Source organism: Mytilus californianus, unplaced genomic scaffold (genome assembly GCF_021869535.1).
Source record: "Mytilus californianus isolate M0D057914Y unplaced genomic scaffold, xbMytCali1.0.p SCAF_53, whole genome shotgun sequence".
NCBI lineage: Eukaryota > Metazoa > Mollusca > Bivalvia > Mytilida > Mytilidae > Mytilus > Mytilus californianus.
The window spans coordinates 877,804-986,631 of NW_026262705.1; the positions used below are offsets into that span (position 1 = coordinate 877,804).

The window sequence follows — 108,828 nt, forward strand, 5'->3', positions numbered from 1 at the left end:
TAACATTGGTTCTCATAAATCCTGGCTTTCAAATAGTTGGCTTTGAGCGTTCCTGATGAAGGTAAATCCAGAAAAGCGCTTCGGCATATGAAATTTATATAACGTGTTGTTTTCATTCTTTGATTTATATTAGAAAGTCATTCTAATGGTGAGGTCTTATGAAATATAAATTCAAACAAATATTTTGGAAATGAATCGACTTTATTTCCATTCCATTTGGACGGAAATGTTTACAGCATAACAAATCATTTTAGTAACAAAGTTATGTGGACGGATTTTTTTGGGGAAAAAATGCATTTTGGGCAGTATTTTACGTACATTCTATACATATTATTTCATTGATTTTCAGTGGAGAAGTATAGCTGCTACATATATCATTTTTCGATATTCCGATGCAATTCAATAAGTTTAAAATGTAAAAAAGTATCATTGAAATCCGAAATACCGCCTAAATACGTATACTTTGTCCTGATTCCTTTAGTTTTCGTAGATTTTAACTGGGATTCTGGTTAAAATAAACTTAAGGTTTATATGATATCAATAATAGATAAATCTATTTTCAGCAATTTATCAATCCAAAGCCTCAATTACTGACGGCGTGACCACAAGCCATAACTTTCTACAACCTCGATTCATGTCAAATAGATCTTATGATGAATTTGTCTTTTATTGTTTTTTGTCCTTTTTGGTCATATAGCTCTTCAACTATTTCGATTATTATCATGATTATACATTCTTGGCTTTCAAATATTCGGCTATGAGCTTTCCAGATGAAAGCAAGTCCAGATAAGAACTTTGGACGAATGAAATTATAAAATATTATTCTTAACCTGTATGTGTATTATTACCATGATTATAAATGATTATTAGTAAAGATTACGTAATTCCAGTGCTACCTATAACATTATAAAACGCAAGTCCAATATTCAGTCAAGTATAACCACATGTACCATAGATGACATATATGTACATTGTATGGATCAACGGTTTTCTACACAAGCATAGTTGAAAATAATGAAATAAGCAATCATTTTCACGTTGTATCCGAGTCATATTTCATTTTAAATACCTATAAATATGATTAATATCTTACCTCATTTCCACTAAATATTCTATTAAAATCACTCAGATCGGATATTTCGGCAGCATTGAAAGCAACCACTTTATGTTGAAATTTTTCATTTCGAGTATATTCTCTATGAGTGAGTTTACACGCGCTACAGAAATATGTCGTGCACTGCCTACATTTCCATCGAATTGGTTCCTTTTTGCACTCTTGACAGTTTACAGTAGTTTGCATTATTGCTTGACTCAATGCTTGGTTACCTTTACAATCATGTATCGTAGATATATACACGTATTTAAATAAACTGTTAAGATCGATTACAGCGGGGCTTGGTTTTTTAAAAATCTTTACAAACTTAATCGTTTATTTTACACTGTTATTGAACGCAAAATGATATTTTTTTTTTGTTGAAGAAACATGTACCTGAGACGATGTCATTTTATAAAAGCACTTTATTGTGTCTTTTTTATCATACCCGGAACTTTTTAACCATGTGTAGGATTTTAATGTTGACGTTATTTTTACTAAAAGTATGTCAGGCATGACTTATTTAGATTGAGGGGTCCAAATGGGGATAAAATACAACGGCAACAGAAGTACCGTCATTTACAATTTCAAATAATTAAGTGCATTGGGGTGATCATCTCTGGTTAAAAGAGAGTCGAAAGATATCAAAGAGGTATTGAAACTCACTTGTCGAAAACAAACTGATAATGCCATGTCAAAAAACAAAAACGAGGATCCGACAACCAGTACACAAAACACAACATAGAAACTAAAGACTGAGCAACACGAAAAGTCAGACGGTATTGGAATGAAAATTCAAACCTGTCCGAAACCTGACTCGCAAGGAATTTATCTACAATGCAAGTACATGTTCATATCTTATTTAGTTATAGGTGGCCGTTATTGCCTTTTAATTAATTTTTCGATTTTTGGCTACCGTCGTGAGAAAAGGGGAGGAAGACGGGATAAATAGCTTACCTTAGGATACATGGGGTCATGGTTCATCTTTATTCTTGTAAGTGGTATACTATATGCCTCTTTCAAACGTACCATCTAATTTAAGTAACTAGTGTCCCGCTAAATTTCTTAACATGTTTACCTGGTCGATCCACTTTACATCTTATCGTGAATATGTATGACATATTTTCCACTGGACGTTAAAATAGCAATCAATCAATCAGCTTTATTTAGTTACTTAAATATATGTACTGTTAAGTCTTTAATGAATATTTGAAAGAGACTTCCTCTATTTAGATATTTGATTTTTTAAGAGAGACTTGAAGTATGATTTTTGCTTTTACAAGGAGAGGTTCAATGACTTCTATTATAGTGGATCCTACATATTAGGGGAAAATCAAATATTATATTTTGAAAATTACTATAAATATCATGTTTTATAAATTACTATCAAAACTATCGATTTGCTTTAATATGAAATAAAAGGTTTCTGATAGTTTATTTATATAGAGATGAATGTTACATACAACTCAATACAACGGTTACTGTGTTTCTGATTTTCATATGTTCAAGCGAAAAATTGTATTTAGCAACAGAAAATGGGACTGATTTATTATCCTGCGTTTGACGCCCATTAATGGGATCACAAGTAAAGTGTTTAAGGACTTTACAAGTTTTATAATTTGTCAAATGACAATACATCACAAATAACAATCAATCAATATATATATTAATATTCTTTACAAAGCACAAAAATGTCAGTATTCACCTCAAAAGCTAACAAAACCTTTAAACAGACTTAGTAAGAAGGGGTATAGTTACGATACTGTTGTCAGGTCATTAAAGATTGCATATTTTGGTTTTAATATTGATTCACTTACAGGGTCTTTGCATCGGAATTAACACATCTATTCTAAAACCAGTTGTTGGCATGACACGGGTTATGTTCATCTCATATATTTTATGATGGTATAATACTAAACCCCTAACAGGAGGGATTGTGCCTGATATTCATATGATGAAGACATAATCTTTCAATCAGTTTAATTGGGGTCTGGAGCTGGCATGTCAGTAACTGCTAGTAGTCTGTTGTTATTTGTGTATTATTGTCATTTTGTTTATTTTCTTTTGTTTCCTATTCTGACATCGGACTCGGACCTCTTAAACTGAGTTTTACTGTGCGTACTGTTGTACATTTGTTTTTTCTACATTGGCTAGAGGTATAGGGGGAGGGTTGCAATCTCAAAAAACATGTTTAACCCCGCCGCATTTTTGCGCCTGTCCCAAGTCAGGAGCCTCTGGCCTTTGTTAGTCTTGTATCATTTTTAATTTTAGTTTCCTGTGTATAATTTGGAGTTTAGTATGACGTCCATTATCACTGAACTAGTATAATTATTTGTTTAGGGGCCAGCTGAAGGACGCCTCCGGGTGCGGGAGTTTCTCGCTGCATTGAAGACCCATTGGTGGCCTTCGGCTGTTGTCTGCTCTATGGTCGGGTTGTTGTCTCTTTGACACATTCCCCATTTCCATTCTCAATTTTATGTCTCTGTTTCCGGAAAGTACACACAATCAATTCATAACTTCAAATTATTATTTTAAGGTCATACGGTGATCTATAGTGGTAAACTTCTACATCATTTAGAATCTGGTGGAGAGTTTTCTCATTGGCCACCATACTACATTTTCTTATTTTTTTTTATTAAAATTTATACTTGATTTCATATCATACATTTCATTTCTGTCACCATTTGAAAAAAAGGTCCCAGTAATCAATAGTCAGTAAAACATTTTGTCAAATCGACTTCATACTCTCAGATCTGTACTTTGTGTCTTTTGAGGTTTTGTAAAACACTTAATTCTTTGTATCGATCGGATGAATCAAGCCCTTTTCAACTGACTTTTATAGCTTGTTCTTTTGTCGTACTGTTACATCACTGTCCTACAATATTGGTGGGTTTGGCCCCAGCCAGTCCCAAGTCAGGAGCATGTAATTCACGTGTGTAGCTGTATATCACATTTTCGTTTTTTGTTTTGTGAACAAATAAGGTATTTAGTTTTCTACTCACACGAAATATGAAACAATATAAACCTTTCGCTATCATTCATAAAACATTCAAAAAAGTAATCCTTTTTTTTACATTTGATTGAACTTACACAAAAAAGAATGTAATTACATTGTCTTACGTATATATAATAAACTAGTTGTAAAATAATGCAATTATTAACATAAATATTTTGAATAAAATATTCATCACTAATACAACCAACAAGAATACAATAACATGACTTTTTTTCAGAAATAGACGGATTTTTTTCAGTTTTAATGAAACTGATATTTTAGTCTTAAATACATAATTTGTTTGTATTTTAGAATTGTTGCTGGCTTAAAAATAGCTGTCGGTAACTGCGAGTACTCTCACATCTGTACTTAGTTTCTTTTTTTATTGATGTGGGGATGTATGAATATTCTGCCACGTACTGTAGTTGGTTTTGTTGGTTTTGTTACTTTGTTTTCTTATTTGTATCGAACTGATGAGTAAAGCCTTTTTCCACTAATTTGGACTAAAATGTCTCATGTAAGGGAGATAGTTTTTGGCGCTTTCTAATATGACTTTTGTTTAACCTCGCTACTTTCTTTATGTGTCTGTCCAAAGTCAGAATAAAATTGAGAATGGAAATGGGTAATGTGTCAAAGAGACAACAACCCGACCATAGAACAGACAACAGCAGAAGGTCACCAACAGGTCTTCAATGCAGCGAGAAATTCCCGCACCCAGATGCGTCCTTCAGCTGGCCCCTAAAGAAATATATATACTAGTTCAGTGATAATGAACGCCATACTAAACTCCAAATTGTACACAAGAAACTAAAATTAAAAATAATACAAGACTAACAAAGGCTAGAGGCTCCTTACTTGGGACAGGCGTAAAAATGCGGCGGGGTTAAACATGTTTATGAGATCTCAACCCTCCCCCTATACCTCTAGCCAATGTAGAAAAGTAAACGCATCACAATACGCACATTAAAATTCAGTTCAAGAGAAGTCCGAGTCTGATGTCAGAAGATGTAACCAAAGAAAATAAACAAAATGACAATAATACATAAATAACAACAGACTACTAGCAGTTAACTGACATGCCAGCTCCAGACTTCAATTAAACTGATTGAAAGATTATGTCTTCATCATATGAATATCAGGCACAATCCTTCCCGTTAGGGGTTTAGTATCATACCATCATAACATATATGAGAAGAACATAACCCGTGTCATGCCAACAACTGGTTTGTAAATAAATGTGTTTAGTGCTGATGCAAAGACCCTATAAGTGAATCAATATTAACGCCAAAATATGCAATCTTTAATGACCTGACAACAGTATCGTAACTATATCCCTTCTTAATAAGTCTATTTAAAGGTTTTGTTAGCTTCAGAGGTGAATACTGACATTTTTGTGTTTTATAAAGAATATTTCCATAAAAAATTGGATGTGAAATAGCTGAACGTATAAGAAGTCTGCATGTTGAGCTATATTTACGAATGATGTCCTTATACCGATGATAAAATTTAGTAAATGTTTTGACTAGTTTGTGATATCGAAAACCCTGGCGTAATAATTTTTCAGTAATACATAAATTTCTCTCGTTAAAATCTAAAACATTGTTACATACACGAGCGAATCGTACAAGTTGAGATATATAAACACCGTAAGATGGTGACAAGGGAACGTCACCATCTAAAAATGGATAATTAACGATAGGAAATGAAAAATCATCTCTTTTATCATATATTTTAGTATTAAGCTTTCCATTAATGCTATAGATATCAAGATCGAGGAAAGGGCAGTGGTCATTGTTAGTATTAGCTTTATTTAAAGTAAGTTCAACAGGATAAATTTCTTTAGTATACATACTGAAGTCGTCATTATTGAGAGCCAAAATATCATCCAAATATCTAAAAGTATTATTAAATTTGTGTATCAGATGTTGTTTCGATGGGTCTTTGCTGATTTTTGTCATAAATTGTAACTCATAGCAATACAAAAAAAGGTCCGCAATAAGTGGTGCACAGTTAGTCTCCATTGAAATTCCGATAACCTGACGATATACGGAATCTCCAAAGCGAACACAAATGTTATCTAGTAAAAATTCAAGGGCATATATAGTATCAAAGCATGTCCAATTGACATAGTTTTTTTGTTTATTGCTACTAAAAATGACATAAAAGAGTTTGAACATATATATTCACATTCTGACTTTTTAAATGCCCATTTAATTAGGTGTGTGAATTTTTTCTTAATGAGAATGTGAGCCAAGTGGTATATAGGGTAGAAAAATCAAAACTTTGAACAGATTCAAAATCACCAATATATGCATGTAATTTATCAAGTACTTCCAACGAGTTCTTGACACTCCAAAAGTAATTAATTCCACTATTTTCGAAGGCCTTATTTGAACAATTTATTATCAGGTTTTTGATTGTACCAAGTGTACTGGTAAGAAGAATAGACAATTTAGTAGTTGAACAATGGCTTGAAGACGAAATAAATCTATATTTGTAAGGTGTTTTGTGTAGCTTCGGAAGCCAATACATAGTTGGGACTTTCATTGTATTTGGTTCTGCTTGTAAAGCGGTAGCTAAAAGTTTATGTTTGTTACAGATGTCGTTTTCTGAAAATGGAGTCAGTTGGAATGTTGGTGAATTGGTGATTTCTTTTTTCAGAACCTCAGTGTAAAATTTACGTCAAACAATAATAATATTATTAGCAGCTTTATCGGCCGGGACAAAAACAAATTCCTTGGCTAGTTCTTTTAGTTTATGTTTGATACGAGAAATAGGTTTATTGTGGTTATTGTTTAGAGTGAAATGTTCTTTAAAATGTTGAATACGTATAGCAACTATGTTCATTACTGAATTAAAAAAAGAGTCCAAAGATTTTTTGTCAGCTTTTTCCCGTTTTATCCATTTCAAACAGTAAGTATGGAGTGAGTCGTGGATGATATTACGACACTCATTCCAATTAATAATTGACGGGGGACGATATTTAGGTCCTTTACTGAGGAATGATCTTAACTCTCGGTCTTGAACGATGTTAAGATCTCCTGTTATAACATGGGAAATGGGTCCATAAATGTATTCGGAATTACTGCAATTACATGAAGTAGGTGTATTTTCACTGATATTAACATCTTTACACAATTGGCTATAACTAAACACAAATTTCCGGGTAGATTTCTTGTAAATATAACAAATAAGAGGGAGCTCAGTATTATCAAAATATCCCGGAATTTAACTCTTTAACAGAATGGTCGTTAAAAATACCGGCAATATTTACAAAATCAAAACCTTTATTAACATACTTTATTTTAATAAACTGTTTTTTTATGATCTTCAGGGCGATCAATTTTGGGAAACAGTTTAGAATAACAATATGCCATTATAATTTGAACGATTTCATACTTAGGACTGCTATATGAAACTGTGTTGCAATCCTCTAAAATTTTATTTAACTTATTAACCGGTAATGAACAGAGCTTTGTTAACAGATAATGTCTGCCGTTGTTTTTTGAAATAGAAATTAGGTCCGAAATATTGGTATGATTGGTCCGAAATTTTCTTTGATTGCGATTTTTTCTACGACCATGAGAACGGTTTTTACGAACAGTTTTAGAAACTATATCCAAAATGTTAACAGAATCTGTTCTTGATATATTACCAATTCCCATGATATTATCATTAAGACCGAGAGGGTAGACTGTCTGTAATTTTTTAATCCAATTTAATTCAATTATTTTCCGTGATCGTACAAACTTTGAATGAGATTCACCAGGCTGCTTATTTACTACTTCTAAAGGTTGAACTGCTAAATATTTAATAGGATGATTGTGCTTCTTAAGGTGTTGATAAATGATACTTTTGAATTTATTGGGTCTTTTAAAACGATACAGATGTTCTTGAGTGCGTTTAGATAAATATCGTCCAGTTTCACCTACGTACTGAATACCGCATCCCGGTTTGTTTCATGTGAGTAAATAAATAATACTGTTTGTTTTTCAAGTTATATCAGTTTCAAAATTTAAAGAAAATGTGCGACCATTAAACGTGGACCTTACCGTATTGTTGGTGGAAAGACGGGGACATGTAAGTGATTTTTTGGCATGACACTTATCGATAGAAGGGTAACCACGATTTTTATAGTTAAAAATGTTAGCGATGGTAGTATTTTTAGATAAGCGATTTTGAAGATTGAGACGTGTAGATACCCTTTGAACGAGTTTAGTATTTAATATTTTTCCATTTCTAAGCTTCATATTTGTTTTTTGTTTGTGAATTATATTAGAAAGGAGCAAAGACTGGCGTCCAGAATATGAACCAGCATACAATGAATTAAATATGTAAAAATGATAAATCTGTTCGGCTAAAGATGTCAAACGCTATCCGTATTAATTACCCGAAAAATAAAGGGTGTAATTCAATGGTTGTCGTTTGTTGCTGTATACCGCATTTGTTTTTCTTTCATTGTTACGTACTAATCCAGGCTGTCAGCTTTCTCGTTTGAATTGTTTTATATTTGTCATTTTGGGGTCTTTTATCTGTTATGGGTTTTTCTCATTGTTGAAGTCCGTACGGTGACCTATAGTTGTTAACTGCTCCCTGGTGGACAGTTGTCTCATTAGCAACAATGCGACATTTTCTTATTTTTATATGACAAAACTATAAAAAAAAAAAAAGGAACAGACGGACGGACAAGTTGAGTAGAGTACAGTATATGCCCGGTTATTGGGAGGGGAAATACAAAATATGATTATTCAATGTTGAGATGTTGAGCTCTTACGAAGGTTAAAAAAATATTTTACGCATATCAAAAAATATTGTCAATACCATATGCAAATATTATCATGTCCTTGCTGAAATACTTGATACTAAAAACATCTAACAATATTAAAAATCAAACAAAAAAGCTAAACCAAATTGTAAATAATTTTAAAAGTGGGCTTGAAACAAGGAAAGATATCTACATATCTTACTTGATTAATAAAAGTGTCAAAAAACAATGCAAATGTAAATTGGACATTTATATGAAAGGATTGCACATGTAATTATAGTCCTAGACGTCTTCTTTATTTTCTGTTTAGATCACTTCATCTTCAAACACAAGTGATGGATCAAGCTGCCTTATGTCATCCTTTAATACAATTCATATACTAATAATAAAAAACATAAAAATTAACAAATAAATAAATTATAAAAAACCCATTGTTCAGAGAACAATTAGGGTCTTTCCAACCAAAACGACATATTTGATATGAAAAAAACAGAATCCAGTTTAACATTACATTTCGAGTGTCAAGTGATAGATTATTGTATACTGATTCCAAAAATCTATGCTTTCTTTACACTGTTGTTTGAAATAAGGGAGATAAAATGTTACTTCCTTTTTGATAAATGTAATTTCCGCTATTATTTGATAGTTTACTTGACACTGATTCCAAAAATATTTGGTTCTATATACTTTTACATTAAATAAGTACAACAAAAAAGCTACTTCCGATTTACACAATGTCACTTTCGGTTTGCTTTTTCATGGTCAAATAGCTTGCAATCTAATGCAAAAAGTCCCATCATGTATACATATGAGGTAAAAGCAACGGTCAAAATTGAGGACATCAAATTTATCTATGACCTTGACCTCAATTTCAAAGTCATAAACCAAGGACCTCAAATCAAAAGATAAAAGGTCTTTATTATATATGGTTGGTGATTTATATCACCATCAGCGTAATTTTAAATATAATAGAGGTGAAAACTCCAATTTAATGTCAGCGTACCTATTATGTCTGGATGTTTTGTTCACGCATCGTCGTCAATATAATGGAATTTTATGCGACTGTCATACAAGTGAGAGGTTTAGCTAGCTTTGAAACCAGGTTTAATCCACCATTTTCTACATAAGAAAATGCCTGTACCAAGTCAGGAATATGACAATTGTTATCCATTCGTTTGATGTGTTTGAGCTTTTGATTTTGCTTTTTGATTTTTGACTTTTTTTTTTGAATTTTCTTGGAGTTCGGTATTTTTGTGATTTTACTTTTTTCAACCAAAATGTATGTGTAACGACATGTCACAACTAACAATTTAGTAAAAATATGAAGATAGATATCTTATACAGTTTTTGAAAAGAAGTGAAAATAAGCCAACATCAAAATTTAGAATATGACCTTGACCTTTGACCTTGACCTAATTTTCTTCTTTTTTTTTGGATGAAGGACCTCAGTTCAAAAAGACCCTAGGTCTCTATCACTTATGGTTTACCAGTTAGAAATGCACATCACTTATATCAAATGCATAAGGGGGAATAACTCTCATATGGAGTCTTCAGATATCTTCGGTCCAAATGATCATCCTATTCCTGAAGATATAACGAGCAATTAGGTAAGATAAATTTGTCGTAATGTTTTACGGTTGCGAAGGAGTAGTGGACACAAGAAACATAGTATTTGGGAAGATAACGCTCACAAGAAAAAGTGTTCGGTTAAACAGTGTCAGTTTCAAAAGCGTATAAACTGTTCGATATCATAAACCAAAAATCTAAGCGACATCTGTGAAACAATAATACTGCGCAAGAAAAAAAGAAGATAGGCGGAAGAAAAAAAATATAATAATCAGAATAAGCAAAAAGTCTTTCCACGGAAAAGTGGAAAGACCTAATTATGATGAAAATCAATTTATGTGTTTGCTGTTATCCTATTTGTGTATTGTAATTGTTAGAAGAGGACTTAATATAAGTTGTACTAATTTTTTGTCCAATCCTATTGGTTGATTATTGGAATAAAATATTATTACACTAAACTCAAATTTATAATGTGTTGTTTTCATCATTTACCAATAAATCGCTACATACTTTCGATAGAGTGGTTAGTATGATCTCTTTCAGTAGTGACGTCTCAAACAAGACCCATAAAATGTCTTCGTCTTGCAAGAATATTAATCTTTTCTTGAGAATCTCTTTGACATCACGCTTCATTTTAACAATGACATGCAACAATTTTGCCTGTAAGATGTCACATTTCTGCAATGTTTAAATGAAACAATCATAATAAAAAAAATCTGCAATGTTTAAATGAAACAATCTTTATAAAAAGGTGTCAATGAAGCCACATATTTTGCCAACTGAAATTGTAATTTGAACTGTAATATATATCTTGAAAAAAACAATGAAACACAAAATAAATCTGTTAAATTTATCTGCAATACGGAATATTCATATTTTAAATTAATTGTATCTTTCATAATTGTTAACTCACAATGCATTGAAACCTTCAAACTACTCGATGGTAACTATGATAAAGAGATAACAACATGTCTTTGTTGTTTTATCTGATTGCTGTGTTACGGAATTTGACCAACTAAACGTATTAAACATACTGTTTTCATACATTCACATTATTATTTACATTGTGTAGATCTGAGGAACAAGTTTACACCACGAAGACAATTTACCACATTTTAACACTGTACAGAAATTTCAGCATGTGATAAACATTAAGGATTACATTTTTTCGCCTCATTATCATTATATTCTATAAAATATTAAAAGAATAAAAAATAATCGTGTAGTATTCATGATGTCTAGGGTCGGACAAGTAAAATGACCGTTTAGTTCAACAAAAACTGACATTATCATTGTTTTCAAGACGTACCATGTTCTGCACAAATTTAAGACCGACATTACAGGGGCATTAGCTACGAGATATAAAAGGAAATTAAAATATGTGTTTTTTGTTCCATCACTAATATAGGGACCTACAAATTCGCTTTAAGCAGCCAGTTTATTTCAGTTTTGTCAAAATAAGTTTAGAAACATCGCTGATGAATCATTCACATGCAAGTGAATAATTTGACCTCATTGAATCCGTATTCACGTGGCCTTCAATTAAACCCCTTAGCTAGGGATTGTTTATGCATGAACTAGGCGTGGTCATCTGTTAAAAGGAAACAAATGACAACATTGAAAGTGAAACAAGGGTAAACCATTAGGTTGACTGATTCGATCCACAATAAAAAAAAGTCATTCTTATGCAGGAAAAAACAATGATTAACATATTTTAAAACCTATTATAGGAAATTAAACAGAGCTCGCTTTTTATTTTTATCTATAATTATTTTTATCTTGAATTAAATGACCGTCGGCAGTATTCAGAAGTCACCTCGATGGTTCCATAGAAAATTTAGTCGGTTAAATTTAGTTTTATAGCAAGTTCAGTCTCTATTTGCATGGGAGTAGTTCCCTCATATTGCCATCATTGTGTGAGCATTCTAAAAAGACATATTTTGTTGACAATAAGTTTGAGTCAGCAGCCAAATGTGTGTGAATTGACATCATAAATATGCGACACAACTGACTAAAACAATCCGAACAAAAATAAAACACAAATCTGTCAAAAACTCCGAGAAACTATTTGTTGTAGTGAATAGCACGATATATATAGTCAAATATAATGGTATTCACACTTTCCCGATAAATTAAAAAGTAAGTAAAATAAAATTCAAGGGTATATAAAATGAGAAAAAAAAATACAAAACTCATGCGTTCGAATGCATATCTGGACTGACCCGCATCAGGAAAGCCCACAGCCAAAAACCAAAAAGCCTGGTGTACAAATACCGAGCCACGATAAGAGTCATGCGACCGAATGGAACAGTCTTACAAAAGTAAGCTTGGACAGACTTTTTGACTGCTTTCTAAGTTAACTTAAAAAAAAAAATAGACAAGTAAGTTAACTTCATCGGTGGAAGACCAGACCTAGGTCTAATTTTTTTAAGATTGCTGCAGACATATTGACAAGTCTGATCCAGATAGGACTTGTGGACAAGTCTTCTATTGATCAGTTCTAAGGACAGGTCTGCCCCAGACAATACCTTAAGACAGGTATGTCCATGACAATACCTTTGTTTATGCATGAACTAGGCGTGGTCTGCGTACAGCAAATTACTATATTCGTTAGTGACTCTTTTTAAAAATATACACATTGAAAATTTCATTTTTCATTTTATATTCTTATACACAAAAAAACATGGATATAAAATTTCAAACTTGTTGATCAACATATATATACATACAGCTATCATATAAGAAAATTTAGTACATATTTAGATGTAGAGATATTTGATTTATAATAAGTTAAATAAAACGTCTTCATTTGTGTTTGTTTGTTAAACAAAAACAATTAAAAGAAAATAATTCTCTTAATAAGCTGCCAAGATTACGGATAATTAATCACTCTTTTGAGCATAATAAAATGCGTAGCAGATACAATATGGTACATGTAATCATTTAAATTATGATCAAAATGTATCATTTACCTAACTGGCACGAGTAGTGTTGTTAAGATAGGAATACCAATAATTTCCGATTGCTTGAGACAACACTCATTTTAAATCGATTGTCATGTGATAAAAGTTTTGATCTCTGATACTGTTCTTCATTTAGAGGAATGAAGTCTGTAAAGTCGTCTTTATAAATGTCATCGTTCATAAACATATTGGTAAAGGTTCATGACGCTTGACCATTAACGCAGACGTTTACATGGTTTGACAACGTTAAACTAGCTCCCATAGTCAGCCGATATCGATAAAGACTCATCACTCTCATACCCTATCTTTAATTTCATTAAAAACATACATGTGTGCTGCTTACATTGTACGTGATTTGAAAAACGTAATTTCTCTAAAATTGAGACGAAAATAATCGAAACATGACTGTGCATTGAATCTATGAATTTGTTAGAAACCAAACAAAAAAAAAAGACAAATTATGTTGTAATATGTTTTGCTTAAGGTTTAGATATTTCTTAATTTACACACTACTGACCTCTGATACCTTCAAAGATTGTGCATTTTGCATGTTCTCCATATTATGAAATTTTATCAACTGATATTTGTCCAATTTTTCTTCATTTATTTTCGTGCACACGACATAAGGATGGAAATACAGATCACACTTCGATATTTTCTTTTTAAGATTTAACACCACCATCAGTACTGGATAATTAGAGTTCTGAGTTTCTGCAAATAAACATAATTTCTTTTCGAATAAACACGACTTTTCGAACTTATACAGGTATTTGATATTTTCAGTTCGCCATAAAACAAATACTCTGAACAAAGTTTAATAACAATTCTGAAATATCCTGACGGCGTCATGGCTATTTTTGACACGACTGCGAGTCTCAATCCATTTCCTTTTAAAAAGAGTCTAAATAACTGCCAATTATAGGGAAATAATAGAGCTGTAGAACATTCAACTTTTATTTCCATGGATTAGACAGTTATTTGAACATACGCTAACTTATAATAAACCTCAGATATATACAGTAAATCTAAAGTCTAAAATGTTTAATTATTTTAATTTTGAACTTCGTTTTCATTGATTTTCCATATAATATTATTGTACTAACTATGTCGCATCCAGAAATTTAAGATTAAGTTGACAATCAAGCTCGTATTTATTGTAGTAAAGATGTAAATATATTCATTTTTTAATTGAAGAGGTGTTTCAGGGGGAAAACTGGCAAATAGATTTTAAAATCTCCTAGTATTTATCTTTTACCTTAATTTAACTTTTAATATTGACTAACCCCCCAAAAGTGGTTCCTTTACAACCATATCACATTACAAAATAAGAATGTATACATTTAAACCGAACGTTTATATCTGACAGAAAACGGTTTTTTGTCCATTGCATCTTGAACTGTTTATTCTCAACATATTATTTTACGAATCAGCAAACACTAAAAAGTATTTTTGTTAACCGTAGCAGGTTCGCTGCAGAGGCGATCGTTTGGATGTGCCTGATGTATTAATACAAAACAGTGTCTGCTCGGATTGTAACCGTTAAATCCGTGAGGATATTGTTTACCTCTTTGCACGTGTAAGAACCATTTGAAATAAGAGGTCAGCAAGTTACTATTTTAATGTCAAATGTAAGTCCCTATTCGAAATAACCTTTCCCCAATGATATTCTCAATTCCTCTCTCTTCGTCCCGATCAGGTTAGTATGTGGAATCTTCCTAATTAATGAACTGTGGTTTTCGTCTTGAAAATGTATGAAAATGTATGAAAAACTACTATTTAGGGAACATCTGAAGAAAATTTGGAAAAATCAAAATACTACCTGATTTTCGATGTTAAGGGTAAAAACAGTTGCCTTATCAAACCTTAAACTGTTTTACCATTTTTCAAACGCAAGGGTATAAAGACAATAACTATTTAGTGTCTTTAAAATATCAGCTGTATTTGTACGAGGCTAAGAAACAGCTTTAACGCGAGCTTCAGCGAGCTATTACTCCTGTTTCGAGCCGAGTACAAATACAGCTGATATTTAAAGACACAAACAGTTATTGCATTTAACCAGCAATTAATTTTGTACTTTTTTTCCCCATCAAAATCGGTGAATCTGTTTTTGAAAGAAATCGACATGACTTAAACGTGGACCGTAATGAGGACTCCAAATTGAACTGTGACGTAAACAGTAATTTGACATATCAGATAGCTCGCAACAGAGGCAGGATACCAGGATACTATATACGTCTAGTATACCTATATCGCTTCGTGTTATCTGTACACCTGTATTAGTATAGAAGAAACGTCTATTGCAGGATAACAAGATAGATTAGCTATTGTGTCTGCATAATCTGATTGTTGGACAATTCTCAATATAAAATACTGGTAGTATCTAACAAATACTGCCAATTTTAATTAAATCAAAATAACACTCTATAACTTTGAGGCGTCCGAAGCGATTTCTCGTTTTACTTGCATCCGGAACGTGCACACCTAATTATTTTGAAGACAGTAACCTATCAATAGGTAAGAACGGGTTGAGCTATATGACAAATTAAGTGTTATGATGAGACTCGTGAAACCTGCTATGAGCATATTGTTTCTTATAAGGTATTGCTTGTTTTCTGGAAGAACAATATTCCATCAACAGTATAGGCCTTCTCTTATAGCTTCAATAAGAAGAGTTGCCGTTTTAATCCCCTTCTTCAAGTAATGGTTAGTATTTTATTTCCATGTTCAAGGTATTTGTCACCATATCAGAATATTGACTATGCAAGCTTGTCATTGTGTGTTCGTCATTTTCGGCATATGGTTTAGAATGGAAGGCAGGGGGTGCTTGTTCGCACGTATAACTAGTTTTACACTACCACCCTTTGTCATCAGCTCTTGTGTAGCATGAAATAGCATTTATACCTTGGGGTTTGTAAACTTACTTGATATTTCTTGTATATTGGGATGAATAAAACACATTTTGAGCGTGAAATCAGTAAAATACATGTGTAACAAAAGTATATAAGTTCATAAGTTTGTTATGAATAAAATGTTCTTATGCATTTTTGAAACGTTGTCATGGCCACGAATGTTGCGTTTAACTAGAAAATAATACCTCGCATTTACGCACCAAATAATGACTTTCAATCAAAATTATTGAATGTTTTTGAGAAAAAATATATATAAAATATATATTCACCATAAACACCGCTAAAATGAAATCGAAATATGTTGACGAAACAGACATATACTATATTTTGATATATACCTGTGTGGTTGCGGTGAATTATGCGAATTTGACTTGCATCTAAAACTCTATGTTCATCGTGTTTTTCCTGGTGTGGACCAAAGCAGTTTTTGCACAACACTAAGTCACAATGAAAACAGATATATTTTGGCTCTTCACACTCAGTTTTTATACTGCATTCCGCCGGCAATTTACAGACATTACTTTCAATACCTTCAAAACAAAGGACACCATGCAAACACGGTGTTATGTTTACTAAACTGAATCATACACAAACATACTGTAATGACATTATAATTCTAGTCATTATACAAATTAATCTAAATGTTCAACCACCACATAAAGGAAAAAGCTCATATATCCCAATAAATACCATCAGATGGTCTTAGGGAGCCTGTATCGATCATCTGGTATCTGCATATGGTTATAACCATATTTTCTTTAAATATTTGTTTAAACAATGATTAATCACTACTTTGAGATTTCATTCAAAACAGTTTTAGCAGAGGCTTCCAATACAAAGTTCCTAACATAACCAGCTTCGATTGTGTTTATATGCCAATACACACTTTTATTAACCCATTTAACTAGTAGATTAAAATAAGATTTCAGTTAAACTCGAAGCTGAAAAAGTTCAGCGAAAACGTTTTGAGAAAAGAAAATCAAAACAGAATTTAAGATGTTTACTAGTGGAAATGTTTATCTGATCGCAGCAAAATGGAAATAATTTAAATCAATGTTACTTTTTATTTTTTTTTATTCGAGCGTCACTGGCGCGTCTGGATTGTAAAATGTCAAATTATGGTATCAATGGTAAGTTCATTTCCACATATGAAGATATTTTGTAGCGAAACGAAATGAAAATACGCCAATTAAATCCAGAGAAGATTCGAGAAAACATGTCTAAAATTGCACCAACGGCAATGCGCTATATTTCTTTTTGTCAGAGTCAAATTTAGAATTTCTTCTTGTCGTCCATTGCTGCTAGTCAAAAGCCGAAGGTGAAAAATTTCAATTTTGTATTGAGGTCCGTCAAATCGGTATCAAAAGAACAGAATTTGTAAACGACTTTCCATATATAATTCCTGTCTATTTCCTTATTTAATGTATTGTATATATAAAAAAGAAGATGTGGTATGATTGCCAATGAGACAACTCTCCACAAGAGACCAAATGACACAGAAATTAACAACTATAGGTCACCGTACGGCCTTCAACAATGAGCAAAACCCATACCGCAAAGACAGCTGTAAAAGGCCCCGAAAAGACAATGTAAAACAATTCAAACGGGAAAACTAACGGCCAAATTTATGTACAAAAAATGAACGAAAAACAAATATGTAACACATAAACAAACGACAACCACTGAATTACAGGCTCTGACTTGGGACAGGCACATACATACAGAATGTGGCGAGATTTAATATAGGCCCCTATGGTTATATCTACTCTTCAACGTTGGTTTTTATGTTTTTTTATTTTCAAATAGTGTGGCCTCATGCATTACTGTAGAGACAGTAATTGTCAAATTGCGCATCTGGTGCAGTATAATTGGATGTTTTAATGTTATTATTACACGAATAATATAATTGCGACACTATCTTCTCTACACAAACTTTATAACTTGAGAATACATAGTTACTCTATGAATCGAAAGGCATTATGTATGTTGTATATATAGTTTTGTGGTATAGTTTTGTTATTGTTTATACAAATATAATTTAATTGTAAATAAATAAATTTGGTGTATTTACTGTCTTCTGATTGGTTAAAAGTATTACCTTTATTTTCAATGTTGTCAGTTTTTATGGCGACACGCCAACTCTGACGTTGTGTATTCATACGCCAACATGTGTGTACGTTGTTATTGTTGATATAAATAGTATAAAAAGCTCGTTGAGCCTTATTTTTGATAGAAATTTATTTATAATGAATGGCTATTATTTATTTTGAATTTATTGAACCATAAAATTAATTTTTGACTCTTCACATTTTACATAATCCGCTTAGCGGATTATTCAATGTGAAGAGTCAAAAATTAATTTTATGGTTCAATAAATTCAAAATAAACAATAGCCATTCATTAAATATAAAAATAAGAACATGTAGTATGATTACTAATTAGACGACTCGCCACCAGAGACCCAATGACATAGAAGTTAGGAACTATAGGTCACCGTAAGGCTTTCGACAATGAGTAAATTCAATACCGCGTAGTAAGCTATAGAAGGTCCATACAAATGTAAAAGATAATCAGTTTTTTGCTATGTTTAATGATAAATGACCATGCCAATCTAGCAAAATGACCCCATCGTTAGGGAAAAAATAAGTTAATAAAAACAAGACAAAATATAACAAAAAACGGTAGAAAAACTGAGAACAGACAGGTAATCAACTATTTATTTTAGTTATTTACTTTATCTGGAAGCCTTTTTTTAAATTAAAAGATATTGTACACTTCATTATTTTTTTAATATTTCCTGGGTCTAGCAAGTTCCGACATATACCTCTCCTTTCACTGTGTGTACATGTGAACAAATAATTTATAATTGCTTGACTTGTGCTATAACGAGTAGCATCGATTGTAACTCAATCGAAAATAATTCAATCAATTATGGAATTTAATTTTATTTTCAAAATGGAATAAGTATGGGAAGTAAGCAAATATACTTCCAGGATGAGACCTCATGTATGTAAAAAATTAAGTTACTGATAGGGATAAAAAGAGATATAGTTTATACAAATATAACACAACAGCTTAAATACACAAAATTATATATTCGTAATAACCAATTTGGTCTGTTGATATATTGTCAGTTTGTTTTCTAGTCTTAGCTTTTGTAAAAGTGTGATACGTAAAGTGTGAGTAGAGGGATAGACATTGGGTGTAAGAGGTAAATTCCGGGATCGTTTTAACTAGGCAAATTTTGAAGGAGACACTTATCATTTGTGTTATATGTAAAACATAAATTATGCACATTTGATGATTCTGATAATGCAGCAACATGGAGGATAAAAGACCAGTGTAACTCTATACGAATCGTTAAATGAAAATATTATATGTTTTTTAAGGTTCAAAGGTCAAAACTGAAACGGTAGTTTCATGACCGTGCAAATACTTTAAAGGTTTTCCATTGATGTGATTGGTGGTGACTCACTTTTAACATAAAATAAATTTCACTGATTCAGAAGCTATAATGTGTCAGTGCTTAGCGGGAGGCTTGACATGCATGTATGTCTTAAGTTTTCACATAAACATGACAATGTTTTAGGGATATTATCTGAATAGCAGATTATATTCATTAGAAAAAAATGATAGTATTTCATTATTCAAAATGTTTTGTTAAGGTTATTTACGGAGACTGTTAAGTCTTGGTGAAGAAAGCCAAACTATATATTTTATTTGCATTTTTTAGAGTGTTTCCCCTACATTTTGCTTATTTCACTGGAAATTATGTGTTGTTCTGCAGTTTTCATGTTGTGTCGACTATTATATAATATGTTTGTGCGTTTCTCTGTGATGAGTGTTCTTGCGTGTGTTTGTGCTGTATTTCCGTTACGTAGTGTTGTCATTTTAGCGATATTTTTTAACATTGTCATAAAAACGGGAGGTTTGGCTAGCCATAAAACCAGGTTCAACCCACCATTTTTTCTTTAAATGTCCTGTACCAATTCAGGAATATGACAGTTGTTATCAAATAGTTCTTTTCTATTTATGTTGGCGTTTGTTTTTGTTGCACTTCAGTTTTCCTATTGTTCCTTTGTTTTCCTCTTATGGTTGATGTGTTTCCCTCGGTTTTAGTTTGTAACCCAGATTTTTTTTCTCTCAATCGATTAATGACTTTTGAACACCGGTATACTACCGTTGCCTTTACTTAAGTATTAATATTGGCGTGAGTTTTCATAGAACTGATAAGCAATCAAACTTTTATGAAGCCTTAGCCGTTATCAGTCCGTAGATGTATTTACCTTTTTCTTTCCTCTTTAAACTGATATTTCCCTTTTTATGGGACTTCAAAATTTTATCATGCAAACTTATGCATTTTATGCATAAATTGATTTTGCATTCCTCGCAAAATGTGTTCGGACTTAGCACTTCGCACATAGAACATACTTTAGGACTGTTATGTGCAATCTTATCATCATCTGGAAAAGAGAAACTGATGAGTTAAAAGTATAAGCTTTTGACCAATTTTAACTGATTTAAAACTGATATTGATACATATAAATATATTCCATTATGTTCATTCTATTCAAGCAATATTTTCAATATGAAGACTTGATATCTGGCGAATATCAAATTTATATTCTACAAATGGACGACATGCATATATGATATAGGTATAGACAATTAGACTGCTTCTACTGGCGATTAATTATTATTTATCATAATTAAGTACAAAAAGTACATTTATGTAAAATAATTTATTATTTTGATATATAAAGAGAAATTGAGAGTCATTCATGCCTAAATGGACTAAAACTGCATACAAACACTTTTATAATTTAAAAATGATAAACAGCCGTGCGCTATAGCTGTCTTTGCATGGTATCATCAATGCGTAGTAAAGTTGACCCTACATCTGTCTTTTCCATGATTTTTGTTTCAGTTTTGTAATCATGGGTCAAAGAACTCGATAACATATTTCTGATCCAGATGTTCATCTTAGTAGAAGTGCTCAATTAAAGCAACGGGTTATATATTGCTAAATTAGCGTCCATACATCGTATCCTATCTATGACAACTGTGATGATTCTAATTTTTCAACTTCCAATTTCTCCTCAGAAATATACCCTCTGTCTTATTGTATTGCGTTCAATATCTATAGTAAGACGTTATACTCGTGCTTTTCACAATATGCAGACTTCATTTTCAGAGTTGTGCTCATTACAGAAAAAAGTTCTCCAACGCAGTTATGTGGAAGAACGATTGAAGACGACACTTAATATGTTTTACGGGTTATTTTGTAAAATACCAGAATAGACGTTTAATCTGAAATTTGCTGATTGTGTTCCATTTTTACATTTTAACCGATGTGAATAAACGTGGCGGATATCGCCTTATCTGTCGACGCAACCAGTTGCGTTTCTTTTGGTGCTAATGCAATGCCCTTAATTTTTACGGTTTTCATATTTGTTTGCCTTGATTTTTCTGTATAATCGAATTATGAAATTATCAATTTACTATTAATATAACATTAGAACTGGAAAAATTGGTGGTTCGACTGATGACCAAATTTTGAAAAGAGGGGTAAAACACGTTTTTGAAATCTTGATCAGAACTAACTTATATTTCATCAGTTATTGACTGGACCTGATTTGATAATCAAATTCACACACACAGATAACGTGTTTCAGATATAATGCTATAAAAAAAATTATCGCTAAAATATGTATCGTACACGTATCAGTCCATTAAAGAGCTTACTAATCAAGCAATACGAAAACATTATAGAGCTGTCATAAATGTTAACAATTGCCAGTATTTCCTACTCAAAACGCAAACATATTTTAAGTTGCAGTGAGATCAATATTGTTGCATTTTCTTTTAATTAATGGTATTTTAATTGTAAATAATGATATTGCAACTACAAGATATATACAACATTACATATTAGTATTTACCTGTGTCTGTTATACCTTTAGTCGTTGAAATCGAGTCATTACTTTCCAATACTAGCCATTTTATAATTGGGGGACAATCTTGTTCTGAAGGTAAACAATACATGACCTGCTTTAAACAAATACTGCATTATATAGTCAAGCTCTAAAACATATATGCATAATGTGAACGCTATAAGATCACTTTTCTTTGTGAGTGTATTCGGGAGACAACTGAACAGATGTATATATCTAATTATCTCCAAGAAGAAAACACAATGCAAAATTGGATTACGAATGTTGATAATGTGTGAGTGAGACAAAATATGTCTTAAATGTGATGAAAACTGATGTAAAACATGTAACAAACTTATTTAATGTCCTTTCATACCTCGAGGTTTTATCTTGAAAACACCTAAATTTTGCAGAAGAAACTATCTGCGTATTCATATGCGTACAAAAAGTTAAAATGTGTATCCATGAATATTTTATCAAAGTATTTTTTAATGTAATTTTCTTTAAGGTATACAATAAGCTACATCCAGTGTCTATGGAATCTTTACGGCTTTCGCAAGACAACATACAGTAGTGAAAGTCGCCTCTTCAAAAGATTTAGTTTTTTCCTGAAATGTGAAATCACCGAATGAGACATATTACCGTATTTATACTTGCATGATCAATAAAGCCGGTTAACCATATGAAGCAGGATCTGTTTACCCTTGTAGAAAACTAGTGATCATCTTAACGGAGTTTTTGTGGGGATTATGTATTGCTCCGCCTTTAGTTTTCTGTGAAGTTTGTTGTTGACTGGTTTGTCGTTTGTCGCTTTTTTGTAATAATGTTAAGCATTGTCGAATCCTCCTTGAATTTGTCTGTTTCAATGTCCCTCTAATATATGCCTTCTCTATTGTACGGAGGTCCGAGAAATGATGGTTCAAAGTAGTATTTCAAAAATGAATATGTGATTTGAAAATCAGTAGTTTACTGCTACCTTAATATACTATTAAAACCATAGCACAGTATGGGAACAGAACTGTACGATTTTTGTTTATTGTTTGTTTTTTCTGGAGACTGTCAAGCGGAGCTCCGCCATTAGGATGAATAATAAGTTGCTGAATAGAAGGTTTCAGGTACACACTTGTTTATAAATAACGTTTCTGCATCAAAAGTTGGTAACGAAAACAGTCTGCATGTAAATATAAACCAATTAAGTAATAAAAACAACATATGCACCTAAACGTTTTCCTTAAAATAGTGGAGATCTGAGTTAATCCTTAAAATTGTCACACAACAGCGACAAAAACAGAAAAAAAAAACAGAAAAACTAATTCGTGCTACCAGAATTTTCATCTCTGAATATCCCTCTGAACGTTTAACAGCCATTGTATCGGTAGAAATTTAAATAAATTCATTATTTCTTATTTCAATGTCGGATATTTTACTAAAAGAACAATGGCTTCCGCAGCTCTCGTACAATCACTTTGGCCCTGTATTTAATAAATGCTTGTCCAAATTGATAAAATACATTTCATATGTATTTTATTGTCTGTCCTATAATATTGATTTGCGTGTTTATTTAGAAGATACAATGGATAAGCCTTGGTTCGTTCACGAACCTGGAGGGTGATTGCAGTGAAGGCAAAACAAAATTTTGAAAGTTATACATGTTAATGGTACGTTTTTAAATTAATTTCATTAGTGAACAGAAATCAGTAAACTAGCCAATTCAAACTGAATAAAATTAAGCATACAAAGGAGACAATTGAATATAATTTGGTGAGTCCATATCGTCGACTTATTTAGGAAGCGCTACTTCTAGAAACAGAAACCACAGTTACTGAATAGGCTTTACGTCACGGCAATGGTTTAAGGTATTTGAAATAAAAGTGAACATATATATTCAGTCATTTTGACGATTAGGTAACGGTTGGAAAGATTTATACTGAAAAATTTTGAGCGAAGGATTTGCCAACAAAATATTTACCTAATGTGTTTTAGTAATAAAGACCTATAGTTTATTGTTATGGTTAATTTGACTTTGACCGGCTTTCACATGCATATACAACTTTACTATCGATATGTTGTGTCATGGAATTTGTTATTCGTTGTTGTGTCTATTATCGATCTGACTAGTGAATCCCTATTTAACTGTAATTTACATGTGTATGTGTTATTACCTAGTTTCCAAGGTAAAATGGGGGCGGGTTTGAGTATTAAACATCATGTTAAACCCTGCTTATCACACGTCGAAAGCTATCAATCCAGTGTTTATCGTTAGTTGTCAACTGCTATAATTTTTTTAATTTTTTTATATTGTTTACAATTTGATATATAAGGGCCTGTTATATCTAACATTTACTATGCAGTGGGAGTTTCGCTCATTGATGATGACCTTGTGATGACTTATGATTCTTCAAATTTTTGTATTTTTTTTACTTTTAATAAAAATTCTTCCAGTTATCAATATTTCCAAATTTCCTTATTTTGTTATAGATAATATTTCATTTAACTGTTCAATTCTATTAGTTTACCTTCATTCGATGATATAGTGTCTTCACTGTCAGTTTCTTGTTCCTTCACTGGTGAGCATGTATTGGATGAATGTTTTTTAGCCTCTCTCTTCAAATCCTGTTCATTTGTCGCATGTTGTTCTAAAAAAAAAAACTTGCCAAGGTTTATTGCTTGCATATTCATAATGTTGAATCGATTAACGGCTCTAAAAATAGTTTTCGTATTCATATGAATTAATCGTGTGGTTCTATATAGTGTGAAAAGATGAAAAAATTAATGTCGATGATTAAACATAATGATCAAGCTATGTATGGCCAAATGTTGTTTTGATTCAAAAATGCCTGTTAGAAATTCAATAACATTTCTCACGATACTGGACACTAAATTAATAAGTCATTTTAGGTTTTTCAGTTAATTTTCAATACTTTTCAAACAATAAGCTTGCAGTCTAATTAGTTCTGTTAAATCAATGTTCAGTAGTTATACATGTATACCTGTACATATCAACATCATACTGAATTGTCTGAAACAAGTGCAACATGAGAAATGAAGTGTCTGAAGGCGAATTTTCTGAAGAGTACTGGATTCATGGCAATGGCTATAATTGACAATTGACTGTCAGTAATTATTTAATTATGCACACGTTCGCGATGTTGCTAAGACTAAAATCACAGTTTAAGACTTAGACTAATTTTATTAGTGATGGAAACAATGAATGTTAAGATCACATTGACAAAAACAAAGAAATACAAACAACAGTCTACAATCCACCGCGAACAGTTAAAATGTGAGCTTCACAAAAGCGCTCTTGAATAATAACCTTTTTTTTTTTGTTTTAATGGCAATCGATGAGTACTCAAAAAGTCATACTTAAATTGCAGCATCAAGCTTTGAAGAGGACAAAATGTCATAAGTATTATTGCAACAAATGGAAAATACTTATTTGATCCTTTTTTTTATATTTCAAAACATTTACCCAGTTAAAAAGATAAGTTTATTTTTAGAAGCTTTTTTCTTAAGATCTTTAAGAAAGTTCATTTAAACCTTAATCATTTTTATATGTGCGCAGGGAAGACATACTATAGTTTTCTGAATTATTAGTTTAAAATAAATTTCTTCCGTCGTTTTTGTTTCTGAAATGTCGCTTTTGTTTCTCAACTTTTCGAGATAATTGTTATATGTTATATGTCATAGCAAACGGTTATTTTGCTTTTAAAACGTACCCTTTTTATTGGCACTTCATGTCTGCAAACTTTCACTACCGATTTAAACAATGCTACTTTCGGTTAAGTAGCATGTGTTACACGGTTTCGAGAAATACATATGGTTTCTATATACTTTCGCGTGAAATTAGGGAGACAACTTGCTTCTTCCTTTTTACAAAATTTTATTTCCGGTTTCATATGAAAAGACAATTTACACTGATTCTTTACATATATTATTTCACGGTTCTTTTACGTGAAATAAGTGCAACTATGGCTACATCCAAAACACAGTCAGGGGCATTACTTAAACAAGTAACATTTGAAATTACCTAAAATAGATACAAGTTAAGCTGAAAACGAGGCTATTTTAAATATTACTTATGTAAGTAACTTTTGTAAGTATTATTTTTATAGGTGTCCATTCAAACAGATATTACTAGCTTTAACAACTTTTCACAGATATCTGGTTATGTTTTTCATGAAATATAAAAACTAATCCTCCCGAAACATTAATTGCCTTTCTGACGCGCACTTATCTTTCATATATATCGACGCTTCTGTTCCAAAGATTGGTCTCTTGGGACTATGATGATATAATTTTCCTTGAAAATCTTGAGGTAGATAGATAGAAACTTGTGATTTAATTAAGACTTGAAGTTATTTATAATTTGTAACCCAAAACAATTACATATGTTCCTCAAATAATAGTAACTACTAATTCTTAATCTAATAATTTCTTAATTTTATGCGATACAATAATGTAAAATTTCATAAAAACTACATTTAGTCCATGCTTCTATTGAAATTTAAAATAACTCTGTTGAGTAATTTAATAGTTTTTTTAAAAACAAAAAAATTACCTATATAAGTAACTAAAAAAAATATAACTTGTTTAAGTAACGCCCCTAACTGATATACACAATTCAGCTACCATTGACCCTTTTTCAAATTTCAAAATTATGAAAAGACCATATGACTGTATCATTTACCAGTATTAAAACTATATCAAAGGCCAAAATCTGAAACGTCAAAGGTCAGGAATCTCTAATCAAAAGATTACAGCCAGTCATCGAACCTACAATGTAGCAGCTTATTTTTTATTTTGAAAGGAGGAAAACTATTATAAAAGTTGCACAAGATCATGTCGGTCCAACTATATAATCATTGTGACACGTCACTTACAACTGTACACAAACTTTGTCATTGTCTTTTACGGTGACAAGCAAAATTCAAATTTAGAACATGAACTTCATCGTTGACCTTGACTTCAAGCTTTTGACTAGGGACATCATACCAAACGACTCTTATTTTCTTTGATATTCTAGTTACAAATTACACCACACCTTGATGAAGGTGTACGTTATATTCATGACCGTATTTGTCAAGAAGGTAGTGCAGTAAATGATCTTGTAAGTCAATTTGAAAAACAGTATTTTCAAACAATGCAGCTATATTGGTCTCGAAAATGATCTGCACGAGTAAGGAGAACGTTTAATCAACTCACAGATCTGTCAGCTTCAGATCTCATAGAAAAAAGGTAACTTTCCCAGACGACCGAAAATATACATTTATTGACAGGAAAGTGCCATTTGATGCTACTTTAGCGCCTGGAATATTTCATAGTTTTTCCAAGCAGTGCGCAGAATTATGCCACGAAGGAGTTTCGCCATTTTGCTGAATTTGATAATTTTTTATAGGAAAATATGTTGAAAAATAAAGTAAGTACCATTGTTATTATAGAAAAACAAAGGCAAAAATAAGTTTATGGCACATGGGTTTTAAAAAATGCATGGAAGAACATATGGTATTTATGGTTAGTTATGTCTTTGTACAAGCTTTCAGACACTGCCATCACTCTTAGATCCCTACTGTTTGTCTTTTATCTTTATGTCAATTGCTTCTATTATACTTCGTGACAATCCGATGAGTCAATCCATTTCAAACTGTCTTTTACAGTTTGTTCCTGTGTTTTGCGGTCACTCCACTGTTTACGATTAGTGGAAGGTTGAACATTCACACAAATGTTTAACAACGTCAAAATCTACATGTGACTGTCCTAAGTCAGGAACCTGTAATACAGTGGTTGTCAATGATTGCTGTCTGCTTTTCATTTTCTGTTTTGTTGTAAATATTTCATGTCGATTGTTACAGTGTATGTAATGGGTTTTGCTTATTTGTGAAGGCTGTAACCCATAGTTGCTTAAATCGAGGCAATAATGATTCAATTGGATAATTGTCTCAAGCATACTACATATCATTATTTTACATTTGTATATACATAAATCAAATGATATTGAGGAAATTCAGGTTTCTCATTAACATATATTAAAATCTTAATCCATAATTGATTGGGGTATGTCAGTCCAACAGTAACAACTTTCCACATCCTTAATGTAAAACAAAATCTGAACATAAAATGCTTTCAGCAGTCAGAAGACGTCATGATTACAAAAATGGATTCTGTGGGGAAAAAAAACATAATACCCATTAGAAATACCTTTCCTGGGTGATGGGGTTTCCCATGTATGTTTTAAATGATTAACCATATAAAAATGAGAAGATGTGCTATAACTGCCAATGAGACAACTCCAAAAGATCAATTGACACCGAATTAACAACTACAGGTCACAGGCCTTCAACAATGCGGAAAGCCCATGACGCATAGTCAGCTACTATAAAGACCCCAAAATGACAAATATAAATCAATTAAAACGAGAAAACTAACGACATAATTTAAGTACAAAATAATGACCGAAAAAAATTATGTTACAAAGAAACAAACGAAAACCACTGAATTACAAGTTCCTGACATTGGACAGGCACAAACATTATATGGCTGGGTTGAATAGTTTGAAGGTGCCAAACCTCCCTTAACCTGTGACAATGTGTAGCAGTACAACATAAGATCAAATTACAAGAATCAGTTGAAAAAAGGCTTAACTCATCAGATGGATACAAATAGAAATAAATCAAACAAAAACACAGATGGGAGTACTCGCAGTTACTGACAGCTAGTTCAAAAGCCAGTAAAAATTAATCAAAGAAATCACACATCTAAGACTAAAATATCAATCATTACACATCCAACCTTAAAGATAGTAGTTAATGTATTTGTATGGATAAGTGTTTAAAAGATTATAGCAGATACCATGGCTACTAGTTATCTAAAGCCAACACTCATAAATCTAAGAGAAACGGAACACTTTGACCATACGAAAAAGAAAGTCATCATATTACAAATGTATTACATAAAAAAAGGACATATGAAAACACTTTGTGTTGACTGCGACAGGAGTATTCAGATGATATTAGGAATGGATAAAAGAAAAAAAAGTGTTGTATCTATGACAACTAGGTCAAATTCCTTAAACCATAATATATTCAGATATGATAGGTTAGACATTTTTCATCCTTAATATCAGTTTTACCTTTGGTGTCGTGCACCAGGTTTATACATTAGATGTAAGGATGGTTGACTGTTCACTGGTGTTTTCATACTCAGCTCTTCGTGAAATAGCAAAATGTTCTACTATCAAATCATTGTGTAGTACCAGTAATATATGTATTTATGCGTTTGCAGGGACTGCATAACAAAATCTTGCCAAAGACCTAATTCAGGAAGCCGCAATAGTGTTTAATGTACCAAAGAATGCATCAGGAAGAAATATAAAATAGTTTTGGGATGAGAAAGTAACTGACAGAAAAAAGGTTTTTTTCATGGCATTATGGAACATAGTTACTTTGTTAAATCGTATTAAATTGAGAAAAAATATATATAATTCTTTTTGCGAAATTATCTTAAAAATCAATGTTTTGTGTACAGACGATTTTGAGGGTAGATTTTAATATGAAATTGTTTAGTTAAGCTATTGGGTATATTTATACTTCGTCTCATATATAGCTTATAAATATTGGATCTGATAATTTGCGGTAGCAAATAAAGGCAACAGTAGTATACCGCTGTTCGAAAACTCATAAATTGATAGAGATAAAAACAAATCCGGGTTACAAACTAAAACTGAGGGAAACGCATCAAATATAAGAGGAGAACAACGGCACAACAAAAACACAACATTAAAATGTAACACACACAGAAACGAACTATAATATAACAATGGCCATTTTCTCGACTTGGTACAGGACATTTTATGAAAAAAATGGTGGGTTGAACCTGGTTTTGTGGCATGCCAAACCTCCCGCAACGTCAAACACAACACCAAAACGACAACATCACATGACAGGACCACAATACAAATAAATGGGAGAACATATAGGACAAAGAAACACACGAATAATAGCTAACAAAAAGTACTAGGCTTAAAATTCAATACGCCAGACGTGCGTTTGTTCTTTCCTCAGCGGAATTCGAACCCCTGCATCTAAGACATCGTTGCAACACCGACTGCACGTTGTCCGACGCCATAAGACACAGGACCAACCAGTCTATTTTAAAATAGTTTACGTTAGCCTTTTTTTGTGGGCTTTATGTAGAGTTAATACACAGAACATGATGTTTAGTGGCAAATAAATGGTATACCATGCAGATCAGCTGTTTCTTGTCTGTCGTAAAGGATTATATTTTTTTCTAACCATGCCGTCACATCAAATTACAAATTGTTTCATATACGTCTAAATATGTGGCAATTTTACGACTGTCGTTCACCATCGGATAGCCTTTTGTTATACAGGGCTAACACCATAATTTATATATGCTTCGTCTCAAATATAACACAACACTGTTAGATCTGCAAATTTTAATTAGCTCGTCCCTCTGCGGGATTCTTACCCCTGCATCTGAGTCATCGTGGTAATACCACCTGCACTTTTTTTAGCGCCCTAGACAACACGACAAAGGTCTACAGATGGGTGCAGTCCTAACCTGTACAAATAAACTCATCATAGATACCAGGATTCATCAGTGACGCTCGAATCAAAAAAAGTTAAAAAGGCCAAATAAAGTACGAAGTTGAAGAGCATTGAGGACCAAAATTTTTTAAAACTTTTGCCAAATACAGCTAAGATAATCTATTCCAGAGGTAGAATAGCCTTAGTATTTCAAAAATTTAAAGTTTAGTAAACAGTTAAAGTTAACTTGGAGCAGACGTTTTGACTGCTTTCCAAGTTAACTTAAGAAATTTAAAGCAGACAAGCAAGTTAACTTCGTCGTTGGTAGACCAGACCTAGGTCTGCTTTGTTATAACTGCTGTAGACCTATTGACAAGTCTGTTCCAGACTAGACCTGTGGACAAGTCTGCCATGGACCATTCCTGAGGACAAGTCTGCCCCAGACCAGACCTGAGGACAGGTCTGCCCTAGACCAGACCTGTGGCTTGGTCAGCTCCAGACCAGACCTGTGGACGGTTATGCTTTTGACCAGACCTCAGGACAGGTCTGCTTATGACAGATTACCGTGTTTATGACTTTTCATTTTAGACCTGGGCTTTTATTATGCAAACAATAATCGTATTGTTCTTTTTTCCCAGTATAGCAAATTACTATACTCGTTGGTGACTCTGTATCCATATTATACACATTAAAAAAAATCTGTTTTTCAATTCATATTCTTATATACTTTAAATAATAGCTATAAAATTTCACACACGTTGATCGACAAAGGTCTTTTTTGTTTAATTAGAAGGCGGATATAAAGATTATCCAACGCATCGGAAAAATATTTTTATATGATGGGATACAAACATCATTGTTGACGTTGCTTAATATAACTCTATGCATTACATGGATTGTTCATCGTAATTTTCTTTGTTTACCTTGGATTTACGATTCTGTTTTTTTCACAAAATGTTCAAACGAAAAGTGTATAGTGTCCGGATATATAATTAAGGTGTTGTAAAGTTATGATTCATCTCGGTAATTTTGGCAGATTCATCTTTACCATGTTTACCGATTATAAATGATATCTGGGAATTCCGAAAAAATATACTCGTTCTGAACATGAATGAAATATTTGACCCTGGACTTTCAGCTACCACCAAAATCAATCAACAGACATAATATACTAACAGTCAGTCAGTATACTATTCCTAGATGAGAAATTCTCATAATTTTCATTATATAGTACAAATATATAATCAGTCATGTCAGTATTGGGTGATGTGGTCAAATAGTATTGTTATACAAACCATTCTGAACTACTGACTTTAGTGACCGGTCAATATTATGAATACGAAGAGGAAGTGCTAGCACTCTAAATTGACGCGGAGAATATTTTGTAGTCATCATGGCCATTGTGTACCAATATTGTTGTCATTCGTTTTATACAAGCAATCCTGAGTTGACAAATTTATGATTTATGATGCGGCTATAATATTGCAAATTATCATGAATATTATGGCCAGTCAGAAAAGGTTTCCATGAAAATACCACCTCATACATGTCATACTTGTACCATGTGTAATATAAAGAACAAATAAACAATGTATGGTCAGTGTGGGTTGATGCAGTCAACTATTTTTGTCATACGCGCCAGCCTGAGATATTACAAGTACTAATTTTTTGTGACACGTCAAGATTTTGAAAAAAAAGAGGACATGCTGGCCCTCTAAATTGACGAGGAGAATATATAGTAGTCATTATGGCCATTGTGTACCAATATTGTTATCATTCGTTTTATACAAGCCATCTTGAGTTGACAAATTTATGATTTATGATGCTGCTATAAAATTGCAAATTATCATAATATTATGGCCAGTCAGTAAAGGATTCCCAGAAAATGCCACCTCATACATGTCATACTTGTATCATGTTTATTATAAAGAACAAATAAACAATGTATGGTCAGTGTGGGTTGATGCAGTCAAATATTTTTGTCATACGAGCCAGGTTGAGATAATACAAGTACTGATGTTTTGTGACACGTCAAGATTTTGAATAAAAAGAGGACATGCTGTACTAAAAAATCCATCCTGATTTAGAAAATTTACTCATTTACTATGTAATTATATAAATTTTCATAATAAAGTTCAAATATAATCTGTTCGGGTTGATGCAGTCAAATAATTTTGTAACACGAACCATCCTGAGCTATCTAAACTACTGAGTTTTTGTAAAGAGTCATTATTTTGAACAAAGAAGACATGCTTGTACTCTAAATTGATGCGGACAAAATTTTGTAGGCATTGTGTTCCAATATTGCTATAATTTTGTTTTATACAATCCATTCTGACATAAAATTATTACTGATTTATTATGCGGCTATATAAATTTACATAATAAAGTACAAATATGGTCAGTTTTGGTTGATGCCGTCAAATAGTTTTGTTATACTAGCCAGCCTGAGGTATCAAAAATACTGAATTTTTGTTACAAGCCAATTATTTGAATAAATAGAGAACATGCTGGCACTCTGAATTGATGCGGACAAAATTTTGTAGTCATTGTGTTCCAATATTGCTGTCATTTATATCATACAATCCATCCTGACATAACAAAAAATTTAAATTACTGATTTTTTATGTGCCTATATAAATTTACATAATAAAGTGCAAATACGGTCAGTTTTGGTTGGTGCCGTCAAAAAATTTTGTTATACGAGCCAGTCTGAGATATGAAAACTGCTGATTTTTGGTGATGATTCAATTATTTGAATAAGAAGAGGACATGCTAGCACTATTAATTGGCGCATAAAAAGAAACATTAGTAATGTGGGTGCTCTGAACCATAGCCGACCATAAATATCAAGAAACAAAGACATTAATTTTAAAAATATTTTATAAAAAAAATCGATGTAGAGCGGTCCCGGTTACAAGTTAACTTTGTGTTGAGCAGACCAGCCAAAAGTTAACTTGAGGTCAGGTCTGGTTCGAGCGGAGATGTCAAAATCAAAGGTAACTCATGGCAGGACTGGTTTCGAAGTTTAAAATAGTAGCAGACCTGTATCCAAGTTAAATTTTTCGGCAGTCAAAAAAACAGTCGTAAGACCAAGTCCGCTTTACAAGTTAACTTGATTGTGGTCCTAGGACTGGCCAGAGCAGTCCTAAATCCTATCACAGGTTAACTTTAACCAGTCAAAATGACTTCTTAGCAAGTTAGCTTGCTGTACAGGTTAGGACTGCGCCTATCTGTATATTAGAATATACATGTAGCTTTCGTTAGTCGAGTAATGCCTTTCTTCGTTGGCTTTACATAGGGTTGTTACACAGTAAATGATGTATAGTGGCAAGAAGTTGGTATACCATCAGCTGTTTTAAGTCTGTCATAAAAGATGATAATTTCCATTTCGCCTTTATAGATTATTAGAATTATATTGCAATGTCCAATGTGTACATTCCAAGTCAGGGCCTGTAATTCAGTGGTTGTCTGGATCATGTCCATCATATTTGTTTTTCGTAAATTGTTTTGGTATACACTAGGCCGTTAGTTTTCTTAATTGAATTGTTTTTATATTGTTCATGTTGGGGCCTTTTATAGCCGACCATACGGTATGGGTTTTTCTCATTGTTGAAGGCCGTACGGTTGACAATATTTGCTTACATCCACTTCGTTCAAACTTTAGTGGATAGTTGTCTCATTGGCAATCATACCACATCTCCTTATTTTTAAATACATATGAATAAAAAGGACAAATTTGCAATACATTTAGTAATACATGTAATTAAAATCACATACAATTCTCTATAGTTTTATATGTTTATATATATATTCAAAATTTGTCGATAGCTAGCGCAAAAAGTGTTTGCCTCTGAATAAGTAAATATAAACATTTGCTCGCTCGCCCTCCATTTATAAAGCAAACATTCACATTAAATAGAAATTAATCAGATGGGACCTTATTGTCAGAATGGTAATGTACATTTAATATCATAATCCTTTTCACCACACAAGAATAGCTTGCAGTATTCAGCATCGTTTTGTTGACAGGAATAAATATTGCTATACTATCATGAAACTTAGCAATCTATATCAAATTTGATATCTTATTGATGAAATATATAAAACGACAAGAAAATACCAGTTGGGCTACAATAAAGTTTAGTTCAAAAGTGGTTCCAGTACAAAAGACCTCAACTATCTATTGTTTTCACTTGTTTTTGTAGGCAGGGGACAAAGAGATTAGTTATCCGCTTACGTATGTAGCAGTTGGGTTTCCACACAATATTTACAGTTATTGAAATAAACTTTCAAATTAGATCTAGATAAAGATGTAAGAAAAATACGTCGTCTTTAAATGGCTTTCGATAAAAGATAATTGATGAGAACAATTCAATGAAATAATGTTATGTTCACCCATTGTGTACATTTTTTGTACCTGAGTCATACAATTCTGAGATAGTCCAAATAGGTATTTTATGCTTGCATAACTAATAATGAAATTATTACCTTCCATATGCATACTCTCAGTTTTCCATTTATCTTCGAATTGTCGTTTTAGCAACATCTCTGCATTCATGTCGCCTTGTTCATTACGACACATTTCTGCTGATGTCAGACGTGCATCCGTGTACACAGATGAACCATTTTGGTCAATTGTTTGCACTATTAATGAATATAGCTGGGAAAGTTGCTTTGGACAGTGTTTTGTATTATTAACAACAAAATATTTTTTGCCAAAAAGCTTCCTTATTTTAGAGAAAGCTTTACTTTTCTTTATATATTGCTTTGCATTCAGCGGGTCCTCAAGCGAATCGGGATTTGTAAAAATCAAAATGCCGAATTGTTCCCAACTATCACCAAGAATACTCGTGAAATATGCAAAAGAATCTTGAACTGCTTTTGTAAAACTTTCCCGAAGTGATAAAACTACTAATATTGCATGAATACCGGAATCGTATTCATTTAGGACCTTTTTTAATTCGATCAAGAAATGGTTATCGTGTTCTGTGCTTCCAGATATACCAGGAGTGTCTATAATACGAAGAATGGTATTGTGTTCTTCGCACTGTATTTCATGTGATAAAAAGTTCTCAGTTACTGAATTTGCAGAAAAGTTTGATTTAAATATTTTGCGTCCACATAGTGTATTGCCCGTAGCACTTTTCCCTGTTCCAATACGTCCAATTATGGCAATGTTTTTTACCTAAAATTAAATTAACATCTTTAGTCAGAAAAACGTCTAAATTAAAAATGTTTTTAAAAGATCAAGAATATAGAGGTTTCATGTACCTAATTACTCTTAAGCTAGTATAATTTTACACTATGTGAAAGAAGGTTCTACTAATCACAAGAAGTAAAACTCTAACATGTCTGGTCTGCTGCTTTCTAATTTTATATATTTACAGAAGGCTCCGGGAGAAGACAATGAGAAACAATTATATACAAAATATAACATAGCATATGACATTCAATGGTATAAAATAATAATGGGGTCACCGACCTCGTATTTACGGTAAACATCTTTCAAAGTTGTGTTATAGGTAAAAAATGCTACAAAACGTCGAAATAAGCAATACGATATCGCGTTGTAGGCCGCAAAACGTGGATTTTGTACGTTTTTCACTACTAACTAGTTTTCATATTGGTTAATAATAGGAAATTTATGTATCAACAACACATAATTTGTTCGAAAAATTTAACGATTTGAAAATTTGAAAAGAGATGAATGCATTATTTTTTCGATTTTTTGTTTAGTTCAGCGATCCAAAGCTACATGCAAATATTACCAAACTATGTAACATAGTCCATTTTCTGTTCCTTGACCTAACGTAAATTGTTTTCATTTTCGGGAATAGAAAATTTAAATTTAGGGATATAGGCGTGTATTTCGGGGTCGAAAATAGGGACGATAGAAGCGTCATTCTTTTATGCAACTACTTACTGGTAATGTCGACAAATTTGTTGATGTACATAAAAAATAAACTTAAAGTTCAATAAAAACCGCAAACACTATAATTGTTCTTTCTCGGAAAATCATTATAAAAGTAAGGTGAAAAAGGCAATAGGGAAATTATACAATGTAATTAGAAAGAGGATAATGACTTTCGAACAATAAACAAAAAAATAGGGTAGATAGTCTTTACAAAATTAGATAAAGAATTGTTGCAACAAAAAGCACCTCAGCCTGTATCGTTAAACCTGATGAAGTAAAACCCGTGTACAAATGATATTTTTCAAAATCCGGAAGACGTGGACGAGATTTTTTTTCACAAATTAACATATACCGACAACAAACAAGTCTTATACAAGTAATTAAAGGCAACATTAGTATACCGCTGTTCAAAAGTCATAATTCGATTAAGAGAAAACAAAACCGGTTAACAATGTTATCCAATTCCAGGTTAGAACGAACATATCTTAGAATCATAAACCTATCAATCAGATCAATAACTGAAGATAAGTTCAAATTACTCTCTGAAGAATTTTAACTCGTTAAACCTCGTTAAACCTCGTTAAACCTTACTTAAATATTCCCGAACTAAATGTTGCTTGTGAGATTCAGATAAATTTTTAATGCAAATCCTTAAAAATGTGTATGTATTAACAATTACAATGACACAATGAAATCTTTTCCCACTGGAGCCTCCAAACACATCCTTTCTAAAATTGAAATGAAAACTGGACATTTCAAAGAACGATCCCACACTAATTTTTGAAGAAGCTGATTCAGATTACACTACGATAATCATGGACAAGAATTAAAGCAAAGAAAACTTGACCAATTGAATGATTAAAAAAAGGTTAAAAGCAAAATCCGGATGAAACACATAAAACAAAATCATTGTTCAGAGAACAATTAACAGTCTTTCCACATTAAATTTCGTAATAATTGATAAGACGCTTCTTAGATTTACTCTAAAGTACTATTGGCGTCTTATAATAGATTTCTTCATACTGATTCAAAAAATATATGGTTTCTATATACTTTAGACGGATGATTTTCTACCTCCGGTTTCGAAAATGTTGCTTCCGGTCTCATATAATACCTTTTTCACACAGATACCAAAAACAATGGGTATATGTACTTTTAATAATTGTAATATTGTACTTAAAGCGCGGAAATCACTATGTGATCCGTGTAAACTCATCGAACCTTTAAACAAACTTATTAGTAAAGGTTATCTTACCAATGTTGTAATTAGATCTTTGAATATAGTTTACATTGGCACTAATATCGATTTTGTCAGCAGCAAACTAAAACATTTTTTATTTTCATTTACCTGTGTTTAAAGTAATTGCAAATGGCTGATATATTTGTTCAGGCATATTGTTTTTCTTAAATTGTTTAACATTTCAAAGCGGTATAGCATGCTACTTTAATTATTCTTCCCTTAGTTTATTTTTTTTTTGTATTTACATTGTATCATAGATCATTTTTTTTTTGTTCAGTGTATGTTCACTGGTGTTAATATGTCTTTTGATTGAGTTAAGCCATTTCATTTGATATTTAATAGTGTTTCTTTCTATGTTGTGATGTTACACTATTGTTTCAGATAAGGGTGAAGGTTTGGTACCATTAAAACGTTTAAACCCGATGCAATTGTTTGCACCTGTCCTAAGTCAGGAACCTGATATTCAGTAGTTGTTTTTTGTTGATGTGGTTCATAAGTGTTTCTCGTTTCTCGTTTTTTATATAGATTAGAACGTTGGTTTTCCCGTTTGAATGGTTTTACACTAGTAATTTCGGGGCCCTTTATAGCTTGCTGTTCGGTGTGAGCCAATGCTTCGTGTAGAAGACCGTACTTTGACCTATAATGGTTTACTTTTATAAATTTTGACATGGATGGAGAGTTGTCTCATTGGCACTCATACCACATCTTCTTATATCTATTTTGCCTGAAATATAGATAATATTTGGTACTTCCGGTTTAGAAATAGAGAAAAAAACTGTGTATTGGGAGATAACTTTTACAAAAAAAATTATTCTGCTAAACGGGGTAAGTTTCAAAAGCACATTAACTATTCGATATAATATCCAAAACATATAAGCGATATCTTGCCAAACCACTGAATACCACAAAAAAAAGGTTTGGCGATAGAAGACAAACATATAATAGCCAAAACAAATCATATGGTCTTTCCGCGGAAAAATGGAAAGAACTTGATAATAAAGAGATCAGTAAATATCTGGATTTGCGTACGTACAAGGACAACACTTTTCTATGGAACTGCGACTCCCAAAAAGTAGTTTTTCTAAGGTATAGCAAAAAATAACGAATACAAAATGCAGTATGCCAGCAAAATAAAGTATATACAGAATTTTTTCAACAACGTAAGGGGGTACAGCAATAATACCAAGGTTGTCCTATGTTATTCAAATGTTGATATAGCAAATGTATGAAAAGTAGCGTATTGCTTAGATCAAGATTTCCAAATTTACAAAATGAATAATAGGAGATGATATCTCGACGAATGCGTTATATTTTGGAGCAGATAACATGAACTCCTTTAAAATTACTAAATATCCTTCCCTGATTACCCTTAAATGTACTTTCTAATAATAAAGAGAATGATGTACTATGTGGCCCAATATTGCCATTGTAGCGAGAATAATAAACCAATCAACCAATTAATCAAAACCCAATTTAACTTGTTTTAAGTTATCAATTGTTGTAATGGATTGATCTAAAATATAGATAGTTCAACTTATTCTATGGAATAATCAAATCAATGATCGTCAATTAAAGTCTAGATTAGCACGACGGCTGATGCATTCGTATCAGTAGCAGCAAACCATGTTGACACATCCTATCTCATTTATTTGGAGTTCCGTGACATTTACTTCAGTTTTTGTTTGTGACCTTGATCTGTCTCTTCCTGAACCATTTAAGAGATTTCGATATGTGCCGTTTCTAGATATTTTTCTTTTACAAAAATTGTACTCAAATCATCATCGATATCTATTACGTGAAAATCGTACATGCCAGTATATGAATTTCCATTCGTGTCATCTTTCTCATACACTATGGAATACACCATACTGTATGGTATGAAGGATATATGCAATTGAAAGTGGTGAAATACTTCGAACGTTGATATATACAGAACTTCATAAACGCATATCTCAACAGTGGTAACCAAACCAACTATTTGATGAAAGTAAAAATAAAACAATGCATTTTTCCATACAAGAACTCAGAACCCCGTGCAAAAGCAAAACTAAAAACTTGTTCTATGTGTATGCACACATGACCTCAAATTGCCCAACATATTTTGTATCCTTCGATCAAATCTCCTGTTATTCTATCAGAGCTGGAGAATGGAAAATCTAGCTCCAAATGAAATTGCAGTATACAGTCACCGCAGCCAACAATCGTTAAATTTTTTTAAAGAAATGCTACCCCAGACTATCTTAATAGACCATGTAATAACGCGGCTTTGTTGTACGTGTAAAATACGGAAAAGAATAAAAAAAATACTTGTCAGACTTCTGTCAGTGATCATAAAAAAAAACATATATCTAAATTTCATATTAAATTCAAAAATGTTTTACACAATTTCCCGGCGGCTCGGCATTAAAACGAAGTGCCATGTATTCTAAAATTATTTTATTAAATTTAGTGTTTAATTTGAACTTACATATTTTTGAATTTGATAAAATAATTAGTTAGTTGTTACATTAAATGATGCAACTATCCAGTAAAAAAGCTTTATTATTGACAAGAAATTATCTATGTTCTGAATCTAAGCTACCAAAACTATATTTAGTGATCAAAACTGCGCTTTTGATGGAGGTTTTTTTTATAATAGTACTTCATATTATTAGTTTAACTCTGACGGGCAGTATTTGCTTTATATCTATTTGTATTCACGCATAATGCTTCCTATATTTCGATTTTAACATAAGGTTTTTCCTAATAATCTATGCTTTCAAAGACACCTGATCATATATCATACTTATTAGCTCTTATTACATGATTATGACCTAGAAACTTGAAAATGGCTATAATCATAAAAAATTTGTAATACATCAATCATTTACACGTGTTATCAGTTAAGCAATTGCATTCGATCGATATCAAAGTAAACTTTGTTAAAACTATTTGAGTTGTTATTGTATTTAAATCTTTTAATCAACCCCCAAAAGAAGTACACACCGATCTTGTTTAGACAACCTATACTTTTACACCAATCCTTTGTTTATTTGTGTGTGTTAACATTACTGAATGAAGATTGCTGTAATAAAAATGGCAAACCAGGAGTCAAATCTCACAATGATATACTAAAAGATGCTTTGCGATTATAACTTTACCTTGCACATTTACTATTTATGAAATCAATACATATAAGTAGTCTTTATATCCTGTCAGTTTAACCTTTTAACTATCTGTTTAATTAAAGAGATGTTTCATTTACTTACCGCAGCCATGTTATACTCTTCAATTATACATATCTGATTTTCATAGATCTGGAATTATTTTAAAATGAGTAATCAATACAGTATGAAAAATTCAATACGAATCATTGCAAACACTTATTCATTTTTCGGATTACGTTTTAGGCAATGCTTATTTCAAAGGTTTTCTTGGTGTGTAACACGCGAAGGAGTATCGGGATTAGTCAAATATAAGACTTAAGTCTTTATTATTCCATTCCGGACATCACAAGGTGTATATTTATGTAAAGAAATCACGAACTGGCAAGAAGAGAGCACAAAATTATAATGTTAAAGTAACATGAAACAAAAAATGGACATCTATATGTAATAGTACGATTTAAAATACGCTGTAATTCAGCAAGGTTTTATACTTATGTTTTTAATAATCCTGCTCACGAACGAGATAAAATGTGTTTTGTTTTTAAACCTTTCAATGAATTGTCATACAATAGTTTTTACCCTTACTTAATGTCACTTTATGTAACGATAAGTTTACAAACAGTCAAATTGTTTATTTCGAAAAGAGTAAACTCTGCGTTGACGACGTTAACTGATGTTTCAGTCTAATAAATGATAGAAATGCTTATTTCTGCCTTAATCTTTAAACGACTATAATTACAGATTGGAAATTGCACAGTAAAACCCTAAATTGGTAACAACACGTTACTACTTTCAAATGCATGAAATGTTTTAACAAACAGTAGTTTTAATTTTGACAAGGGTAAATAATGACCTTAAACAGATAGAAAAAAAATAGAAGATAGTTGAATATAAAAAATAGAAGAATAAAACAAAACTAATGGTTAGATTGGATTGATTGATTATTGGTTGCTTAACTTCCAGTGACAAATATTTCATCCATGTTTAGGACGAGAACAAATTGACAATAAACACAATAGGAGGTCATTTAATAGAGGCCGTCCGTCACATTGGCAAATGATAGACATGTAGTTACCATATTTCTATTGCCCAGTCAGCCTTGAAGTTATATTAGATTGGAAAGCAAGTTTAAAATTTATATTAATTGCGTAGTTCGTAATTTCTTTAATGCTGATTAAAATGGGGAAAACCATTGTGTTAATAACATAAATCATAACAAATACTTAATACTGATTGTAAAAGTTTTATCTTGAGAAACGTTTAGCATTGAAATAAACTTAATATAAATGTAATATATCTTTATGTAGATTTCGAACTGTTAACCATTCCTTTCTATGTTGTGATGTTACACTGTTATTTCAGGTTAGGATGAAGGTATGCGCCTGTTAAAACGTTTAAACCCGCTGCGTTTGTTTGCACACGTCCTAAGTCAGGAACCTGTTGTCCAGAGGTTGTCGTTTGTTGATGTGGTTCATAAGAGTTTCTCGTTTCTCGTTTCTCGTTTGATATAGATTAGACCGTTGATTTTCCTGTTTGAATTGTTTGACACTAGTCATTCTGGGGCCATTTATAGCTTGTTATTCGGTGTGAGCCAAGGTTCCGTGTTGAAGGCCGTACTTTGACCTATAGTGATTTACTTTTACAAATTGTGATTTTGATGGAGAGTTGTCTAAATGGCACTCATACCACATCTGCTTATATCTACTTACCGATAAAAAGAAATCTCCAACTTATATCAGTTCACTATGAAACACCCTAGTGTGGTCGTCTTTGGGCAATCCTGACACTCCGAGGTGTGTAATACGACAAAAAAAACCCTTAAAATATGCATTATCTGACTTATATACCATCAATAAATATTTTTTTCTGCAATGATTTTCATTATTTACATCCCATTTTACCGACCACACGAAAGAGTGATATTCTTTTCTGATGTGTTCAGGTTTTAATATGCGCTACGGCTCATTGATAATGTGTAATAAAACTCACTAATTAAACTAGATATATAAACGTTAGAAATCATTGTCCAGTTTGAATAGAAATATTACTGTACATATAACTGCATGAAGCAAGACACAAATGAATTGTTACGGTGTATGAAAATACAAGTCACTTTGTAAGTAATGTATTGTATCAACTTTATTTTCATTACATTTTTATCGCGGCAAATTGTATTTTACAACAATTTTATAAACGAACAATTCAGAGTAATTGTTTTCTCTCTTTTGGCTGACAATACAACTTTTTATATATATATAAAACTCAGATTTAGGAATACATATTAATTATATCCCCTCCCCATTTTAAAGTACGTGGCTGTTATTCTATAGAAAATAAGAATATTGAATCATTTTATCATTAGATATAGTAAAAGGTATATTAAGATGTAAACAAAAACTGGCATGAAGAGAGCACGAAATCATGATACATGTACATGTAACACGAAAAACGAATATCCATAGGTCAAAGTATGATTTCCAATACAATGTAAATAAATACGATTTTCAAAACCTACACATAATGTGTTAAATCTGGTTTGATTTAAAGTGTTATAAAATGATTGCATTATTAAATTCATCTCACATAATGTCCCTTTATTGTATCGTAAAATTAACATAACTTCACATTATTTGTTTTGGAAGTGAAAATATGCGTTAATGACGATTTTTGATATTTCAGTCTAATAAACGGAATAAAGGATTGTTTGTGCCTGAAACCTACGAAATATGGAAAATTAGAGTGTAAACCCTCAAATGACAACAACACACGATAGCTATCAAACGAATTTAATGTTCAAGTAAATTAAAGTTTGCCTTTTAACTAGGAAAATAATGACCTTATACAGGTCATTATTTTATGCCTTGGGGCAAATTTCATTGAAAATTTGTATCGTGCGGGTTGATTCTTTAAAAGAACGACCTATCGTTCTGTAAGAAGATAACTCCAGTGTAGGTATATAAATATATGTAAACTTTTCTTCTTTTCGGAATCAACTATAAATGCTGAATTACAGCTAGCACTGTATGAAAATGTGTAAAGTTATCCAGGCAGATCTTATAATCAATAACAGATCCACCTGTGAATTCCTATTGTTTTAACATTAACAAAGTGCTCTCGATCAATGAAATTGTAGAATTTTATGTCTCTTAATTGTGAAGAATGAGTTTGTTAAGACCTATTTACAGTTCAAAACAAAGAGTTTCTATAAATGAGCTACAACTTCCGCGACGCACGTTTCTCAGTTTGAAAGGATTTGTGATTGAAACTGAAGAATTTAAACTTAAATTTTGAAACAAATAAACAAAATTTAAATAAGTTAAAGTTAACCATGAATGTTATTATGAGTATATTTTCAAATAACTTTAGATTATTAAACATTAAAGTACAATGCATATCAAAGCAATGCAAACAAAATAAAAAAGTTTCAGAATTAAATATGACTTGAATCTGTACCTATTGCGATTATGAACTCAACATTGCTTGATCCGCGGTTGGTTATAATTATGTATTGATCTTTTTTTGACATAATATTGTAGTTTAAAATGTAAAAAGCTGGACTAACATATTGGCTGTGAAATAAATTTTAACTGTAACACAAATATTTTTTGATTGATTTGAACTGTAAATAAACATGATAAACATGATAAACAAAAAGGTAATTCCTCACTAAGACATTATATGTTTTACATTCATACTCACAATTAGGTAGTATATTCTATTCGTACCATTTCATTGTACTGTTGTAAAAATCACAATTCATCATAATTCATAAAATTGTAATTAAGTCCTTACACCACTAAAAATAATCCATAAATGAAATGCATAAAAAGGAAGTCTTGCATTTATTATAAATATTGCAATAACACTGAAACTAATTCTTGAAAACAACCAACCAAGAGATCATTTGAGCCTAAGTCAATTTACCAGTGTACAATAAGTTTGTAGCAGAATGATAATCCCTTTCTTCATGATAAACACTCGCTTAAACTCGTATTTACTCATGAAGAAAGGGATTATCATTCTCTTAAATGTAATAAGCAGCTATTTTAGGCATTTGTAAAAATATATAATAACTTACCTTTTAAAATATATCAAAACACAAATTAAATGGCGGATTGAATGTACATGTATTTGTAAACAAATGAACTACGGTAAAACGTATTTGCCAGAAAGTTGACAAATAAAATATAATGATTCAAATATATCCATATAAAAATGTTCAATTATTATTTCGATCAGAAAATGAAGTCAAATATCTTTGTTATCCTTACTTGCCTACTATTTTAGGAATTTTCCTTGTACTATTATTTGTAATTTACATATTTGATAAAGATGGTCCACCATACAACCTTGTTGATAAGGAAACATTATGACGCATTATGTTAAATGCCATTTTGAAAAGCAGTTTACGAAAGGTAAGAAATATGTAATATAGATTATACCAATTTATTAACTTACACATGTTATACTACATCATTTGAAGTTCATTTCAACTGCTATCAAAACTTAAAATATATATTAAGTGTAAATAGTGGTAGAAACACAGCCATTTGTCCCATTTTGAAGAGTTTGAAGACAGACCAGACAAACCTGGCTATATTTATTAATGTAATCTGCTACATTACAATTAAATGCAACTTTTTGGTAACAATTAACAATGTTTGTATCATTATTATAACAACTTGAATGGACTATTTTTCAAACATAACTTGGAATGTGAAGAATGAGTTGCATTCTAATAATGGAGCCTGAGGTTCAAGAACATAGTGCAGCAAAACATCTTTATTAAATGAGGTTGAAATCCTGACCTATTGCTGAGACGTAATTATACTGCGCTAAAATACTTCGGTTGTTACATGTGCCAATCACAATTAAAAGTTTGTTTGCTAAGTCGCTACCAATTATGCCTTGTTGAATGTTGAAAGATGTAACAATATCATATAGAAATAAATACAGTTCCCTGCAAAACTAGAAAAAGCAAATCTGAATTTGCTTAATCATTCAGGAATGTATAAGACACTAAAGATAGTAAGTAATCCTAATGACTAAATCAATAATATAATCTTAATATTGGGGTAGTATGCCACTATTGATTTTGAACGACAAACAACTGGATTTCCCTATTTTCAAGATTAATGACTTATTTTATAAATTTGTTGTAACAAGATTTATGCAAATGCATGCAGAGCAGAACAAGTTTCGAATTTCAATAACTATAAACTTTATTTGTTGCCCAATATCGTCTTCAGACAACTGATATGGTTAGTCTGAAAACAAGCATGTCAAACAAAACATAGTACATTTGTGTACGTGAGATACGGATTTTCTTAATTATGAGCTTTTTAGCTTTCTAACTTTAAATTTACTTATTAAAAATCAATCGATGGTTATTCCCATCAAAGAGTTAAATAGCCTTACTGCACATTGAGCACGAGTCAGCATATTTTACGAGATTAGAAGAGAGTAATTAATAGAATTAGAATATAAGGTTATTGAATGAATATTGGCGATTATTGTTCAAAGTTATTTTTCATATGGGACGAGCTTTCGGGTGCAATTTAAATTCTGCGGATGATAATATTCCCCGTATACATTCAATTCCTTTTTATTGGGTAATAACGTTTGACAAAAACCTCTTCAAACATATGTTTTCACTGGTGAGAGCGCTTATGTGTAACTATGCCCAAATAGTACTTGTGTAAGTTGAAAGGTTAGTATACCTCACAGTACAGGTATAGTTGAATAAATATATTGGCTAATAAAAGATTCCGTAGCATGAATTTATTCGGATATTTCCTCGAAAACGACAAATTTTAACTTCCGGTGAATAACATTATCATTCACCGCCGTTGAATAACCATTTATTTTTCCATAGACCAAATTAGATGCCAATATGTGTTTGGTATATTAAAACAGTCATGTACCTATGAGTCTGGAGTTGTGGATATCACCCTTCTCAGAGAGCCATAATTTTGGTATTGCACGTTAACTTTGTTACGTTCTGTGGGAAATATTATTTTGCTATATAATACATTAGTTAATTAAATGATCAATATTTCGATGTCAACATAAAACGCTTAATTCAGCAATGAATTACCGATGATATAATAATAAATAGGCTATCCTGAAAAATAAAAAACAAACAAACGTTATCCGTAGAAAAAAAATAGGCTTTGTTTCATAGGGAGGGTTGGCACCTTCAAACTAGTTTAACCCCGCCTCATTCTTCATTGGCCTGTCCCAAGTCAGGAGCCGGTAATTCAGTGGTTGTCGTTTGTTGCTGTATATCATATTTGTTTTTCGTTCATTATTGCCCAGCAGGCATTTCAACATTGAAATTCAAAAGACGTTGAATTAACTGTTGGTTTTGAAAGGTTAGAACAACCGTTGAATATATGACGTTGAAACAACGTTATATTTTCAACATTCAATGTATCGACGTTGATTTTGGATTGAATATAGGTTGAAAATTAACACTGAAACAACTTCACCCTATTATTGCAACAACATTGTTCCATGTTGAAATAAGCAATTCATTGCTTGTTGTTGGTTCATCTGTCATATTTGTTTGTCCTTACAAATTTAGGCGGTTGGTTTTTCTCGTTTGAATTGTTTTAAAAAAATTGTGTCCGGGTCGTCTATCGCAGACTATACGGTGTTGTGTTATTTATTGTTGAAGGCCGTTTATTGACCTCCACGTCAATTGGACTCTGGTGGATATTTGTCACATTGGCAATCATACCACATCACGTTATATCTATAATACGTAGTAACCACAAAAGATATTGAAGCCACATGACTATACAGGGGACATCAGCAAGATTTGATCTTTAAAAAAAACCAGCACAACAGATGTCAAGCTATGAAAAAAGCTCATATAGCCAAAAGGTGATCTGGTAAATGAAAACAAATAATCTCTTAATTCATTTTTAATATTTTCGTGAAAAAAATTGTAGTCTCCAAACTCCAACCATTTCTGGTGCATATTCCTTCTTTGGTTTAGCTTCTGTTATTTTAGTGTAGACATTCATTACTCTTCCTGAAAAAAAACAACCATAAGTTGACAATAAGGTAGAACGTCAAAGGCATGGAATAAAATGTTATATAACGCCAGTTTTTTTTATTATTAATTAACTGGTTTACATAAACGCGGATCCGTTTTTAACATTTTCGCTCCTGAACATGTAGCAATGCCACCTATCTCGAGTACCAGGATCTATTGTACAAATGCCACCTATTTCGAGCACCAGGATCTATTGTAAAAAAGCCACCTATTTCGAGCACCAGGATCTATTGTAACAATGCCACCTATCTCGAGCACTAGGATATATTGTAACAACGCCACCCATCTCGAGCACCAGGATCTATTGTTAAAATGCCACCCATCTCGAGCACCAGAATCTATTGTAACAATGCCACCCGTCTTATTGATTGCAGTTAATGTTTTAAATTTGATATCCATTAAAAAAATATTTATACTTATATCAAATTCCTAATTAAAGGGCCCATATAGAGCATGTAAATCAACACAAATCACAAAGTTCATACAGTATCCACACAAACTACACATGCAATCTAACATACATACTGATTATTGATAATTAAAAATGTTAAAAATTTTTAAAAAATACATACCTTGACAGCTATTACCTCTATCCTTAAATCTTACCTTTGCATTGTTCTCATAATCAAATTTTCCTTAAACTCTTACTGTTCTGTCCCTAATACCTGTACAAAAAATAAGAATAACATCGATCATCATTGCCATGCAATATTTTAAATTTGTAAAATTTGATTCAAGAATAAAAAGAAATCATTAAAAATTTCAGAGCATAGTTGACAATAATTATAATAATGTGATTATGGATGACGGGTTAAAATTTTAGATAAAAAAGGGGGAGATGATAATCCTACTTCGCAAAAGTTCCTTTTCTTTAACAAATCAGCAGTAAAGAACTGGAATAAACTTTATGTAAGCTGAGTATGCTGTTTCCAGATTAAAGTACATGTTTATATCTCGATTTGTATAGAGGTGCGGTCATATTGGAACGTACAACAAAAAAGACGATGGACACACTGAAGTCAGTAATGATATCTCTACAAAATGCAATATGGCGAGATTTTCATTATATTACACGTGTGTGCATTATATAGTCTCCCAATCAAGTATTAAGAAACAATCAATACAGCAACGGATAATTATTTAAAGAAACACTTACATTTCAATGAATTTTTCTTTGCTGAAAACGGTCCTGTGTTTGTATCATACTTGATGATCGCTGCCGCGTTTGAAAAAGGTGGTCACACACGTGCGGTCATACACTAATCAGCATCATGTCACATTTTAATTCTATCAATAGATTATTGGGAGTGCTAATCCTCGTGTATCAGGTGTGTAGATGCTGCACTTTCACATGCTGTGTCTTATCTATGTCTAAAATATTTCCGGAAAAGAGAAGATTAGTTAGTAGCATATTTCGATGTTTTTGTATACTTTTATGATATTGATAAACGTCCCGGTTAGACGTCGGTTTGAGCTTATATTTCTTTGGAATATTCCTGATTTTACTAGATATGTACAAAAAAATTAAAAGGCGACATTGATTACAATTTTCGATAACAAAATCCTTATTTATGAACTTTTGTTGATGCAACAACAAACGATGTACAACCATAATGATTTCTCTTTAACACTAATGGTGATTAATTTTTTACACCAATGCATACAATCTTTTTTCTCGACGAACTTCCATCGTCGACATGTCAACCACCATTAAACGTTGGAACAATATATTTACTTCAACCTAACTTCAACATTAAAAATTCAACTAAAATTCAACGTTGAAACAACTTACTTTCTGCAACATAACTTCGACGTTGTTGTCACAGCGTTGAAACAACGTTAAAGCAACGTCATGACAAAATATCAACAATATTTCAACGTTTAAAATGACGCTGCGTGCTGGGTTGGTGTTAACATAAATTAGGCAAATAATTTTCTGTTTGAAAAGGTTTACATTTGTCATTTCTTTTTTTTTTAAGCTAACTATTAGGTGTGATTTTTGGTCATTGTTGTAGTTCGTACTGTGATCTATAGTTAATTTCTATGTCATTTAGTCCAACCATTGAGATTACAGGCTCCTGACTTGAGACAGAAGATACGAAATGTGGCGGGATTAAACATGATGTTTGCTGGCGCCAAACCCTCTCCCTCATCTGGAATGGTAATGTAACGACACAACATAAGAACAAGTTTTAAAAATCAGTTGTAAAGGATTTAACTCATTTCATCGTTGCAAAGCACGTAAAAACCCTAACAAAAACACAAAAGACACAAAATACAGATCTGATAGTACTTAACGTTACTTGGGGATATATAGTGTAAAGTCGTTATTAACCAGAGAAAAACATGACTTCGTGCAATGCCAAAATATAAAAACGTGTTTACATGTTTGTGCAACAATACTATTTAGTTTGGTTTTAATTTACTATTAACATAATAAGCAAAAAGTCAAACTTCCTTAACCAATCTTTGTATGCATGGAAGAATTTAGTAAAAGTTTTGTAAATTTGTTATAACAAAATTTTCGACTCGAAACATTACCAGTAATGCAAAATTGAAAGCCAAAACGTCACTTCAAACACGGACAAAGCGGGTGAGTTTGGATATATAATCATATTAACACCATTATATTGTGTGATAGGAACATTCCTGTCCGAGAAGGGGAAATTGACATTGGGGAACGAAATAATGTCTCTGTTGTGGTATGGATTTTGTAAAGTTTCCCTTGTAAGACTAAACATTTAAAATCTAGGTCAGATATAACCGTTTTTATATGAAATATATAAAGGTTCCATAGGAAACATTTCGGCAGTATATTTAAAGACTATTACACTGATAAATAAGAATTATCCCAGATTTGTATATCATTTTTAATATGTCAGAATAACTTATGTTACTTATACATCCCTTGGATTTCAAATGTTTGGCATTGAGCGTTCCTGATGAAGGTAAATCCAGAAAAGCGCTTCGGACGCATGAAATTATTAAACGTGTTGTTTTCAATTTTTTACATCACTGGGTCGATACCTCTGCTGGTGGACTATCAGTCCCCGAGGGTATCATCAGCTCAGTAGTCAGTACTTCGGTACTGACATGATTTATAACTAACTTTTTTAAAATTGTCCGTTTATAAATTTTGAAATTATAAAGAAACTAAGGTTTCAACTCCCTCAGGCAAAGTTGACCTTAGATGAATTTGGCTATTTGTTTTAGGTATTTTTGTCATATAACTCTTCAACTGTTTCGGTACTTATACATCCCTCGGATTTCAAATGTTTGGCATTGAGCGTTCCTGATGAAGGTAAATCCAGAAAAGCGCTTCGGACGCATGAAATTATTAAACGTGTTGTTTACAATTTTTTATGGTTAGCAACCATCATCTGCTTGTGAGAATAAATTAAACTGTATACTCATAAATCGTCTGCATGTTTATCATTTTTGTTTTGGCCATTGCCGGTCGGTGTATGTAGATTATTCTTGGTGTTGTCTTGCTAGGTATAATCAAACACAGCGACAACATGCTTTCTATTACTTTCATTACCATTTGATAACCTGTCAATAAATGTATATTTTGTAGAGAGAATGTTGTCCTTAAAATATTTAAAATTCCTTATATCGAATAATAACCTATACGGTTTTGTTAACTTCTCATTTCAAATTCGATTGTTTTACAAAAAGTGTTTTCATGAATAACATGTATTACATTTTTATAAATAAAATCGTCTATTATTTCTTTTCGAAACACTAGTTTAATCCTAAATTCAAAGGCTGTATTGTAAATTTAATATGATATGCCATTAATCTACTCTTTTTTGTCAGAGATTTAAATCAGACATATATAGTTAAACTTTTCTGTACATTGTAATTTTTATTTCAATGCAAACATATCTTATTCTACGGAAGATGATTGGTGTAATTTAAATAAGAGAACAATCAATAAATAATTTGAATCTTAAGGTAATAGTTGATGGCCCTTTAAGGATATCAGTTAGGCGTACTTTTATTCCGTTGTATGGAGCAGGAGGAGTACAGAGCAATGTTGTATTAAATAAACCGGAAAAGAATGCGAGAAATTGTTGCTGTGAGGCAAAGTTTTCATATTCAAAGATTAAAACAATCAAAAAAAATTATAAAAAAAAATTAATCCTTGCAAATGTTATGGACTCATAATGAAGCATTAAAAGAAGCTACAGTATATTAGAAAAACACAATTGTATTGTCACAGGAAGTAATACAGAAGGTAATTGGAAAAATATCTTTAGCTCAAAAAAAAAAAAAAAAAAAACCATTAATAAAAATTTTATTTTTGGCCGAAAATTATTGTACAAGTTTATTTAACAAATAGTTTATAAGCATACATGAAAAACAGAGTATAAACTTGGCGGGCCCTACAAAAATTTCTAACTCGTACAATAATAGAAATGAGGGATGGCCGAGAGTGTAACTTATACAAAATTTATCAAATAATAATATCTTCAAAGTACTCACTGAACAGGTACTTTGAAGATATTGAATTTTGACATTTTGAATGAAACGAACCCTGTATATAATTATGAGTTTTAGTCATAAAAAAACGTAAAATTATCTCTGGCTTAGAATACAAAACAAGATAAACAAAACTTGTATTTTGGTAAAAAATTATGCACGTCATGTACAAGTTCATTTAACAAATAATTTGTAATCACACATGAAAAACAAGGTATAAAAATTGCGGGCCCTATAAAAATAAACCGGCCAAACAAGCCCGCAAAAATGAAAACTAAAAATAAAAATATATATAAATGTATACAGATAAATCAAAATTATTCAATAGCAATAAAACAGACACATTGATGTACTTTTGTGTAATTCTGAAGAGATAAAATAAATCCGATACTTTCTTAAAAAAACTCCAACTAAAGATCCAAGGAACATAAATAATATGTTTCTTCTTTGTAAATCTTCTGACTCAATGAATAGCAAACTTCATTGTAGCCATCTACTTTTATGGTTATCTACAAAATGTAAACAAATGAAGTTAACTCATCTATCAGTAAAATGCCTCATATGAAAATACTAACTATATAATTAAACATATACAAATTACAAATGCAAAATAACATGAATAAAACACATGTTAAGCTGGAAAACTCCAGCTTTATTCAAAACACCATCTTTAATAGCACATAAATCCCTTTTTGGAAAACCTTTTGATAAAAATCTTCTATAAGAATATTTATTTTTTCATCCTTTACCAATTAAGGCTTTGTCAATCTCAACAAGCTTGCCTCCTAACCGAAAAAAATAAATATACTGGTCGCGTTAAAATAGAAGAGATCAAAATACTTATATCTCTATTTTTATTTTATTTTCAATACATTGTTACGATCATCTATTTCATGTAAAATAAATATCACATGTTGATAGATTAAAAAATGAATACTTTTACTAATTCAGACATTTGGAATTATAATTAAAGCTTGTCAGCGGCTTGACCGCAAGTATTTATTTATCCGGTATCTTGTTTATTTTAACAATGTGCAATATGACTATGTCAGCATTTTCCCACAGTTGTTATCTTGCACGTGTTGTCATGTAGTTCAGTTATGATATTTGACTTGAATAGTGAACATCAATAAAATGTAGTCTCTTTACAAAGTCTGGATTATTTAGGTTCCTTATGGAACCACACAGTTGTCCCCAAGTTATAACCAAAATGTGCCACGCAAAATTTGGTGGAGGAACCCGACTTCGATCAACCAAACACAGTGAATGAATTCTAAGTATTATTTAAGAAATGCCAGAGGGATTATGGCCGAAAACGCGGACGTTTCCATTACTGTAGAGGACGAAGCAACAGTTCAAATAAATCAACAGTTTACTGACATTCAATCGGTACTGCGATCCCTAGGTAATAAAATGGAAAATAGTGGAAGTTCCATGACATTCTGTCCCTCATTCTTTAGTGGACTCCCAACGGACGATCCAATATCTTGGTTGGAACGTTTCCGCGCCTGGGTGGATTTTAACAATTGGAAAGACCCTACTAAGATATTCAACGCCATGAAGTTACGTCTTTCTGGATCCGCACTTGAATGGATAAAAAACGCGAGTGCTAGCTGTATGGAAAATCCGGAATCACTGTTTAAGGCATTCAAGGACCACTTTCAGAATATCCATCCAAAGTGGCTTTTGGAGCAGCAGCTTTATGACCGTAGAATGCACGAGGATGAAAATCTTGAAGACTACGCCAATGACATTGAAAAGCGGTGCATACTATTACAGAAAAAATAAAAGGACAAAGTGATGTGTTTCATCCGTGGAATAACGGCAACACTGAGAATGTTCGTAATTCAACGAAATCCTCAAAATTGGCAGGAAGCGTTATATACGGCTAGATTAGCCAACGAATCCGTCCACATTCTACCACAATTCAACCGTACAGCTGACGACCAAATGCAGATTTCGAGTGTGATGCAGTGCATTAAATCGCAAAATGACACTATTGCAAAATTGAGTGAGTCTGTACAAAAACTAACTGTATCGCAAAATGAACCGGCTGTTTGTGCAGTTTCTAGCATTACTTGTCAAATATGTGACAAACCAGGACACATAGCGAAAAATTGCAACCAACTACCAAGATTCACCGGCCCAAAGAAGGAAGAAAGGAGATGTTATAAGTGCGGTACCGTCGGACACATTCAGAGAAACTGTCGAAAAAACTAGAAGTGCCTAGCCGTGTGAGGGCAGCCGCTGGGCTGAATGAACCTTTTACATGCCCCAGCGAAACTAACAATGTAAATATTTTTATGACTGGAATTAATTTGATAAACAATTATATTCAGATTAAGGTAGGACATGTTAATCAGTATGCTCTTATTGACTCAGGGTCAGACATTAATGTTATAAATGAACAAGTTATCAAGACTGTAAATTGTCGACAATACAGATCAGATAAGACAAGAATTACTGCTGTTAATAATGAGCATATGTCAATAAGTAGTGTTGTTTATAATCTAATTACAATTGGAAATCATATATTTAGTATAAAATTTTATGTTGTTAAAAGTAAAAAGCCAGATATTATTTTGGGCTTAGAATTTTTACAATCAAATAATATTGTTATTGATTTTAATAATAATAAGATACGTGTAGACCATAGACGTCAACTTATTTTAAGCAAAGACACTGTCATACTGCCGATGAGTGAGAAAGTAGTTGTAGCTAAAATAAGAGGTAGTTCTCTTCCTGATGAAATAATTGGTTTAACATCAGCATCGGCAAATTTATTGTCTTCTGGGTTAATGACTGCTAAGTCAATTAGTAAAGTAGATAAAAATCAGATTTTGTTTGGTGTGGGTAATTTTACTGATAAACCAATTACTTTATCAAAACAATGTAATTTAGGAAAAATTTGTTTGTTTATCAAAGCATGATCAACTGTATGATTTTGAATCTCTTGATACCGGAAGTAGAGTATGTAATGTATCAAAATCAAGTATTGATGTTAAAAATCAAGCTGATAAAACTTTGTCAGTAGATCAAGTATCTCAGTTACAAGATTTAGTTGACAAATATAATGATGTTTTTGTTAGTAAAGACAGTAAGCTAGGTAAATGTTCACTTTTGAAACACAAAATTGAGTTTCCACAGGGAACCGCCACTGTTCGTCAACGAGCATACAAAGTAGGCCCACGTCAAAAAGATGTTTTGGAAAACATGATTAAAGACATGCTTGAGCAAGATATTATTGAAGAGTCTATTAGTCCTTGGGGTGCTCCTTGTCTGCTCGTTGCGAAGAAAAATAACAATGGGTATCGTTTTGTTGTTGATTTTTGTTCTCTTAACAAACATATTGTAAATTTAGATGCTTATCCACTCCCTACAACAGACGAAGCGTTAGAAAGCTTAGGGTCGGCTTCACCGACGTACTTTTCATGTTTAGACCTTTAGTCAGGTTTTTATCAGTTAGAAATTGACCCCTCTTCCCGTCCCCTCACAGCGTGGCGTTGTCATTTGGGGTTGTTTCAGTTTAAACGATTGCCAATGGGACTGAAGAATAGCCCTCTGACTTTTCAAAGAGTCATGGAAGCAGTGTTGCGAGGACTCAATTGGAAATCATCACTTGTGTACCTTGATGACGTTATAGTGTTTAGTCGAACATTTCAAGACCACTTATTACATTTGCAACAAGTTTTTGAAAGACTTCGTAATGCAGGACTTAAACTGCATCCGTCAAAATGTAACTTTGCAAAACGGGAGATACGCTATCTTGGACACATTGTCAATAGCGAAGGAATATCCCCCGATCCCGAAAAAGTGACCGCCATAAGAACTTATCCAACACCAACCAATTTAAAGCAATTAAGAGCATTTTTAGGACTTTCCGGGTATTATCGCCGTTTTATGAAGAACTATTCGAAACTTGCGTCACCTCTTTACCAACTAACGAGAAAAGATACGAACTTTAAGTGGACCGAACAATGCCAAACGGCTTTTGACGAATTAAAAGAATCATTAAGTCAACCGCCAATCTTAGGATACCCTCAATACGACCAACCATTCCGTCTCTACACTGATGCTAGTTCGTTTTCGCTTGGAGCTGTACTATGTCAAGTTCAAAATGACATTGAACGTGTAATATGTTATGCAGGAAAGTCATTGTCTGCTTCTGAGAAGAATTACGGAATAAGTGAAAAAGAGTGCTTAGCTTTGGTATATGGTATAAAACATTTCGATTGTTATTTAAGACACAATTAATTTGAAGCTTTTGGACAATGAATGAACCTGTAGGAAAATTTGCACGCTGGGTTGCATTATTGCAATCATACGATTTCGACATTAAATACCGCCCAGGGAAAATTCACACTAACGCAGACGGCGTATCAAGGCGGACTTATGATGATGAGGAAGATCAATCAGATAATTGGGATGAATTACCAACTTTCGAGTGTATTTCCAAACCAATTAATGGTACACAGAGGCGTGCCGAATTGACAAGTGATGCAGCAAAAGAACTGACCATAGTAACGTGTGCCGCTGCCGAAACGGAGAATGAAGAAAATGTAGTACTATCTAATGACAGCATCTGTGATTATCAAAGAAATGATGCGTGGTACAAAGATATAATTATTTTTCTTGAAACAGAAACACTTCCAGACGATCCCAAGAGACGTAGAGATATTTTAACCATACACAACTCTTATGTCATAGACAATGGAACTTTATTTCACATTTATACTCAAGATAAACGAAAAGTTAAGAACATTGACATAAACCTACAAATTTGTATACCAAAACGATTGGTGAAACTTGTACTTGAAGAAACACACGACTCTTTGTTAAATGGCAACCATTGTGGCATAAATCGTACTTTATTCAAAACGCGCTTACGATATTACTGGCCATCGTTAAACTCTGATGTTATAGATTGGGTAAAGTCTTGCGTAATGTGCAGCCAACGTAAGCGACCACAAACATTAACAAAAGCTAAATTAATGTCCATGCCTGTCCCCAGCCAACCATTTGAAGCCGTTAGTATTGATATTTTAGGACCAATACGAAAGACTGTAACCAATGGAAATAAATATGTTCTTGTATGTATTTGTTACTTGACTAAATATGTCGAACTTATACCTGTGAAAGACATTACCGCTGTTACCGTAGCAGACGCCTTTATAAAGAATGTCATATGCCGTTATGGTATTTGTAAAACTTTGCACTCTGACCGTGGAACGGACTATTTATCGAACATTGTTCGCGAAACTTGTCGTCTTTTAGATGTAAAGAAAACACAGACAACTAGTTTTCATCCACAGTGTAACGGTCAGAGCGAGCGAATGATGTCAACTATAGTGAATTCTATTTCCAAGCATATTGATGATGACGAAGACAATTGGGATCGATTTATCCCGTTTATTCAATACTCGTACAACAATACACCTTGCCTTGACAGTACTGAATATACACCATTTTTTCTCACACATGGACGCTATCCTAGATCCTTGCTAGATATTAGCTTTGACTATTTTGATTTGCCAGTTACTTGCCGTGATTATATAATTCGTTTATTGGAAAATCTGGAAAAATCACGAGAAGTAGCCGTGAAAATTCTCAAGGAACGAAGACAACAAATGGTAACAAAAGCAAACAGAAAGACACATGAACTACAGTTCGCTGTCGGCGATATTGTGTACATATATCGGCCAGTTGTAACTCCAGAAAAGCATCGAAAATTCATGCGACCGTGGATTGGACCGTACTATATTACACAAAAACTTTCAGACATTCATGTTAAAATCCGCCGTAAATCAGATGGAAAACTAGTCAAGAACCGTGTTCACGTCAACCGTTTGAAACATGGGTTTTTATGGCATGATAGGCCACAGGACCCTGAACCTCCCCCAAATGTAGATGCCACTGAGCCCGCTATTCTTGCAGATGAAGAAATCCCCCCTAAGTTTGTAGATAATACTGAAATACCCCAGGGTGTGGATAATGTGTTTCAAAATGGTGACCCTCAGAATGATAGTATTTCTGAAAAATTGTATGAGGTAGAAAAAATTTTGAGAAAGAAATGTGTTGATGGTAAATGGTATTATCGAGTGAAGTGGTTGGATTTTGACTCCACAAATAATTCTTGGTTAGAGTACCAAGATTTAAATGAGAAATGTAAAAAATATGTAAATGACATGCATAAGAAAATATTTACTGATCGTAGAAGTAAAAAGAAGAATTAATTGTTTGTATTACACAAGTTTTGAATTCATATTTGTTTATTTCACAGACAAAACTTTGTTTACATGTTTGAATCATCGATGATTGGGTTGATAAGTTTGGAAACTCCCTAGGTTATTTTTAGACACATGTGTACTAGCAACTTGCATATTTGTAATCTATACATAATGACTATAGTACGTGTTTAGAAGTTTGATGTGGAAAACTTACCGTACTGTGTATATTTTTTACTATTTGGTTATGTAGCGTTAGTTTTTAATTTGAAATAAATTAAGATTAGAAGGTAGATTTTTTTTTATAATTTTTTTCCGTTTATAAATTTAAAGATAATTTTTCTCTTGGCTAAAAAATATTTTTTTTATCATTTCCGAGGAACTGATCACTCCTATGGTTTTGACAGAAAATGTAATTGATAACTAGTGATCTTTTACGTATTTGTTTTTAGCTACGATCTAAAATTATTATTTTTTTCATTTCTATTTTAAAAATTTTAGATTTATCAGAGAGTGGTACTCTGTTTGAAAACCGGAGGTAATGTTACGATCATCTATTTCATGTAAAATAAATATCACATGTTGATAGATTAAAGATAATGAATACATTTACTAATTCAGACATTTGGATTTATAATTAAAGCTTGTCAGCGGCTTGACCGCAAGTATTTATGTATCCGGTATCTTGTTTATTTTAACCATGTGCAATATGACTATGTCAGCATTTTCCCACAGTTGTTATCTTGCACGTGTTGTCATGTAGTTCAGTTATGATATTTGACTTGAATAGTGAACATCAATAAAATGTAGTCTCTTTACAAAGTCTGGATTATTTAGGTTCCTTATGGAACCACACAGTTGTCCCCAAGTTATAACCAAAAGGTGCCACGCAATAACATCAAATTTCTAAATTTTCATAAAAAAATTTACGGGGTAAGAGTCACAAGTAATTCCTAAAAGTTTATTCTTGTCGATGGACCAACAGATTTATGTTTTGACTCTTCACTTCCACAGACAGTTAAAGCATTTTGTAATTCCAAAAAGGCTTTTGAAGACAAATTTGGAATTTCTACCCCGGCAAAGGTACCCAAATAATTTAAGATATCAAAGCCTAAAGACTATAAATTAAAGCAAACGCGTTTGTCAAACGTTGACATATTTGTGCAGATGATATTAATCCCATGGACAGCACACTATAAAAAGATATGTGCCCATTCCATGCATATTCTACTAAAAAGGCATAGTTAATGTCAAATGGTATTTGTCTATTAGCCATGGCGAGATCGCGTTTAAAAAGATGAGATCCTCTTTTATATTTTTCTTTATTAATGAAACTAAATCATATACTTTTATATATGTGTAAGAAACTGGTTTACCTAAATATTCATCTGTATCTATGAATGAGTTTACCCCAGTTCAACCAACCGCACTTAAGTTTAGAATGATCCGTCTTTCAGTTGAATCCTTTTATAGAACAGTATTCAAAGGCGAAGTATTGCCCCCTTATCAAGGTCTTTCACCACATAGTACTCCATATCATTTAGGAACTCCACGGCCCCACAATGATTATTAACTTTTAACACCTCTTTATGATCCTTGAAATCACGTAATAAAATCAAAAATTCCTGATTTTGGTAATGGATGTGAAATAATGAGCGTCCAAAGTGCCAGTTGGATATTCAAAATATATAGTGAAAACCTACATGAGACCGCTTAAATGACGGTGAGACCCACCTGTTCTTTCAATGTCCATAAAATTCGACGAATTCATAGACTCTGTAGGTTTTCACTATATATTTTGAATATCCAACTGGCACTTTGGACGCTCTGTAATCACGGAAGACAGGAAGTGTTCCCAAATTCCTATTAGTCACGTTTGTATCTACCTATTAACTAAATGTCTGCATAATATTAGAAAGATTGAGAGATCAGGGGGCTCTCACCATTGCCCTGTGCCCTTTGTCCTAGAATGTTGACAATTTTTAACTCAAAAATGACAATCTAAGCCCTCCGTAGATATCGAAAATGACATTATTCTGAGAAATCCTTCTAATACAACCTTTATATATACAGAGTCTATGATTTAGTTGAATTTTATGGACATTGAAAGACCAGGGGGGTCTCAGTCTCATTTAAGCGATCTCAGGTAGGTTTTCACTATATGTATCTTTTTTGGGCTTTCCATAAATATTTCTATTTATATTTCTATAAATGTTTCTAGAGTTATCGGTTTTTCTTTTTGTTTAAAGAAATATCATAAAGAAAAGTAAACATCTTTGAAGTCGTTTTATTGATAAAAATCTATATTACATAAAGACACATATGCAACTTAGAAAAGGGTTTATATTCGAGGACAACGAGAATTTACGACAGCTTGAAGAGGTCATTAAACGATTTCCTACGTATCTTATCAGTCCTCTTAACTATGAAAATCATGCTTTTAATGTTATCAAGTATTTAATTTTTTATGATTTTCAACTAAATTTTGAATATCGAACCGACTGCTAGTTGGATATTGAATATCGAATATCGAATAACGAACCGGCTGCTTACTTCACATACATATTTTGGTGAACACCATTTGAAATCCAAATTCTAAAAAACAATTTTATGTCCGGATAATCATTTAACATGAATTGAATATAGTTAACATTTATTTTAGATAGTGTCTTGATTTTACAGTCTTCAAAATTTAATTTCGACGATTTATGATTTAAAAACTAAATCGTGATCATGTATAATCTAAAAAATTTTAAAATCATCATATATACTTTCGAAACATACTTACAAAGATCGTTTGTATAAGATTCTGTTCTATCTTGCTCCTTTTTATTACAATTGTTTTGCGACGAACACCCCCGTTTGAGTTACCTCTCTTAATGCTATCTTTCATGTATTAATTGTGGATAAAAAAATCTTCGCAACAATCAAGTCTTTTAATATGATCTAGTCAACCCGGAAAATTTGAACAGATATTTAAGCATTATTGATGAATATACTTTTTGTTATCTATTTTCTAGCAAACTGCACAAATATTAAAACAGTCTTATATTGATATTTGAAATTAATTTGATGCGGGGTTATGATTTTTATGTTTCTGTAATACCATAAGACCTTATCTTCAAGAAGACCTTTCAACGGATATACATATTACTATTATATGTAATTTTCATCGACAGATTTAATCTACCTGATTTTTATGTTTCTGTAATACCATAACCTGTAATAATTTCAAGATCTCCTGCTGTAAACAATTTAGTGTTTACTTTTTTAAACGAAGTCGATTTTTTTACATACTTATATTGTAGAGCGGACTGATGCCATTATAATTGATTGTTATATTTACCAGATGATTCACTCTAAACCCTGATTAAATTTTTCTTTAACTGCGTCTTTTCGTTTTTCCCCCTTAGAATCGTCTCTCGAAAGTGAAGAATCAGACGAACTGTTAGAAACAGCTATACATTTCTTTTTACAAATCCCTTTTTACCATTTTTTCGCTATTTACCTTTTTTTCGCTATTTACCTCACCATCAGAACTACTCTCTGAACATGCTTAACATAATTTTTTTCTGAAGTTTACCTTTCTTTATTGTTATTTTGATTTAAATTGCATCTCCTTCTTTTTCAAGTGTATCAAACAACCCCATATCCGCCAATTTGTTCATTAACTCTTAGATTAAGTCCTTTCATCGTTCTGTGATCTGTTAGTTTAACTTTCTCATGCATTGTAATATCCTCACCTTTTGTTGACTTTAACCCTTTTTCTCCTTCTTCTATTGTCTTTTTCAAAACTGATTTCTCCTCATTTTTCTTTCGTATACTTTCTTCAGTCTTCTTCAGCTTTCTACACAAATTCTTCAGCAGTTCAACTCCCTTCTTTATCAGAACCCTTTTTCTCCGCTATCACCTTTTCTAAGATATTTAATTTATCAAGTTCTTTTTTTTCTCAGTGTAGACATCTTCAATGGTTCTATATTATTCAAAGCTGATAGTACATATTCATTCAGCGACTTGTAATCAACGTTATGCACGTAAACGTTCTACCATTCCAATCAAATTCTCTAACTATTTCCAAATTAATTAATTCTCTAACTAGTTTTAACTGACTCTCTAAAAATAATATCAGAAAGTAATTTATCAGTAAAATATCGTCCGTAAGAAACCAAAATTTTCAATTTCTTATTCAGATTATAAAAAGGAAAACAATTATCATGAAAAATATCTTACAAAACCAGAAATAATTTCAGAGATCTTAATTGTGAAATAATATCCTGATCAAAAATAAAATAAGCTTAAGGTAAGTGAAATACACGCACAACAAAGTTGTTTTCAGTGAGTATATTAAAAAAGTTAAAATGGAAACCTAGCCTAAATATTCGAAGGCAGGCATGTTAATTTAAAAAATTTTGAGGACATATATATATTTATTGTATTTTTTAATAACAATTACGATTTTATCTCCATCATTTTGATACTTTCCTTGAACTATCGATATTAAAAAAATGTGGAGATGTGGTATGATTGGTGATTAAACAACTATCCAACAATGAAGTGAAAGTAAGCAATTATAGGCCACCGTAAGGTCTTCAACAATGAAAACTCCGACTAGAACAATGTGAAACAATTTAAACGAAAAAACTTATGACCTATATTATAAACCAATTTAAGAAATCCAAATAGACATGAACCGACGACAACCATTGTTCCACAGGGGAGTGACATTAGACACATAAAGAATATGCAGGGTTAAACATGTTTATGAGCCCTCATTCCCTTCTTACCTTGAACATTGGTGTAAATGTACATCAAAAGAACAAACTGGAAAAAATCGACGCGCAAAAGATCAGAACAAGGCTCAAAAACAACCTACAGAAAAAACAATGGCCACAAAGCACTGAAATAAGAATACTGGCAGTTGCTGAACACTAGAATCGTTTTCATAACAGCGTAGACAACCGTAATACTTTTGTTGGTAATAATACTGAATAATTTACCTTTAACTTGTTTGTCATCGGCTATCGATAACAATGATTTTACGCTCACTCAGTCTGTCAGAGGCTTTCCAGTGGGGATTTAAATAATGATCACGTGTTACACATTTCGATACATAAAATGAAACTTTCTTTTCAGAAACTTTAAAAAAAATTGTTTTCAAAATATTTTTTATACCATCACATACAACAGTTTCATTTTAAAGAATATAATGTTCAGAGCTGATATCATTAAATAATCCAAAAATACGTTTATTCATTGTAAAAAAACTTTAAGTTGATTGGGTTAATTCACAAAATATCTTATTGACTACGAGAATAAGTACTTCTACGTTGTAATCATTTTAAAAGAGTTGCCTACTATTTATTCAATGCATACATGTAGGTTTTGTTTGTGAAGAGTTCCGGATAATTAAAAAATCATTTTATTTTTTTGTTTAATACCTTGATTTTTTTTTACATAAATCGATTCATTCATTCAGATATTTATCAGTTTACCTTGGCTATTCAAGTCCTACACAACGTCTCACGAATTTGGTCTTTTTCTCACAAAACTTATATTCTTGTGATGTATTCTTTTGTTGAAGAATGAATGTTGTCATTTTTTTTAATTTTCTGTTCTTTTTTTGTGTCTCATTGACGTATAAAACTACCGGACTACCCCTTTCTTCATATTTAAAAACATACGAGATGACATCAATACCAATTCATGACACAAAATAACTAAGTTAAACTTACAACAGAAGAAAGATCATGAACATCGCTTTTATGGTCTACTTAATATCGAAGTCAGAATGTGGTCTTTGTAAAGATGTTGTAAATTAATCAAAAACAACAAAAAACTAAATAATTTGAATGTTTATATTGGAAAAAGTAACGTTGTGTAAATCATTACAATTATTTTATTTCAAATGAATATCAACCTGTTGCATTTTTCCGCTGCGAGCAAATTTTGACTTTTGACCGCATTTTTAAAATTAATTTTATTGTTGTAATCCTGTTGGAAGCTGCGATGAATAGTTTATTTTTCTTGTATTGTTTAATGCCAAATATAGTCAAGACAGACAAAAAAAAGTTGGAAGGTTATTTGTTAAAATAGAGAATGGAAATGGGGAATGTTTCAAAGAGACAACAACCCGACCAAAGAGTAAACAAAACAGCTGAAGACACCAATGGGTCTTCAACACAGCGAGAAAATCCTGCACCCGAAGGCGCACTCCAGCTGGCCCCTTAACAAAAATGTGTACTAGTTCATTAAAATGTACGTCATACTAAACTCCTAAACAAATAAATGAACTAAAATTAAAAAACATACAAAATGAAAACTAATACAGGCCAGAGGCTCCTGACTTGGGACAGGACCTAAAAATGCGGCGGGGTTAAACATGTTTAGTGAGATCTCAACCACCCCCTATATCTCTAGCCAATGTAGATTAAACAAACACACAGCAATACACCGCTACATATTGTGCCAAAGTCGGGCTGGGGAGGGTGCATGTTATACTGATTTAACCCACTGGATTGTGTGCTTGCACCAAGTCTGGCCAGGGAGGGATTTCATGTTAAACTGGATTAGCCCCACTAAATTTTGAGCCAAACGTCCGGCTATCCGGGTTTTGTGTTGTTCATTGTTGATTAAACGTCTATTTTTACTACTTATGGACAGGACTAGATGGTCTTTGTTGTTGTGGTCTCTTTTAACTTTCCTACCTTTTATCTTTTTATGTATTATTGTCGTATTACAGATCTAACGCCGTCTTATTACGAAACTATCTGCAATATATTTAATAGTGTTAAACATGCATGACAAATTTGACACTAGACGTTACGCAAACAAAAATCAATACACCAATGTCTCTAAAGTCACAATTGATACAACTTTATATAAGAATAAGGAAATGTCGTATGGTTGCTAATAAGACAACTATCCACCAAAGTTCAAATGAAGTGGATGTAAGCAATTATAGGCAACTGTACGGCCTTCAACATTGAGAAAAAACCCATACCGTTTAGTCGGCTACAACAGTCCCCGGCATGAAAAATAAGAAACAATTCAATTGAGAAAACCAACGGCCTAATCTACAACAAAACAATTAACGAAAAACAAATTTTCTGCTCTTTGGTCATGTTGTTGTCTCTTTGACACATTCCCCGTTTCAATTCTCAATTTCATTATAGATATAACTGCATATCAAAATAGGAATATGTGGTGTGATAGACAATCAGACAATTCCCTTCCAGTGACCAACATACGTTAGCAATATATGTCACCGTACGACCTTCAACAGTAAGCAAAACACACACTGTATAGCATGAAAGCTTCAAATGGCCTTGTCATAACAAACACGAAAGTTGAGTGGATGCAGAACAGAGCGAAAGAAAAAAAAACACGGATACCGCATGGAAACTGGCAAATTGTCCGCAATATTATTTTGGTCAACTCACCAACTTGAAATTAAAGATCTGGCGAATTTAAGTCCTTATCTATGGCTGAGATGTATGTTTAAAAAACAGGGAAAATCAAGGTTTGTTTGGACATTTTTATAATGCAAGTCTTGGTTTTAAATTATTTATGAGTAAGCTTAAGGAGTCAATAACAAATAATCACTCCCAGAAAGACGGGCAAATCCATTAATTAAAGAAAAATAAATATACGAACTACAGTGCACAGTATATTATATACATATTTTATTTGCTATTATAAAATGTTCGAAGTCGTCCATTACTATGTAAATAGAGTCGATTTAAAGGACAAAGCTAAATACGTTTCTGTTGCTTAGGGTTTTTCACAAGTATAGTAGTTAGCAGAAAAGTTCACCAAACTATACATTTTACCTATTCAATAACGTAAATGAAAATTTCACAAGGCTTGATCCAAATAGCTTTTTTACTGTCTAATAACTTGCAAGTACGAAAAAGATAGGACAGAAGTATATTTTGTCTATATGTTTTGTATTTGCACACTTTAAAAAGTTGATCATGCATTCGTTCTAAAATAAAATGTTAGACCAGATAAAAGTTAAAAGATGACATAATTGGACAACCACAATTGTTAAAACGCTTTGATGTCCGAAAAAAAATAATAATCAACACATGCATTGTAACTTTTAAAGCCAGTTAAATCCTTTTTTTATTGCTGAAAGACCGTGCGATATCATAAAAATTGTTTATCGAAACATAACAAAAACACAATTAAAGAACGTTTAAGTATTCAATAAAAATCAAAACACAAAGTTTATTCCTGATTTGTTTTTCGAATTACTTTACTTAGGTGTTGAGACCCTTTGGAGACCCCACAGTTTAAATGTCTATAATAAGTACGTCCTGAGCAATGGGCGTTACAGACGAACTTTCACCTATTCTGACCCAGTCAATGGGATATTTTAGCGCGCCAATCAATGGTCTCGTCTACACTGTTATGCACATGATTCTATTTCAAAGTCATTTTCAACTGTTAAATAAATCATGTTTTCCCAGACTACAGTATAGATCAGTACACATCTATAGGATTTACTGTTAGACGTTATAAACAGTCTGCAAAAACATGACCTTGTGCAATGCCAACATATCAATAAACAGAATCTATAGGATGCAGGTTTATAAGTTCGCATAATTGTATATATGTAGTAATTTATTTTAAGTTATGTTTTAGATTTTTTTTTCAAAGGAAAATCAATGTAGTACCAAAAAACCCAATATTTAAAGATTTCAATGAGCACTTGTTATAGAATTAACACATTTACTTTATTCGATTTTATCTTAAGGTAAAGCATATATTTTTCGCACACAATTTTAATCTTAGTATCTATGTTGAGTTCGTTTAACTAATGACATTAATTTAAATAAGCTGCCATTTCTATTTGCGTATAAATTATGTATTTCAACTAGTATATATACAGTCTGCCAAAAGTTAAGCACCACCTATCTTTGTTGCATCGAAATTTTTGTCATTTAAAAAAAACAGTTAATTCTCGAAAAAGAGAAAATATTCATGTAGCAATTTTGCGAACATATGCCATAAACAAACCATAAACTTAAGTTTGGTCACTGATGCAGGTTCTATGCATTTGAATTTTGCGTTCATAGAAATAGTGAAAATTACACAAATCAGAAACGGAATTTAAGTTTTACTTTAATCTTATTTTTTTACAACAAATAATCACCCAAAATCATTAAAAGTCTCTACAAATAATCTTTGGTATGTTTGGCAAATTTAATGTCAATATTTAAGTCAACAGGATTTGTAACCACCTTTCTTCCGGTACAGTTCCATAACACGGCGTCTCATACTCTGTACAAGCCTTCTGAGCTTAAGATGAGCAAATTTATTCCATTCATCAACAATTGCCGCTCTTAAATCGCCAAAATTTTTAAAAGGTGGATCTCTGCGATTGAGATTTCTGCCAATGGCATCCCAGATATGTTCGATAGGGTTCAGGTCTGGAGACATGGAAGGCCAAAAGATAGTGTCAATGGCTTCTTGATCTTTGTAATCGCTTATAATCCTTGCCTTGTGTGGTCTAGCGTTGTCGTCCATGTACGAGGGTCTTGACGCAAGTTGGGGATTCTCAAAATGAGGGACTACAATGTTTCTAAGCACCAAATCTCTGTATGTCTGTCTGTTCATGTTACCCTGCAAAATATGCATCCCCAGCTTACAACAGTATGAGAAGAAACCCCATACTGTAACACCACCATCAACGATTGCTGTCGTTGGGCAATTGTTGTTTTGGTGAAAGGCAGTTTTATTTCCCCGCCAAACTCGTATTCTGCCGTCATTGGTCGTAACAGAAACCAACTCACATCTGACCAATGAATATTTTGCCAGGTTCTCATGTTCCATCGTCGATGGTCATTAGCCCTTTGAAACCTAATTATACGGTGCCTGGCTGTTAGGGCATGTCTTTTGACAACACGACGTGCTCTTAGGTAGCTTCTATGAAGTCGACGGACCAATGTTCGAACACTAACACGACCACCTGGAGGACAGTGGTGTCTAAGCTAAAGGGTAGGAGTAAATGGGTTGGCTTTAGCACGACCAATAAGTAGTCTTTCATCACGATAGGTAGTTAAACAGGGTCTTCCGGACCTTGGTCTATCATTTACAGTTCCTGTGTCAATATGACGTTGTAAAAATCTGACAATGACGGTGCGATTAACATTGAAATGGTTACCAATGCTCCTAGTGCTCCTACCGGCATTTGAAATGTCAATTGCTTGTCAACGTTCAGTCACAGATAACTTACCGCTTGCCATATTTCACAGTGACTTGGTGAAGGTCAAATTTCACCTGTACGCGGGACAGTAGGAAGATGATTTAAAGGCATCGAAACAGTGTATTTGTAAAAGTGCAGATGACCTTTAATAAAAGGTTGCTTGGCGGGTATATCGGAGTTTAATTTTTTTGGTCGTAATGAATTTTCTTAGTGTATGCTATAGGCAATTCATAACACCAAACATAAATAATTTTTCGCAATAGTTAAAAAAATATTGACAGTTATATTTAGGTGGTGCTTAACTTTTGGCGGACTGTATATATAAAAAAAGACGTGGTATGATTGCTATTGAGACAACTCTTCACAAGAGACCAAATGACACAGAAATTTACAACTATAGGTCACCGTACGGCCTTCTACAATGAGCAAAGCCCGTACCGCATAGTCAGCTATAAAATGCCCCGAAATGACACTGTTTTAGCAAGGCATTCTTATTCGAAACGTTAAAAAAAATAATATTCACACATTTTCAGCCTTTGTCTAGACATTTAAATTATCAGAGACAAAATTGAGATAGTAAAGGTTGAAAAACTTAACATTTGTTTCCATTTTATAAACCTCAATATTTAAAATTTATCTACAACGGTTTTCGAAATCCCGGTGACATATCTTATTTGATCCTTGGTATCCCCAGGTTCACCAGAACAACACATATGATTTTACTCAAGCACCATTATTTCTATAAAGAAAGTGCAAACATTTCGAGGAACTGTTTGAGAATATTATGCTTGTACAAATTCACAAGGGCCAATGGGTCCATACCATTTGGCTAGGAAAATTATACCAGAAGTCATAAACGTAAGACGTCACTTCTTGCTTTTAAACACCAGCATTCACAACACTACAAACCAGTAAAAGTCTGAAATGGCCTATATCTGTACTGTTTTTTACTCTACCAGTCTACCAGTACTTAACCATAATATACGTGACTGAACCATATTCGACCAAGTCTAATCCATGCTTGACCAAATCTGAACCATACTCGACATAGTCTGAACCGTACTCAACCTAGTATGAACCATACTCGACCAAGTCTTATCAAACCTAGACCCATTTCTGTATCTATCTACTGTATTTCATCAATTTAAGAACTATTTTCATCAACACTTATGTTTCTTTGCCAGAAATGTGAACAACAATATAAAATCTAAAATGTATTTAATATAGAAGTGAAACTTAAATTTAACAATAAACATAAATTAATTATCAATACCAAATCCATCTACACTTATACTTATATGCAATGAATATAAACTCTAAAATAAAAATAAAAACAAATTGATCAAAGGAAGTGATTTCTGGTCGCATTTAAAATATAACATGTAATAAATTAAGTTTTCAGTTAAATGAATTTGTATATACATGATCATGTTCACAATGCATTGTGAACATGAAAAATAATAGAACTTTAGACCATTATTTAAATATCTTAAATTGTATTCAAATTTGTTTAAACGTTTCAGATATATTTTATTGTAACTGGAAAATTTTCAGAACTAACTTAAGCCTGGTATTAATGTATAGTGTTAACCGAGTTAAGTCAATAACGCGGGGAACATTTTGTTTTGTATCTATATATAAAGCAAATACAAAAAATTTAAAAAGACACATTTGTTTTGTAAAACCAAATATAATTTTATAGCAATCCTTGATAACTTTATATAAAGTTACAGTACAATTTACTAATAGGTTGATTTTTTAAGTTTTTTTCAAAATTAAAGACATGTCATAAAAGAAACACCTTAATAAGGTTTAATTACTTCAGTACATGCGTGTATACAGGTAAACAGAAAAACCCTAAATATCTTTAAACTCGTGGATTTTATTTCAAGTGAATTCCAAATACCTTTTCAAAAGTGATTTACGTTTTACAAGATGTTGTTTAATTTTCAAAGTTTTTTTTATTAAAAATGTATTATTCTCTGAGCAGATGTTCAGATTTTTCAGGCTTTTTTTAATGAGTGTGCACCAATCAGTATTACTTTATAGTTTACCATTGATCAGAAGATTTCTTAAATTGTTTATCTTATATATATATATTTCTGATTTAAGGTTAAACAGTTTCAGTGATTGTGTTGGCTGTTGTTACGTCAGTTTATAATATAGTTATATAACTATTGTAAGTAACTGTGAAACCTATGTAGCTTTTATTTAAGAATAAAGATGAATTAAAATTAATTATAGAAAAACACATGGCAAACACAAGGAGCACCTTAATAAAGTGTTATTACCATCAGTACAGGTGTGGTTTTCAGGTAAAAGTAAATTTTTTTTTCAAAAGACTCAGACTTTAAAATAAGATAAGTTGACTATCTCGATTTGATAAATCTGGTAATAATGTAAAGATGTAAAAATCGGTAACTATAGCTTTTCTTTATTTAAACTGTGGTCATGTAAGTTAAAAAGATAGTTATATATTAAACAGTTAACATTTAAAAATTAGAAGTTAGTATGTCAAGTATGGTTCAGACTAGTCGAGTAATAGTTTAAACATTTTTCAATGGCAAAGATAAGGTCAAGTTCAAATCAGTACAGTCGAGTACAGGTATAGGCCATTTCAGACTTTTACTGGTTTACAGTGCAATGAAAACGTCAATAACAGCTACGATATCATAAACGCCTTATGATAAATACATGTAGCATCATGTATGGCTAACCAACGTTTACTTAAGTTTCAGCACCTCATTAACGAGTCCCTCCAGGTTCACTCAGAGCATACGATAAATGACCAGATAAAGCTATATAGTGGCAGAGGTTTACCAATTTATGATAACAACAGTTATTTGGCCTATATAAACTTGCACCACATAACAGAAAGTCAAGCAGTTCCGTCATAACATTTCCACGTTGAGGAGTGAGTTGGCTTATAAAAATAATAATTGTTTACATTTATGAAACCTTTGTCTTTTGCAATCTCTTGATTTGACCTTACATATACATATTCATAAGTTGTATTTAGTTATGTCAAAAAGGCTCTTCCTTTGGTTTTATCATGGCTACCTACGCTGCATCGAGTACATTTTGGCCTGCAAAATGATTTTTATAAAATTTCTGCAACTTGTTTTCGTCCTGAATCTGTTAATGATACATGTTTAACTTTCTCATAAAAGGACACATTGTACCGAGACATGCAAGAATAATAAAGGCTAATAAAAATTAGAAGTTTACTGTTCTTGATCGAAACTTAAACAAAATTTCAATGGCTGAAAATGTTTCTCTTCCCCATCTGCCAATCTAGACAATGTATTTGACGTCATTCGTGATACCAATATCACGTTTTTACGTCACTTGATATACATCGTTTGTTATGGCAAATCCTACACCCAGAAAGACATGAAAAGAGTTTAAAAAATCCAAACTATCCAATGTATATCAATGGAAAAGACTACCATTTGGCTTGAGAATTAGCTGAATAAGTTTTGCTGACATGATATCTTTTGTATCTGGTAAGTGTAAACTGGTAATTTGTTCTAATATAAATATCAATTTAGTTGTAGATTTGTTGAACGTCTTTTATTTATTAGCCAGGTTTTTACTCGGTTGAGACTTATATGAATTTCCTTCTTTTTAGATATCAGCTTGATTAAGAAAAACCTAGGTTATATTATTTCATGTGTATTGCACTGAGGAAGATCCATTGAAAAGTCGAGCAGTCAAAAACGTATTTGCTGTTTTCTTGGCATGAAAATGTATTTACTGATAGGTTCATTAACAACTACTTTCAGATTATTACATTTCTTATACTCTGCTAAGGATAGACAGGACCGGTCGTTTGTTTGGACTGAATATATTTTCCCCGGACCACCAGGAATACTTTGATTTTAACACTTTGTCCATTCAATGGAAATATTTCAACGCTGTTCTGTTTGATATTAGAAATTAATATTTACTTGGAAAGGATAGTAAATATAATAAAATGTCATGTCATTTGTAATGGAGGTACATCGTTAACGACATAAAATCAAAAGGAGTTTAGTACTGAAAAGGGATGCTAGTTTTGTATCACGGGTATCAAATTTTTTCGTCCTTACTTTGCAGGTACTTGTGTTAACATTGTGTTGGACAATACAGTACTTGCTTGGTAACAGACACCAAACAGGTTGATTTAATGCATTCGCTTTGAAAAGTTGATAACTAAATTTCGCCATTGTTCATAAAGGGTATGTTGTTGCTGACTATCTATGTCGTCGTCCGTAAACACTTGATGTCACTTGTATATATGCCATTGTTTGTACTGACATGTTCCCTTTATCTCTGGTATAGATATCGGTTTCGCTATAAATGTTGTTATAGATAACTATGTATATCTGCTAGAGTTACAAAAGAACGGTTCAGATATTTTTGTCTATCTGTTTGACAAAACTCTTTCAGATGAATTAATAACAAGTAAATTTTTTGTGCTACAAAGTGGATATCTTTCAACACAATAGGTTACACTACTTGTGTCAAAGAACAGGTGTGGTTTTCAGGTAAAAGTAAATTTTTTTTTCAAAAGACTCAGACTTTAAAATAAGATAAGTTGACTATCTCGATTTGATAAATCTGGTAATAATGTAAAGATGTAAAAATCGGTAACTATAGCTTTTCTTTATTTAAACTGGGGTCATGTAAGTTAAAAAGATAGTTATATATTAAACAGTTAACATTTAAAAATTAGAAGTTAGTTTGTCAAGTATGGTTCAGACTAGTCGAGTAATAGTTTAAACATTTTTCAATGGCAAAGATAAGGTCAAGTTCAAATCAGTACAGTCGAGTACAGATATAGGCCATTTCAGACTTTTACTGGTTTACAGTGCAATGAAAACGTCAATAACAGCTACGATATCATAAACGCCTTATGATAAATACATGTAGCATCATGTATGGCTAACCAACGTTTACTTAAGTTTCAGCACCTCATTAACGAGTCCCTCCAGGTTCACTCAGAGCATACGATAAATGACCAGATAAAGCTATATAGTGGCAGAGGTTTACCAATTTATGATAACAACAGTTATTTGGCCTATATAAACTTGCACCACATAACAGAAAGTCAAGCAGTTCCGTCATAACATTTCATGTTGAGGAGTGAGTTGGCTTATAAAAATAATAATTGTTTACATTTATGAAACCTTTGTCTTTTGCAATCTCTTGATTTGACCTTACATATACATATTCATAAGTTGTATTTAGTTATGTCAAAAAGGCTCTTCCTTTGGTTTTATCATGGCTACCTACGCTGCATCGAGTACATTTTGGCCTGCAAAATGATTTTTATAAAATTTCTGCAACTTGTTTTCGTCCTGAATCTGTTAATGATACATGTTTAACTTTCTCATAAAAGGACACATTGTACCGAGACATGCAAGAATAATAAAGGCTAATAAAAATTAGAAGTTTTCTGTTCTTGATCGAAACTTAAACAAAATTTCAATGGCTGAAAATGTTTCTCTTCCCCATCTGCCAATCTAGACAATGTATTTGACGTCATTCGTGATACCAATATCACGTTTTTTACGTCACTTGATAAACATCGTTTGTTATGGCAAATCCTACACCCAGAAAGACATGAAAAGAGTTTAAAAAATCCAAACTATCCAATGTATATCAATGGAAAAGACTACCATTTGGCTTGAGAATTAGCTGAATAAGTTTTGCTGACATGATATCTTTTGTATCTGGTAAGTGTAAACTGGTATTTTGTTCTAATATAAATATCAATTTAGTTGTAGATTTGTTGAACGTCTTTTATTTATTAGCCAGGTTTTTACTCGGTTGAGACTTATATGAATTTCCTTCTTTTTAGATATCAGCTTGATTAAGAAAAACCTAGGTTATATTATTTCATGTGTATTGCACTGAGGAAGATCCATTGAAAAGTCGAGCAGTCAAAAACGTATTTGCTGTTTTCTTGGCATGGAAATGTATTTACTGATAGGTTCATTAACAACTACTTTCAGATTATTACATTTCTTATACTCTGCTAAGGATAGACAGGACCGGTCGTTTGTTTGGACTGAATATATTTTCCCCGGACCACCAGGAATACTTTGATTTTAACACTTTGTCCATTCAATGGAAATATTTCAACGCTGTTCTGTTTGATATTAGAAATTAATATTTACTTGGAAAGGATAGTAAATATAATAAAATGTCATGTCATTTGTAATGGAGGTACATCGTTAACGACATAAAATCAAAAGGAGTTTAGTACTGAAAAGGGATGCTAGTTTTGTATCACGGGTATCAAATTTTTTCGTCCTTACTTTGCAGGTACTTGTGTTAACATTGTGTTGGACAATACAGTACTTGCTTGGTAACAGACACCAAACAGGTTGATTTAATGCATTCGCTTTGAAAAGTTGATAACTAAATTTCGCCATTGTTCATAAAGGGTATGTTGTTGCTGACTATCTATGTCGTCGTCCGTAAACACTTGATGTCACTTGTATATATGCCATTGTTTGTACTGACATGTTCCCTTTATCTCTGGTATAGATATCGGTTTCGCTATAAATGTTGTTATAGATAACTATGTATATCTGCTAGAGTTACAAAAGAACGGTTCAGATATTTTTGTCTATCTGTTTGACAAAACTCTTTCAGATGAATTAATAACAAGTAAATTTTTTGTGCTACAAAGTGGATATCTTTCAACACAATAGGTTACACTACTTGTGTCAAAGAATATGCGAATGTGTCTCAGAAGATTTGCATCACATCATGCAAATTTATTTACCTATGTGTCTTATGCTTTATTCTCTGAAATCATAGCTTAATTCTTCAGCATGTTGCGGATATCTAAACATATAAAAAAATACAGACCTTCTTTATGGTGTTTGGTCAAAAATTGCGATTACCCTTTGATGTCGCATTGGAGTCAAATCATTCCTTTAATCAAGAAAACGCAAGATAAATAAGAAGTTTTTTCGAACGTGAAAATTGTTGATAAATTTGGTCTTCTTTAAGCCACCGCGTTGTTTTTTTTTTTAATTTTTTTTTTATAAAACATAAAACCAATATAACGGTCTGTCGCACAATGTATATTTCATATCTAAATATAAAAAAAAAGATGTGGTATGATTGCCAATGAGACAACTCTCCACAAAAGACCAAATGTCACAGAAATTAACAACTATAGGTCACCGTACGGCCGTCAATAATGCCCAAAGCCCATACCGCAAAGTCATCTATAAAAGGCCCCGAAATGACAATGTAAAACAATTCAAACGAGAAAACTAACGGCCTAATTTATGTACAAAAATGAACGAATAACAAATATGTAACACATAAACAAACGACAACCACTGAATTACAGGCTCCTGACTTGGGACAGGCACATACATACAGAATGTGGCGGGGTCATTATCGCATCATTCAGTGGCCCCTATACCACATGAAGGCTAAAAACACTATCATCTGAGTATCACTTCAAAACATAACGTTTTGTAAACATGGTAAACATTAAGGATTTTGGTGCCTTCTTTGTTCTTCAGAATATTCATCCTTTTTTTTTGTCCCGAAAGTCACGATTGACTCCGTAAAAGGAAAGATTCCACAAGAAAGCAACTAATAACCAGTATTTTAATAATAAGTCAATTGTTTTTTTTTTCTTTGAGTCCCTTTGTATATGTCCTTTCATTCCTGTAAAATCACTGAATAAACAAGTTTTTTTCTACTCATCACATACATTATGATACTGAAGCAAAATTTAAAAACAACATATAAATATGATGTATGCTCTTTTACCAAACATAGAACGTATTTACTGACAGAAGAACTGCTATTCTATGTTTTTGTTGACTCCTCATCAAAATGACTGTTAAGGTTCTGATACTTTAAATATTGTTTACTGGACAGCAAAACACATACATCATTTAACTAGGACAAACTTATTAATTAGCAAAGCACTGTATTGACATGGTGACCACTGATTACTTTGTATGACTTTAAAGGCTACAATATAAAATGTAATAGAGGAGATTCGAGAACATATTGAACAAATAAAGTATATGTCAGATATGTTCACCAACATATTGACCTTTGTCCACTTTTATTCTTATTCAGTAAAAAATCATGAAATATGACTACAAAGTATTCAAAAAAGATGGATGCAGCTGTATAAAGTATGGCTGAAAAACGTATCTAAAAGTTACTTATGCCAAAATAGAATTTGACTAATGAACTGCACTAAATCTTTATTTACTTACAAACTCCTATTCATGATTCTACTACACTCATTTCCATGACGCTCACTCTAACACCGATACAATCTTAATGTATTCACGTATGACTATACAAAAGCAGACGTCTATAAAAATTAATCAACGGAACAAGTGAAAAACAACTGTCAAATATTTGACTATGTACAGGCATTTTCCAGCAAAAATGGTGGGTTAAATCTGATTTGATAGCTAGCTAAATCTTCAACTTGTATGTAAGTTGTTTATATTTCCTTTATTTTGACAAAATTAGGTGAGAAGCTCAAAGAGACATAATTGCCAAATGTGACAATAATGGGTATCCAGCAGATAAAACTGTGTAAACATACATCAACAACAAAACTGACTTAAAAATTCAAACAAACATACACATTAATCTAGCAAAGACGACAAAAAAAGTGTTAATTTGACAATGACGTCAACAACAAAAATTTAAGTCGTTAATAGCACATACTGTATATATAGTATGTTCTTTCTCGATAAAGTAATACTTAATTGAATATAAATAAAAGGGTAAACAAAATAGAAAAAATACTGTGAATACCTACTAACAAAGTGTCAGAAGTAACAAAAAGTTGCGACTTTAGCTTTATAAACATCCATTTGAAACATGATATGTTTAAGTTTATCAGCCGAATACACTTTCATTGGATTGCCCCCAAAAAAAAATTTCCCCCTGGTTGCAACTTTTGTTTTCTTTATCTATCGTGCAAATTCTCTTTGACTATACACAAATTATGTTTAGGGAAAACAAGTAGTATAACATTTTACCGGCTTTAGGTTGGCCTTTTGTGTACCCAAGGCAGGTGAAGGAAGTCAACTTAGGAGCGCTGTGATTTGATGTAAGGGTACAATTATTTTATTTCTCTATAAACAACTGCAGTGTGTATACTTACAATATACATTTTGAAACCAATTGAAATATTTTCTTGAGAATTATTTGAAAAGACATCCAAATTTTCATACATTTGATATAAAATGATGGTGGGCATGCTTACCATAAACAAGCTTCGTTGGAAGATGGTCATGATACTATTTGACTTCAATATCTAAAACAGAATAATAAAGTACTAATGCCAGCTTTTTATTATAAAAAGGTGGTTAATTTCGAAAATGTTATCAATGTCGCCTATGACAGAATAAATACTACCGTTTTCCCTATACAGAAGATAGCAAGGGAAATCAAAATCAATTAGTGTTCAGTTATATTGCACTATTTTAAAGCTTTTAATTAGTACATTTTGAATACTGTGTTGAGAAAAGTGCTTAGTCATCACGATAAGTCAAATTGGTGGGTTATAATATAAAACTTCATTCTAGGAATTCAATATTAGCTTTATTGTATAAAATGCACCAAACGCTAGTTCTTCTGTATTTGTTTTCACCTTTTGTAATGATTAATTCAATTAGAAACACTAGAATTCAAGTTGCGAAAAATATTTTTACTCAAATATTTGCCTTTTTGCCAGTGTAATACCCTAAATGTATTACTTTGGTGTTTCCAAAGACATAATCTATTAAAATCGGAAACTATCTGGTTTAGTTTGTCCTGTTTATGGAGTAAAGCAATATTTGGTAAAAGTAGAAACAATTTCAGTGTTAAATGTGTTCATCTAAGGAAAAAAAACGTCCCAATATACAGGCTAAATGTAGATAAAATTTATACTTTCCTGTGTAAAGAATTGTTCACATTCTTGGCAGTTCATGCAGCAAATATTTCGATAGTGCTTCATTTTGTAGTTTCTATCTTTTACTATATCAAACATGTTTAATGTTCCATTCTCTACTTTTTGAAAAGTCTGATTTAGAAATGGATACTCCCAAGGGACATAACTCAGCTATTTTATAGATTAATACAGGAAACAAGGGCAACTTTACAGCTTTTTTTTTAAATATTTTATGTTTTGATTGTCAATCACATTTGTCCTTATCATCTCAAGACAAAAAAAACTGGATTTTATAACAACCTTAGATTTTGGAACGCAAATACTAAAGCATGGAATAGAGATTTTTATGAACAATCTTGAATTTGAGGTTATGTTGTACGTTTTGAATAAAATTAATAGAAATTGAAAGGAACAGTCATTTTTATCTGTTTAAATGGTACTGTTTACTATTTTTAAGTAAGATAAGATGTGATTGGATACAGGTAGTGTATCATGCCTTGTCAGAAAGAAGTACAGAAAGGGATAAACCAGCATGTAAGGGTGGGGACATAAAATCATCCAAGTTTCTATGAGTAATGGTGACACACAAGTAATTCTTATAGCCAAGGTTTTCATAATAACTCAATATTGCATTGATTTTGTCATAAGAATTCTTTATATATTTATGTCACAGTATAGGGAAAAGGAAACTTTAAGTCAATTGTCAGTACGATATTTTATAGAATTTGATTCACAGTAATATGATCATCTTCGTACTTTTCGATACTTTATAATTTGTTTAGAAAATGTATTTTAAAAAGGTATATGATAAATCATATCAGTGCCATTTGATCTGATGTAGATTTTTGGAATACCAGTAGTTACACATTGATATGCTATAAAATACTTTCAAAATAAACACAATTAAAAGTCTTGTTTTTTTCAGTGTCACACGTATGATGGCGGGTAGTGATAATGACTCAAAAACCGTAAACGACAGTGATTTTGGTAAGTGAAAAAGAATACATCAATCCTTCTCTTAAGGATAACAGTTGTAAAAAATTACAGTTGTCTTCTATTTTATTGGAATCACCTTTACAATATTAAGGTTGGTTGTGACATCTTAAATTGGAAACTAATCTCAAAAGGGGGACGAAAAATACCAGAGGGACATTCAAACTCATAGATCGAAAACAAACTGACAACGCCATGGCCAAAAATAAAAAGACAAACAGAGAAATAATAGTACAGATGACACAACATGGAAAACTAAGTCTAAGCAACACGAACCCCACCAAATCACGACTTTTGGTAGACAGATATTAAGCACTTAAGGTAGAAACAAAATTTAATTATTGTATGTGGATTTTCTTTTCTGTATGTACGTGGTCATATATTATTATGAATTATGCATTTAAGTTTCAACTGATGATACATTTTTTACTTTAACACAGCAAATGATTAGCATGCTTACACTTCTGTAGCATCTAGTTTCGATGGAGTTTGGGTTGCTAAGTCTTTAGTTTAAGAAATAATACCTTCATGTCATAATAGTGTTTACAAAGCGATATTAGGACGTCAAATAAGAATCTCGAATCAAGTCGTCTTTCTGTTGTTTTTCCTGTTTCGCTATGGCGTTGAAATTTTGTCTTTGAATTAAGGGTTTGAATATCACTTTGGTATCTCCCTCTTGCCTATCTCAAAAGGTGTCCGCAACCTCATTGTAATCATAATAGGTCAAACGAATGTCGTTTTTTATAAATGATGTAGGCATAAACATTATGAGTTCAATGTACCAGTGTGAATTATATTCTCAGATAGAAATATGTTTATAAAGATGCTACCCGACCACTTATAAATACAGTTGAATTTCTCTTCATAAATAATCCCCTATTTTCCGACTTATGAATAAGAAATCATCAGATGGTTCACAATGATTATGTAAAACCATGTTAACATAATATACAAGAATATTTCACCCAATTAGGAGAAGAGTAAATTCGTCGATGTGTTCATATCAATCATGCATATCAGACTTCAAAAATGGAAATCACTTCCCAGTGATGGCAAATAAAAGTTGCAAAATTCAAAGGGAACTTTTATAATAAGTTCATTTTGAACAGAAATCAGCAAAAAGTGTATTAAAACTTAATGAAATTTCAGTAACCGATTTAAGAAGCGTTGAGTCTAGAAAATAAACCACGGTAAATGAAAATACAGACCTAACATCCCTGATTTAAACAAATTTACATGTTCATTCCTGATGGAAGTGGTCTCACATCTTTAATCATTTTTTATCGCTTGAGATGTAGTAACTTGTGAGGTATTGAGCGACAGGACTTCACCAATATCTCTCGGAACATTAAATTCAAGAACTTTGCAAGATCATTTTTCCATAGGCCATGGGGTCTTTCGAAATTTTTTTTGTTTTTCTAAAATGGCCATTGCAGTAGCAATTTGAGAACATATTTCCTTAAAAGTACAAAAAGACATAAGTTTATGGATTGAGCGAAACGTAACCAATCATATGGCACAAGAGTTGACATCGTGTTAATCAAAAGTAGCAAATGTTCTTCTTAATTGCACGCAAAATCATATAGAAACCAGATTTTTGACGACGAACGAGACTTTCGAAAAATAAAAATGAAAAACATCAACATTTTATTTTCGTTACAACTACAGAGACGTGCAAAAAGTATTCAGTCATAATTGCGTCTTGTTAACGTTCTTACAGGTAACTGAGTTTTGAATGGCCTTACCCTACGTCATTCACGTCACTGATGATTACTGTATTTATCTTTAGCGTTGTGCATCACATTGGCTACCGTCATGTGACGTTTGTTGTTGTAGTATCGTTGGAACAATTAAAATAACAATATGGGTAGAAAAGGTCAGGAACTGTCAACGGATGTCAAAAACATTATTATAGAATTGTTATAGAATGGGTATTCTCGTCGAAAATCGGTGACATACTTAAAATCCCCAAGCCAACAGAAATTGACAATGTTAAAAAATATTTAGACACAAGTTCTGTGGAAAATAAACAAAGAAGTGGCCGATCATTGTTTGTAAAACCACGCGACTACCGCAAGCTGGAACGCATTGTAAAGACAAGTCGGAGGAGTTCTTTGTGTGACATGACAAATAAGTTTAACGAAGAAAATGGTTTTCCTGGGTCTAAACGTACCTTTCATCAACGTTCACATAAACATGGGTATCATAGGCGTGTGCATAAGAAACAAATTCGTGACGTCAATCGGAAAAAAAGACTTGCATGGTGCAGAGAAAAAAGGAGATGGACGGACCACTAGAAAAGGGTTATTTTCTCTGATGATAGAAAAATTATGACAGGACATGATGAACGTCTTTATGTATGGCGAAAAAGAGATGAGGGGTGGAGACCGGACCTTATTCAACCGCGGACATCACAAACAAAATACCAAGTCACGATTTGGGGTTGTATTTGCTGGAATGGCGTCGGCACACTTGCTCGTATAGAAGGCAATACTAATGCCGTTAAATGCCAAAAAATACTTGATGAACATTTGTGGCCAGTGATAGCTCGGCATTTTCCAAGATGACAACACCCCTGTCCATCGTGCACGGTCCACCCAAGAGTTTGTAGCTCGGAACGGAATTAACGGTATGAACTGGCCTGCACAGTCGCCAGACTTGAACGTGATAGAAAACGTTTGGTTATTTATAAAAGGAAAACTTGAAACACTGGGATGATTAAATCTAACTAGAGGCTCTTAAGAGCCTGTGTCGCTCACCTGACTCTACTTTGGTTTTAGAAATCATGTAAAGATAGATAAAAAATCATAACAGATACCCAAATAATGATTGAGGCCAAATTTTGATTAATATTGGTCCCGTTATTTAATAAAATATCCTGGTGGCCATCTTGAACAGTAAATCGGCAACAAAGTAGCAACACTTGGTCAGCACTTCATAAGGAACATTCATGCCATGTTTGGTTTCATTCCATTCAGTGGTACTCTAAAAGAAGACTTTTGTATGTATTTCCCATAGGGTCCTATGTTAAACTAAGCCCCCCCCCCTAGCGGCCATCTTGGATGATGGATCGACTGCAAAGTAACAACACTTGGTCAGCAACTCATAAGGAACATCCATGCCATGTTTGGTTTAATTCCATTCAGTGGTTCTCTAAAAGTAGACAATTGTATGTATTTCCCTTGGGTCCTATGTTAAACTAAGTCCCCCGCTGTCGGCCATCTTGGATGATGGATAGGCTGCAAAGTAACAACACTTGGTCAACATCTCATAAGGAACATTCATGCCATGTTTGGTTCCATTCCATATATTGGTTCTCTAAAAGAAGACATTTTTATGTATTTCCCAAAGGGTCCTATGTAAAACTAAGTCCCCCGCTGGCGGTCATCTTGGATGATGGATCGGCTACAAAGTAACAACACTAGGTCAGCATCTCATAAGGAAGATTCATGCCATGTTTGTTTTCATTCCATTCAGTGGTTCACTAAAAGAAGACATTTGTATGTATTTCCCATAGGTCCTTTGTTAACATAAGTCCCCTGCTGTCGGCCATCTTGGATGATGGACCGACTGCAAAGTAACAACACTTGGTCAGCACCTCATAAGGAACATTCATGCCATGTTTGGTTTCATTCCATTCAGTGGTTCTCTAAAAGAAAGACATTTGTATGTATTTCCCATAGGGTCCTATGTTAAACTAAGTCCCCCGCTGGCGGCCATCTTGGATGATGGATCAGCTACAAAGTAACAACACTTGGTCAGAACCTCATAAGGAACATTCATGCCATGTTTGGTTTCATTCCATTCAGTGGTTCTCTAAAAGAAGACATTTGTATGTATGCCCCATAGGGTCCTATGTTAAACTAAGTCCCCCGCTGGCGGCCATCTTGGATGATGGACCGACTGCAAAGTAACAACACTTGGTCAGCATCTCATAAGGAACATTCATGCCATGTTTGTTCCATTCCATTCAGTGGTTCTCTAAAAGAAGACATTTTTATGTATTTCCCATAGGGTCCTATGTTAAACTAAGTCCCCCCGCTGGCGGCCATCTTGGATGATGGATCGGCTACAAAGTAACAACACTTGGTCAGAACCTCATAAGGAACATTCATGCCATGTTTGGTTTCATTCCATTCAGTGGTTCTCTAAAAGAAGTCATTTGTATGCATTTCCCATACGGTCCTATGTTAAACTAAGTCCCCCGCTGGCGGCCATCTTGGATGATGGATCGGCTACAAAGTAACAACACTTGGTCAGCATCTCATAAGGAACATTCATGCCATGTTTGGTTTCATTCCATTCAGTGGTTCTCTAGAAGAAGTTCTAAATTGTAAAAAGTTAACGCCGACGACGGACGACGCCGGACGACGCCGGACGACGACGGACGACGGACGCCAAGTGATGAGAAAAGCTCACTTGGCCCTTCGGGCCATGTGAGCTAAAAATGAATTGTTCCAAGAAATCCACCGTATTTGGGTTAATATTACGCCTGTCTATATTCAGTGTATGTACAAATCGATTCCGAAAAGGATATTAAATGCAATCAAGCTCAAAGGACACCTAACAAAGTATTAAAGGTAATTTTGTATATTTGTTGTATTTTATTGGTTGATTTATATATATATACAGCACAAGCATGAACTTTACAATTTGCATTTCCAAACGTAAACACGCCGTCATTGTGACCGAATACTTTTTGCACGTCTTTGTATATCGCTTTGCTCAATTTTAGTCTTGGCGATCAAGAAACATTGCTTATGAGTATTCTTCCTTAGTTATTATACGACTATTATATTTTCCAATTGTTAAATGTGGTTGAGATTTTGATTTTGCCATTTGATAAGGGATTTTCTGTTTTGAATTTTCCTTTGAATTCAAGAATTGTGTTATTTTACTTTTAACAATATACATACAAAAACTAAATGGGGTTCAAAATGCTGGGGTTATTGCAATGGAGGTATGGTACATTTGTACTGACAGAATAGAATAACTTTTTGTTGTTATTTCTAATAAATAAATTAAAATCTTATGAATTTGTTCTGGTTACAAATTGTTAACAACTTCCTGTAGAAAGACATTTTAATTTTGTTCTAATAAGTCTTTATCGTTTCAGTGCTGATACCGTTCGATTATATTCTGATAATGAGTATCGTAAATAAGAGATTATCGTTTTTGTCTTGCACTGTATATTTGTTTTGTAAGATTTCTTATCTAATAACACTGTCTTGTTAAACTAAGTATAAAAGTTATCGCTCATTAACTATTTTAGCACGGTTTGTTTGTGTTAAACCGTTGATCTAAGATCTCTTATTTGAGATCATTGGCCATAATTTGGCAATTGAGAACAAAGTCAAAAGAAAATGAAACCATGTTATAATTATGTTGTTAGCTTGTGGGAACACTGAGAGTATATAATATGTTAAATTCTGTAAAACTGCATATTTTTTTTTCGAAATCAAATTTATCTTAAAATATTTTAGCCTATAAAAAGTCAAATACGCATTTAATATCTCAAAATAAAGAAAAATTGTATAAAGTACACTTACGTCCAATACGTAGCTTATGTGAACCATTATTACACACATTTGCGCGGGAACTGTTCAAACAAGCATTTTGTTCAAAGTTTACACAATGACTATTTTTAAGAAATTCTTGAAGTATGATGCTCTAAATTTAACGATAAAATTTACAAGTCTTTGGCTTAGATTTGCATGTAAAAATTTTTGGCAGAAAGCACATAACACTTTGATAGAAAGATTCAACAGGTACGCTTGAAGACCTGTATCCACTTGGTTTATGGACTCACCACAAGGCGGCAAGCGTATTAACGAAGGGGGACGAGAATCTCTATATGACTTATCAAACGAGCCCAATAATAGTTTTTGGGTTTAAGTGTTTACCATAATTGGGGGTTTCTATATATAGAATTCAGAAAGTCTGGTGTTATTTTTTTTGGGGGGGGGGGGGGGGGTGGGGGGGTGGATGAGAGTCAAATATATTTGCCTTGGTACTGTCGTCGAATTATTTAAAGATGTTATTGTGATTTAGAACTATCATTGAACTTCCAGGGGAACTTCTTCTGAAAAGCTTATGTTAAGCAAATTGTATTGTATCTTCTTCATTCCGAAATTCCAATGTAATGTTTTATGCAGTGTAATGGTTCTTAATAGGCATAAATTTAGGCGAAACGCCACTGAAGTCCAATTACTATCTTGATTACGATTACATCTAAGTGTTATATTTAAAAAAAAATTATTCAAAAGTCAAATATTCCCTCAAACACAATGTCAAGCGGGTCTTACGTATGATTCGTCATTCGTACGTACCTTTCGTGAAATTTCAAGAAAGCTCTTATAGGCATGTATGTTTTTCGCCTTGCTTTTTGTACGTCATATTCATTATCTTAGTACGTTTGTTCGTTGCAGTTGACCGTACCGGAGCATTAATGATATCCTCTCCATCAACAAAAGTGCCAGAAAATCAAACAAAAAGTAGGTATTTTGTAAGACTAGTGTGTATTTGGAACATTTGAAAAATAAACGTACATTTTTTACATTTACCACTTCATTTAACTGAAAAGCAGTTTTCACCAGAAATATGCACAGAAATTCACAGGAAGGTATCAGTATCAGGTATCACTGATGAATTAGAAAACGAAGGTGATGCCTATAAATACCTGTAAATTCTGTTGGTTTTTCTATCCATATTTGATGATTATGACGACAGTAATAATAAATAATTTTTAAAAAAAGTTAGTGCATATGAAAATGGTTCATTGCTCTATATGGATGCAAATATTTATACATCCTTGATGGTACAACTCTTGTGTTTTGTGTACTATTGTTTGTCTGTTGGTGTTTTTCTTTTTAAGCAATGGCGTTGTCAGTTTGTTTTCGACTTATGAGTTTGAATGTCCCTCTCGTATCTTTCACCTCTCTTTTGTAAGTTCAAACTGTCAGAACCAGATCATCCAAGTTTTTGGTAGGGTTCATGCAGCTCAGTCTTCTGTTTCTATGTTGTGTTTTGTTTATTGTTGTTCGTCTGTTTGTCGTTTTCTTTTCTTCTTTAGCCATGGTGTTATCAGTTTATTTTTTGACTAATGGGTTTGAATGTCCCTTTGGAATCTTTCTCATGTCTTCTATGATAGAACTGTCTAAAACTGTTCAAAGGTATAATTTTTTGTTAGAATCGGTTCTAGGATGGAACAGTTGATAATGACGGAAGGAAAAGCCGTTCTCTGATCGTGATTAAAACAGTTGCAGTTGGGTCGATTTTCAAGTTAATAATGTCATATCAAAGATAAAACGGATTGATAGTAAAAATAAACACAGTCTATAATGTATGATTTTGTTTTATTATTTCTCCATGTTTGTTTCTATTGTTCGATCAAAAATATTTTTATTCGCCAAAACATTGGATCGATGAAAAGAGAAAGAAAATGAAAAAAAAATAGAAGTAAAATATAAATAGATGAAAATGAATAATGAGACAAATAAGATAAATTTAAGAAAAAAATTTGAATTAAAATCTTGTCTAAATATGAATAAATATGTTTTAAAATGTCCTAAAGATTAAACTGTTAGACTCCGTTCTTTGATTTAAGAGTAGAACAATAAAAAGCTATGTTAAAATTGAACTGCATGGATCTGTTCTAGCAATGTGTAAGTTGTAACTGTCAGACACTGTTCTAAAGGTGTTAGGAGGACTGTTATATAGACAGGTTTTTATTAGTTGTGATTGGCTTTGTCAGTAACTGCGAATACTCTCAGATCTGTACTTAGTTGTCCTTTTTGTTACAAGGGATGATGAATGGATAAATACCCTGCCACGTCCGGTCGATGTTTTTGTTTGATGTTTTTCTGCTTTGTATTGATCTTATGAGTTAAGTTTTTTTTTCAACTGATTTTTATATTGGAATCAACTCGTATCTAAGATTTCTATTGATTGTTTAACTGTCAAAGGTCACCAAATGCCTCTTTCCAATATTGAAAACCTATACAGACACTACCAAAAACCTTGCGGTATTAAATTAGTACTTGAAATATACATCATTTCTTTTTATACTTATATTCCTTTGAAAAGATTTAAATAAACGCGAGTATATTGATGATCATTTCTGCCTACGTCTTTTAATTTCAAATATTGACCCCATGCACATATAAGTGAAGTTGAACTCTAAACATATTTTCAGAAAATTTCAAACAATTAAAAGCATTATTATATATTTGTTTTAGCAAAACATAACTGGTTGTGCTTCATTTGTGTATTCTTGTCTTTCATTTTTGCGTATGTGCTTTGTCTATAGAGTATCTGTATGCCATTTTGTTTTTATTTGTTGACATAGTTGTTTGTGCTTATAGGGATTAAGATTATAACCCAATGTTGACTGCTGTAACCCAATTTTTGACATTTTTACCTATAGTATAAAAATAATGAGATGTTGTATATTTGCCAATTAGACAACAATCTACCAAAGTTCAAATGAAGTGGATGTACGCAAGTATAAGCAATCGTACGGCCTTCAACAATGAGAAAAAAACCCAAACCGTATAGTCGGCTATAAAAGGCCCCGGCATGAAAAAAATAAACAATTCAATTCAGAAAACTAACTGCATAATTTATAACAAAACAATTTAAGAAAAACAAATATGACAGACATGAACCAACGACAACCACTGAACTACAGGCTCCTGACTTGGGACAGGCACATAAAGAGTGTGGCGGGTTAAACGCGTTTGTGATCGCTCAACCCTACTCTAACCTGGGAAAGTGGTATAACAGCACAACATAAGTGTCGATTAAATATTATTAGGCTCTCTACATCTTAATACCTACATTGTACCCGAGTTTCGCCTAGAGTATGTTTTAATACGTCCAAATGTAAACAAAGAACTTATCGTTGCAAACATTGTAGAAGCAAGAATGCATGTTGGAATCTTAAAAATTTCAAACAGACTGGAAACCGCAGAATATGCAAGTTTGAACATTTGAATATAATTGTATAGTATTTCAATCTCGACTTATGATAAAAGTAGGTTTTACTATTGCAAATTTGGGCGAAGCTAGGAAAATAAAGATTCTTACATGGTTACCAGTGGATTATCGGATTTATCAAATCAAGATAGTTAAATTGTTGAATTTTAAAATCCGAGTATCGGCTTCGAGATTAGATAAATCTGATAATCCACGAGTAACTTTATAAAAATATGTTTCCCTTATGATTATCAAATAAAATTTGATATTTGATAAAACGAAATAACTTTCGAGTGCCTCTACGTTCCTATTCCTAATTTCAACGGCATACACTTCATCTTGAGAGCTGGTAAAGATCGTGATCGGTTCACTTAACTAATCATCTATTGAGATCATGGTCATTAACAAGTTGATTTTTTTTAAACCATGGTTTCAGAAAGGGTTAAATTGGCAAAGAAATATAGAAACAGATATATACAACAGTTAAAGGGTAGGCCTTGATAATCCCAAAATTTTCCTCTGATATAATTTTTCTTATATTTACATTATAGAAATCGTAGTAGTCCATGCTTCATCTGCAAAAGTTTGTTAAAATTCACTGTTGCATTTTATGTTTAGGGTCTGTTGAATATAACCAGTTTTGGGGTACCCGAACAAAAGGCCAATAAAGATAACAGTAGTGTACCGGTGTTCAAAAACACTAGTAATCATATATTACTGTGTGTTTTTCCACATGTTCTCATTAGGAATACCTATTTAAATGCGTAGTAGAAACACATTGTAGAGTAAATTTGAAATGTCATGGTAATATTTGTAGCCTGAGTGTAAAGCAATGGTTTAAAATTATTCAAGATGATGAAATCATTAGTCAAAGGTAGTCCTCTTAAATACATTCCACATATCCAAACAATCTACAATAATGAAATTGAGGATGGAAAATACATTTTAATATGATTATTTCAAATTTTAATAATGTACCAAATTGTTATTCTTGTAAGAGTCCATATTGCGTTATAAAAAAGAAATAATGTTCACATTACATGTACACTGAGCCCTCTTAAAATTTATCTACAGTTTAGTTTGGTTCTTAAGTAAAATTTATTTTTGTTACCTCTTTTCTTTTATCAGGAACATTAGTGGGATAATTTAACATATCACCCTAACCCTAACCCTAACCCTAACCAATTTTCTATAACAAAACACGGAAGACTAAGCAACACGGTAAGAACACAGATGGTTATTAGTCTTACGCAAATGACTGGGACAAAAAGAAATCTAAACTATCATAAGAAATTAGAAAATGGCATCGTGGTGTATTGAGAACTATACATAATTCACCCCAAAAAGAATGTTAGATTGTTGCAACAAATTTGTCAAGTTGAATTTAACAAAAAATGCTTAATATTTAAGTGAAAAAAGCCAAAAATATTACTCTTAGGTCAACGTGTTTTCAGTTAATACAATATAGAAGTTTTATACCTTTTTTTTTATGATGAAAGTCTGAATTTCCGTTCAAATCGCGACTATTTTATCAAAATGATTTAACTGATAGGAACAAACAACTTCTTCGTTGAAAACGTTTTACTCGAAAATAAGCGGTTTTCTTGGCGAACACGTAGTTGAAAGACCTGTTTAGTGTTTCGCCGTCGCTGGTTTAGGCTTAATGTATAGCGACACGATTTTTAACATAAATAATGTTGTTAAAATTTCATGGATTATTATAAAATTTGGACAGAAGCTTCCTCTAGATCAAGAGATAATTTGTTTTTGTCATATTGTATTAAGGTTTTTCTACCACCAGGTATAGATTGGCGTCATCTTGTTATGGCTCAACGTTTTGAAATTGTCGACTTCTTAGCTCTTGAATTTCGTTTTTCATATGACCTTCTTACAATTTTGATTCGAGGGTCATGGCTGATTCTTATGAAGACAAACCACGCTTCTGGCGTTCAAAATGATAAACCTGGTGTCGTTTATCGGTTTTTACTGTTAAACGGTAGACAACATTAGACATGGTCATACGTTTCTCAGACTGTTTATGACGTCCTTACACTACATCCGTTGGATGTATACTGATTGATACTTTAGTCTGGGAAGACGTGATTTATTTATAAGTTGTAGTTTGCTTTTAGCTAGTTTTCAGAGTCCTGCTATATCGGTGCTTTGTGTCTATTATTTTAATGTTAGTTGGTTTATTTGCTTCGTACCGATCTATTGAGTTAAGCCAATTACAACGGATTTATTCAGTCTGTTCCTACATGCATGTTGTGATGTTACACCGCTGTCCCAAGTAAGGGTAGGGTTGAGAGCTCACAAACATATTTAACCCCGGTTGTCGTCGGGTCATGTCTGTGATAATTGTTTTTCGTAAATTGCATTGCATAAATTAGGCCGTAAGTGTTCTCGTTTCAATTGTTTCACATTTTTTTCATCAAGAAATTTCTTGGTATTCCTAAACGGAAGATTTTATACACACAGAAGAAGAAGATTACTTAACAACAAAATTATTTTCATTTACCTGTGTATAATATGACGCAGGTTTCTTCAAAAGTGATGGTTTTCTAAAAATTATTTGACATTTCACAGTGATATCATACTTTAACTTTGTTTAACCTGTTTATTTACTTTTGACTTTAATTATTTATCCCTTGTAATTTTTTATTAACTGTGTATTTGCATTCAGGTGTCACAGGTCAAATTCAATCAAAGGTAGTTCATTGTGTGTTTATTTACGTTCTTTGATTGAGTTAAGCCTTCCAATTGATATTTTATAATGTGTTTTTCTATGTTGTGATGTCATACTAGTCTATATTTGAATCTGATTACAGTAGTTGTCGTCTGTTTATGTGGTTCATACGTGTTTCTCGTTTCTCGTTTTTATATAGATTAGACCGTTGGTTTTCCCGTTTGAATGGTTTTACACTAGTAACTTTTTGGTGCCCTTTATAGCTTGCTGTTTGGTGTGAGCCAATGCTCCGTATTGAAGGCCATACCTTGACCTATAATGGTTTACTTTTATAAATTGTAACTTGGATGGAGAGTTGTCTCATTGGCACTCATACCACACTTCATACTTTGGAGAAGACGTTCTAAGTTGCAAAACTTGTGTCTAATCCTATTGTCAATTTTTTGGACAATAAAATATGTTTAAACTAATTAAACTCATACCACATCTTCCTATATCTATATACGATATAATTTGTTCTCGTTGTTGACGGTCGTATGTAGATGTTGACCTATAATTGCTTTAAACTTCATCATTTTTACTCTCGTGGATAGTTGTCTAATTGGCAACCAAACACACCTTTTTTCATATACATCATATTTGTTTCACAAAAACATGACCTTACTACAAAATACGTGTTCAACAACATTTTTATTTACAGTGTGTAGGACAACAAATTTTGAAAACAAATGCGTGTATACCTTAAACTGCAGAGCTTCTATTGCAAGGTCTAGGCAATATTTCGTCTTTCATAAGTTGTGAATGACGAGTTTTTCTCATTCTGCTTTGAAAATGATCTTATATTGGATATTTTGACTGTAAGTGTTACCAATTCAAGAACGCGTCTGAAAGGACGACTGTGTTGAATTGTCTGTGAAAAATAAACTGCTTTGTTTATGACTTCAACATTATATTCCGATAAAACAATACAGTAACATTGAAAAGTATTAAGAAGCTTTTTTGAAAACTCATTTTTTTTTTCAAAAAGCATTCTAAAATAGTCATATACAAAGCTATGTATTTCGTAGAAGGAACAGGAAACACACTTGTTGGATCAGATTATCATAAGTTTATGATGCAATGTCTTTCAGAAAATGAATTGCGACTTGTTCTAGTAGGAAAAGTTGGAGTCGGAAAAAGTTCTACAGGAAACAGAATTCTAGACAGAGATGCTTTTAAGTCGAAACGAAAAGCAAGATCGGTGACAACACATGTCAAAACAAGGCGTTCCGAGCTGAAAGATAGATCAGTATTAGTAATTGATACACCAGGGTTGTATGACACTAGAAACGAAAACTGCCGTCAACATGTACAAGATGCAATTAAAACTTGTATAAATGTAGGGGCACCTGGACTTCATGCGATTATTTTTGTTTTGTCAACTGCGACACGATTCACTGCAGAGGACAAAAAATGTTTTGAGGATTTTTTTGAAATATTTGGGGAAACGTTTTTCAGTTATGCTGTAGTTGTTTTCACTGGAGCAGACCTCTTAAAAGCTGACAAAATGAGTTTACAAGATTATATCGGTAAAGACAATGTTTTGAAATCGTTTCTTAAACAATGTGGAAATAGAATAGTAGCTTTTAATAATAGAGATCCAGCTCCTCATGAAAAAGAAACACAAAGACATCTTTTGATATCCATAGTTACTGAAATGAATCAATCCAAACAGACATATTATACAAATTTAGATTTTATAGATGCAGAAGAGAGGCTTAAAAAAATTGAAAAAATGAAAGAAGAAGAACAAATAAAAAAACTTGAAGAACTACGCAAACAATTGGAAGCAAAACATACTGCTAACATTGAAGCTCTTCTAATTAAGCATAAAGAAGAGATAGACAATTTGAGGGATCAACTTAGAGAGAATTTAGAGCAACAGATGAAAACGGCGGGAAAAGTGGATAAACAAAATAAATGGTAAGAACGAATAAACAAGAAAACTATAATCAATATATAAGATATTATAACGTTGAAAAGTTGTTGTTGTTATTGGTTTTGGTACAATGTAGGCGGCTTATTTATATAGTAATTGCGCATTGAATTCAAAAACAGAGTTGACTGTGTTACTATAAAGTATTTACATGTATATATGTATATAAAAAAGATTAAATTAAATTAAAAAAAAAAAAAAATTTAAATGAGAGGGGAACAAAAAACAAAAAAAAACGATAGTTCCTAATGAAATGTCATTTTATAACTGATAGGTACAATGTACTTGTTATGTTCATTAAACTAAAAACAAAGGTTCCCTTTTTGAATGATTTCTCGCTAAAATCCTACTGTTGATTTTGAATGTCTATACTATATCCTGGTAAATGTTTTGCAGTAGTTACCAAGTTGTGCAGCCGAGAGGAACAATAAATATTCCCATTGTTTCTCCTGACTGCACTCCCGGACTTTGGGAATATTATGGGCGAAAGGATAAAGTATTTAAGATTAGTGCCCTATAAAAATTGAATAAGGTCCCTTAATTATCCCACCGGTAGCATCCTTGTATCAAATTTACTCATGAGAAATCTAAATCCAAAATCACCTTCCCTGATACCTCCAGCTCGCTCACAGATGGCATCATATCCACTGATCTATATTCTAAGCCAACTGACACTCACCAATATCTGTCCCCTAAAAGTTGCCATCCTGCTCATTGTACTAAGAGCATCCCGTACAGTCAGGCACTCAGAGTCAAGCAAATATGTTCCAACACAGAAACAACTAAAAAACAACTACGTCAACTCGAAACCCGCCTGAAGAGAAGGGGCTACAAACACAGAACTATCCAAAAAGGTTTTCAGAAAGCGGAAACTATTCCAAGGAGTAAACTGTTAGAATACAAATATACAAATAAAAATAAAAGGACTCCATGTGTTCTTACTTACCACCCATCTCTCAAAAATAGCTTCAGTGTCATTCGTGAGCATTGGAAAACAGTTGAAAAGAATTCCAAACTATCCAAGATTTTTCCCAAGCCTCCCATGATAGCTTTTAGGCAACCCAATATTCTGCGAAACCTGCTGGTGCGGGCTGAAGTGTCTGATAATAGAAGTACTTCTGGAGAATGTCGTTCGTGTGATGAAAAACGCTGCAAATGCTGCCTACAGATGCATCACTCATCAACTTTTCACAGTAAGGCAACCGAAAATAACTATAGGATATTTTGCAGTGTTACCTGCAAAAGTATGAATGTTATTTACATTCAAGAATGTTCGGTTTGTGGCCTCCAATATGTTGGTGAGTCAAAGCAGCCTTTCCACAAACGCCTCAATGGCCATAGGAGTGGTATCTCTAAGAAGCCACTTCTCCCAGTTTCTCAGCATTTCAGACAGTCTGGTCACAAACTGGATGACTTTAACCGCATGAAAATCCTAGTGATTGAACAGAACATTCACTGGAGTGATGCCCAGCGACAGGTTCGGGAAAGCTTTTGGATAAAGAAACTAAATGTACATCATCCAAACGGCATCAATAAAAAATACTAAGTTTTATTTTTCACTCATCTTGTGATGAAAATATACACAGTCACGTATATTTGAGTATCGTTTTTTTTTATATTATGATGTTCAGGATTTTGGATTAAATCCTTAGACCAAAACTTACCTGTATTACTGAGCTATTTTTATACATACAATCAGTATTGTTAAAATTATTGACACTGAGGAAGGCTATTTGTTGAGCCGAAATATTTGTCAACACGATTTAATAACAGCATCTTCGTATAATACCATCTTATATTAGTATCGTTGTGCAAATCTCTAGACTTATATAATTTTTTCCATATCTGCACAATATTGTCTATTCTAGACGATCCGGTACATAGTAAATTTGCTGGTTGGTCCTTTTTATAGACTTCTATATATATACATGTATATATATGGGGGGTGGGGTATGTTTTTTTCCTAAAAAAATATTCTGATTCCCAATTTGATGATTGTGGTCAAGCAGATGACAAAAAAAATATTCTGAATCCAGACATGTATATATATATATATATATATATACAAGTCTAAATTGAAAACAACGTTCAAACCTATGATTGCGTTGGATAAAAACCGCAATTTTTATACGTGTGCAAGCAAAACAAATTTCTTGTTAGAGGGGTCTAAATACAGCACAAACAACATTTTCCAAAAGACCAAAAGAAGTGAAAAAGTATATTTTAACAAAACGCATTTGACTAACAGGTCGAACAACAAATGTTCTTAAACCATGCTGACTGCCATTGGCGATTGACAAATAAACGGATCACAAGGTGTAATATATGAAATCAACGAATGTAGGTACTTATTAATGAACAAAAAGTCACCATCTATAGTTCTTAACATATGGGAATAAAGAAACTTTTGATTTGATTTTGCAATGGACTGGAATAGGATTCGATTATTTTCATAGTTGGTAAAAACTGAGACGTGTTATTTTGAGGCCGTCGAAACCGTTCTCTTTGGATAAGTAACGATATTGGTCACATTTCTGGCACATGCCGAAACTGGAAACATTAACAATTGTTAGTTTTCCACATGTATATTTATCATAACGTAATAAAATAGGCAAACACACATACATACAACTAAACATAATGAATAAGTTGTTATTTTTTATTTGTTTTAATCGTCTATTTTCTTTTTCAGCATAGTAATGTAGAAGTCAAGATAAGGAGAATTAACAAAGAGGGAACAATACCGTACCTTTGTGAGATAGTATCCCCCATGATAGTTCTATTTATATGCAAACTCATTAAGATTCTGCTTTAATGGTATAACTATTGGAACCAAAACTGAATGGCACTATACTAGTAACATTCTACGGTGTTAACACAAGATTAAAAACTATAATGGAAGTTTTAAAGGGAAGGCCATTTGATTTTCGGAGGTGAAAAGGAGTGAAGTATTTTAAATTAATATTATAAAGTTTTGCTTTTTTTTAAATACTATATTTATTTGATTATTCAATATATTTTTTTATACATATACATACATGGTATAGTAATCCTTTGAATATGTTTTCAATGATTGCATGATTGTTGTATGCTTAATATCCAGTGGCAAACATTTCATGACATTCAGGTTGAAAACAAATTCACAATAAATAAGTAAGCTTTGTGTGTTTTTTTTTAAATTTTGGTTCATTTGTATGTTTTAGAGTTAAGTTTGACGTCCATTTCGCTGAACTAGTGTCGTACATTAATGTTTAGGGGTCAGCTGAAGCCCGACTCCAGGTGCGGAATTTTCTCGCTGCATTGAAGGCCCATTATTGGTGGCCTAGGGATGTTTTCCGTCCTTGGTAGGGTTGTTGTCTCTTCGACACATTCCCCGTTTCCGTGACAAGTCTATTTCTTGTACACTATTAAACTATTGTTAATATAAAACAGGCATTCGTAGTTGATTATATAGTTGTGTATAAATCAGTGACATTTGATCAAACGTAAATAAAAAAAGAGTAATTCGGCAATTTCAGACTGCATCATAATTTATCACTGATACTTGTACTAAATATTCATGCTTTGTGCTAAACAAATATTAATAACTGTCCATTGATGACGTACGATGTAAATATGTGGTTTTTCAAAAATCAAATAAACCACATATATACCTCTATGAAAGACAGTAATTGTGTTATTTCATATTCCAGGGGAGGGGGGACAAAAATGTATGTAATGACAATTATGTTAACGCAATTGTACATCAAACATTTTACCATAAGTACACTTTAAAACATGTGACGTTAAACAGGTATATCACTTTTCTACAGATGACTATGCTATTTTATTAAAATTCCTATTCATATAGAAAAACAAACTGAAATAATATTAATATAAAATAATGTTTATAACATAAAATAAGTGTATTGGGCTGCAATATCAATTTATCTACCATTGTGATATAATTCCAATTGCAGTTGGGCTCTTTTATAAAACAAGTTTATCATGTTTAATTATATCGTGATTATTCTAGTTTTTGTTTACTCATTAATCATAATGTGTGTATCTTGCGTTGACTACCCTCCTTCCCCCCCCCCCCCCCCCCCCATGTAACGCCAGTTACTCATCGTGCATTCATCGTTCGTGTAACGCTCATGACTTAGTATCCGTTAATTCTTCGTGTAACTTGCACTCATCGTCCATCCAGCGTCCATTTTCCGAACATATATCGAGGGTGTGATCAACTATAATTGTTGTATGGAACTAGACAGGAACCCGCACAATTTCGGGTATTGAGGGCAATTAAGATGTTAAATGACTTTGCTTTCTTTTTCTAAACATCAATTTTTAAACGTCAATATTTGGTGTTTATTAAAGACCTACAGTTTATATACCGAAATTCCGTGCAATTAAAGCGATTTTACATGTAGGTGTGTGTCAAGAGAAGACTGCAATTCATCTATTATAATATATTTGAGAAAAAAAAATATTATATCATTGTATCAGTCATTTCATTTTTTTTAATTTTTTTTACATATCAATAGACTACTTCCGAGTTCGTTGCATTCCCGTCAGAAACTGTGGTTTTAGTGAACATCATTCGTGCGATAAGGGCATCGTCACTTCCATCCTATGTTGAGCGAGTGGTTGAAAAAATATGATGCTATATTGCACGAATTATTCGGCAAATTAAATTCTTATAATAGATAATCAGGACTGCTGCAATTAGGGAATTGTGTGATTAAGTAACAACGGAACAAACATTATTAGATTATCCTGCATAATAACGTAAACGAAGACGCTTGATGAACTTTAATAATGCAGGGATACAGGCGGGCCCCTCTTTTATGTAAATGACATCCTAAAGGCGTGCATAATTGGCGAATATTTTCGGTGAAGGACATTCTTCGAAAGTGGTTTAAAAGGAGATAATATAATGATAACATCAATTGTTAATTCACGGAAACAAAAAGATCTGGAAAGGTGAAATTTGTAGATTACACAAATGAATACTTCTTTGCATATGTGTATCTTTTACAAATATTTGTGAATTCTAGAATTTTCTAATGTTGAGAGAAATTTATTTGCAAAACAAAGTTAAAAGATTTTCAAGTTGTTTGCCTATAGGAGTGTGATATATTCTATGATATTGCAAACTGCACAAACTGCACAATCTAAACTTTTCTTCTTTCAGTTTTAGCCACGCTTTTCCCTGAAAATCCGGTAAAATGGTTCCTAAATTCAATATTATAGATTTCTGTCTAACAGGGTTCATATGACCGTGACCTTAAGCTTATTCTAGAAAATTTTGATAATGTTAAGTTAATTAAATCCTGATTTTACAGACTGACAACATAAAATTCAATTATGTACAGTAAAGCATACCGATTCTGTGTCTCGACTGCTCGAGGTTGTGGATTTGAACCCAGGCCGGGTCAAACCAAACATTTGAAAGTTGGTATTAGCTGTTTTACTGCAAAGTACGCGGCATTTTAGGAATAAGTCCAAAGACTTGTCGGAGCCAGAATAATGTGTATGGTAGGGTAACATGTCTTCTTGGATTGTTACCTTGTAAAATAGCACATTTGAAATATCGCCTTACCGTGTTCTTGTCTTGAATATCTTTTTAATTTGCCACTGGACGTTGGACAGCCAGTCTTCGTTATCATCAGTCAAGCATGCAAAACATCTAAGCGGGTGCATTCTCTTAAATACATGGATTCAACCATATTTGAAACATAAAAAATGAAAAGAAAATAAATAGATTTTGCCAATACAGGCAATGCAAAAACAGTCTTGAAACTATTATATCGTTATAAACATTGTCAACGGAGTTTGTGCGTATCTTGGTTGGAATCAAAATAAGGAAACGACCTTTTTTCTGAATTTGCATATCGATGAACGGAAGCTTTTGCCACTATCAAACTGCTATAAGCAAAAAAGTCAAAATATGGTGATGTTGAACAGTTGTATATGCATAATTGCCACTGAAATTGGTTATTTTTGGCACTGTAATCTACCTTGCGACCTGTTAATGTTTATTTTGGGGATCCAAACATTCTTAATCTCTTCTCCAGAAAGTTCTGTTCCCCCGCATATCGATATGACTGCCAAGTTTCACACAAGAAACTTAATTGCCTATGATTTTCATTCACGATGTGACCTTCCTGTCCAATTTACACCATTTCTATTTTAATTATTAAAATACAACTTCTTATATATATAGGACTCTGAACCGCGATGGCACTCCGAACCGCGATGGTCACGCTGAGGTGCGACGGTTTGACGCTGAAGTGCTTTTTTGATCACGCTGAAGTGCGATGGTGGCATTGTGACGCTATCTTGTTGATAGCTACGCCGAAGTGCGATGATGGTAACGCTGAAGTGCGATGGTCTACACAAAACTACAAGCTTTTCATGTCGATTTAGAAGTCACTTTGTATGTTAAAAGCAGTTGTCTAGGTTTTTACGTTGATAAAGGGCTTATAAACTTTAAATACTACGAGAAACGGGGAGGATTGGTAGATAGGGAAAGTTAACCTTCTGTAGCGATTTTTTTTCGAAATCTACAAAAGGTTCCTTTTTACGTACGATGGAGCGTGAAATTCATTAAATACATACCGGTCCGCAGACATTCTCCATTTTATAATATTACGGTAAACGAGGAACTCACAAGAGGAACAAAGTAAAGATAAAATATTAATGCAAAATTATGTCCACACGTAGAAAATCAAAGAGGACGGTCTCTCATTTAGTATGCAACTGTAATTAAGGACAGACAGACATAGACAATAATAAATGTAAATTTATATACTAACTATTAAAACAATCTACATGTACTTCTCTTAATAATTGCACATCTGTGGATTTCAAACTAGCAATCATGCGTCAAATAGACCATCGCACATCAGCGAATGGACCATCGCACTTCGGCGTAGACCATCGCAGTTCAGCGTGACCATCGCACTTCAGCGTCCCCATCGCACATCCGAGTCCTACATATATATATTCATGTTGTCTTTAGATAAAATAATGATCGCATTTGTACGTATAACATGCTTTTTTTTTTGTCTTTTGGTTGTATGATTTTGTACATTCACACTTTAAAATATAATGAATACCGACATTTTTACTTATGTCGATTGTATTATTAAAATTAGTTTGAATTATTTCTTGTTATTACTAGCTCATTACATATAGAGGTCTTGGGTTATTGGTGTAGATGGAATGTATGTAATTTATTGTTAGATAGTATCATGGTATTTACATTTATCATATGCATGCATGTATTTGGTATTTGTTACTGCGGTTTTGAATATTTGATAAAGATGGAAACGCCAGACCTGTAACCTGTGTATCGCATACATGTAATGTATAACCAATGGAAGAAAAACTCGGAACATACTATATATAATTGCTCTATCTTTAAAAGCGCCTTTGCTTTGTTATTTGTACAGTTGTTGGAAGTGCTCAGCAATAAGCGAAAGATTTCGAGCCTTATACACACAGCAAAATCAATGCAGTCCCTGTGTAGAATGAATGGGTAACCCTAACGTTTCGCTCGCAAGTACGACAACTCTACCGATTAAAGACACTAAAACAATTTGATCCGATCCCGACCACGGGTGATGTCGTTTCAAAGGTCACCTCACTTGAGCGGTCACTTTTGATACTTCCTAAGAGTGACTGTTTAATACAGGTTTGGTTGTAGTTAAAAGTTTGGTGACGTTGTTGACCTCATCTTTGACAATGATCTCGAATTTAAGGATCATACCAAATATACAGTTGCGTCTATTTCATATCTCGACTTACTTGAGAAAATGATGGTCGATTGAGAACTAAACATTATGATAAACACGATTTACTTAAAAAGGTACAGAATGCTTCGCAGTATCACAAGTAAACGTGCACTGTTTTCAGAAATATGTTTGTCTGTTTTTGTTTTTGTTTTTGTTTTTTATTTAAATAATTGAGATAAAATAAAATAGGAGGTGGCACTAGCATTATATGGTTAAGATTGTGAAAATGTTTTAATGCACTCTCTAATAAGGGGTTTGCGAGGAGTTCGGGATACAAAATAGGTAACCTCCCCACTCCTAGTAAAGCAATGGCAAAGTCCATGCCTTGGTCAGGAGTAACCTTTAAAATGATTCGGACCAAAAACAAAATAGGTGGTGCACTATAGCATTTTATGGCTACGTTTGAATGTTTGTTAGTTTCAATAAATTGCAATAAAAGGTCTAGGAGGAGTTGCGAATATTTAATTGGTATCCTCCCAAATGTGGACTATAATGTGCAGATACAATTGAGCCGAAGTCATCATAAAATTCACCCATAAAATTATTAAGATGAAGAAATGGAATAAGAGGTGCCAAAGTACATTATGTGATTAGTAATCTTTGAAGGTTTCAAATAATTATGTCAACCAGTTCAGGAGCAGTTGCGGATATAAAAGTTGAATAGAATAATGGACGGATGGACTTCTCCATCACCCTATACCACCGCTTTAGAAAGCGAGATATGATAACTGACACATGATACTGCCACGATGACAAACATTTCTTTTTAGCCAAATAGAGGCGAAATATATTCCATTTCCCATTAGTATAATTTTCTTTTTTTTATGTTAGGGAATTTGAAAACATTCGAAATGACATACAAGTGAAGAATTTTAAATAAGCAGAAACACTGCGTTACAAAAAAAACCAACAAAATGACGGAAAAGGATATACTATAGATATAAGAAGATGTGGTATGAGTGCCAATGAGACAACTCTCCATCCAAGTCAAAATTTATAAAAGTAAACCAATATAGGTCAAAGTACGGTCTTCAACACGGAGCCTTGGCTCATACTGCCTATATGTATACGATACACGACTAAAATTACCCGAAAACATGGAAAATGACAAAGCTGTAGTTAACAAAGTCTGGTGTGCAAAAACACCCGTCCAGTATTTAGTGCTTTGGTATACATTGTTAATTTCAAGTTCATAAAACTAATATGTTTGGTTGCAACTGCATTCTCTCGGTGTAATTTGATTTTTAGTTTTAATTTAGATCATTTTGGCTGTTCTGATACAGACGAAGGTTATTTCCGAAAAACGTGTCGTGCCCGTGAAAATCTTTTCACAAATTCACACGTGAACTAACGACAATAAAACTAGTTCAGCAACATTAAGTAATCATCACTCCAATATCAATTATTTATTACAAAATCTCAAACAATTCCGGTTGTTATAAGCTTTTTTCATCACTTAATATAAAATGAAGGAGATGGGGTTTTATTCACAATGAGACAATTAACTACATGACTGCATACACCGGAGACTAAAGCAAGAGCATGGAAATTAATGCAGTTCGTCGTATGGCAACTTCATTGTATTTAAATTTAAATGTGAAATCAACAAGATGACCAAAGATCAATATAGCACTCTCTTTAATGTCAGTTTAAAATGTATAAATTTTGCAACTTAAACACCTTTATGAATCTGACCAAACACCTAACTTAAACACCTTTTATCAATACCAGGCTGAAGCTAGCAAACAATAAGGCGATATATATCTGTAAACCGAAAAATTGCAAAAGACAGCAACGGTTGTTGAAAAAAATATTTAAAAGGCAGAAAAGTCCACCCAGAAATTGCAATTTACATGTCTATCATGAAATAGGATATACCACATCTGTTTATAAAACAAGCCACAGCCCTTTTCAGGGTAACATTCAGTACCACAGTAAATCTGCACCTGTCAACGTATTGGTTGTAGGTGCTAGACCACCAATGCAACCACTTCAATTTAGAACGTATGTAAAAGTAATCAATCTGACTAAACACCTTACTTAAACTATTTTATCAATCTGACTATACACTGAACTTATTATAATTTAAACTACTTTTATCGATCTAACTGAACACCTTTGTGAATGGGTAAATAAAACATTCTATAAAAGTGTAATGCAATGAGGTTAATTTAATGATGAAAACTCTCATCCGTTAAATGTCTATTAATCTGTAAAGAAAAGTAGCACATGTATTAACAAAAACGCTCTTCAGTTACATTGTCAGAATCTATGAAACAAGAACTTTTCACAATGTACAACTTTGCTTCAAATATTTTTTTGCGAACTAAATCTTTGATTTGTGAGCATCCTATCCACATCAAACCACTATGGTCAATAGCTAAAGAATACGGCCACAATATTCCAACAGACTCGGTATCTATCAACGTTTGGACAGAGCAGTCTGGTTTCAAAATATGGATCAAATTGTTATCTCTGTCAGATATTACTACAAGATGATTATCTGTTACCAAAATATCACACGGTCGAAACTTAGATCTCGGTTGGCTTCTTCCATTGTATCTCCATGCGACTTTATTCGGATGTCGCAGTGAAATAACACTACCATCCATATCATAGGATGTATAGTCCGTAACGTAAATTGCTTCGTTTTTTGTTGCAACTCTACCAATAACAGTAAATAGCCTTTGACCGCTTTCGTCATGTTCATATTCATGGATATGATTGCCATCACTATCCATCACTAGAAGTTTTCTTTGACTAATGGTCCTGAGAGGTAGGACGTCTCCCTTTTCACGAACACTGATCAGAAGATTTCTAGAGCTGGTAAAATGAACAGCACGTATAAGAAATGGGGACACATCAATAACTTCTTCAAACGTTCCATCACAGTTTAATCGTTTAATAACTGACTCCCCTACAAATGACATGATAAATTCACTATATCCAATTTCTTCAATGTCGAATACTTTAATATCTTTTATTTCCTGAATTGTGCGTAACTGTTCATTTTCAAGTCTGTAGCACTTGAGCAAATGCGCCTCGCTATTGTCACAAGCCAACATGCAGCCGTCTTTTCGTTGGTATAGATTAGTCACTAGTCCAAACTCAGTTTTAAATTCCTCTTTAATTTCAAATATGACGGTATCTTCAGTTACTGAATTTACTACTTCGTCAGTGTCCATATTGTCAATTTCTTCTTCCTCTTCGTCTTCGTCAATTGTGCTGTAGTCATCTGACGTCTTTTGTCTTTTTGTTTCCTCATTTTCTTCTTCGTCATCAATATCTTCCCCATTAATACTCTCTGATTTTCGTTTTGCGGTCAAATTTATGGATGCCATATTTGATATTATATTAATATTATGTTGTGCAATATCCTTCCTTCACAATGTTTTGATTTAGGAAATCCTCTGGATTGTTCATTGAAATGAACGAGTAAACATTGTAGATATTTATAGAACATTTACTACATGAATCTATTTATATCTATTCCGTTGTTACGCATAATAGATTAAAAAAATTATACTGCTTTTACTGATGTCTATACAAGAATAAAGATATTATTTTAATTATGAAGCGATGGGGACAAAGTAATGCATTCTATTGTTATTTCACGCAGGTTTAATATTAAATTTCATTGACATATATTCAGTGGGATATCCAGTGAACGAAAACAAAAGAAAATTCACTCTTCTTATGATAGAGTCGAGAAAGTCAATTATAAAACAATACCGGTGACGATACTGATCAAAAGTTAATTCTGAATAATAATTGTACATTTTAAAGAAACTATTTGTTAAACAGTGTTTATATTAGAAATATACATGCAAATACACGATGTTTTATGTTCAGTATTAATCGAGATAATTGCTTTAGAAGCTTGTGAAACTGAAATTTAAAAACTGCCAATCTTTGCTGCATATTGATAAAAAAAAAATTGGAAAAAATCATGTGCATACAAAATCGAAAGATCTTTCGGGTCACCAATTTTCTGAGTGTTCCAAAAAGTCCTTAGGATGTTACAATTTCCCAAAGTATGCTTATTTTTTCACTCCTAAGTCATCGAGCACACCGGTCTGCTCTTGTCACATGTACATTCAATAGAGAACTATTGTCTTTTCGTGAATATAAACATTTAAAAGTCTGTCTGTGCAGGTTAAAAAGTTAAAGATAACTATTTTTATAAAGTAGGTATCTTTCTATTTTGTATACAATTTTAAGAAAAGGTCGTCTCGAGTTTTGTACGAGTATTTGCGGTCTTCTCGATCTATTCGCATTCAATGTTTACATCGAGATAAGGTCTGTTTGATTTTGCATAGTAACTTAATTTCAAAAGTGCCAATCTTTGCTGCATATCAATCGATTTTGCATAGTAACTTAATTTCAAAAGTGCCAATCTTTGCTGCATATCAATCGATTCCTCTGGACTATTCCCCTTCTTTCTCTGATCTAGCTGTATATATATACGAATAATTAGCATGTTCCAGAGAGGTATACAGACAGTAAACAAATAAATTGAAGTTGGTATTCCAGGAATTTATTCGCATAGCAACATTTTTAACCAATTTTACTTGAAGCATCTATAGCCTGCTGTACTCGTCGTTTGATACTTAAGGAGGAAAATGATTACATTGAGTGGAAGTTTTGTTTTTATTTCAATTTATATCTATTTTTACTATTTACCAGAATGTTTTTCCATGAATCCATAATTGATAGCGTCCTTGCTAAAATGGGACAAACATTGAGAAGATCTAGTTTTCATCGTTTACAGGGGAGGTAATATTTTGTCACTAGATTTCCCACTGTATTACAGTTTGATATAATTATTTTATGAAACATGTTTTGCGATCCAGTCTAATGCATGCATCTATAGGAGGAGCAAGAAACGAGATGAACAAGAAAACTTTCTAGTAAAAACAAAGTATTCAAGTTCGTTGTTTTATGGCACCAAATATTCGTCCTCTCATTTTGGTTTTACGTGTTTGTGTGTGTGCGCGTGTAAAAGGGGGAAGGTTTTTAAGTAGTCATGGTAGTTTGTGTTTGGTTTTTTTTTTTAAATAAGTACGAAAGTACGTATTTGTTCCAAATTTCTTGAAGAAAAAAATTGTTACAGAAGATAGGCGAAAGATATCAAAGGGACATTCAAACTCACAAGTCGAAAACAAACTGCATGACAACATAGATGACAAAAAAAAAGCAAATGACCAAAAGAATTTAAACAACAGTATACAAAACACAACACTAAAGACTGAGCAGCACGAATCCCGCCAAAAACCTGAGGAGAAGGGATGGAAGTGAAAAAAAAATAGTTTGTTCCCAACGGAAATAGGAGAAAAATAAATAATGAGAACAAAAGTTGGATCGCGTATGTTACCATGGTTACTGAAGAAAATAGTTTGTTTTTGATTTAAGCAAATCATTAAAAACAACATACTCCTCCCCCCAAAAAAAAGAAATCTAACTTTCTGAATAAATTACCATGCTGTTGGAACGTGGTAAAAAGAATCTTGCATGGCTCTGTCATCTTGCTTAAGTCTTGTCTTGGCTTTATACTACGTCATAGTTGTGTATTTTTTTCAACTTTTTAAACTCTGTTGGAGAAAAGTAAACCTTTTGGTAATTTAGGATCGGAAGCATGGTTAATATAACCAGACTCAAACTAGCGAACAATAAGCCAGCGAACAATAAGAAAAACGCGCCAAACTGATCACGCATAAAAACCGAAGACTTATATTATCATGAACAGTACTTTGAAATCTGATGACAATCATTTCCAGTAGGAAGACGAAAGGCTGTACATTTTCACGAAGACATAATTGATTTTTTATTCATATATATATTTAGAACAACATAATTTTTCTTGACAGCCGAGCATCTCTTAAAGGATTTTAAAAATTAATTTTAGCTACTCCTCTCCCTTTTGATTAACTTTGATTACAAACGGCTTGTCTTTATCATAATGAAAAAAAATAATAAAAGTAGACCATACTTATCTAGTGTAAAGATGAAATTAAATCCACATGCTGATACATACCATTTTTGGACCGTCAAGTACAGAATTTTGCATTCAGAATTATAAGTTGAAGTAAAAGCTACTAATTATCCACAGATTTCGTTATGGTACGATTGAAAACTTGCAATTTGTTTATTACATTTCAAAAAGAAATGTGTTTTATGTGACAGTGACGTACAAGTAGCACGAGATATGAATTGATATGAAGATTTTGGCTAATTTAACCGACAAAATGTTCGAATCCAAGATTATTACAGCTTTTCAAAACAGCAAGTCCCTTAAGCTTGTACTGATTCGAATTTACTAGAACAGGGTGGAATCAGAACAATACGAACTTTTTCAGTTTAACATTAGAACGATAATCGGGGAACGGTCCAAAGTTAGGGTAGGGTGACCCTACCACCTCCTTGCTTTAATTCATAAAAAAGTCCCTACGGCAAAGCTTTTGTCCACACTAAGTACAAATGACAGGCAGTTGCTTAAGGTTGCCTGGACCAAAAGACCCAGGTGGGTAAAGTTATGGATCATTTACAATTGAGGTCCAAAGTTGGGGTAGGGTGACCCTACCACCTCCCTACTTTTATTCATAAAGAAGTCCCTACGGCAAAGCTTTTGTCCACACTAGGTACAAATGATAGGCAATGGCCTAAGGTTGCCTAGATCAAAAGACCCAGGACGGTAAAGTTACGGATCGTCTACAATTGAGGTCCAAAGTTGGGGTAGGGTGACCCTACCACCTCCCTACTAAAATTCATAAAAAAGTCCCTACGGCAAAGCTTTTGTCCACACTAGGTACAAATGATAGGCAATTGCCTAAGGTTGCCTTGACCTAAAGACCCAGGTGGGTAAAGTTACGGATCGTCTAAAATTTGTACCTAGTGTGAACAAAAGCTTTGCCGTAGGGACTTTTTTATGAATAAAAGTAGGTAGGGGGTTGGGTCACCCTACCCCAACTTTGGACCTCAGTTGCAACCTTAGGCCATTGCCTATCATTTGTGATTATTTGAAAAGTTGTTATAATCTTGGATTCAAAATAAATTTTCGTTTAGATTAACCAAAACCTTTAAGTCAATTCATTTCTTTTTCTATTTGTGAGTCACTCTAACACTAATCACTCTTCCTATCGAAATATAATTTAAAAAAATACCAGTTTAACGACATATCTTTGAATAATTTAAAAAGTTACTAGTTCTTTGACAAAAGAAGAAAACTGCGTATAGTTATCAACTTTTATTTCAACTGAAATTCTGACAAAAAATTCTTGACGTTCCAAAATCAATCTGTTTTTTTTTTCCTTTTCTTTTTAAACGCATATATAAGCTAGAAGATTTAATTTTATCGTTACACTTGTTTAGTATGAACTATTGTTATTAATTGTTTCATTATTATAAAGACGACAAACCCATCTCTAATCAGGGAAC

At 32.6% G+C, this 108,828-nt stretch overlaps 2 protein-coding genes and 2 long non-coding RNA genes across 6 annotated transcripts in view; 1 reads left to right on the forward strand and 3 right to left on the reverse strand.

Annotated features, from left to right (window-relative positions):
• The window catches only part of LOC127703879 (uncharacterized), an 11,232-nt gene extending 9,876 nt beyond the window's left edge, over positions 1–1,356 (reverse strand). Inside the window, exon 1 of the long non-coding RNA XR_007983096.1 lies at positions 1,094–1,356. This is a non-coding gene — a long non-coding RNA (uncharacterized LOC127703879). The remainder of the gene's footprint in view (positions 1–1,093) is intronic.
• A 4,848-nt stretch (positions 1,357–6,204) lies between these two features.
• Positions 6,205–45,194, reverse strand: LOC127703867 (uncharacterized). 3 transcript variants are annotated; one of them, XM_052207941.1, is made up of 11 exons: positions 45,152–45,194; positions 44,773–44,869; positions 41,176–41,223; positions 35,262–35,958; positions 24,741–24,860; positions 22,234–22,317; positions 20,578–20,754; positions 16,630–16,821; positions 13,900–14,093; positions 10,930–11,097; positions 6,205–9,213 (listed from the first exon to the last, which is right to left on the reverse strand). In XM_052207941.1, exons 3-11 carry the CDS (start codon positions 41,182–41,184, stop codon positions 9,160–9,162), a joined length of 1,695 nt encoding a protein of 564 aa, XP_052063901.1. In that variant the 5' UTR covers positions 41,185–41,223; positions 44,773–44,869; positions 45,152–45,194; the 3' UTR covers positions 6,205–9,159. The 3 variants fall into 3 exon arrangements, with proteins under 3 accessions (XP_052063901.1, XP_052063903.1, XP_052063902.1); XM_052207943.1 differs by lacking the exon at positions 45,152–45,194 and having other exon boundaries at positions 6,205–9,232; positions 44,773–45,018; XM_052207942.1 differs by lacking the exons at positions 44,773–44,869; positions 45,152–45,194 and adding an exon at positions 42,783–42,883.
• Positions 45,195–45,403: 209 nt separating this feature from the next.
• On the forward strand, positions 45,404–97,674 carry LOC127703873 (GTPase IMAP family member 7-like). Its single transcript, XM_052207949.1, has 5 exons — positions 45,404–45,488; positions 79,909–79,970; positions 86,405–86,470; positions 92,769–93,600; positions 96,306–97,674. The coding sequence occupies exons 2-5, from the start codon at positions 79,919–79,921 to the stop codon at positions 96,316–96,318; spliced, it is 963 nt and encodes a 320-aa protein (XP_052063909.1). The 5' UTR covers positions 45,404–45,488; positions 79,909–79,918; the 3' UTR covers positions 96,319–97,674.
• Positions 47,990–48,801, reverse strand: LOC127703882 (uncharacterized). The gene is made up of 2 exons (XR_007983100.1): positions 48,743–48,801; positions 47,990–48,112 (listed from the first exon to the last, which is right to left on the reverse strand). It is a non-coding gene; the product is annotated as an uncharacterized LOC127703882 (long non-coding RNA).
• Positions 97,675–108,828: the final 11,154 nt, after the last annotated feature.

What these genes read in the sequence shown, in the direction of transcription:
- LOC127703867 (XM_052207941.1), bottom strand. An exon ending in TTTAAAGAGGAAAGAAAAAG is followed by an intron (nt 16,822 to 20,577) that starts GTAAATACATCT and finishes TTTGTTTTGAAG; the next exon opens with GTATTGAAAGTAATGTCTGT. An exon ending in TACTAACCACTCTATCGAAA is followed by an intron (nt 9,214 to 10,929) that starts GTATGTAGCGAT and finishes ATTGTATTAAAG; the next exon opens with GATGACATAAGGCAGCTTGA.
- LOC127703873 (XM_052207949.1), top strand. Translation starts at nt 79,919, where the DNA reads ATGATGGCGGGTAGTGATAATGACTCAAAAACCGTAAACGACAGTGAT. An exon ending in CGTAAACGACAGTGATTTTG is followed by an intron (nt 79,971 to 86,404) that starts GTAAGTGAAAAA and finishes TGTTCGTTGCAG; the next exon opens with TTGACCGTACCGGAGCATTA. An exon ending in GCCAGAAAATCAAACAAAAA is followed by an intron (nt 86,471 to 92,768) that starts GTAGGTATTTTG and finishes AATGTCTTTCAG; the next exon opens with AAAATGAATTGCGACTTGTT.